Consider the following 144,179-nt stretch of genomic DNA (forward strand, 5'->3'; position numbering starts at 1 on the left):
ATGATTAATAGAGTTTACCTATGAGTTATCTGCTTCTAAGATAAATACCTAAAAATAATATTGGAATTAAATGTTCCTTTCAAGATCTACCCTCCCTGCTCCCTGAGAGTGCAGTTAATTTTTCAAGACCAACTGGGGACATGTATTTTCAATGTTTATGGTTAAAAGATATATACATGCACAAAAATATACATGCACAGAAATGAGAATCACTTCAGAATTGGTGTTAACTTTAGGGGAAAAAAGGCCAAGAACTTACTCTTTGTAACTACAAATTTATTTCTAAAATAGAAGCACTCGTGGATTTAGAAGTAAGGTATAAAATTCAAAAACGTATCCATGTTTCTCAAGGACCTTGTTGTAGGCCACTCTAATTCCATACGTTATGTGACTTTTCCTAGAATTTTTACACTAGAAAACAGGCAATCAAATTTTGTTTGGTTTTAATAACCTTCTTCTCAGAAGCATATGTCTATCGAGGAAGTCTTCAGATAACAAGGACAAATCATTCCTAATAGGTCTATGAGATTTAAGATGTGAAAGATCAACATTATCTTTAGTTGACTTTACTGGATGCCACAACCTTCTGATTTCTGTAACCACTTCTTATGCCTCTTCCTCACTGAGACAAAATCAGAGGTAAACAGAGATTCACCCTAAGAGAAATTGGGGAAAATGAGGAACAGGTTTTCTACACAAAAGTTTATTTCTTTCTTATTTCTTTTTCAGAAAATAGAGGATCGCTGTTGTTCCCAACAGGTTTGTAGGGAAGAAAATTGGAGAAACATTATTACATTTTCTTAGATGTTGGCAACTGAGGCAACAAGGACTGCAAAACAAGATTGTGTGTCCCCTATTCCCAAATGATCAAAATTGGCAATAGGGATGGAGGAGCATTGGGGTTTTAGGGTTGTTAGGGTTTCGTCAAGCCAGTGTATTCCCTGCCAGATTTTAAGGAGAAAAAGGCGCTGGAAAATGGAGTGATGTTAGCCCCCTTTCTTATTTTTCACTGCAGCCAAAAACTAACTCTATCTCTCTCCCCAACCCCTCTCTCCATCTCCCTCCCTTAGATGTGTTTGCACAGAAGAGTGCCCAGTGAAGAGACCGACTCCTTGGATCGCTTTGCGCAAAATCCACCCCTTTTCTCTCCTCCCTCCCTTCCAGCCTCCGAATCCCGCATGGCCCTCCCTCCCCTCCCGCAGCGGTGCGTGGCTGGGGATGAGCCGCTGTGAACTACTAAGGTGGGAGGGGGCTACAGGCAGAGGAGAATGTCAGATGCTCAGCTCGGTCCCCTCCGCCTGACGCTCCTCTCTGTGTCAGCCAGAACTGGTTTCTGTAAGAAATAGCAGGAGCTGTGGCAGCGGCGAAAGGAAGCCACTGAGGCGCTTGGAACCGAAAAGTCCCGGTGCTCCTGGCTACCTCGCACCGCGGTGCCCGGCCGGCCGTCAATACCATGGACAGCAGCGCTGTCCCCACGAACGCCAGCAATTGCACTGATGCCTTGGCGCACTCAAGTTGCTCGCCAGCACCCAGCCCCGGTTCCTGGGTCAACTTGTCCCACTTAGATGGCAACCTGTCCGACCCATGCGGTCCGAACCGCACCGACCTGGGCGGGAGAGACAGCCTGTGCCCTCCGACCGGCAGTCCCTCCATGATCACGGCCATCACCATCATGGCCCTCTACTCCATCGTGTGCGTGGTGGGGCTCTTCGGAAACTTCCTGGTCATGTATGTGATTGTCAGGTAAGGAAAGCACCAGGGCTCCGAGCGGAGGGTTCAGCGGCTCAAGGGAGTCCAAAGAGACACCTAACTCCCAAGGCTCACTGTTGGGCGGGAGGATGAAAGAGGGGAGGTAAACTGGGGGAACTCTGGAGGCTACCACGGACAGTGATTGCTATTTCTGTGAGAAAATCTACTTTTCTAATTTTTCAATTGATAAAGAAGTAATCCAAAATTTCAGGAGCAGAGAAGTTGCTTTGGTTAAAGCTACAAAGGTCTAGGGGTGGAGGGGGAAGTTATAGGGTAGACTTAGAGCTCTTCCTTATACTGAGCAGAGGGCTCTTGGCAGAGTCCTACACTCAGTCCCTCTGCAGGAGCTATGGAAAGAGTAAGTTGTGAATAATGGGTGAGAAATTCTAGTTAGCTTTCCCAAATTTGGTTGGGGCTGTGGTGTGTGGGGGGGGGAGGGGGGAGAAGTCTTCTCAGTTGTTTTGAGATGGACCTTGGCAACTTTCCTACTCCTACTGGTTTAGTACTTCCCTGTACTATAACCCCACCCTTTCTTCTCCCCTACCATAGCAGCCCTTACCCATATCTTCCTTTCATCCTGAGGCAACACTAGGTAGAGGAAGTTTCCCTAGCGTCTCTCCATGGTAGTTTTCCTCCTGTTATAACAAACATGACAGCTGTGTTGCCTAGACCAGTTTGCCATTGGTAGCTTCAGATCGCCTAAGTCACAAACTGCATCTGGAATGAGTAGGTTGGTTCAGGAAAACTGCAGGACATGGCTGTATTTCAATGCCTCCACAAGTTGGAGCTAATTAGGAGTGACCAAAAGCATCATAATTCCACAGTAGAGACTGCAGAAATGCTTACACAGGAAGTTTTGATGGGTGCTCTAAACAAAGTGTTCTTATCAAGTAAAATTAATTCAAAAGAGTTGTGGTCCACTTTCTGTTTACCCAGATGTTCCAGGTATATTTGGCAGAGTGTGGAAGCTCTCAATATTGATTGAGATTGGTATTGATTGTGTTGCTGTTGATGTGTATATTCAAATATATATTCAAATACTATATGTGAATGTGAAATGCCATATATCTGTTTTTGTTAAATAATATAAATAAATATTTTAAGACTTTAAAATAGCTCCTAAATCGAGGGTTTTTTCTTTTTTAACCAGGGGTATGTGTATGTAGGTAACAAGGCATTTTCATATTTAGTTATAATATTTGTTTCACCTATTCAGCAAGTATTGCAGGTTTCAGTGGAGCTCTTAAATCATTTAACAATTGCTCTCTCCAGTATCGTTTCATTACCAAGGTGCTGCAAATTGCTTATAAGCAATTCTTTCTACTCATCTGTCTGATTTCTTTAATTAATGATTTTCAAAGAGTAAAGCTAATTTCCCTGATCTTTTGATGAGGAATAAGATAAGTATCGTCTGTAAGAAAAGAGCACCATCTACTGAGAGGAAGGCTAACAACAGAAGGAAAAATGTAAGAAGATCAATGGAATAATTTATTTTTAAAAACATTTACTTTAAGTAATTCAATACAATGATTCACATTAAAGATTAAAAGCCAAGTTTCATTCTGCAGTTATGACAATAAAAGTTATAATTAAAGGCCTACTTTGTGAAGAGAAAATATGTTTCTCATTTTTTCTAAAAGAAATTCATAAAATCATACACTAATCAAGCTAGAAGGGACTCTAGAGATTATCTATGCTAAGTAAATAAACTGAGGCACAGAAAATGTAAATGATTTTCTCCAAAAACAGATATTTCATTAATTCAGTGCCACTGAATCTCTCCTAGCTAACATAATTTTATGTTTATTGTGCTGGCAAATCATGATTTGAGTTAATTTGACTATTAGGTTGACAGAGTGGGTTGATACAGCAATAATAACTTGGGAATAACAAATTATCCCCAAATTCTGTATGAAATCCTGAAGGAAAAAAAGCATGAAACAAAAATTACCAAAGCATCTAGGAATCCTGCCATCTGAAACATAATATTTTATTCCTTTTTATTGCTTCTTGGTATTTTCCTTCCTCATTTTTCTACACTTCAGTTTATGCTTTGCAATACAGAGAGGGCCAATAGAGTGGCAACTGGCTGTGAAATAAGCAGATTGGTCTTATTATTCCAGTGTAGATGTTGTTGGTTGGGTGAGTTGGTTTTAAAGGCATTACCTCTGGCCTCTTGTTGACTTGGAGAAACATGGTGACAGTGCATCTTACTGAGAACATGATATTATGCTTTATCCTTGGTACTGAAAGTTCTTACAAAATGCAGTACTATTTGAAAGGTCATCCCAAACACCCACCTGTGGCAGGGTGGGTTTTAATTGCAGGGTTAGGTAACCCTCTTGGAATGTGACTGTGAAACAGAAAAATGGGCAAGTTAGTGACAGATGAAGTGACAGGGAAGGCATCTGGGGATTGAACCAAGTATATCTATTTAGCCGAGAATATTTAATTGACTGTCTCCAGGCTGCAGTGTTTAAACTACAAAATGATCAGTTCAGGGATGTATTGTCCTTGCTAATAGGCTGGATATAATGTTGCATCTATTAAGCATTGAGGAGAAGTGCTCACTTCCTTCTCTATTTCAAATTCAACAAATACTATTGAATGATCAAGTAGCTGCAGTTTTCTGATTATATTAAGGTAATATTTATTAAGATGTTTTAGTCCATTGAGTGAATCATGAGGCTCAGATGACTATGGCAACAACAACAACAAAAATAACTGCTAACGCAGATGCTGTGATTAACTCTTTGGCTCTGTTTGTACCACCATCATCATCATCCCTTCATCAACAACATTATTAAGTAGTATAACTTAAATGAGATTCTTAAATAGGGCTGCTCTAAGGAATACAAGGGAGGAAAGAAGAAACTGTAATATGTTCTAAAGGTTTTACATCCAAATGTTAAGTCATAAAAATGTTATCAGTAACCATCACCTGAAAGCTTTTTTTGGTTTTAAAGAAAACTAATGCTTGCAGAATAACTTTATGAAAATTACCACAAAGATTTTAGAAAATATGATGAAAATATTACAAAAAGTAGCAACCACTTAAAATGGGATGATAGTGTTTCATTGTCAAGAACTGTAAAGAAAAAAAATCAAAACGAAGAGTAACAGCAACCAGAGATGTTTCACTTTTTAAAAATATTTAATAACTGAACCAAACTATAGGATTACCCGTAACTGCAAAAACTAATATAATCCCAGATGTGTTTATGTTGGCAGATTCTTTTTCCAAGGTTTGTTCATATAGCTATGAACGTAGTATGTACAGACACTGTTGAAAAGTGGAGGGCTAGAAACTTTGAGATCTCTGTGGGCTGTGTAAACCATCCTTACAGTAAATTTCCAATGAAGAGTGCCAAGTAATAGTACCCTCATTTGTAAGACTATTTCTTAATGTGGTTAGATAAATTCCCAATATAACTAATTATCAGAGAAGAGCATTTAAATACGTGCAAGATGTTATTGTCATTTCTCCTTCCTAAGTATTTCTGATTTTAGAAAAGTCCTGTGAGCTTATACTTGTTCTATATACCAAATATTTGATTCAGGTTTAAATTTAAAGATGATCAGTTATACTTGATTGGAACAGAAGTATAAACTTTTAAACTTAATCCAGATTTAGGTAGGTAGAAATTAGTGAACAATAATGTTTTATCTAATATAAGGATATATATATATATGTGTATATATATAAATTCACACACACACACATATATATTTGAATCAATTTGAAAGCATATGTCACTAAATATGATCATTAGTAATTTTCATAAAATAAAAAGATAATAGTTTATTTAGAAAGCTCAAATACTAATAAAACTCCCTTTTTTAAAACCCATAAAATATCCTAATTAGAGGATAGATTTTAAGTGGAAAACACTAAGTAAAATTCAGTTCTCAATTTAATGGCTTACATTAAAAAATACTAACTTAATTGCATGCCTTTCACTTAGTAAGGGGGAGCTCCTGGTACCTATTACAATTTGAATTTTAAGTGCTATTTTCCCTATAGATACTAATTCCGAGGAGAACAGCTCTTCTTCTGTGTCTCCTAAACACACTAAATTGCTTTTACTTTCCTTGGTTGTAAGCTGTGTCTTTTGTCATTTGCATGGCATTACCAATCAATGAGTTTCCTACATTCTTCTCTTTCTGTTTTCTTTCTTGAAAGGATGACCTATCTGATATTTCTTGAAACATCTCCAAAGATAAAAAAGATATAGAATTACAGAACAATTCTTCTGTTAAAGGATGGATGGATGGATAGATAGATAGATAGATAGATAGATAGACAGACAGACAGAGAGACAGATAGACTGAAACAGTTGAAGTCTCCTCTGTGCTCGCATTACCCTCCTTTCACTGAGACTACCACTACCATAAATTTAGTGGTGAGTATTCACATGCATGTTTTTAAACATTTACTACATATGGAAACACATATATATAGTAAATATATGGAAACACAAATACATAGTAAATGTTTTTGTATGTTTTTGTAACTTTTTATAATTGGTATCATATCATATGTTTAAGCTTAAATACATAATTTCCCAGTTACCCCAAGTTGTTATAGTTCCAGTAGGCCAGTGCTAGAAAATAGATGTCAAACAAAACCAACAAACATAAAAGAAAACAAACAAACATTGGGGCCATTAACTCTTCTGAGTACTTTTAACTGATCTTATTTTTAAAACATGTGTTAAAAATTATTCATAAAAATTTATTTGCAAGCATTTTTCTAATCTAATTGTTTTAATTAATATTTAGGTATAAAAAACTCAGCTACTGCTGCAAAAAAAAATACTGGTTAATAAATTTAAATAGAGCACAATTTCTCTACTGCTAAGAAGAAAATAAAAGTAATTAATTGGTGTCTGTATGCATTTGAATAATAAATGCTGGCAATATTTATTTTGAGATTTTGAACATCTAATAGGATCCCTTACATATAAAAGTTGAAATATTATTTCTCCTAGGATTCTGTTTAAAGCAGTAGTTGAAACAGATATTTTAAGCTCAGCAGCAAGAAAAAATAAGCTCATTTTGATAAATAACATACAACCATATGAGATTTTAAAATGTACTCGTGGTGGTCAGGCACTGTGGCTCTTATAAATGCCAGTACTTTAAGAGGTGGAGGCAGGTGGATCACCTGAGGTCAGGAGTTTGAGACCAGCCTGGGCAACATGGTGAAATGCTGTGTCTACTAAAAACACAAAAATTAGTTGGACCTGATGGCACATGCCTGTAATCCCAACTACTCTGGAGGCTGAGGCACAAGAATTGCTTGTACCCGGAGGCAGAGGCTGCAGTGAGCCGAGATCGCACCACTGCACTCCAGCCTGGGCGACACAGTGGGACTCTGACTCAAACAAAAAAATTAAAATAAAAAAAAAAGTACTGGGGTAAGTACCAAGACTAAATGGTGCATGTCATTTTAAAATACAAGAATTTCATGTCTTTAATCCTCACTAAGTTTAATGTTTATCTAACTGAAATAATTGTCTGTGACAGCAGTCTCCAAACTTGTTTTTAGACATAGACACTCATTTCAAGAACTTGGGACCCAATATATAAAACAGATCACAGAACAACTGTCCAGATGTAACCACATGTTGGGGCCAAGAGCGCTGCTCACCTTGCATCCCCATACCACCCACCAGTGCTGTCCCCAAGGGACCACCACAGAATTTCTAGCGCTCCACCAGGCAAAATTTGAAAGCAATGGCCTTCGCGTTGTTTCATAGCCTTCTCGTGGCCATGTCATGTCCTTCACCTTGCCTTCCACCTCAGCCGCTGATATGACAGTCAGTTTTGCCCAAACATAACTGAGTAACACTTCATCTTGGCTGCATCAAAATCCCTTACTTTCCGCCCTAGGGCTTTTCTATTGGAGTAATTGGCCTCCGTAGGAATCAGCCTGGCACTCACAAATGCACTATTTGGAAGTTCAGGGAAGTTCTCTTGACCAGGAAATGGAAGCCTGTGGACAAATACTGCCCTTGCTCCCCTCTCTCCTCAGTTGTACAATTCTGAGGTGCCAACTACAAGGCATGTCAGAAGGCCCTGCCCACGTTGTGACCGTCTCAAGCACATGCCTTGTTTTCCTCTTCCCTGGTTTAATCTTCAGGTTTCCCACTCCTTGCCAAGCAACCACTTTTCAAAATGGTTCACCTTCACACAAGGTCATATCTCACACTCTGCTGAATATCCTTCCTGTTCTTTTATAATTGGTGACTATATGTTAGCACAGTAAAATGTGGTTAATCAATAGAGCCCTTAGAGACCTATCAATAAAGGTTTTTTCTTAACTATCAAAAACTCATAAGAAAAATTCTAATAGGCAGCCCCAGTCAGAACTACCAAGAGAGTTCAGAAGCTAAGCTTTTCCTTCCATTTGTGTTCCTGCCTTGGGATTTAGGAAAGGCTTTTTTGGGTAAGTTTGGCTGAATGGAGAGAGAGGGGGCACCAGTCATGTCCAGTGCTCCGTTTACTTTTTCTTGAGCTCAGGGTGATAGGAGCAGAATTGTCTGCGCCATGTAAAGGAAATAAAGCTTCCTGTGCCTTCTGGCGAACTATCTGAGGGTTTAAAGAAACAAACAAACAAAAAAACCTACCACTCCCTTTTCCATTAATTTTATGTTATATAGTAACATTAAGAGTATCTTGTGATTAATTAAGCTCAAGAAAATTTCAGTCTTCAAAAGTGAGCTGAAGCATCAAATGCAAGAAATGTCATATACAAGAAGCATCATATACTGAGCTTGCCAAGCAACTCCTTTCTTTATCCATCCTTTCTTGTCTCAGGTAACTTTTTTTCTTTCCCATCCACTTCTCAGATATAAATTTAGAAAGGAAGAACAGCAAGGAAGAAACCTTGCTCTGGCTCAGGACCCCACGTGTCAGTTGTGGCTTGACTTCAAAGCACTGTGTGCCCCACTCTCCGTATCTGTAAAAATGTGCGAATCGGACTAAAAAAATCTTAAACCCTTTCTGGTACTAAAATGTCCTATGGCAACTTCAGTCACTATTAAGCGCATGTTTTTCCCAGCGATACAGTCTCGAGGAAAAGAGTAATCATACACAAAACTGAACAATCATGGTCGCCATTCCGAATACCACAGCCCTTTGGATTCTATATATGCTCAAATAGGTTCTGTCAAAGGGAGAAAGAGCGAGTGCGCACTGAACTGCCAGGTGTGGTGTTTATGATTAGGACAATAAGCGAAACAGAAAGTTACAGTCAAGCCTTTATTCACATGCTTCGAGAGTACAGGCAAGTGGTTAAATGGGAAAAGGTGCAACCCCACAATGTTTCATTCCTCCCACTCCCACCCCACAGAAGCCACGAGGTGAGCATAACATGTTTGAGCAGAAATGCAGGAAGGAGAGGGGAAAGTCATCTTCTCACTGCACAGGGAGCCCCAAGCAAAAGGTCCTGCTGTTTTGTGCACCCAAAGTACTTGTGTTAGAGAAGCTTTGTTCAGGCATGATTTATAGTGCTGCTGACCATGAGTTCAACGTTAGTGAATCAGCTATGTATCATATAAAGCGTCTTTAGACAGAAACACACATAAAAAAGGTTATATATGCATTAGCTGATGAAAGGGTATAAAGAAACAAACAAAAAACCTACCACTCCCTTTTCCATTAATTGTATGTTATATAGTAACATTAAGAGTATCTTGTGATTAATTGAGCTCAAGAAAATTTCAATCTTCAAAAGTGAGCTGAAGCACACCAGGCACCCAAGGGCCTGGGTGAGAGATGGGGAAAGACAAGGAATGAAAAACAGTGAGTCAGAGTATGTGCTGCCTCCTTAAGGGTTAGGAATGCGTAACGCCTAAGAGCGTGATTGGCAAAGGTGGGGCGTGGGCAAAATTCTTTCTCACACTCTCTCTCTCTCTCATTCTCTATATAGGAGATTGTTTTAATATCTGCCTTCAGATATTAGTCATATCCTGGATGTTGTATTCCAAGTCTCATGCAGAGGTTCCACCAAATCTAATCAAGTGAACCTTCGTAAATCAATGGATAAGGCTTTCCCATAAGATGAACTGTGTGATGGGTTTAAAGGAGAGAGAGATCATTCTGTTCTGGATATAAGTTTCTGTCCAACCAAAATGTTGTTAAGTACAATTTTTGTTTGTTTGGTTTTTGCTTGTTTTAAATAATATGTTAGCTTATGCACTGTATATAAGTAGGTGTCTTTGTGTATTCAGGCTGCTATAACAAAGTACCATAGCCTGGGTGGCTTACAAACTACAGAAATTTACTCTTACAGTGCTGGAGGCTTGAGAAGTTCATGTTGAAAGCACAAGCAGATTCTGCATTTGCTGAGGGCCCTCTTGCATAGACAGCTATCTTCTCCCCATGTCTTCACAAGGCAAAGAGGCAACGGAGCTCTCCAGGACCTCTTTCATAAGGGCATTAATTGCATTCATAATGGCTTTGCTCTCATGACTTAATCACCTCCCAAAGGCCCCACCTCCAAATACTATCACACTGGGGAATAGTTTTCAACATATGAATTTGAGGGGAACACATTCAGTTTCAGTAGGTGTCCTAAGTGATTCAAATATTAACCGCTCATATTCACTAAAAACCATTAGTGTGATTTAAATTAATGTTTAAGTAAATTAGGCCAACCTGATCCCTTCACTATCTTCCAATATGCTTCATATTTATCTCTTTTATACTGTTTTCTTTATTTTTCTTTCTCTCTGTTTACCCATAACATATCTCTCATTCTTTTCCTATCAAAATGTTTCTTGTTCTTCAAGTATCAGCTTAAATCTATCCTTTCTTAGAGCCTCTCCAAAGTACTCCTACAACAAATTTCCCTGCAATATAACCCAAAATACATGCAACCATTGTTTAAAAAAATTATGCATTTTCTCATGGCCTTATAAAATGTCACTTGATAAAATTTAAAGACTTGAACTACATCTATCTCTCTATATTTAGGTAAGAAATCCAACATTCAAAGTTGACCAACACAACTGTATATCTTCAAAATACTGTACAATTCTAAGCATTTAGCAATTCAGATGTACCTCAAATTAAGTATAAAATCTAATTTAAATAATTTTCTCAATTCATTTTGTTCATGCATATTTAGCTTTTATCACTTGAGTCATGAAAAGTGATCTGTACCATAGATACATATTAGCAAATCATAAATTCATATACAAACACATGCATGTCTATATATGCTTATTCCTGAGTTTGCAAACTTTAAAAAGGGAATATATGGTTACTCTTATAATAAAAATGCAGAAAGTAAAATTTGAAGAAGTAAAAAAATAAAAAGTTAATATAGTCAATCCTCATTGTTCATGATAGTTATGTTCCATAAAGTCATTATGACTACAGAATTTGTGAATACTGAAGCTTTGCTTCTAGGGGATATATAGAGCTAGGTTCCTGTGAGCCTCTGATTACAAAATTTTCATCAGCTAATGCATACATAACCTTGTTTTATGTGTGTTTCTGTCTAAAGACGCTTTATATGATACATAGCTGATTCACTAACGTTGAACTCATGGTCAGCAGCACTATAAATCATGCCTGAACAAAGCTTCTTTAACACAAGTACTTTCCTCATAAGCTACACCACAGTCTTCTTGGCTTAGGGACACTAAGTAGAACTTCCACACTATGTTTGAGACCATTTTAAACAGTGAAGCTGCCACCATCACCAACAACAAAAAAACACAGAAATGTGAAAAATGTGGCATTAAATAGATTGTGAAAAGGACACTTGTTTGTAATACAAGCTGAAATAAGACAGCAGAGCATTGCCTTGTTTGGCCTTACCTGGAAACTTGCACAGAGAGCAACTCAAATTTTTTGCTGCTCTACACATGTCCACCTAGGTCCTCAAATGACTGCAAAAGTCAAGTATTATTTTGAGGGTAAATATTAATAGATTTTAGTGAACAGACCAATTTTCAAATACAGAATCCTCAAATAATGAGAATCAAATGTATATAAATTGTTCCTCAAGGAGATATTTTTAAAACATTAGTAAAGAAGAAAATCAGGAAGCTATGTTCCATATTAAATATGGTAACAAATTCATGACATGATGACAAGTTGTATGTTTTGTTATAATCAGGTAAAATCATTTGAAAACAAAATGGATTCCCGTATAACTCACTCATCAGTCACCAGATACCTAACCACATCACACGAATTAAAAATATACATAGCACATTGATTGATTTGCATATTTTGAACCATCCTTGCATCCCAGGAATAAATCCCACTTGGCTACGAGGAGTGATTTTTCTAATGTATTATTGAATTCTGTTTGCTAGTATTATGTTGAAGATTTTTGCATTACTATTCATCAGAGATATTAGCCTGTATTTTTCTTTCTTTGATATGTCTTTGGTTTTGGCATCAGGGTAATATTGACCTCACAGAATGAGTTTGGAAGTAATCCTTCCTCCTCTATTCCTTAGAATAGTTTGAATAAGAATGGTATTAGTTCTTCTCCAAATGTTTGGTAGAATTCAGCAGTGTAGCCATCATGTCCTGGGCTTTTCTTTACTGGAAGACTTTTTATTATGGCTTAGATCTCAGTACTTATTATTGATCTGTTCAGCTTTTGGTTTTCTTCCTGGTTCAATTTTGGTAGGTTGTATGTATATACTCAAAACAAAGGAAATTAGTGTATCAAAGAGATATCTGCACTTCTATGTTTGTTGCAGCAGCATTGTTTACAATAGCTAAGATTTGGAAGCAACCTAAGTGTCCATCAATAGATTAATGCATAAAGAAAATGTGCTACATAAACACAATGGTATACTATTCAGCCATTAAAAAGAATGAGATCCACTCATTTGCAACAACATGATGAAACTGGAGATTATGCTGTTAAGTGAAATACGCCAGGCACAGAAAGACAAACTTTGCGTGTTCTTACTTATTTGTGTTATCTAAAAATCAAATCAATTGAATTCATAAACTTAGAGAGTAGAAGGATGGTGACCAGAGGCTGGAAAGGGTAGTGGGGACTGATAGGGGGTGGGAGGAGGTGAGGATGGCTAATGGGTACAAAAATATTAGAAAGAATAAATAAGACCTACTATCTGAAAGCACAAAAGAGTAACTATAATCAATAATAAGCCAATTGCACATTGTAAAATAACATAAAGAATGTAATTGGATTGTTTGTCACTCAAAGGATAACTGCTTGAGGGGGTGGATACCTCTTTCCTCATGAATGTTTATTTCACATTGTCTGCATGTATCAAAACATTCCATGTACCCCGTAAATATATACACCTACTACATAGCCACAAAAAATACAAATAATTTAAAAATTAAAATATATATTAGCATGTTTTTTGCATATTGAAATAACATTTTCAAAACTAAATTGATTTCTGTATATTTCTAAAATAGAAATTTAAGTAAAATTATGATTATGTAATATAAGTATGTGAATGTCAAAATTATCCTTACAATGTAGGATTTCATCTGTCTGAAGTCTTAGGCTTTTATTTTCAGTAAAGCTCTAAAACATGGAAAGGAAACTTTTACTTAATAAGTAATAACCACGCTATAGCTATAAGATCACAACAATTACTTGAGATTTACAATTAGCAAATTTTGGAAAAAAATTTTAAGCCACAAAATCCTTACTCTAATTTTTGATAAACAACTAAAAAGGGCTCTGCCTACAACTGAATGACTCTAGGACTGTGAATTAGCCTGCTCCCTCCAAACCGAGAATGGTGAAAACGCACAAGTAAACTAGACATTCCATCTGGAAAATAAAATCCTATTTTACACCAAAGTAGTTTTATTAGCCAAAGTGAAATTTGGGTCTAAATGATTCTGAGGTGAGACTGTCATCTCATTTTACTAAGATGCACATAAGATCCATTCATTGCATGAAGAGTGATGACTTTGCTCAGTCTTTCCTATAAGAGTTACAAAGCATTTATGCAGCCAACAAACATATGAGAAAAAGCTCAACATCACTGATCATTAGAGAAATACAAATCAAAACTACAATGAGAGACCATCTCACGCCAGTCAGAATGGCGATTATTAAAACGTCAAGAAACAATAGATGCTGATGAAGCTGTGGAGAAAGAGGAGTGCTTTTACACTGTTGGTGGGAATGCAAATTAGTTCAACCATTGTGGAAGACAATGTGGCAATTCCTCAAGGATATAGAACCAGAAATATCATTTGACCCAGCAATTCATTACTGGGTATATACCCGAAGGAATATAAATCATTCTACTATAAAGACTCATGCACACGTATGTTTATTGTAGCACTATTTACAACATCTAAGACATGGAACCAACTCAAATGCCCATCAATGATAGATTGGATAAAGAAAATGTGTTACATATATACCATGGAATACTATACAGTCATAAAAAAGAATAAGATCATGTCTTTTGCAGGGACATGGATGAAACTGGAAGCCATCATCCTCAGCAAGCTAACGCAGGAACAAACAACCAAACACTGCCTGTTGTCACTCATAAGTGGGAGCTGAACAATGAGAACACATGGACACAGGGAGAAGAATAACACACACTGGGGTCTGTCGGGGGTTGGGGGGCAAGGGAACAAGGAGCATTAGGACAAATAGCTAATGCATGAGGGCCTTAAAACCTAGATGACGGATTGATAGGTGAAGCAAACCACCATGGCACACGTATACCTGTGTAAGAAACCTGCACGTTCTGCACATGTATCTTGGAACTTGAAGTAAAATAAAATAAAATAAAATAAAATAAAATAAAATAAAATAGAAAGTAAATATTTCAGGTTTTTACAATCAGATAATCTCTATCATAACTATTTAGTTCTGCTATTGCAGCCTAGAGGAAGCCATAGACAACACATAGACAAATGGATATGACTGCATTTCAATAAAACTTGATATGGACACTGACATTTGAATTTCCATATAATTTTCACACGCCTCAAAACATTATTTTTCTTTTGATTTCTTTCAACCATTTAAAAATGTAAAATTGTTCTCAGCTGGAAGACCACAGAAAGAAGTCGTACGCTGGGTTTTGCCCACAAGCTGTCATTTGCCAAACTCTGATACAGAACATCTTAAATAAAATTTTATTCTTGCAGTGGTCATGAAATAGGAACATATCATCTTCTTTAGAAAATTTGATTACATATTGTTTACTACATGAAGGCAAAACATTTTGTTAAAATAACCTAGTACTTTGTAGGTGTATGTATTTATGGGGTATGTATAAACCCACAAAAATTAAAAATTAACAAAAACCCTAGGCCAACTCACAGTATTTCTCAACATCAGAAAATAGCAACACAAATATGAAGTTAGCACAAACCACAACAGTTGCCATAGATTGCTATGACAGAGCACATTGCTCTTCCAGAACTGAGGTTGAAGTTGTGCTATAATAATCATCACACAAAATTATCTCTCTTTCACCCCAGGCCCCCATCTCTAACCCTCAACTATTTATTTTGCTCAGACAATCAGCAAGGTTCATTACCACCCTTAGCCAGTGATTAAGGAGTAAGTGCTTAGAAAATAACATTTCTGAAGAATTTCTCTCTATTGGATATGCTTTGTGGTTATCTTAAATAAGTGCAATTTGCTAGACTCATCACAGTATTTTCGTCTTCAATCTTTTGGAAGTTTTCAGGAAAAATGGAAACTGTCATCTGCAAATTCATATCAACTTCTTGGCAAATATAAAATCTGCCCTCCAAGACACCTATGCCTGCACACCTGCCGCCCTGTACCCACTGCATGTGACCAGATAGTGAGTGGCAGCTTCAAACTCTCTTTATGCCATTTCAAACGTAAAAGCTCATTGCTTGGATCTTTTTTCTTTTCTGTCTGACTTATATGTTGCTGATTTTAAAAATGTTTTCTACAGCTCTCAAAAGTTGCTTTGGAAAATGCTATTACTTATTCTTTGGAACTCAGACTGTCTAGCTGGGTAAAAAGGAGTACTAGGGTAGGCCAAGGTATTCTAAGGATGTTTGTAATCTCTTTGCTTCTTGTCTACAGTTTTGTTCAATGATTTCCTTAAGACTCAATTGAAATCTCCTCCCTGCCTGACTCTACGTCTTTAACTTTGTCCCCATATCTAAGTGACTGCTCCTTTGATCTGCCATGCTCAGAGGAAACCTTCTCACATGTACAGGAATTCTTTAGATTAGCCAGATGACCATCAGGAAAAAGTTTGCAAGAAGAGTTAAGTTAAAGGAGAGTTTAAACTGGGTAAGTTAAAGGAGAGTTTAAACTGGGTGACATAGAGTCCCCTGCAAAATTTTATAATTCTCAGACTCTCATAAGTGAGAATTGGATCTAAATTCTAGCAAGGAACCCAGACAGGATAAAATGAATAATAACTGAGTCTCCTTCCAATTAATTTATGGAACATCAGAGCCATTATATAAATCCCTACAATATGCTGAGACATGTAGAAGAAGAGTACTTTCAGATCATCTAGTCCAGTGACTCTGAATCCTGGTGGTACCTTAGAATTACCTGGAAAGCTTAAAAAAAAGAAAAAGGAAACCCACCTAAGGTTAATTGAATCAGAATCTCCAGGGGCAGCTCCTGGGCATAAGTAAGTATAAAAGTTCCCCTGGTGACTCTATCATGCAGCCAAGATCAAGAAGGACAGGTCTGGTTCAACCTATCCATTTTATGGATGAGAAAACTGAGTCCTGTTTGTGAAAAATATTTAACTAATCTGTCTATATATTTTACTTCTCTGAACTTTAAGGGGTTATTTATAGAACAAGTAGTAAATTAAATTACCTTCCAGAAAAGTGAAAGCTCAGGATTTTTTGAAAATTTATCTAAATTTGACCAATCACCTCTCTTCAGAGTAGGCATAGTGGAGTAGACAGAGTAGTAAACATGTAATGGAAGACATGTTTAGATAAATGCTTGAGGGGATGCATACCCCATTCTCTGCGATGCGATTACTATGCATTGCATGCCTGTAGCAAAACATCTCATATACTTGATAAATCACACAACTAACACCTGCTAGGTACCCACAAAAATCTAAATAAAAAAAAAACTTGAAAAGCAGACATGTTTAGATTTCTGCCCCTTACTAGTGACTACACTAGACACCTAACCTATTTCAATCTCATTAGTTAACGCTTAATAAAGGAAAAATAGCCATATTCAACCTCACATGGGTTTTAGGTCCAAATAGATAAGCTTTTGATAATAAAAATATGGGAAAATATGTGGTAAACTCCAAAGTGTTCTGTAAAGCTTGGCTGGGCGCGGTGGCTCATGCCTGTAATCCCAGCACTTTGGGAGGCTGCGGTGGGCAGATCACTTGAGGTCAGGAGTTCGAGACCCACCTAGCCAACATGGTGAAACCTCGTCTCTACTAAAAATACAAAAATGAGCCGGGTGACATGGCTTGTGCCTGTAATCCCAGCTACTCGGGAGGCTGAGCTAGGAGAATAGCTTGAATATGAGAGGTGAAGGTTGCAGTAAGCCAAGATGGTGCCACTGCACTCCAATCTGGGTGACAGAGTGAGACGTCGTCTCAAAAATAAATGAATAAATAAATAAATACTAAAGAGTTTTATTTGCTCCTAATTATCTTCCCTCATACTGGATTCACACCATCAGTTTGCAAGCTATCAACACTCACCCAGGGCTTTTGCCTTTTGCCTTTACCTAGGTCAGATATATTATCCATTATAATATTTCTGATTACAGTTTATCTTTCTAGACTCCTAAGTTCTGCAGAGGAGAAGCTAGGCTTTGCATGAGTATCACTGTTTCTTGCCACTCTTCTCTTCATTCCCATCAACTCCTTCTACATGCACTGGGTCATTTCAAAACCATCTTGTCAGGGACATGATGATGTGAAGAGAATTCTAAGACAGGTAATGGCAACTCATTTGGTTCCCTATTGATAAGTCTTTTTGTATTGTCTAATAAAGTCAGTGGGGGGAAAATATACGAACCGGTGATTTTTCGAACAAAATAGCATTTTGTTACTTAAATCTTGGTGTGAAAGAATCTCAAGCAGGATCTAAGTCTAAATGCTAATTGCATGTGACAAAACTCCTTTGTCTCCAGCAGCACTGTTCATTTGAATAAGAAGAAATAACTCACAACAATGACTTTCTCTGAACACTAGCTTTGAGAATTTAGGCATTTCTAATTTCATCCCTGTGAAGAGTCATCCTGACCCCTGTTGTGTCTGATTCTCTAATCACACAGTAAAGCTGGACAAATGATGGAGCTCTTTTCCTTTTTTTTTTTGGACGGAGTCTCACTCTGTCGCCAGGCTGGAGTACAGTGGTGTGATCTCAGCTCACTGCAACCTCCATCTCCTGGGTTCAAGTGATTCTTCTGCCTCAACCTCCCGAGTAGCTGGGACTACAGGTCCTTGCCACCACACCCAGCTAATTTTTGTATTTTTAGTAGAGATGGGGTTTCACCATGTTGACCAGGATAGTCTTGATCTCTTGACCTCATGATCCACTGGCCTCAGCCTCCCAAAGTGCTGAAATTACAGGCGTGACCCACCACGCCCAGCATGATGGAGTTCTTTTCTGCATGAAGGATGCCTTAATGACAGTTCCTTGGGCCTACGTGTCAATTTCTAATGCCTTCATGATGGATTTTTCCAAGACTTGCAATGCAATGTCTGTCAACTTCCTAACCCAGGAAAGTAAACTCTATAAATAAAGCAAGCACAGGATGCAGCAGAGAATAATAACCTTGAATCTCATGGTGCCCTTGAGAACTAAGACTCTTCCAAGTACAGAAGCTTTGGGAACAAGGAGATCCTAATGGAAGGGAAGGCCTCTTTGTTTCCAAGCATTTTTTCACTGAAATGCTGGGTTCGGTGCCAGTGAGAGGTTGAGCTTTTTGTGGGGGAGTATAAAATGTTAATTGAAAAATATTGCCAGCAGGATAACCTGAACATCAGAGCCTCATTGTGCCTGCCAAGAAGAACAAGGGAAATTATTATCAACATTATAATTTCATTCTTACTCAGCCTCCATCAGCTCTGGAAAGAAAACCACGCAGGCTGAATAAAATTAAATATGAACATGTTCAAGATCCAAGGCCACTGAAATTGGTAGTCCTATTAAAGCAGATAGCATTAATTGAAATCCTTCAAATAGTCTTTCCTTCTGATGACAAAACGAAGCTTTTTCAAGTTCCTTATAAGATATATAAAACACATATCTAAGGACTAAAGATATTCCTTAAAATTGTATAGAACTTTACATTTTTCCCTATATTGAACAGTTTGAGTCTCATAAAATTTTTGTGAGTCTAAACAGAGAAGAAATTGAACAGATTCATTTTAAAGAAATAAGCAGACTAATTTTAAAGAAGAAACATGAACTACATTTGTTGAACACTATGTACAAAGCACTCTCTTAGAAGTTTCAGATATCAGTGAGCAAAATAGACACAGTCCGACTTTTTTCCAAAGCCCAAAGGTACAGTCTAGTGGATAAGAAAATTAAACAATTTTACCAGTTAATAAATGCCAAGAATAAGACTATAAAAACTCACCTTATGTTCTTTCCATCACACTATCAGAAAAACACTCTTCTCAAGGTTTATTACAATCAATTACTGTAGCTCATCTTATTCCATCACCAAACCCATCAATGTGATATCTTCTTAATTTAAGTCTTTATTCCATTCCTCAAATTTTGTTAAAAGTATTATTTATGTCTCAGAGGCAAGATAGTAGTGAGTGGAAAAGGCCTTGGTTCATTTTCATAAAAGAATGAAAGAAAGTGCTATTGACCATAATTTTATAAGTATTCTTCTCAAAGTAGATATTGCAAAAATTTTACAAATAGTAAGGATATCGGCTCAGAAGAGCAGAGTCCTGTATGAGTGGAATTCGTAGGAAGAAAATCTCAGGAATCATTCCTTTCAGACATTTGTTACTCTGTCATTGTATTGGAACGATGACCAGTCTACTTATGAATACCCTATCAAGCGAAGACAGGCAGCAGAAGAGTCAAGCTGGAAGTCAAACCTGAAACTTTCACATTTTACAAAGTTTTGTATCAGTTTTGTGGAATTTAAGATGTGACTATCAAAAGAGAAATTGACACTATCTTTTAGAAAAGGGCCACTATTCTGAACAAAGAAGAAATTGTCTGCATATAAACAAATACATCACATTTCCACAAAAGACTTTGGTACATTAGTCAATGCCACAAAGCATAACTTAAAACACATAAACTACACCAGTGATCATGTCCACAGGAGTATTATTTTCTCAGCAATTTCGAAACTCAAAATAACAGCATATGAATGAAGGAATTAACATGCTTTCTACACACCCTTGCTTTTATACATCTTTTAAAAAATACTTTATATAAAGATATATGTCTTCTACTATATCAAAAAAATTCTAACAGTAGTAAAAAGATGAAAAATGATGTTTGGTATAGCTGTCATGTTTTTATTCACACAGTTGTTTGAAGTTAAGTTGATATTAAAGCAGAATATATTGGGTCAACATTCTAGTTGAAATAGATAAAGTTATAAAATTTAGCAGACCAAAACATTTTTGGAACGATAATTGATCAAAGAAGCCCTTTGAAAACAGTTGTGTTTTCAGAACAATCATAGGTCAGAATGCATCAATTATCTTTAGCACACATGAGAAACATCTAGAAGCAATGTTAGTACAATCAAAACAAAAAGTAACACTTCAGTAAATATGAATGCTTAACCTGGGCCCATATTTTAAGGACAAATAAATATGAACATAGAAGAATATTGGTCCCTAGCAATGTGCCTTGGAGAATAAATTAGCACCCATTAAATGTGAAACTCACAGAAAGCATTATCATCATCACCATCTTCATTGTCATCATCACCATCTTCATTATCATCATCATCACTGACTTTTACTGAAAGTAACTACAGTTCAGATTCCATACTAACAATCCTTCAATACACTACATTAAAAAAAAAATTTCATCTGTACACCAACCATTAAGGAAGGTATTAATATTTTCCAACTATTACAGATGGGAAAAATAGAATTTAGGCAATTCGTATAGTAAGCCCAAATTTGTCCAACTAGTAAATAATGGAAGTAAGATTTGAACTGAGAGCTACATTACCCTGAAACTTAAGTGTTTAAAAATTGTTTTATTCAATTGCATCAAGGAGAGATTCTCAAACCAGTTATCAAGGGTCCATTTGGATGGCTGACAGGTATATTAAGGTAGCTTTTACATCTTACTTTCCAGAATGTTCCCTAATTGGCAACCTATTTTCCTTATTGATAGGCTCTTCCTCATGGAAATCAGAATGAAGGAAATGAGATGCCTGTCTCCTTGCAAGTCAAACCCTGGAACTTTTCCTTCATATTAGGCTGTGACATTTTGAATTGACCTTTTGTCTCTATTAGAGACCTTTTGTCTCAATAGAGACCTATATAATAATAGACCTTTTGTCTCAATTAGAGACCTAGATCCAGTCTAGGTCTCTAATTGAATAACTAGATCTAGGTCTCTAATTGAGACAGCCTTTTAGCCTGGAAAAATAGGACCCATCAATTATTAGTGGAACTTCTATTTTACAAAACCTCGATTGTGATCTAAAGGTGCTGTCTTAATCTACCCTCGACAGCATCATTACTCAATGTGTGACTAGGGAGTGCTAATAATTCCTATCGGCAAACTGGTCAAGAGACAGCCACTCTGCCAGGCTCAGTGCTGAAAGTTGGAGATCTAGTCAGGCTTCCTGGCTGTATTATTCAGTCAAGCACTGGGACATTTGCATATTTCCATTTACATTCATGATCCTTTTGTACACTTTTTTTTAAAAAATGAAATTTCCGTTGGCTGTATGAATGTCTTCTTTTGAGAAATGTCTGTTCATATCCTTTGCCCACTTTTTGATGGGGTTGTTTGTTTTTTTCTTGTAAATTTGTTTGAGTTCTTTGTAGGTTCTGGATATTAGCCCTTTGTCAGATGAGTAGATTGCAAAAATTTTCTCCCATTCTGTAGGTTGCCTGTTCACTCTGATGGTAGTTTCTTTTGCTGTGCAGATTCATACAGCCAACAGACACATGAAAAAATGCTCATCATCACTGGCCATCAGAGAAATGCAAATCAAAACCACAATGAGATACCATCTCACACCAGTTAGAATGGCGATCATTAAAAAGTCAGGAAACAACAGGTGCTGGAGAGGATGTGGAGAAATAGGAACACTTTTACACTGTTGGTGGGATTGTAAACTAGTTCAACCATTATGGAAAACAGTATGGCGATTCCTCAAGGATCTAGAACTAGATGTACCATATGACCCAGCCATCCCATTACTGGGTATATACCCAAAGGATTATAAATTATGCTGCTATAAAGACACATGCACTCATATGTTTATTGCAGCACTATTCACAATAGTAAAGACTTGGAATCAACCCAAATGTCCATCAGTGACAGATTGGATTAAGAAAATGTGGCACATATACACCATGGAATACTATGCAGCCATCAAAAAGGATGAGTTTGTGTCCTTTGTAGGGACATGGATGCAGCTGGAAACCATCATTCTTAGCAATCTATCACAAGAACAGAAAACCAAACACCGCATGTTCTCACTCATAGGTGGGAACTGAACAATGAGATCACTTGGACTCAGGAAGGGGAACATCACACACAGGGGCCTGTCATGGGGAGGGGGGAGGGGGGAGGGATTGCATTGGGAGTTATACCTGATGTAAATGACAAGTTGATGGGTGCAGCACAGCAACATGGCACAAGTATACATATGTAACAAACCTGCACGTTATGCACATGTACCCTACAACTTAAAGTATAATAATAATAAATAAATTTTAAAAAAATGAAATTTCCAGTTTTGGGAATGCAAGCTTCTTGAGGACAGACTTTGTCTGGTATTTTTGTTGTTGTTTGTTTGCCTATTTTAATTCTTGTATCTCAGAACCCAACAAAGTAACAAATACTCATGTAACATACAGTAGCTGAAATGTTCCACTACACTGAATTGATTATAATGTTATGTTAATGCTACATTTATTTCAGCCCTTTGTGTCTCAGTGATCCATTCCTACATTTTTAAAGTAACTTTTAGATCATTGTTCCACTGAGAGCTAATGTTTGAAAGAAACTTGAAATTCCCAAAATTAAAATTATTGTAAAAGAGCTATTTTTTTATTTTGATGCAAAGATATTTTCCAAGGTTATTTTCTACATTCGAGTTGAGAAGAGAACCTAAGCCCATGAAGTGTTTGCCTTTTCCTTTTCCCAATTTGTTGTCATAAGGAATCCAAATGGGAGAGGGGTTATAACAAGATAATAGTAACGGAGAAAAATTGAATCTAGAAGAGGAATTAAATCTGAAAGAATCTAAGAAGAATCAATCTGGAATAAAAGGTTCAACTTTACTCAAGGATTTTTTTTGAAGCAGCACTAATTAAATTCAAGAAAAGCATCCTGCTCCATATCCTTGTATCCCTACCCTAGCGAGCAAAACACCAGATGGACAGGCTGAAGGCAGATTAGCTGGAATTACTGCCAAATGCAAGTAACCAGGCATGTCGGTGGTACTCCAGCGAGCCTGAATAAATAGACCAAAAGGACCAAAAGGACCCAGAAAAGTAATGGAAACTCCCCCTTTTTACTCATGACTCTTATCCGTAACTCTTTCTTTGCTTCTCAAATGGTTAATGGGGTCACTTACAAAAAGTATGGAAACCTAGTCCATTCAACTCCCATGCCAAATTCTTCCCATAGACTATTCCAGTCCATTCCATATTCTTTGTCTTAGACACAGATTGGAAAAGAATAAGGTATCTGGGGAGACTTCCAGTAAATGAGATTTTACTTATTGTATCAATATGATGGTCTGAAAACTGACAAATACTGAGAGAAGAATTCTTAGTTGTATGAATTTTTCCCCCAAAAAAATCAGTGGATTTCTGACTCCCTGAGAAAAGAAGATGAGGTGGCAATAGCCATAGTAACAGGAGAACAATAGGAGTAGAATGCTTCCCTAGAAAATGGAAAGAAAGAAGTCACAAGACAATGTGTGTTTAAGAAATCCAGATTCATCTTAGAGATGTATCACACAAGGAGGTTATACTAGGTGACACAAGAAAATTTCTAGCCTCTACTCTGCACCAATTATTTCACAAATATTTAAAAGTACAAAGTTTATGTCAAGAAAAGAAATTCTTACTTCACAGAGCAGAAAATACACTGGTAATAAAATATTGACAAATATCTCACTCTCAGTAAAATGGGTAGTAAAATTGGTGAATTTAAACATATTTATCAGTGGTGTATATTTACTTCTAGAAAGTAGATACATGGCAGGCTAATTGGAGAATACTAGATTTATATTTGTTTCTGGAAAACTTTGGGGCCCACCCTAAATTAATGGCTTTCTGCCACCATCAGGGACAAAATCCTTGGCAAAATGGGCCAGGAACATGACCCCAGTAAGTGAATTTAATATTCTCATTGACACTCTCCATCTAGTAAAACAAATTTTGAAAAATTGCAACGTTCCTGTCACCTACATGAGGATTAGGTACGCTTCTCAACACTGCCATGTTACCCGCACTGTGCTATAACATCTAACATACCATTTAGAAATCACTTCGTTCTGGTTTGTCACCAGACTTAGGAGAGATATGTCTCACTGTAGAACCAGTGCCTATCATGTGCTTGGCAAAAATAAAAATAAGAAAGGTGTTATATGGAATACTATGCAGCCACAAAAAAGAATGAAATCATGTCCTTTGCAGCAACATGGATGCAGCTGGAGGCTGTTCTCCAGAGGCAATGCATGCAGGCACAGAAAACCAAATACCACATGTTCTCACTTATAAGTGAGAGCTAAACATTGAGTACACATGGACAAAGAGGGGAACAAAAGACACTGGGGCTTACTTGAAGGTGGGAGGTGGGAGGAAGGTAAGGATCAAAAAACTTTTATCAGGCACAATGCTCACTACCTGAGTAACAAAATCATTTGAACACCAAACCTCAGTGACATGCAATTCACCTATGTAACAAACCTGCACAAGTACTCCCTAAAACAAAAATAATAGTTGGAAAAAAAAAAGGTGTTAAAGAAATGTATGTTGGCTCAGTGTTGACACTAAGAAGATTTTATGGTGAACAAAAGTAATTATGAAAATATAATGCATTCTATGAAAATTAAAAACATGCCCACAATTCTTAAGATGCTTTAATACATAAAGCTCAATAACATTTTTGTCTTTAGCTAGGAGAAGTGTGAAATTTGTAACTTTGATCACAAAGTTAGAGTATTAAATATAACAAAATGTTCCCAGAGTTTGGCTGTACTTGTTAAATTTAGAGTGATTTGTATTTTAGTTTCTATATAGTTCAATGTTCTTCAGATTTTTAAATATGAATGTCCAATAGTATAATAAGGAAAAATATAATCAATCATATGAAAACAAGTGAAAAGGGAGATAATTTCAGAAGTAGTAGATGATCCTGAAAAGTAATAAAGTATTGCATTAGAGAGCTTTTATACTAAAATATAAATCAATGTTTGGAGTTTTCCTATTAAAAAAAACAGTTACATAATTTGTGGCTGAAAATGTTGTTAGTGCCAAATGAGTCTATTCCAAGTCGGAAGACAACTCTATATTGATTTAATAACCCTTATTGCACTGTAAGACTAAATATAAGACTAAAATTTCAGGCTTTAAAAACTAATGGGACTTATTTGCTTTGCCAAATTACTGGTTTATTCATGAATCATATTTTCTCCTCACAAATGCTATTGAGTTCTCCACAGGGAAAGGAAAATACCTTCCAAAAAAACTATGTGACTGAAAAAAAAATCTCAGTAAGCTTCTTTCTGTTTCCTAGAAAAATGTCAATCAGCATGATTGTTAAATTATAAATAATTGTGTAATTCTTGGATGGAAAACAGTCATCATAAATACATAATTTTATATAAATCAAGATCTACAGGAACTAATTGCATTACCTTTATTTTTCCATCGATTGGTCCTAAAATATTTTGGAAGCCTCCTGTTGCAGGAATTCATTAAATGCCAAAATATTCAGACATCAGCAGGTACTACGACACACTAAAATGGATAAACAGGAATGCTCATCAACAGTTTGGACAAATAGAATTTGAAATTAAGTCTTTATAGACCTTAATTAAATCTCCCTTTTGTAAAACTTAGGAGCATTGAGAACATCCTTATTTCAATTTCAGCTTCCTAAGCAGTATCCTGACATATAATTCTTTCTAATCTGTTGTACTATTATTAAACATTCCAAGTGGTTAAATCTCCAGAAAACACACACACAAAACTACAACTAAAACAAATCTTAACTACCCAGATTTTTTGTTTGCATAGCAACAAATATCCAGTTATTTCAAATGCATAATGCTAACAATGTTAAGCATTTTTGTCTTTGACAATTGTTCTAAACTTTAGTACTCTTCTCTTTAAAAATAGGTACAATAATCATAGTTGTCTTCGTTACTACTAGAATTTTTGTGAACATCAGTTTGCACAAAGCCCTGTAAAGAGTTAGTAAACCTTACTGTACTTTATAATTATTTATTATACAGATGGTTTATATTTCATGGTGCAGATATGGTAGCAGTGCAATGTAGTAGTAAAGAGTGTTGACTTTATTTTAAAAACAGGTATGAATTTAAATTCTGCCTCTGCCTTTGATATTCTTTTGTAACCCTAATTCATATTTTTATTGATTCATGCAACATAAAATTTCCATTTTAATCACTTGTAAGTATAAAATTCAGTGGTCTGAAGCATATCCATATCATTGTGCAATCATTAGTATCAGCTATCTCTAGAACTCAATTCATCTTGCAAAACTGAAACTCTATACTCATTAAACAATAATACCCATTCATTCCTTCCTCCTCCCAAACCCTGGTAATCACCATCCTACTTTCTGTCTCTATGATTTTGACTAATCTAGTTAACTAATATAAGTAGAATCATATAATATTTATCTTATATAAATACTTTATTTCATTTAGCATAATGTCCTCAAAGTTGATCCATGTTGTAGTATATGTTAACATTTTCTTCCTTTTGAAGGATGAATAACATTTCATTGTAAGTATAAACCACATTTGGTTTATTTATTCATCTGTTGAGTGGTTGCATCTATCCTTTAGTAATTCTGAATAATTCTGATGTGAAGATGGGTAAATAAATATCTCGTGGAGACCATGTTTTCAATTTCTTTGGGTATTTGGATCATATGGTAATTCTGTTTTTAATTTTTTGAAAAACTGTCATACTGTTTCCCACATTGATATGTCATTTTACATTCCCACCAACAGTCCACAAGGGTCCTGTACTTTTTTCATATCCCCACCAACACTTGTTATTTTCTGCTTTATTTGATAGTGATATTCCAAATGAGTGTGAGGTGATATCTCATTGTGGTTTAATTTGCATTTTTCTAATGAATAGTGATATTTTGATCTTTTCATATGCTTATTACTCATCCAAAAATCTTTTTTGGAGAAAAGTCTGAATAGACTCTTGAATAAGTCCTTTGTCTATTTTTTAAATTGGGTTGTTTGTTTTCTGTTGTTGAGTTTTGGGAGTTATATGTTTTGGATATTAATCCCTTCTCAGATATATGTTTTCCAAATATATTTCCCATTCTGTAGGTTGCCTTTTTACTACATGGAAAGTGTCCTTTGATTGACAAAAGTTTTCAATGTTTATGATATCCAGTGTGTCCATGTTTGCTTTTGTTGCCTGTGCCTTTAGTATCATATCCAAGAAATCTTTGTCAAATCTAATGTTGTGAAGATTTTGCCCTATTTTTTCTCTTAAGGGTTGTATAATTTTAGCTTTTATATTTAGCTCTTTAGTCCATCTTGAGCTAACTTCTATACGTCAGGTTAGGTAAGGTTCCAACGTTATTCTTTTGCATGTGAATGTCTAATTTTCCCAACACCATTTGTTGAAAGGACTGTTCTTTCTCCCTTGAAAGGTCTTGGAACTCTTGTTGAAAATCATTTGGGCATGTAGGCAAGGGTTTATTTCTGGGATCTCTACTCTATTCCATTTGTCAATATGTCTGGCTTTAAACGAGTACCATGCCATTTTGATTACTATTACTTTAAAGTAAGTTTTGAATTCAGGAAGTGTGAGTTCTCTGTCTTTGTCCTTCTTTTTCAAGATTATTTTGGCTATACTGTTTAACATAAGATTCCATATGAATTTCAGGATGAATTTGTCTACTTCTGCAAAAACTTCATTGAGATTTTGATAAAGATTGCACTTAATCTGAAGATCACATTGTATTAGATATGTTAGCAGTATTACCTTTCCAATCCATGAACATGGGATGCCTTTCCATTTATTTATGTATTCTTTAATTTTCTTCTTCTTCTTTTTTTTTTTTTTTTTTTTTTTTTTTTTTTTTTTTTTTTGACAGAGTCTCTCTTTGTCACCATACTGGAGTGCAGTGGCATGATCTCCGCTCACTGCAACCTCCACCTCCCTTGTTTAAGTGAGTCTCCTGCCTCAGCCTCTGGAGTAGCTGGAACTACAGGTGCATACCACCACATCCAGCTAATTTTTGTACTTTTGGTAAAGTCGGGGTTTCACCATGTTGGCCAGGATGGTCTCCATCTCTTGACCTTGTGACCCACCCACCTCGGCCTCCCAAAGTGCTGGGATTACAGGCATGAGCCACAATTTTCTTTAGCAATGTTTTGTAGATTTTATACAAGTCTTTCACCTCCCTGGTTAATTCCAAAGTGTTTTATTACATTTGATGCTATCATAAATAAAACTATTTTTCTAACTTTCTTTTCAGATTGTTCATTGAGAAAGTATAGAAATGCAACTGATTTCTATATGTTGACTTTGTATTCTACTACTTCACTGAATTCATTTTTAGTTCTAACAGGTTTTTCTGTGTGTGGAATCTTTAGTATTTTCTACTTGTAAGATTATGTCATCTGCAAACATATATCATTTTACTTCTTTTTTAATTTAGGTGCATTTTTTTCAAATTTATTTCTCTTACCTATTTTCTCTGGCTAGAATTATCATGCTGCATAGAACAGAAGTGGGGAAAGCAGCCATCATTGTCTTGTTCCTGATATTAGAGAAAAAGCTTTCAGCCTTTCAACATTGAGTATGATCTTTACTGTGGAAGTTTTGTATACAGCTTTTAATATGATACAGTTGATTCTTTCTATTTCTATTGGGTATTTTATCATGAAAGGGTGTTGAGTTTTAACAAATACTTTTTCTGAATTAAATGAGATTACCATGTGGGTTTTTTTCTTCATTCTGTTAATCTGGGATGTTACATTGATTGATATTCATATGTTGAACCATCTTTTCATTCTAGAAATAAATCCCAGTTGATTATAATATATAATCCTCTCAATATGCTGCAGAGTTTAGTTTGACAATATTTTGCTGAGGATTTTTGCCTTGATTTTTATAAGGGACATTGGTTTGCTGTTTTCTTTTCTTGTGGTGTTGTTGTCTGTCTTTGATGTTAGGGTAATGCTGGCCTTATAGATTTAATTAGGAAGTGCTCTCTCCTCTTCGTGATATGGAAAATTTTTGAGAAGGATTGGTATTTGATCTTTTTTAAGTGTTTCGTACAATTCACGAATGAAGCCATCAGGACCAGGGCTTTCGTTTATTGGGAGATGTTTTTATTACTGGGTCAATCTCCTATTATTGATAGCTTCTGTTACTTTGTACTTTAGTCTTGAAAGGTGTTATGAATTGAATTATACACTCTCCCACTCCCCCCAAAAAAATCATACGTTGAAACGCTAACTCTGATGTGACTGTAATTGGAGGTAAGGCCTTTAGAAGATGATTAAAGTTAAATGAGATCACAATGATGGGCTACTAATGAGGTTAGTGGATTAGTGGAATTAGTAGCCTTATAAGAATTCGAGAGAGAGAGAGAGAGAGAGAGAGAGAGAGAGATCTCCTTTGAGCAAAGAGGAAAGATCACAGGAGGACACAATGAGAAGGCTGCACCTGCAAGCCAGGAAAAAACTCCCTCACCAGGAATTAAATCAGTTTGCACCTTGATTTTCAATTGACCAGCCTTCAGAACTATGAGAAACATTTTTGTTGTTAAAACCACTCAATGTATGGTATTTTTTATAGTAGCTCAAGTAGACTATTACAGTAGTTTTTATGTTTTTAGGAACTCAGTCATTTCATCCAGATTATCCAATTTGTTGGCATATAATTTGTTCATAGAACTCTCTTGTAATCACTTTATTTATGTATAAAGAGTAGTAATATGCCTACTTCAATATTGTAGTGATCTGATTATTCTCTATTTTGTTCTTAGCCAATCTAGTTAAAGATTTGCCAATTTTGCTAATATTTTTGGAAAACCAGTTTTTTGTCTTTGTTCATTTTCTCTATTGTTTTTCTAGTTTCTATGTCATTTATCTCTACTCCAATTTTTCCTTCCCTCTGCTAGCTTTGTGCTTATGTTGTTCTTTCTCTAGTTCCTTAAGTTTTTAAGCTGTTAATTTAAGATTTTTAAATTTAAGTATTTATACATACAAATTTTCCCTTAGCGCTGTGTTTGCTGCGTCACAAAAATTTTGCTGTGTTGTGTATTAATTTTCATTTATCTCTAAGTATTTTCTAATTTCTCTTGTGATTTTTCTCTTTGAACTATTGGTTATTTAAGAGTGTTCTTAATTTTCACAAACCTGTGAATTTTCCAGTTTTTGTTATGTAATTATGTTATTGATTGTTTAAATTTTATCCAATTTTGGTCAGAGAAGATACTGTATATAATATTTATTTTAAAATTTTTATTAAGATTTAATTTGTGGTCTAACATATAGTCTATCTTGAAAATGTTCAATGTGCACTTAAGAGGAACGTTGTTGTTGAGTGGTCTGTACATATCTGTTAAGCCTAGTTGGTTTATTGTGTTTTATAAGTCCTCTATTTCCTTACTTATCTCATCTGATTATTCTGTCTTTTGTTCAGAGTAAGATATTGGCACCATCTCTTTCCCTCTTCAATTCTGTCCACTTTTGCTTTATATCTTTTTTAATGGTCTGTTGTTGAGTCGTGTTTGTAATTGTTATATCTTCTTGCTGTGAAACATTTATTGACATACAATGCCTTTCTTTGTCACTTGTAAACTTTATTTACAAAAAGTTAAATTACAAATTATTGTTGCAATAATACTAGCTTTTATAATTGTCAATGTATTTACCTTTACTGAGACCTTTATTTCTCTGCATGGCTTTGAAGTATTGTCTACTATACTTCCCTTTCAACCTGCAAGATTCCCTTTAGTATTTTCTTAAATGTTAATAGTATATTTTACTTAATCTCATATATCTATATTATCATTTCAACAAGTAATCGATGTAAATTTCTTAAATCATGTACAACTTGATATTTTGAAGTATATGTACATTCTGGGATGGTTAAATCTAGCTAGCTATCACTTTTGTAATGAAAACACAACATCCACTCTGCACATTTTTCAATAGTACCATATGTCAATATTAACTAGAGTCACCATGTTGTACAATAGATCTCTTGAATTTATTCCTCTTAACTGTAAATATGTTTTCTTTGATCCACATCACCTCAACCCCAATTCACCCTAACCACCCGAGCCTCCATTCTATTCTCTACTTGTATGAGATCAATTTTGTAGATTTTTCACGAGTGAAATAATGTGGTATTTGTCTTTCTGTGCCTGCCTTATTGCACTCAACATATGTCCTCCAGGTTCACCCACTGTTGCAAATGACAGGACTTACTTTTTTTATGGCTAAGTCATATACCATTGTGTATATATACCACATTTTCTTTATCCATTCATATATTAATGGACGCTGAGATTCATTCCATATCTTGGTAATTGTGAATAGTGCTGCAATAAACATTGGAATGTAGCTATCTCTTTGACATATTTATTTTGTTCCCTTTGGATATATATACTTAGTAGTGAGATTGCTAGATCATATGTTAGTTCTATATTTAGCTTTTTGAGGCACCTCCACAGTGTTTTCCATAACGGCTTTACCAATTTGCATTCCCACCAACATTGTGTGAGGATTTCCATTTCTCTCCATCCTTGCCACCACTTACCTTTTGTATTTTTTGTATCATCATTCTAATAGGTACAAGTTGATATCTCATTGTAGTTCTGACTTGTATTTCCCTGATGATTACTGATGTTAAACATTTTTTTCATATACCTGCTGACCTTGTGTATGTCTTTTAAGACATGTCAATGAAGGTCTTTTGCCCATTTGTTAATTAGGTTATTTGCTTTCTTGCCGTTGACTTGTAAGAGATTCTTATGTATTTTGGATATCAATCCCTTTTCAGCTGTATAATTTGCAAATATTTTCTCCCATTTTGAATGTTGTCTTTTCATTCTGGTAATTTGTCTCCTGCATTGTGCAGAAGCTTTTTAGTTTGATGTAATCTTATTTGTCTAATTTTGCTTTTGTGGCCTGTGCTTTTTTTCTTTCTTTTTTTTTTTTTTTAGACGGAGTCTCACTCTGTCACCAGGCTGGAGTGCAATGGCCCAATCTCGGCTCACTGCAACCTCCACCTCCCAGGTTCAAGTGATTCTCCTGCCTCAGCCTCCCCAGTAGCTGGGATTACAGGTGCATGCCACCACACTCAGCTAAATTTTGTATTTTTAGTAGAGACAGGGTTTCACTATGTTGGCCAGGATGGTCTCTATCTCCTGACCTCGTGATCCACCCACCTCAGCCTCCCAAAGTGCTGGGATTACAGGCGTGAGCTACCACGCCCAGCCCTGGCCTGTGCTTTTAAGGTGATAGCCAGAAAATCATTGCAGAAACCAATGTCATGAAGCTTTTTCCTATGTTTTCTTTTAGCATTTTCATAGTTTGGGGGTCTTCCATTTAAGTTGCTAACTTACTTTGAATGTCTACTTTATCGGGTGAAAGATAAGGGTCTAATTTTATTCTTCTGCATGTGGATATCCAGTTTTCCCAACATTATTTATTGAAAAGACTTTCCTTTCCCCATTGTGTTTACTTGGCACCTTTGTTGAAAGTCACTTGATTGTAAATGCATGGACTTATTTCTGGACTCTTTATTCTTTTCCATTGGCCTATGTTTCGGTTTTTATGCAGATACCTTTTTTATTATTATTATAGCTCTGTAGTATACTTTAAAGTCAAGTACTGTGCTGCCTCCTGCTTTTTTTTTTTTTTTTTTTTTAATCAAGATTACTTTGGCTATTTGGGATCTTTATAATACCGTTTGAATTTTAGGGGTTTTTTTCTGTGAAGAATGTCATTGTATTGCAGATGTCATAATTCTATATCTAGAAAACTCCATCATCTCAGCCCAAAAGCTTCTTAAGCTGCTAAGCAACTTCAACAAAGTCTCAGGATACAAAATCAATGTGCAAAAATCACAAGCATTCCCACACACCAACAACAGATAGGCAGAGAGCCAAATCATGAATGAACTCCCATTCACAATTGCTACAAAGATAACAAAATACCTAGGAGTACAGCTATCAAGGGAAGTAAAGGACCTCTTCAAGGAAAACTACAATCCACTCCTCAAGCAAATCACAGAGGAAACAAACAAATGAGAAAACATTCCATGCTCATGGATAGGAAGAATCAATTTGGTGAAAATGGCCATAATACCCAAAGTAATTTATAGATTCAATGCTATTCCCATTAAACTGTCATTGGCATTCCTCGCAGAATTAGAAAGAACTATTTTAAAATTCATGTGGAACCAAAAAAGAGCCCATATAGCCAAGAAAATCCTAAGCAAAAGGAGCAAAGCTGGAGGCATCATGCTACCCAACTTCAAACTATACTACAGGACTGTAGTAACCAAGATCGCATGGTGTTGGTACAGAAACAGACACATAGACCAATGGAACAGAATAGAGATCTCAGAAATAAGACCACACATCTACAACCATCTGATCTTTGACAAACCTGACAAAAACAAGCAATAGGGAAAAGATTCTCTGTTTAATAAATGGTGCTGGGAAAACTGACTAGCCATATGCAGAAAATTGAAACTGGGCCCCTTCTTCATGCCTTGTATGAAAGTTAACTGTTGTATAAAAGTTAACTTGTATTAAAGATTTAAATGTACAACCCAAAACCATAAAGGCCCTAGAAGAAAATCTAGGCAATACCATCCAAGACATAGCACAGGCAAAGTTTTCATGACGAAAACATCAAAAGAAACTTCAACAACAGCAAAAATTGACAAATGGGATCTAACTAAAGAGCTTCTGCACAGCAAAAGAAACTATCATCAGAGTGAACAGACAACCGACAGAATGGGAAAAAATTTTTGCAATCTATTCATCTGGCAAAGGTCTAATATCCAGAATCTACAAAGAATTTAAACAAATTTACAAGATAAAAACAAACAACCCCATTAAAAAATGGGCAAAGAACATGAACAGACATGTCTCAAAAGAAGACATTTATGCAGCCAACATACATATGAAAAAAAGTTCAACATCACTGATCATTAGAGAAATGCAAATCAAAACCACAATGAGATACCATCTCATACCAGTGAGATTATTAAAAAGTCAAGAAACCACAGATGCTGGTGAGGCTGTGAAGAAATTGAAAAGCTTTTACACTGTTGGTGGGAATGTAAATAGTTCAACCACTGTGGAAGACAGTGTGGCAATTCCTCAATGACCTAGAGCAAGAAATAATATTTGACCCAGCAATTCCATTACTGAGTATATACCCAAAGAAATATAAATCATTCTATTATAAAGACACATGCATACTTTGTTCATTTCAGCACTATTCACAATAGCAAACACATAGAATTTACCCAAACACCCATCAATGATAGACTGGATAAAGAAAACGTGATACATATATATCATGGAATAACATGAAGCCATAAAAAGGAACTAGATCATTTCCTTTGCAGAAACATGGATGGAACTGGAAGCCATTAACCTCAAACTAACACAGGAACAGAAAACCAAGACTGCATGTTCTCACTTATAAGTGGGAGTTGAACCATGAGAACACATGGACACAGGGGGAGGAACAACACACACTGGGGCCTGTCGGGGAGTGCAGGGGGAGGGAGAGCATCAGGATAAATAGCTAATGCATGCAGGGCTGACGTAGGTGATGGGTTGATAGGTACAGCAAACCACCATTGCACACGTTTACCTATGTAACAAACCTACATGTCCTGCACATGTATTCTGGAATTTAAAATAAAATTAAATTGAATTTAAAACATAAAATAAAATTAAAAATCTAGCTGTCTTCTATTAATTCAGAACATTAAAGAGATTTGTAAACATAAAAAAAGTCATTATAGTTTTAACACGGATTTTATTGACTCTATAGATTGGATTCAGCAGTATGAACAGTCTAACAATATTAATTCTTCTAACCTATGAACATGAGATGTATTTCCATTTGTTTCTGTCTTCTTCAATATTTTCATCAATGTTTTATAGTTTTTTCAGTGTAGATGTATTTTACCTCCTTGGTAACATTCATTTGTAAGGTTTTTTGGTTTTTTTTTTTTGAGCTATTGTAAATGAGATTTTTCAAATTTTCTTTATCAGATGGTTCATTGTTAGTGTGTAAAAATGCTACTTTTTTAATGTTGATTGTGACCTACAGCTTTACTGAAGTTTGTTATCAAAAACCATTTTTTTGGTAGAGTCTTTAGGATTCTCTATATATAAGCTTATGTCATCTGTAAACAGGAAAAATTTAACTTCTTCCCTTCTAAGATGAATACCTTTTCTTTCTCTTGCCTAATTGCTCAGATTAAGACTTTCAGAACTATGTTGAATAGAAGTGGCAAGAGTGGGCATGCTTGTCTTGTTCCAGACTTTAAAAGAAAAGCTTTCAACTTTCCCCCATTCAGTGTAATGTTACTTGTGGGTTTTTCATAGATGGCCTTTCCTGTGTTGAGATACATTTCTTCTATACCTGATTTGTTGAGAGTTTTAATCACAAAAGACCATAAATTTTATCAAATTCATTTTCTGTATCTATTGAAATGATCCTATGGTTTTTGTTCTGCATTCTATTAATGTGATGCATTCATTTGCATATGTTGAACCATCATTGCATCACTGGGCTGAATCACACTTGATCACAGTGAATGATCTCTTTAATAAGATGTTAAATTACGTTTGCTAGTTTTTTACTGAGGATTTTAGCATATATGTTCATCAGGAATATATGCCTGTATTTTTCTCTTGTATGTGTGTTTGTCCTTGTCTGGTTTGGTATCAAGGTAATGCTGGCCTCACAGAATGAATTTAAACAATTTTTTCTCCTTCAATTTTTTTGAAATAATTTGAGAAGAATAAGTATTAGTTCTTCTTTAAATATTTGATAGAATTCAGCAGTGAAGTCTTCAGGTCCTAGACTTGTCTTTGATGGAAGACTTTTTATAAATGATTTCATCTCCTTATTCATTATTGGTCTTCTCAGTTTTCTATTTCTTCATAATTCAATCTTGGTAGGTTGTACGTGCCCATGAAATTGTACGTTTCTTCTAGGTTATCCAATTTGTTGGCATATAATTGCACATGATAGTCTATTATAATATTTTTTCTGTGATATCAGTTGTAATGTCTCCTTTTTCATCACTGGTGTTCTTCATTTGAGTCTTCTCTCTTTTTCTGAGTCTAGCTAAAGATTTGACAATTTTGTTTATCTTTTCAAAAAATAAACTCTTTATTTTATTGATCCTTGGTAATTTTTTACAGTCTTTCATTTATTTCTGCTCTGATCTTTATTATTTTCTTTCTTATACTAATTATTTATTTATTTTATTCTTATTTTTCTGGTTCTTTGAGGTGCAACATTGGGTTTTTTTATTTGAGATCTTTCTTCTTTTCTGATGTAGGTATTTACTGCTCCAAATTTCCTGCTAAGTACTGCTTTTGGTGTATTCCACAGGTTTTGGTATGTTGTGTTTCTATTTTCATTTGTCTCAAGTAATTTTTTAATTTCTCTTTCAGTTTCTTCATTGACTCATTGGTTTTTCAAAAGCATATTGCTGAATTTCCATATGTTTGTGAAGTTTTCAAAGTTCCTGCTTTTATTGATTTCTACCTTTATACCATTATGTTCAGAAAAGTTACCTGATATGATTTCAACCTTCTCAAATTTTTTTCAAACTTGTTTTGGGCCTTACATATGATCTATCTTGGAAAATGTTTTATGTGCAGTTGAGATATTCTGCAGTTGTTGGATAGAATGTCCTGTAAATGTCTGTAAGTTTCATTTGGTCTAGAGCACAAATTAAGTCCAATGTTTCTTTATTGATTTTCTGTGTGCATGACGTGTCTGTTGCTGAAAATGGGGTGTTGAAGTCCCCCACTACTATTGTATTGCCATCCATCTATTCCTTTAGATCTATTAATATTCACTTTATGTATTTAGGTGTTCTGATGTTAAGTGTGTTTGCATTTACAATTGTTACATTTTCTTGTCGAATGAAACCCTTTTTCATTATGTAATGTCCTCCTCTCTTTCTTTTCATAGTTTTTGACTTAAAACTTATTTTATCTGATATAAGTATAGCTACTCCTGCTCTCTCATGGTTTTCATTTGCATGGAAAATCTTTTTCTATACCTTCACTTGCTATCTATGAATGTTCTTACAGGTGAGATGAGTCCTTTGCAGGCAACATAGAGTCGGCTCTTGTTTTTTTCATTCATTTAGGCATTATATGTCTTTTAATTGAATAATTTAATCCATTTACATTCAAGGTAATTGTTGATAGGTAAGAACTTGCTACTGCCATTTTTTAATTGTTTTCTGTTTTCTACCTGTTTTGCATATCCATTGTTCCTTTCTTTCTCTCTTACTGTCTTCCTTTGTGGTTGAGTGATTTTATCATGTTTGATTCATTGCCTTTTTTTTGAGAGAAAGAAGGTGTATTAGTTCATTCTCACACTGCTATGAAGAAATATCCGAAACTGGGTAATTTACAAAAGAAAGAGGTTTTGTTGACTCACAGTTCCACATTGCTGGGGAGGCCTCAGGAAACTTACAATCATGGTGGAAGGCAAAGGAGAAGCAGTCACTTTCTTCACAGGGTACAGGACAAAGCAAGTGCAAGCAGGAGAAATGCCAGATGCTTATAAAACCATCAGATCTCCTGAGAATTCACTCACTATCACGAGAACAGCATGAGGGAAACTGCCCCCATGAGCCAATTACCTCCACCTGGTCCCACCCTTGGCATGCGGGGATTATAAGGATTACAATTGGAGGTGAGATTTGGGTGGGGACAGAGAGTCAAACCATCTCACAAGGTCTGATTCTGTCACCCAGGCTGGAGTGCAGTGGCACAATCTTGGCTCACTGCAACCTCTGCCTCCTGGGTTCAAGCAATCCTCCCACCTCAGCCTTCCGAGTAACTGGGACTACAGGCATGCACCACCATGCCAGCTAATTTTAGTAGTGTTTGTTTGTTTGTTTGTTTGTTTTTAGTAGAGATGGGTTTTCACCATGTTGGCCAGGCTGGTTTTGAACTCCTGGCCTCAAGAGATCCACCTGTCTCAGCCTCCCAAAATGCCATACCCAGCCATTACTTCTTTTATTAAACATATCTATTGTAGGTTTTTGTTTTGTGGTTACCATGAGGCTTACAAAAAAATCTTGTAGGTAACAATTTAACTTCATAAAACTCTATATTTTTACTCCACTCCTCACCATATTTTGAATTTTTTAGTGTCACAATTTACATCTTCTTATATTGCATATCCCTCAAAGAAGTTTTTGTATTCTATGATTTTGTCTTTTAACCTTCACACTAAAGATATACACAAGATATACATGATTTACACACCCCATTACAGTACAGTCATGTATCACTTAATAACAGGTATATGTGCTGAGAAATGCATCATTAGGTGATTTTGCCATTGTGTGAACATCATAGATTGTATTTACACAAACCTAGATGATATTGACTACTCCACACCTAGGCTATATGGTATAACCTATTGCTACTAGACTACAAACCTGTACAAAATTTTACTATATTAAACACTGAATCTTATGGGACCATCATCATATATGCCACTTGTTGTTGATTGAAGTGTCATTATGCAGCTCATGACTGCACTCCCTTTCACTAGTGAGTCTTATACTTTTAGATGTTTTCATGTTACTCATTAGCGTCCTTTACTTTTGGCCTTAGCATTTCTTGTCCGGTGATAAACTTCCTCAGCTTTTGATTGTTTGGGGAAGTTTTTAATCTATCGTTCACTTATGAAGGACAACTTTGCTGGGTACAATATTTGTGAATGGCAGGGGTTTTTTTTTATTTTTCCTTCAGTGTTTTGAATATGTCTTCTCACTCACTCACTCAAGCTTGGATTGTAAGGTTTCCGTTGAGAAGTTTGCTGTTAAATGTATTGAAACTCCTTTTGTGTCACTTCTTTCCTCTTGCTGCTTTCAGGATCCTCTCTTTGTCTTTAATCTTTGAAAGTGTGCTTATATTGTGTCTTGGTTTAGTCTTATTTGGATTAAGCCTGATTGGAGACTTTTGGCCTTCCTTTACCTTGACATCTATATTTTTCTCCCGGTTTGGAAATTTTTCTGCTATCATGTATTAAATAAGCTTTCTACCCCTTTATCTATCTCTAATCCCTCTTGAATGCCAAAAACTGCTAATTTGCTCTTCCAATGTTGCCCCATAAATTCCATAAGCTTTCTTCAATCTTTTTCATTCTTTTTTTCTCCTCTGACTGTAAATTTTTAAATAACATGTCTGAGTTTACAGGTGTGTTTGTTGTGTTTGTTTTGCTTGATAAATTTGCTTGATGCTCTTTATTACATTTTTCACTTCATTCTGTACTTTTCAGCTCCAAGATTTTTATTTGATGTTTTGTTCCTTTAATCTCTCTGTTAAATTTCTCAGATAAATTTCTGAATTGTTTTGCTATATTTTCTTTAAGTTTACCAAGTTTATTTATTTATTTATTTATTTATTTATTTATTTATTTGAGATAGAGTCTTGCCATGTCACCCAGGTTGGAGTGCAGTGGTGCAATCTCAGCTCACTGCAACCTCCACCCGCTGGGTTCAAGTGATTCTCCTGCCCTCGCCTCCTGAGTAGCTGGACCTGCAAGCACATACCACCACACCCAGCTAATTTTTGTATTTGTAGTCGAGATGGAGTTGAAGCACATTGGCCAGACTGATCTCAAACTCCTGACCTCAAGTGATCTGCCCACCTTTGCCTCCCAAAGTGCTGGGATTACAGGGGTTAGCCACTGTGCCTGGCCTTACTAAGCTTTTTTAAAACAGTATTTTGATTTCTTTTCTGATAGTTCATTTATCTCCATCTCTTTAGAGTTAGACCTTAGCACCCTATTTTGCCATTTGATTATGTCATGTTTCCTTAATTGTCCTTGATATTCATGGTCATGCATTGATGTCTGTGCATTGAAAAATGGGTACTTATTCTAATCTTTGCAGTCTGACTTGGTCTGGAAATGTCCTTCAATAGTCCAGATATTCTGGGTAGATTGTCTGATGTGGTATCTAAGACTCTGACTGCTGCACCTGTTTCAGCACTAGGGGGTGCCTATGCCTAGGACTGCCATGCCAGCACAGTCTGGGCTGAAATTGCTGTTAGCTAGTTTCTGTGGTTCCCAAGTTTTCAGATGTTTGGGATGGGATTTTTGTCTGTGTTTAGTGGCTAGCTGGATTTCTGTCAAGAGGAAATGAAGCAAGAGAACTCCTATTTTGCAATCTTGTTCATATTACTCCCCTTTGGCATTTCTTGCAGGATAGGCCTAGTGGTAACAAACTCCTTCAGCTTTTATTTTTCTGGGAACAACTTCTCCCTCACTTTTGAAAGACAGATATAGAATCATTAGGTGACAGGTTTTTTTTTTTTCTTTTAGCACTTTGAAATTACCAACCCACTGCCTCTGGCTTCCAAAGTTTCTGATAAGAAATATGCTGATAATCTGATTGAGAATCTCTAAGATGAGACAAGTTTCTTCTGTCTTGCTGCTTTATCTCTCTTTATTTTTGTCTTTCAACATTTTGATTATGTGTCCTGAGCATCTTTTATACATGACAAGTTTCTTCTTTCTTTCTGTTTTTAAGATTCTCTCTTTATCTTTGTCTTTCAACAGTTTGATTATGTGGGTCTCTTTTAGTTCACCTTACTTAGGGATCATTAACTTTTTGGATGTTTATATTCTTGTCTTTCACAAAACTTGGGAAGTTTTCAACTATTATTTCTTCATGTAATCACTCAACCACCCCCACTTTCTTTTTCCTTTTGGATTGCCACAATATGTGTGTTAGTCCATTTCATGGTGTCTCATGGGTCCCTTACACTGTGTTTTTTCTTCACCTTTTTTCTTTCTCTTCTTCAGACTTGATAGTTTCAATTGTCCTATTTTCAATTCACTAATTCTTCTTCCTACTCAACCCTGCTTTTGAATCCTTTTGGTCACTTTTTAAAATTTCAGTTATTATTATATTCAGCTCTAGAACTTCTTTTTTGTTTCTCTTTAGATTTTCTATTTCCTTATTGATATTTTCATTTTGTTCATACATTGTTTTCTTGACCTTCTCCATATCCTCCTTTTGTTATTTGAGTAGCTTTCAAATGGTGTTTTAAAGACTTCCTTAGTAGGTTTGTCTTCTGATCTCTGTCAGTAACAGTTTCTGTTGTTGTTCATACTTTTTTCTTTCTTTGTATGCCTACTAATTTTTTTTTTCAAAAATAGACATTTAAATCTGATAATCTGGTAACTCTAGATTGTTCCCTTTCCCCAGAGTTTGCTGCTATTTTGTTTCATTTTGATTTGATTTTGATTCTTGTAAGTTATCTCTGTGCCAATGATTAGCCTATGATATAAACTTAACATCTTCTCAGGCGTTTTTTCTGAGCCTGTGCCTCTCCCTTGGCTTGTTAGTGACTTTCTGATTTTCCTGGTATATGCAGTTGCTTTGGAATATCCTAGTCTTTAATGTCTGATCATCAAAAAAGGAAAAATAAATGAAGTAGGGGGAATATGGTCCTGGTAATTTAAATTCCCTGGAAGTTGCTTCAGTTACAGGAAAAGAAATTTGTAATATTTGAAGGTGAGGAGATACAACAATGACTATCTGTCTTTGTGTCTGCACCTCCATGATCAGAAGCAGCAGTCAGCACTCAGAACATAGATTCTGATATTTGGAGGACAGAGTTCTTCTTGCCTACCTTGGCTCCTGCAAGCTACATGCAAGCTGCATGCAAGCTTCCTGAAGCTCATGCACTGCCTCCAACCAGGCTCAGGGTAAGAGAGAGAAAGCTGCTAGCCAGATAAGAGCAGAAATTGACCAAAATTAACCACAGTTTGCTGTCAAGCATTCCCCTGGAAGTTGCAAGCCTTCAATAACACTCCAAAGTTCAAAAATATTTACAACACACAGAATAAGCTAATGCAGTTGTTATCTAGATGGGGAAACAGATTCTTGAAGCTTCTACTCATCCATCTGCCCAGAATCTTTGCCACTGTTATTTAAGAGGTGGTAGCATGCATCTTGAAAGGCTGTGATGAAGACCAAGTAAGAAAAATCCAAGTAAACTCTTTAGAGCAATGCCTAGCATTCAACAAATGTTAGCTATAATTATAATGCTCAAAAACAGTATCTATCTCCATTATTATTTAATTTGTTTTAATGATAATTTTTGTGGTAATATCGTCAACACTTCACATTTATGGAAATTGAGACTCAGCAACTTGACTAACATCACAGACAGTGTTCAGATTTTTATATCCTAATTCCAAACCCAATATTCTTACTACTAGAATATGCTGCACCGTTTTACTCCTAAATTGGTTAAGAAGCCAAATATAGGAGGAGATTAACAAATCAAGGTAGCTGTAGTTACTCATTGGTCTGTGGGTTCACAGCATTTTAATAGAGCCGACTTTGCTCTTAAGATAGAGTAAGCAGTTGGTATGACTCAGGAATCTCTATGAATGTTTCTTCCTTAAAAGGCAAGTTTTTGCTTCTAAATCCTGTAACAATTAAGATTCTAATTAAGGGAACATTGGATAGACATATTAAGGAGCAAAATACCTCTAGAAGGTATTGAAAATACTCACTGTAAGTATAAGCCAGTTGATTACAACTGAGCAAGCAGGTCTTCACTTTGATAACTTCTAGACCTAAAGACCATGTTTAACTGATATTTGAAGGTATGAAATGCATAATATGGAAAGAGATTTAACCTAGAGCATGGTGAAGATCTAGCTAAAGGCACAGTGTGTAGTCATAGATGCTGAAGGAAGGAAGCAACTCTAAAAAAAGGTGAATGGTATCCAATACTAGCTTTCATACTCCCAGGTCCACCTGAGATGGGTTTTTGCCTGCCACAGATAGACACTGGATAAATATGTATGCCGAGATTTCAGTGGTGCAGCAGCTGATGTAGCTACTATGCCCCTTAAGTGGCCTGTACCCATCTGTCAACATCATTGGAAAATGTCTATTGTTTCCCTCTAATTGCTGATTTTTGTTGGCCTGCTCATCATGAAGCCTGATCCTCATTGTTATCTTCAAGTACACTGTATTATCCATGCTCACCAGACAAAAGCACCAAGAATATCTCTGTAGTTTAAAAAAAAATAGGTTTATTGATCTTGCTGCAGCAAGGGACACAGAAAATCCAGGGATTTCAGTTTATATTTGGTGATTTGGGAAAGGATTCAAAGAAACGAAGGTCTATCCAGACAGGGTGCTGTCTTAAAGCAAGAGAAATTTGATGAATGAGCATCAGCAATTTTTTATCTAGGAGGCAGAATTAAGCACATAAGGCTAGAGTTGTCACTGAGCAGTGGTCAATGACAATAAGAAGCAGTGTTTACTTAATGTTAACCGGAAAAGGGAGATGCTTGCCATTTTTATGGTTGTGGGTGATTTTGGTTTTCTCTCTTGTCCAGGCACGGTTACAAAGTTAACTTATTTTTGTCTTGTTGCATCACACCATGGAGAGACCTCATCTGAGGTTTATATTCTATGGAATTTTGTTCCACAGAGGAATACCACAGACTGATGGTTAGCAACTAGGCTGCTCCCCAAAAGTTCTCAGGGACTTTTTTTGGTCTTTCTCAAAATTACTCAACTGACTATTATATACTGTCCATTCTCCTTCTTTGGCAATAGGAGAGGGATAAAAATGAGAATCAATGTGGGAGTGGTAAAATAACAAGCGCTGGGAAGGTATGGTTTATTCTTATTGGAGGGAAATCTCCTACGAGTGTGAGATGATTAGGAATGTCATAATTAAACAAATATATAAATGTGGCCATTAGGATCAAGAGAATGCATCATGTTACTCAGGCATAGCAAGGCAGGCAATTGAGTGCAGATTGAAGGTGGTCTCTGTACTTATAAACCAATAGATAAAACAAATACTACTACTATAATCATCACATATGTTACATAACCTAAGATTTCATGTGCAAGCATGCAAAAGGTTGAAATGTATTTTCAAATTCGTTGATAGCACAAGATTTGCCTTTATTCAATACTAAAACTGAGTACTTGTTTAAAGTGAATTTCAATCTTTCATTTTCAAGATAGCTAACTGAAAACAAGCACAAGACTCCACTCCTGGTGTCCAAACTCCAAAACATGATAGAGACTATTTTTTAGATAATATAAAGCAATAAATCAATGGACAGTCATACATTAGTTTATGAAAATGGCAGAGAAATTCTTACTAAACAATGTGATCTTTTAAAGGGCCCTATTAAAGGTTATTCCTGTTTTCTCTGCCATTTTTGAACCGAGAGATAAGACAAAATGAATTAACAACTTCACTACTGATAAATATCTTTATAATGAAAAGTTGTGCAGTAACAATGGCTTCCCAATTCTTATCCCAGAATGCAGCATATTAAACCACCTGATTGCCTGCTTGGACCACTGGTGACCTCCGCACATGGATACCCGCCCCTTTAAAATTTAGAAAATAGAGTAGCTTTGTGTTTTCCTTGAGAAGCTGAATCTCAAAGAAAGAGAGAAAAGGAGAAAGCTATACATATCCTATTCTTTAAACATATAAACTAGCTAAGTCACTCCTCCTTTTGAAAGGAGTGAATAATGGAACTGAGAGAAATCAAAGCAGAGAAATGGTGGATGACTTCACTCATGAAACATGAAGTCAGAAGAAAGGAGTTTCTCCCATTGCAGATAAACTAAAATGCTAAAAGAATACCTGAAACTAAGAACAGCCAATATAAGCTGCAGATAGTGGAGGCAACCCCACTGATATTCCATAATGAGGCAGATTTCCACAGTGGTAGCAGGCATGTTAGTTTACTCTTTTATATCTTCCGGGCTAGACATAAGCAACGGTGTCCTTTATAAAATTCATGCATACTTACGGAAGAGATACTAGGCTATACGTGGGAGACTAGCACTTCTCTGCAGGATTAGAAGGAAAGATAAGTAATCGAAATCAGATGACCAGCCACTAATGTATTACATCTACTACAAGCCGTCTCATCCTCTGTTTTTATTGAAAACTGCATGGTGTGTAAACTCAGGAGCTAATTCTAACCTTTATCTCCAGCCAGGCTGCACAAGCAGAAGCAGTGAACAGTCTACCAGGGAATATTATCTTCAAGGATCAGCTCAAAGCCAATAATCATCACACTGTTGAAGAGTGACCACCCCAGGAAAGAGACAGGGCAGCAGTGGGAACACAACAAACAGAAGAATTTACACTTGAGGAAACAGAATAAAAAAGCAATCACACAAGGACTTTAAAATAAATCATATCAGGCATGGTGGCTCACACCTGTAATCCCAGCACTTTGGGAGGTGAAGTCATGTGGGTCACTTAAGTCCAGGAGTTGAGACCAGCCTGGCCAACATGGCAAAACCCATCTCTACTAAAAATACAAAAATTAGCCAGTGTGGTGGCCCACGCTTGTGATCCCAGCTGCTTAGGATGGTGAGGCAGCAGAATCATTTGAACCTGGGAGGTGGAGGTTGCAATAAGCCAAGCTTATTCCACTGCACTCCAGCCTGGGTGACAGAGCAAGACACTGTCTCAGAAAAATGAATGATAATAAGTCATATTTCACATCTTCAGAGAGATAAAGGAGAGAATTTGTTTATGAAATAGGAGGAAGCAATTCAAAAATAGTAAGAGGTGGTTATTAACAAGCAAAGCATAGCACCTAAATTCCCAGACAACCTAGGTTTCAATTCTGGCTCTGACGACAATCAATAGTTGGATGTCTCCAGGGCAAATTACTTAACCAATCTGTGTCTTCATTTTCCATCTGTAAAATGAAGATAGTCATGGTATATACCTTATATGTGTGGTATGAGGATTAAATAATTTAGCATTAATAAAGCACTCTGAACAGTATCTGACATATAAATGTTTGTTAAATAAACAAACAAATTGGAAATTCTAAAAATAACAACCATAATTTTTGGCATTCAGGATTTTATGGGTGAGCTGAAAACCAGGAGAGAAGGCAAAGAGCATGTTAATGAGCTGGAAGAACACAGAAAATGGGATGGAGGCTGGGCGCGGTGGCTCACACCTCTAATCCCAGCACTTTGGGAGGCCGAGGTGGGCAAATCACCTGAGGTCAGAAGTTCAAGGCCAGCCTTGCCAACATGGTGCAACGCAGCCTTTACTAAAAATACAAAAATTAGCCAGGCATGGTGGTACACGCCTGTAGTCCCAGCTACTCAGGTGGTTGAGGCAGGAGAATCGCTTGAACCTGGGAGGTGGGAGGTTGCAGTGAGCCGAGATCAGAGCGGGGGGACAGAGCAAGATTCCTTCAAACCAACCCAACCAACCAACAAACAAAAAAAGACAAGAAAAGAAAAGAAAATGGGACAGAAATGGAGAGTATGAAGAAACACATAAGATACTAAAAGGATAGACACGGAAAAGCTAAAATTTATCTATTAAAGGTAGAGAACAAAGGAAATGGAAGAGAGGCAATATTGGAAGAAATAACAGCCCAAACATCCTATAACTAAAGAAAGGAATGAGATTAAACTGATGTCTCTGTGTTCCAAGCACAATAAATATTTTTTAAAATTCTTGCCACATTTTAGTAAAATTCAAGAACATACAAAAGAGATAAGATTGCAAGTACTACAAGAGAAAATTATATTTTTAAAGGGAATAGAATGAGAGTTTTCAACAACACAATCGGCACCAAGAAGACAATGACTAGAGCAACATTTTCAAAGTGAACAAAAACTACTTTGAACCTTAAGCCAAACCAGCTCTCTTAGAGGTTATATCCTCAACGTACACTAGAAACATGCTTTTTAGAGATATTGAAGTAAATAGCAACATAATCAGTTACAAATATTGAAAATGATACAGTGAACAATAGGAATGAGACAAAGCAAAAAGAACTGGCATTTTTCATTACAGGGATGAAATTATGTATTTGTACCTTTTTCATAGAGATTAAATCTGTTTTTTATATAACCAACTAAAATAAGCACTTTTTTTTTTCCCAGACAGAGTTTCACTCTGCTCCCAGGTTGGAGTGCAGTGGCGCAATCTCGGCTCACTGCAACCTCCACCTCCCAGGTTCAAGCACTTCTCCTGCCTCAGCCTCTCGAAGAGCTAGGATTATGAGTGCAGGCCAGCATGCATAGCCGATTTTTCTAATTTTAGTAGAAATGGAGTTTCACCATTTAGGCCAGGCTGGTCTCAAACTCCTGACCTCAAGTGATCCACCCACCTCAGCCTAAAACAAGCATTTCAAGTGCTCCTGTACAGGGGGCTTGAAAGACTTACAAGACTCAACCCCACCTCTGAGATACGCACCATGTGTTAGAGGGAGGAAGGGTAGAACAGTGAACAGACCCAGGGAATCCCAGTCTGTCATTTACTGGCTTTACAGATTGGGGAAAAGGAGCTGATGTCTCTGAGCCTTAGTTTTCTTGCCTGTAAAATGGGGATGATGAAGTGCCCACCGCATCAACTTTATGAATTACTTAGTGCAATACCGGGCATGCAGACAATATTCATTTTCATTACTCCTCTTCTCGTGTATAAGGAGATACTCGAAAAGGCAATCACCATGTAGTAGGATTTTACTTTACTTTTATGTTATTCTTTGTATTTTCCTGTATTGTGTATTTGTACAGTAAGCATGTGTTATTTTTACAAAGTTTAAATAATGCACCCTGTAAAGGAATCAATATTTTTAAATTATCAGAAGAAGATTTCAGAGATCATTTTTAATAATCTCAGAATAAGTAAGACCTTTATGAAAAACATGTACAGGCACATACACCACAGGTAGTCAAAATGTAATACTTCTAAGGGACAAAAACACTATGAATAAAGTTAAACAATAGCAATCTTTGAGGAAATATTTGCAGCATGTATCTTAAATTTTTATAAATCAATAGGAAAAAGACAACCCAATAAAAATGGTCAGAAAAAGAAAATAAATTCATAGAAGAGGCAGTACAATTAACCCAGAAATAGATGAAATTATTTTCAACCTCTAAATAGTATACTGTTAATTGAAACAATAATGGCATATTACATATCATTCATAATATTGGTAGATATGGCTGGATATGGTGGCTCATGCCTATAATCCCAGCACTTTTGGAGGCTGAGGCAGGCAGATCGTTTGAGTTCAGGAGTTCAAGGCCAATTTAGGCAATCGAGGGAGATCCCATCTCTACAAAAAATAAACAAAAATTTAGCCAGGTGCAGTGGTGTGTGCCTGCAGTCGCAGCTACTTGGGAGTTTGAGATGGGAGGATCATTTAAGCCAGTGAGGTCAAGGCTACAGTGTGCAGTGAGCTGTGATCACCCCACTGCACTCCAGTCTGAGTGACAGAGCAACACTCTGTCTGGAAACAAACAAAAGAAAAGATTGGTAGATGTTTTAAAGTATTTTGACATCAAATATTGGGAGGATGTAGGAACAAACGATCATGTGCCTCAGATCAGAGGACAACTGCTTTTCCAGGTAATTTGGGTGACCTTCTCTAAACAGAAATGTGGATCCTCTGGAAACTGCTAACACCAGCCCAGAGAAAGATTTGCACAAAGAGACAGTTACAGCAACACCCATTGCAGCGTTGCTAATAATATTGAAAAATGAACAACGTAAATGCCAAGTGGCAAAAAGCATACATAAAATGAGGCGTATTCATATAAAATACTACTATACAGCTATTTTTTTAAAAATGAACTAAACCAGGCATGATGGCTCACACCTGTAATCCCAGCACTTTGGGAGGCTGAGGCAGATGGATCACCTGAGGTCAGGAGGTTGAGACCAGCCTGGCCAACATGGCGAAACCCTGTCTCTACTAAAACTACAAAAATTAGCTGGATGTAGTGACAAGCACCTGTAATCCCAGCTACTCGAGAGGCTGAGGCAGGAAAATCTCTCGAACCCGGGAGGTGGAGGTTGCAGTGAGTCGAGATCATGTCATTGGACTCCAGCCTGGACAACAAGAGCGAAACGCCATCTCAAAAAAAAATGAACTAAGTCTACAGGTATTAAAATGAAGAACCCACAAAATTATATTGCTGACTAAAAAGTTGAAGGAACTCACAAAATATATACAAAGTAGATAGAGTATGTTACTATTTGAGTTAAGAAAATAAATAATGTAGTCCGGGCACCATGACTCACACCTATAATCCCAGCACTTTGTGAGGCTGAGGTGGGCGGATTACCTGAGGTCAGGAGTTCAAGACCAGCCTGGCCAACATGGTGAAACCCTGTCTCGACTAAAATATATAAAACAAAAAATAGCTGGCCATAGTGGCGTGCACGTGTAATCCCAGCTACTTGGGAGGTTGAGGCATGAGAATCGTTTGAGTCCCAGAGGCAGAAGTTGCAGTGAGCCAAGATCATGCCACTGCACTCCAGCTTGAGCTGCAGAGTGAGACTCTGTCTCAAAAAAATAAAAAATAAAAATAAATAATGCGGCGTTGCATATTTTCTAAGGGTACATATTTATGCACAAAATTATTGTCAAGGCAATGTAACAGTCCAAACTCATGAGGCAGAGAGAGTGTGTGGTATGTATGTGTTTGAGGAAAAGAGGCATATGATACTGGAATGGGCTTAAAGGGGTCTTTAGTATTATTGGAAACTTGTGTACAAGTGTTTTATACACAAAAATTTGTATTTTCATAAACTGATTAAAATTAATTTTAACATTGAATGAAAAAAGAAAGTTTGACTCAATACTTGTTTAAAGACTACATGTGCTAAAGGAGATATAATCAAGTCATTACTGTAATATAAAACAGACTAACCTGAAGAGAATTGGGAGAAAGAAGAAGAAAGGAGGAAGAAGAAGAGGAATAGGAGAAGGAAGAAGAAAAATAACAAGAATAAGAAGAAACGGAATACCTAGTAGAAGTAGCAGTAACCGCAGTAATAGTAACAATAGTCATTAGCAGAACTCAACCTAGAGAGATCACACCCGTGGAAAGGATCAAAAGACATCATGAAGGAGATAGTATTTGAATCGGGCTCATTATCAATATTTCACTCTAGGTATATTTTGGCCCAATCTTCCATAGTCATATCCTAGAACTGGACATCAAGAACTCCAAAATCTCCCCTGTAAGAATCATCACCTTTCAGACAAACACCTCTTCCTTTCCAGACCCTGAATCTGATACCTCCCCCAAAACTGAGCTCTTCAATCCATCATCCTCATTCCTTTTTTATAAACTACAAATCTCAAATGAGCACCTAATATTGCCAAGCAAATGTTTCTCTGCTAAATTTACTTTCCTGTTCTCTTCTCTTCTAGACCTCCGACCTTTTCTTCTCTATCATTTCCTTTCATGGATACTTCTGGGTTTTATTTTATTTATTCATCCAACAAATACTCATTTTGTTCCTTTCCAATTGAATTCAGGACAGTGAATATGGATTCTTTCTTGAAGTTTTGCTGACAAGTAAAACAAATGAAAATTATAAAACAGAAAAAAATGAGGTTAATAGAGGGCTTTCAATTAAAAAAATAAAAGCAGGCAAAAAAAGTTCTCAACAGATCTACAAGCCTCTTCTGTATCTGTACCCATATTTTTAGTCTTGTTGCTCGTCATAATCAAGAAGAAATCAACCAATCCGCATGTGCTCCAAACCCCACCCCCTTTCAGTTTCTCAAGGACATTGTTCATACTCTATTTTCCCTGCTTCTTCAAGTTTTCATTGCTACAACATGATTTAGTAGCACACATACATTCTCTAGTATATCAAATCATAAGGAGGTTGTTTCTAGGATTTTTGTTTTGTTTTGTTTTTAGAGACGGAGTTTCACCACGCTGGCCAGGCTGGTCTTGAACTCCTGGCCTCAAGTGATCCTCCCACCTCGGCCTCCTAAAGTGCTGGGATTACAGGCATGAGCCGCTTCGCCCAACATTCAAATCACGTTTTTTAAAAAACGAAATAAGGCCAGGCATGGTGGCTCATGCCTGTAATCCCAGCACTTTGTAAAGCTGAGGTGGGTGAATAACTTGAGGTCAGGAGTTCAAGACCAGCCTGGCTAACATGGTGAAACCCTGTCTTTACTAAAAATACAAAAATTAGCTGGGCATGGTGGCACACGTCTGTAATTCCAACTACTCAGGAAGCTGAGGAAGAAGAATCGCTTGAACTTGGGAGGTGGAGATTGCAGTGAGTTGAGATGGCGCCACCACACTCCAGCGTGGGCAACAGAGTGAGACTCCATCTCAGAAAATAAAAATAAAAATAAAAACTAATTAATTAATTAAAACAAAAACAAAAATCTTTCTTGAACTCACAGTTCTCTTTCCCTCTTGGTACCAAAATATCTCTAAAGACGTTTCTAAATCATTGACTTCCAGATCCTCACTCCCCATTTACTTTTTTTTTTTTTTAAACTCATATCTGTTTATCATCCAACCCTACTACTCCATGGAATTTGCCAAGGTTCTTAACAGGTATTTTGTCAAAGGCAGTGAACATATTTCTGTTACTCAATCTCCTTGCATTCAGCAAATTTGACCACTATAGACTTCATGGTAATCTTTCTTCTTTTGACTTCCTTAACCCCAGCTCTGGGTTTCTTGCTTAAATTCTCTGGCCATTTCTAAGTTCCTCTACTTTCTCAGAGCTTTAACCTAGGCCCTCTTCTCTTCTGTGCATATACTTTCTCCTTAAGTTTTCTTCCTCAGTTCCATGCTTTATAAACTACCCATATGTCTACTACTCCCAAAGTCACATCACTAGCCCTGTCCTCTCTTCTAAACTCCACATTCCAACTGCCTATTTAATTTCCTTACCAGTGACCTAATAGGCACTTAGCAAAAATAAGAAACAAAAATAATATCCATTGCGTATATCCCCTTTCAGTAATTCCTTTTTATGCTGCAGGTCTGTTATCCTTAAAACCAGACTATGAGAGTAAGCCTGTATTTCCAAGAAAGGGAAAAAGAACCCACAGGGAGAGCCATTGACTATCAATTCCATTACAGAATTTTGAAAGCTTTAGCTTTAAGATGCAAAACTAGATGGATGAGAAAGGAAAATGTTTTTCATGAATTCTGAAAGCTTGCACTTAATTATGAAAAACATATCCTAGGCTGCATGTGGCGGCTCACACCTGTAATCCCAGCACTTTGGGAGGCCAAGGAGGGAGGATCTCTTGAGCCTAGGAATTTGAGACCAGCCTGGGCAACATGGTGAAGCCCCATCTCTCATCTCTACAAAAAGTACCAAAGATTAGCCAGGCATGGTGATGCATGCCTGTGGTCCCACCTACTTGGGAGGCTAAGGTAGGAGGATCGCTTGAACAGAGGAGGTCAAAGTTGCAGTGAGTCATGATTGTGCCACTGCACTCCAGCCTGGGCGACAGAGCCAGACCTTATCTCAGGAAGGGGGCGGAGGGGAAGAAAGGTCATCCTAAAAACTGAAAGAATACAGCTTATGCAATAGGTCATACATTAGAAAATAAAAGCTGTTGAAAATGTTGATGATCCTGCCACACAGAGAGGAAGACAGGAGAGAGGAAAACATTCTGGGTTGGGGAAAGACATTTGAGAGGATAGGAGAAAGAGAGCAGGAGAAATTAACTCAGTGTGAGCCCTGCCTTTACCAACTGATCATCTCATTCCCTCACTCCAGGAAAAACTCTTTATGGGGAAATAAACAAAAGGAATCCAAAACAATAAAAGATGTGACCTCTCACCTGACTGGAATTCTGGAGAGAGACACTTCACAGAGTGTCCCAGGGTCCCCTGGAGTAGCTAGAGGGGAGTAGAAATCTGGCCAGATGACGCTTGGCAAAGAGAAACTGAAATGGTCTTTTAATATGAGGAGGAGACCCAAAATGGGATAGAGGAGGTTCATGGAGTTGGGAACTTTTGTGCCAGCCAGAGGCACCTGCGCTGCATGTGGGAAGTGAGCCCTCTAGAGTCTTGTGGCAGAAATCCAGGGGAGACACCAGAGAGATCATCAGGCTCCCTCCAGGAACAGCTCTGAGTGCCAGAGTTGAGAGGTGAGCAGGGAGGGGCTGGAAATATGTAGGGTGGGGCTCAAAACTCATACACACTGGAGTGCTCTGTAAGAAAACGATAAAAAATCACAAGTAAAAATAAGAAACTAAAGCAGATAATTCAATGGAAAAATGATTTACAAATATAAAGTTTTCAAATTTGACAAATAGCACAGATATCACAAAATTCAGAAAAGATACTTTTTTTATCTTTTTAATTTGTTTTCATTTTTTAGAGATGAGATCTTGCTCTATTGCCCAGACTGGAGTGCAGTAGCATGATCGTAGATCACTGCAGCCTTGAACTCCTAGGCTCAGTGGATCCTCCCACCTTGGCCTCCCAAAGAGCTTAGGATTAAAGACGTGGGCAACTGCACCTGGTCAGAAAAATAAATATTTTTGCTAGTTAACTCCCTGCCATACCTCTGTAATGCTTTCTCAAATGGTAGGCTGCATACTTTAGGAATGCCTGATTATTTGATTAAAATTTCAGATGATCATTTTCTATATGGAAAAAGGGAATAATAATTAGTTTCTCTAGCATGATTAATGAAAAATTTATTTATTTTTATTGATATTTTACATAATTTTTTAGTTTGCAAATTGATCCTGGAATTGTCATTTAAATTTGTAAGATTGTCAGATTTGGGCACATTTCTATCAAGATCATTTCTTATATGAGCTATAAGATTTATCAGGAAAGTTTTTATCACATAAGTGAAATGTAATCCAATATGTTAAAACGCATGAAATATGTGATTTCACATACAGACATACTCATGGCTTTAGTAGTGCAGCAAACTTAACACCTTCAAATGCAAGAATCCTGACAAATTGTATTTCAAAACAATTGCCATCAAAAGTTATAGTCCATAAATAATTGCATTTTACATGTATAATCAGCTATAGTCATGATAGATGAGAATTGCTTTGATTAGATATGATAAAAATCAAATCCTCTACTTACAAAAACGTGTGTAAGATGATTTAAAAAATTTCCCACAGATTGGCTTCTGCCTGACATTTCAAACCTCATTTCTCTCACACTCACGTATTTCTGACATAGTCTGCAAAGTGCATTCCTATCTTTCCTCCCCGTCTCACTCCCTCTTTTCCTCTCTGTTTTTTTCTGGAACTTGATCCTTCTCTGCCTTCAGCATTCTTTCCATTCTGCATCACAGTACAGAGCCATCCCATCTGCTCGCATTAGAGAATCATTATCTAGAGTCTGGTGACCCGTACGTGAGTGGCTCCGGCTAAACTGTAGACATTTCCAATGGCTTAATGAACAGTCTCCTTTGTCCTACAACAGCATACATCCAAAGTGTCAACACCAAATCTGCTTTTCCTCTCTGCCTTCTCTGTTAGACAACGCTATTGTCATCTATTCATTCTCCCATGCTAGAAATGCGGAAGTCACATTACACCCTTCTTTCATTCCCTCCTTCTAAAAAATAATTAAGTCTTGTTGATCCTTCTTTCTAATAATCTCAATTCTCCATTTGTTGTATCTTCCTAAGTGATTTTACTGATTATTGTGTTGTTCTCATTGTGGTGGTGGTGGGATGAAGAGGTGAGAAAGAGTAAGTGCCTTTTGAGAAGTATTGTCTTTGAGAAACCAATACGACAAGCAGGCACAGATGTCCAAACAAAAGGAGAAAACGTAGTCACAAATCTGGGAACAGAGAGGTTGGGAGTCAGTTTACATAGAACTGATAGGTTCAAACCACGGATTGTAAGAAAATAAAGCAGAGCCGGGCGCGGTGGCTCACGCCTGTAATCCCAGCACTCTGAGAGGCCGAGGCGGGTGGATAACGAGGTCAGGAGATTGAGACCATCCTGACTAACACGGTGAAACCCCGTCTCTACTAAAAACACAGAAAAAAGTAGCCGGGCGTGGTGGTGGGCGCCTGTGGTCCCAGCTACTCAGGAAGCTGAGGCAGGAGAATGGCGTGAACCCGGGAGGCGGAGCTTGCGGTGAGCTGAGATAGCGCCACTGCACTCCAGCCTGGCAACAGAGCCAGACTCCTTCTCATAAATAAATAAATAAGTAAATAAATGGAAAAAAAGAAAAGAGAAAAGAATGCAAAGGATATGGAAAAAATAAACAACTATGACTGTTACAGCATTCACTATAATGAGAAAATGTCTCAAGATTTCCAAGATACTCTCAGCACAGTCATCTTTGAAAAGAAGATAAGAAAGCTTTACATGCCTACCTCAGTGTGGCCAGAGAGGCGGAAGAGTATTTCTGGGACACACTGCTTATAACATGCTCAGCAATGCACTCCTAGAAATACACGTGGCCCGCAATGCAAGCTAGACTCCACTTTAGTTTTAGATGGAGTCTAGAGAAATGGCAGAAAAGCCTCAAATACTTGTACCTCTCTGTGCCTCGGGTCCTTCACTATCAAGCAAAGGTGCCTCTTTGCTTAGTTTCATAGAGGCCTCTTCCGGTCTTCTCTTTTTGAGGCAAATTAGCAAGCAATAGTTCCTTTCCTGTAGCAGGATTCAGAGGCTTGATATCACCCCTTTTACTCTTAGACAATGTGATCTTCAAAGTCTCATTGGGATCCTCTCATTATTCCATGACTTTCTATGATTGAAGTTTTTTTTTAATTTGACAGTGAATTGGCATATCAAAAACAAATATTCCCTCTTCATTCTTACTTCAAAAATTGCTGGTCTCCCAAGAAAAAAATGTTCTATCCTACACACAAAAGATAAAATAACCCAAGCCCTTATTTCTTTATTTAAATTCCATTCAACGAGTATTTGCTGGTGCCCATCTTGTGCTGGGTTCTATGCTGAATGGATTATTTTTTTCTATTTTATTTTGTTAAATTATTCTATCCATGTTACTTTTCACATTTTACTTCTATTGAGTGATTATACGTACAATGTCATTACCAAAAGTATATATTAAGCCTTATATTTGTTGTACTAAGTGCAGTAAAAAATAATTTTACTAGTAGTCTAAGCTCTCTAGAAATTTAAAATCTACAGCATATGCTTGCACTTCTACAAAAAGTAATTTTCTAATATTAATAATGATGAAATTGTTTTATTATATTTTGAAGTTGTTTTCTTTGTCTCTTCTACATTACAGAAATACTTAGGGCTATATACCATGATTTGAAGTTGCTAGTAATGCATACTTGATTTTTCATTTATAAAATTCCCAGATCCTAAAATATAAGAAATGACCTTTCTCCTTAGAAGTTATGAGTTTGGGCCGGGCGCGGTGGCTCAAGCCTGTAATCCCAGCACTTTGGGAGGCCGAGACGGGCAGATCACAAGGTCAGGAGATCGAGACCATCCTGGCTAACATGGTGAAATCCTGTCTCTACTAAAAATACAAAAAAAAAAAAAAAACAAACTAGCCGGGCGAGGTGGCGGGCGCCTGTAGTCCCAGCTACTCGGGAGGCTGAGGCAGGAGAATGGCATAAACCCGGGAGGCGGAGCTTGCAGTGAGCTGAGATCCGGCCACTGCACTCCAGCCTGGGCGACAGAGCGAGACTCCGTCTCAAAAAAAAAAAAAAAAAAAAAAAGAAGTTATGAGTTTGAAATGTAAGCTATTTCTAAGCTCTAAATATCAGGTTCTTAGAATAAAAGCAAAGCAGTGTTCTCTGTAAATCGAAAAGCTCTAGCTCCTGAGATGGATGCTTCAATGCTGTTTTCAAAGTCTTTGGTCCAAAAACATAAATCTTCTATATATTTGCAAACAAAAACCAAAGCCACAAATAGGAATATTTCATCTAGTTATAACTGCATATATATGTAATCTGATATATATATATATCAGCAAATATAGCATAGTAACATTTTTCTATAATACATAAATACTATTTATCACAGAATACAGAAATCAGAGAAGCAAAACATGTCATTTTTTAGAAACTTCTGATAAGTGCTATTCATGTCCTGAAGTAAAGTTTTCAGAAATCGAATAATGCAGGAAATGGGCACTTCCAGAAAGCATAATACAAAAATGGGAAAGTAAGGTCTCTTGGCTGTAATGGAAGCATCTCTCTTTCCATTTCCTTTCCCACACCCAGAGGGGTAGTGCAGTGACATGCGACCATGTTCTCTCCACACCCTCCACTCCAGTTTCCAATTCCAAAACAAGAATTTGAAGAGCCTTACAAAAATGCATACCAAAAAATAAGAGAAATAAAGGAGAAGGCAGGCCAATAGAAACCAAGAGAGAATGAAACAATGAGATTAGCAGGAGAGGTGACACAATAGAAATGTGTGCCATGAGCTTCTACACAATTATTATGAGGATACATAGATTTTCCTCTGATATTTTCAAGCACCAAATGCAAAAAGAAAAATATCATTAGTTATTCATTTTACGTTTTCTATATACAAAGTTCATCATGGTTCTGAGAAAGCAACTTCCCCTTGCTCTGTCTGACAGATAGTTTACTCAAGGTTTGTCATTAGGGGACCTGGAGGAGGAAGAAAGCAGAGAAGACTGGGGGAGGACAACGCAGTGAAGACAATGTGGAGAGAAAGAGTGACATGCTACCAAGAAGACGGATAGTCATCCTACTCTGGTGACACACAGAGATGGAAACAGCCACTTGTCCTCTGGATGGAGATGCCTCTTTGCTTAATTTCATACTGGCCTCTCCCCATCTTCTCTTTTTGCGGCAAACTAGCAAGCAATAGTTCCTTGTCTGATATCACCACTCTTTCCCTTTGCTGATAGTAGCTCATTGGAAATGTCATTAACCACATAACATTGCTTTGAAATAAATGTAAATTAAATGTTTCACAACATTTTATAGCAAAGTGAGAAGTCCTCCATTCTCCTCTTCATTAAGATGGTGGAGAATATAATACAATAAAAGGACCTAATATGTAGTCTTTCTCCATGTTAATACCAATGAAAGGATAATCACTAGTTTTGATTATGTTTTTTCTTATTTTAGAACTCCCCCACAGACACACACACACACACACACACACACACACACACACACACAAGTAAAAACGCACCTGGGATATCAGAATGGAATAGATAGATAATAATGGATAAAATTAATTCAGGTAGATACTCATTTGACCACAGTCTTTGTCTAAATAATTACTTGAAGTGTAGGAAAGTATCTTTATTTCATTGGATTGATCCAACTAATTATGAATATTAAAGGATAACACTCTAGGGAGGTTTTTTTTCCTCAACTAAAAAAGTTAATTTCTATGTGAGGGTAAGTGGACATAAAAGTCATGGCAATTGCAAGAAATATATCTTTCCAAGCATCATTTCAATGATGGACATATAAGAGGGGCTCCTTGAATTCTTACTGAATTAGGTATCTTTCTTCACACCACTTGGTAAAAAAAAATGAAAAGTCAGAAAAATCAGCCCCAAAAGAGGTGAAACTCTTCTGTCTGTCACCACTGACTCTATTGTGAACGTATGAAAAAGGTAGTTGAGCAATATGAAGGCCATGATGTGGAATTAAAATAAAAAACACACACAAGTTGGATTCTAAAATGTGTCCTTCCTCCTCTCACTCTCTTGATCAGTTTTATTTCTGTACTGAGACATGATCATCACAATTCAAAGAATTAACTCAGGCCAGGTGCGGTGGCTCACGCTTGTAATCCCAGCACTTTGGGAGCCCGAGGCGAGTGGATCACGAGGTCAAGGAATCAAGACCATTCTGGCCAACATGGTGAAACCCCATCTCTACTAAAAGTACAAAAAATAATTAGCTAGGTGTGGTGGCGCTCGCCTGTAGTCCTAGCTACTCCAGAGGCTGAGTCAGGAGAATTGCTGGAACCCGGGAGGCGAAGGTTACAGTAAACCAAGATCGCCCCACTGCGCTCCAGTCTGATGACAGAGCGAGAAAAAAAAAAAAAAGAGAGAATTAACCACAAAACTAAACAGAAGTTTACAAAGCCCATCAGGTGTACAGAGGTAATTTATTCAATCTGGCTTCACTTAGCACAAATGGGTCAAAATCAATCACATTTTCGTAAGTAGAAATAGTTGGAGAAACGTGTGAAGAATAGGTCAAAAGATAAATAGGAATTATTTTATAACCATAAGAAAGGAAGAACATTTATAAACAAAAGTCATATATACAACATAAAAGAACAGGTGAGCTGCCAACAAATGGGTCTCACAATGCCTTTTCCCCAACGCTTCTGGAAGCTCCATAAAAATCACTCTAATAGGTCAAACACTGACGGTTCTCAGAAGAACACAATATTTTTCAAAAATGAATAGTGTGGTAAATTTGTTTGAATTCATAAAACAGCTATTTAATCATCTAGACCAAAGTTAAAGAAATAACCTACTACAAAAATTTTAATGGGATAATGAGAAAGAAACAGCGTGGGCCACTGCTTAGAGCAGAAGACGGAGTTCAGTGGCTACCATAGGAAGGGTCAATGTCAGGACTGCCTGTGAGTCCAGATGAGTCTCTCTTTGCCCATTTTGACACAGAACACATTCACAGCACAGTACAAAGCAGTAGGCACGGAGGAAGGAAAAAGCCCTGTGATTTAATAGCCAGGAGTTCTACTCAGACCACTCAGGTAAACTGAATGGCAAAGATAATTCTTCCTGCAGGTCACTTCTTTTGCTAGTTTGCTAACTCTGAGTCCTATGCTCCTGTGCGAGGCCCATGGTGCGACTCTGACCATCCATTGAACTTTGCTGGGACAACATTCATGCCACCACATCAGAACAGAACAGAATGAAAAGCTTGCCCATTTTTTTTTCTCTTGAGACAGAATCTCTCTCTGTTGCTCAGGCTGGAATGCAGTGGTACGATTCTCCTGCCTCAGCCTCCCGAGTAGCTGGGATTGCAGGTGCCTGCCACCACCCCCAGCTAATTTTTCTGATTTTAGTAGAGATAGGGTTGACCAGGCTGGTCTCCATCTCCTGACCTCGAGTGATCCATTCACCTTAGCCTCCCAAAGTGCTGTGATTACAGGCATGAGTCACCATGCCCAGCCCACATTGCTCCTTTTCTGATTAGACCATCTCTTCAGATTAAAGCCTTTGGGTATATGCTGGAGGCAATTGGAATTCTTAATCCTTTAGCTTTGTATGATTTTCTTTCACATATTTAGAAGATCGCTGAGCCCCCTTTTACATGTTGCTGTGATCCACAGCACGAGTAACTGGGGTAAGAATGCTGGCTATCTTTAGAGGAAGGCTTTTTAAATAAATTGAGAAAAATTAAACGGCATCATTCCTATAAAATGTCCATTGAAAGAATTTTTTTAGATAAATATTCACTTTTCTTTTTTATTATTTTTATTGTGTAAATTGACAGATAAAATTATATATATTTACCATGTACAACATGATGTTTTGAAATGTATACACATTGTGGAATGGCTAGCATGCCAATTAACATGTGTATAACCATGTTTCCTTTCACCATGTTGAACCCTGACATAAGTTTTTTTTTTGTCAAACACCTCATTCTGGAGAAGGAAATGATTTTTTTAAATTAAAATAAACATACATTGGAAATAGTGCTAAAATAAGCCTGAAGGAAAGGTTAGAAGTATGATGAGTCAGAAAACTGTAAAGAACCAGTTACTTAACATAAAACACTATTAAAGATAAGCCGCACAAAGTAAGGTCTGCTGGGTAGGAAAGTGGCGAACGCAATGAAGCATGTCTTTAGATCACGCAGGTCTGTAACCAACGGTGAGTCTAGCAAAACTTATTTTCTGCTTTTGGGGAGAAACTTCTGCTTATTAAAGAAATCAAAAATATTTAAACTTCTTGAGCACCAAGTTCAATTATTCTAAATCTTAAAACCATAGTTTTCATTTTGCTTTTTTGTTAGTTTTTGTACTTTGGAGTATTTGTCTACATTATCTTTTTATATTTGCCATATTTAGAGTCCAAACTAAAATCACATTATTTTCTCTCCTCAAGTTAAATGGCTCTACCTTTTTCTTTAAAATCCGTTCAGAGAGTGAAACTTCTAAAGCAAGTCAAGAAAAAAAAAAAAAAAAAAAGCCCTGAAAATGTGGAGCTTTTCTGGCAGTAATGCAACTTCTGCAAGTATTGCAGACCGGATCAGGTATCAGAATTTTAAAGCTTCAGTAACAAAGCCACCCTATTGACCCTGAGGAGATTTATGAAATCACTTTCCTGATGTTATTGAAACCAGAACACTTTCCTGTACACAGAATTCAGTCCGAAAGAAAGGGCCTCCAACCAACAGCCGTCTTGGACTGAATGAGTTAGACTCAACCTCGTGTGATGGAAAAATAGTAAACAAAGCTAACATTTAAAAGGAATTGATGGCACCATGTAAATCAGAAGCCCAAGAAGGGCCTGGCTTGAGGTATGGGGTTCTCTCTCATTCTCTCAAATCCACATCCTCTGGATTAGGTCCATTTTCAGACAAGCTCCTCCAGCAACTACATACCATACATCTTCTCAGGTGTGGGTCCTGCAGGAAAACTACTACACTCTTTCTCTGTAAGTCTCAAAATAAACTCTCACTGGCTCTGGTTGGAACATGAGACCATCCTTGCCATTCACCATAGCCCCAGTCACTGAACATCTTCACGCCCTGGACTAATAATAGAGCCCATCACAAAGCACCTGGACAGAGAATGGGAAATGAGTGGTTCCCAGAGTGAAACTGAGGTACTATTACTAAATGAAGGTAAATATATGTGGAATCTTAAAAAAAAAATTGATGTCCAATATTTGCAAGGTATACTTCTGCCATCAGATATAATATATTATTGCAAGTGTACCTGCTTATCCATTCTACTATCATATTTCTAATTTCTGCAGGCCTTGAAAGCATATGACACTTCTAGATACTTACCCAGGAGAAAGAAAAGCATATAAAGACTTGCACAAGAATGATTATAAACAGTTTATTTGTAACATCCAAAAGTTATATGCAACTCAGTTCCCATTGATAGGTGAATGGATTAAAAAACAGAAGAATGGATAAGTAATACTACTTGCCAATAAAAAGGAATTATTTCTTGTTATATGCAACAACATGGATGAATCTCAAAATAATTACACTGAGTGAAAGAAGCAGCACAAAAAAAGAGTACATACTGAATGATTCTGTTTGCATCTTCTAGGAAATGCAAACTAATCTACAAGAACAGAAAGAAAACCAAGATTGGCAATTGCCTAAGGAACAGTGAGGGTGGGATATGAGGACAGGGAGGGGCAAAAAGGAAAGATTAAAGAGCTACACAAAGACACTTTTGGGGGCAATTGATGTCATTGTCTTGATCAGGAGTTGACTTTTTTTCTGTAAAGTGCAAGATAGTAAGTAACTTAGGCTTTGCATGTGATCTGATCTCTGTTGCAATTATTGAACTCTGCCATTGTAGCATCAAAACTCTCATGGGTTTTTAAATGGGTGTATCCGTGTTCCAATAAAACTATTTATAAAAACAGTCAGTGGCCCAGTTGGATCTACACACCATAGTTTGCCAATCTCTGATCTTAATTATGGTGGTGGTTTCACAGGTGTACACATGTATCAAAGCTTATCAAGTTGTACACTTTAATTATGTGTTATTTAATGTAGGTCAGTTCTACCTCAATAAAGCATTAAAAAATAAAAACAAAGCAAACACACTTGGGTTCCTCATCATGGATTGGATACAGTCTAATTTTCTTACCATGGCATACAAGTTCTTCAGGTACTGGCCTCTCTTTTTCCCCAGTCAGATCCGTTGCTATTCCCTGGTAGAATGTGCTTGACACACACCTCAGGTCACTCCAACTCTACACCTTTGTTGGGGTTCTCTCTGTTACCTCTCTGTCTAGAATGACCTGCTCCTACCAAGTGTCTAACTCAATCATCCTACTTGTACTTCGAGATTAAACTTGCACTTCCAGGATGCCTTCCACATCTTACTCCTGCTATTCCCTTTGCCTTATACTCTGTGAGTTGCCTCATCTCTGTGCTTCATAATATCCTGTGTGTTTGTATGTGCATGTGTTCGTGTACATACTATCTACAGACGTGCACAATTATAATTCTTGATAATTTTAACTATATTTATATAGCTAAAATTTTCTCTTTTATATTTACAATTACTATCCAGTCACTGCCTTTACTACTTGACTGGAATCTCCCTCTTTCTATTGGACCTATCACAATGACTGACACAATACCAAAAAACAAAAAACCTCACTGTGTGCTCGTGCCTGTAATCCCAACATTTTGGGAGGCTGAGGAGAGAGGATTGATTGAGCCCAGGAGTTCAAGACCAGCCTGAGCAACATGTTAAGACCCTATCCCTACAACAGTTTTTTTAAATTAACAGGGTATGGTAGCATGCACCTCCCAGCTACTCAGGAGGCTGAGGCAAGAGGATCTCTTGAGCCCAGGAGGTTGAAGCTGTAGTGAGCCCTGTTCATACCTTTATATTCCAGCCTGGAATATAAAGGGCAAGATCATATCTATAAAAAATAAAAAATAAATAAAAAAAAATAAACCTCAACAAAGCAGCATCATTGCTATTATTACAGCTATTCAGCCCATAGGCACATCATTGACATCATTGTAAATAGCCAAGCTAATACTGGAAAATAATTCTATATCGAATCTCAAAAAAGCTTTCTATTAATTCATGCAAATTTATTATTGGAAGCTTACCTGTATTTTACATGAGTGTCTTTTACTGACTCGGACACTCTTCTTCCTTTATCTCCTAGATACACCAAAATGAAGACTGCCACCAACATCTACATTTTCAACCTTGCTCTGGCAGATGCCTTAGTCACCAGTACCCTCCCCTTCCAGAGTGTGAATTACCTAATGGGAACATGGCCATTTGGAACCATCCTTTGCAAGATCGTGATCTCCATAGATTACTATAATATGTTCACCAGCATATTCACCCTCTGCACCATGAGTGTTGATCGATACATTGCAGTCTGCCACCCTGTCAAGGCCTTAGATTTCCGTACTCCCCGAAATGCCAAAATTATCAATGTCTGCAACTGGATCCTCTCTTCAGCCATTGGTCTTCCTGTAATGTTCATGGCTACAACAAAATACAGGCAAGGTGAGTGATGTTACCAGCCTGAGGGATGGAGGGTTCACAGCCTGATACGGTGATGTCATAAGCAAAGTAGTATTTATAGAGAGGTCCATCATCTTAGTCAAATTGTAATTTTAATTATTCTTTCTAGTAAAAAAAAATGCCTTTGAATACTTTAAAATTGGAATTTTCCTCATAATTTTAGGCCTATGAAACCCTTTAAAGAGAATGTAATCTATTTATTTCTGATTTCTCTGTATTTACTTCATAAAAATGGTGTGTAAATTAGAACATAGCTCTCCCAAGAGTAATGGGAGCTTAAACCCAAAGAGTATTACACTGAGGCTTGTTGAAAATTTTCAAGTGGCTGATTACATGGCAAATTTGTCTTTCTACACCTAATATCAGAATATTGAACAATCTATCAAAAAACGAAGTGAAAACATCCATTACGTGGAGTCTCCTAGAGACTTTGGACAATTATTACATTTTTTATATCAATGTAGACCTCATGGAGGATCTAGCTCATGTTGAGACGTTCATTTTAGTTCCCTTAATGAAACCTTAATGTGATCAAAGTGGACTGCAAATGAGAAATTTAGGGAAAAAAACAAAAAACATTAGAAGTAAAACTTTCTTTGAAAAGTAACAAACAACTGAGTTTCTTCCACAATTTCTTTACAGCCTTAAGTTAGCTCTGGTCAAGGCTAAAAATGAATGAGCAAAATGGCAGTGTTAACACCTTATGACATAATTAAATGTTGCTACTAATTTTTCCTTTAAATTCCTTTCTTCTAGGTTCCATCGATTGTACACTAACATTCTCTCATCCAAGCTGGTACTGGGAAAACCTGCTGAAGATCTGTGTTTTCATCTTTGCCTTCATCATGCCTGTGCTCATCATTACCGTGTGCTATGGACTGATGATCTTGCGCCTCAAGAGCGTCCGCATGCTCTCTGGCTCCAAAGAGAAGGACAGGAATCTTCGAAGGATCACCAGGATGGTGCTGGTGGTGGTGGCTGTGTTCATCATCTGCTGGACTCCCATTCACATTTACGTCATCATTAAAGCCTTAGTTACAATCCCGGAAACTACATTCCAGACTGTTTCTTGGCACTTCTGCATTGCTCTAGGTTACACAAACAGCTGCCTCAACCCAGTCCTTTATGCATTTCTGGATGAAAACTTCAAACGATGCTTCAGAGAGTTCTGTATCCCAACCTCTTCCAACATCGAGCAACAAAACTCCACTCGAATTCGTCAGAACACTAGAGACCACCCCTCCACGGCCAATACAGTGGATAGAACTAATCATCAGGTACGTAGCCTCTAGAATTAGGTGCATCCACTGGGGATGATGTAAAAAATTATAAATCTTTGTGCCAAACTAGGAGTTTAATCCATTATAGAGGATGAGAATGGAGGGAAGAGGGGAGCAGATTGTGGTTCTAGTGTTAGAGAAGAGGTTTGTTATATAAACTGTGTTCTTTATATTTGACTGTACATATTCATTTAGGTATAAAGATACACCAATGAGAAATCCATGAAACTATTCGAAATAACTATTTTTATGACTTTTACTTCTGTGCAAAATTTATGACTTTAGCACATTGTAGAAGTAATTCTGATCTAGAATCCTTTTCCTTTTCCCCAGAATTATTTATATAATTCATAGATGTCACTCCAAAATCCCTCTTATTTCTCAAAAGCCAGTCTTGCTCTGGCTCTGTGATTAAAGAGAGAGGGTCAGTGCCTTGCCCGCTGTGGTCATGGATGCAAGATATTCACAGAAAATTCGCATCATGGAAAAGGAGAAAAGATTAAAAGATGACCATTCCTAACTTCTCTTTAGCTATTGGTTTGCTACCTGAACTCTAGCACAAATATCAAACATATTAGACTGAATCATATATTTAACATATGAATCATATTTAACATACAAATATTAATCTAAGAAATATTATTAGATTAAACAATTTTTAACAGACCTCATGCTTGTTGGAGATAATAGGGTGAATAGTGACTAGCTTTTGGAAGGTGTATTTCTGCACCCAGAAGAGTACAAATGGGGACCTACACAAAATATTCAACACTTACACACAATGTCATAATCATATGGGAAATCAACGAGGAGGAAAGAGAAAAGGCTGTCTCCAAGTTAATACTACATGGTTAAGTCACTGGTTGGCTAACTTTGACCTCTGATCTATAAAATCAATCAAATACATGGCTTAATTTTTAATATTAATCTAAGTAAGTAAATTTTAAATAATGATGCCAGTATCCAAAAATCACAGCCTGTATAATTTTTTTAACAGTGAATTCAAATTCAAACTTCCTAGGAAGTAAAGGCTGGAGTCAGAATCTTGGCTAAAGTTCCTAGAGTCAGGGGTCAGGACTGTGAGGACGGATGGCTCCAGAGAAATGAATAGCAAGTCAAATTGTTGAAGAGCTAGGGGAGGCCTTTGACACCACAGGGTGCAGCAGCTTCTTCCTGCTGTCTCTTGACCACACCCTGTCTCTCACTGTCCCCTCTATACCCCACTCTGCCGTCCAGCCAAGCCCAGGCTCAACCTTTCTAATTGACCAGAGGACTAATGTAATATGGCCCAGATGCATCTGTCATGGGCGACATTAATCTTCATACCCCTGGTATTCAGTGATGCTCAGAGGAACACATGAACTCGCACCCCCTAGAGAACATGAGGTAATGATGGCAGACCCACTTCCAGCCAAAGGGAAATTATTAACCTATTATGTCTCACTTCTAATTCCATTTCAGAAATGAATGCCAGAAAGAAATGGTTTTGACTCTGCTTCTTTTCTCTATGTTTTTTTCCACATCAAGACCGCTAAACCTACTCATTTTACTAGGAGCTACCTTTTAAAAGTAGTTGCAAAAACAGCCATTACTTTTGCACCAACCTAATGCTAAGCAGCTCTCTTATTCAGTGGCTGCTAGAATCTTGTAAGGAACTTTAAAAGGGCAGGGATTTAAATAGATTTTCACCAACCTGGGGATAACATGTTAAAGACTGCAACTTAAAATGCCTAGTCCTCAGCTAAGGGTAAAATATTTTGCTTTGAAGTAAAATATTTCTATTGGAGCAAAATCATGGCCATTATGAAGTATTGACTCTCCTTCAGTCCCTACCTGTACCTTCCCTGTCTTGCTGGGCTCTAGAGCATGGCTGCTTAGTAGTGTACCCTGGACCACTGCAAGGACCTCTTGCCACATATGACCTCCCAGCTGTCCTTCACTCAACCTGCCTTCGTGGAAATACAGCTCCGAGCCCGTCTGGTGGAGCATTTCTCCTGAGTTAAGCATGATTATTCTTCAGTTGCCCGACACTGCCCTTGATTCCCTTCCAAATTCAGCATTTTCACATCAGTATGGCTATTGTACAGCCAGATAGAAAAGAAGCTAATTGGAGGAGTTCTGTTCCAAGTAACTAAAAGGTTTGCTTTAAAAATACATCCAATTAGGCCTTATCTTCATCGCTGCCTCTATGAAGCAGCATTAGTGTAAGATAACAGCAGAAACACATTAGCCCTGGAATTGGCTGCTGTCCCAAAATGCCCAACTGAGACAGCCGGACACAGAAGAGAGGCTACCAGGAAAAGAGGGAAAGATGCTCTGACATATTTAAAAATTAAGACAAATCAAAGCTCCCTTTAGCTAATCTCCACTGATGTGTCATCATTAGAATTAAAGCAGTTACAACCAGACAACTGGAACAATACATAAGCTGCTAGTGATAGTTGCAATAATATATCAACATAATCAAATGACTTGAAGGAGAAATTGGAGACTTGATGGCTGTGTCTATAGGATATGTTGAATTAGTTGAACAAACCCAGACTGTGATAAACAAGTGTTTAGTCATTGTTTCACATCATGATCCATCATGTTGGAAAACAAAACTAACAGGATTTGCATTTAACCTTTCAACTACTTGTTTGAAGTTTATGTTGGTTGTGGATGTTTATGTTCTGCCTTATGTATTTGTACTTTCTTTGAGGAATATATTATACTCTATATGTCACATTTCAAGCACATTAGTCAACTTCATATTCTGCAGATCAGAGATCCAATATCAAATCTTCCCAGGGTGTCTATATTCTGACAACTATCCAGTGAGGCAATGTCCATACAGCACAAAGTGGAGTGGCGATTTGGCAGTTATCAAGGTAATTTGATAAGCCAATGAAAAAATTCTGTGCCCAAAATAAGCTTGGAGTCATACTTACACAGTTGAGAGCTGCTCAGTCAGCTTTTGCTACGCAACAAATCATTCCAAAATTTAGTGGCTAGAAGCAACCATTTACTTAGTTTACAATTCTGTAGAGCAGCCATTGGAACGGGGCTTGGCTAGACCATTCTTCTAGTATTGGCTGGGCTGGCTGAGGGCAGCTGCCCGATGGGCGGGTGCTCAGCCAGCTGATCTACGTGGCCTCAGCAAGAATGACTAGCTCCACGTGGACTCTTACCCTCTAGCACGTTACCCCAGCCTTGTTCTCACGGTGATCACAGATTCCAAGAGAGAGAAAAGAGAGGAAAGCTTCTTTTGGCATGGAGTAGGAACTGGCATACAGTCAACTCCTTGCTTGTTATAGGTCAAATAAAGTCATCCTGCCAACCTAGATTCAAAAGGTGGGAAATTAGACTCCATCTCTTGCTGATAGGATCTGCAGTCACATTGCAAAAGGATAGGGATATGGGGGGGGGGAATAATTATGACCACTTTCACTAACAATCTGTAGTAAGGACATGCTGCATGAGACAGGGAAGCCATTACCTCCTGAGGACAGGAGCCATGTCTGTCTTGCTCTCCCAGGCCATAGTCTAGCACATTAAAAAGAAAGTACTTCTGGCGGGGCACAGTAGCTCATGCCTGCAATCCCAGAACTTTGGGAGGCCAAGGCTGGTGGATCACCTGGGGTCAGGAGTTTGAGACCAGCCTGGCCAACATGGTGAAACCCCGACTATACTAAAAATATGAAATTAGCCAGGTGTGATAGCACATACCTGTAATCCCAGTTACTTGGGAGGCTGAGACAGGAGAGTCGCTTGAACCCAAGAGGCAGAGGTTGTAGTGAACCCAGATCGTGCCATTGCACTCCAGCCTGGGCAACAAGAGCAAAACTCCATCTCAAAAAAAAAAAAGAAAGAAAAGGAAAGGAAAGAAAGAAAGAAAGAAAGTAATTCCAAAATATCCAAAGCACTGGACAGATTCATGTCTGTTGAATGGATAATGAGAGGGCTGAGGATATTTCAGGAGATGTGGCAGGCATGACCCCTTTCTCATGCAACCGACGAACAACCTAAATGACTGTGTAACCCTCTGACATCATTTCCGGCTTACTGTCAGTAATGGGAAAATATTCAAAATAGGCCTTCTTCCTTTTCTCCTCCTCAGCCTTTATTACTCTGATCCAATGCTATTTATACTTTTCAGAAAATCACATTCATGGTTGTTTTCTAATTTTATTTCTAACGAGTGCTTTCGATGAGGAGACCAAGAGATTGATTCAGTGCCCTAAAGAGGTCTTTCCCTAGCTGAATATGAAAAAACAAAAAAGATGATCTCATGTTTTTTTGTGCATGCCTGGACTCCACCTACTGCTCCAGCTGTAGCCTTTGTGCCTGATTTATGTTCAGCTTGCTGTCTTTATGACTTTTAGATCTTTATTAGGTAGACTCTGCCATAGGCATTCATTTTCCATCTGCTCTCAGTGCAATTTAATTTCTCCATACATGCCCTACACTGCTGTTACCCCGTTGAACTCCACTTTGCCTTCAAACACTTCCCCCGTTTATTTCGATCACTTCGGGTTCAACTCAAACCTGAACTGCCAGCCACTGCTAACCTGCCTTGCCTACTTGGTTCCCACCTGAATCATATTATCTAATGCATTTTCTTTCTGTTGTTGTTTTTTTTTTTTATTTTGAGATGGAGTTACTCTGTCGCCCAGGCTGGAGTGCAGTGGTGCAATCTTGGCTCACTGCAACCTCTTCCTCCTGGTTCAAATGCTTCTCCTGCCTTAGCCTCCTCAGTAGCTGGGATTACAGGCACGCGCCACCATAATCGGCTAATTTTTATATTTTTTTTAGTGGAGATGGGGTTTCACCTTGTTGGTCAGGCTGGTCTCAAACTCTTGACGCCAAGTGATCAGCCCACCTCAGCCTCCCAAAGTGCTGAGATTCCAGACGTGAGCCCCCCGTGGCTGGCCTCTAATGCATTTTATGTCTTGACACATAGGTGATTATTGAAAACGTTTAGCATTATATGGGGAAAAAAGCAACACTGTTAGATCAGTTGAATGGTCACTAAAACGGTGTAGTTTGGTGCAAAAGTAATTGTGATTTTTGTCATTACTTTCAATGGCAAAAGCAGCAATTACTTTTGCACCAAGCTAGTACTAACAACAACCATGATAATAATGCTGCCTTGCATTTATATGGCAATGTACAGATTCAAAAGTGCTTTTATGGGCATTATCACATCTGCTTCCTGTAACAACTCTGATGGGTAAATGTGAGAAAATAAATGCTCAGGGAAGTTAAATCACTATATCAGATCAAACAGCCAGGAAGAGGTAGAATCCAGACACGCACCCAGGGCTTCGAATATTACTCCACAGCTTTTCTCTGCTTCCCCACGCAATGCCACTTTGAACTCAATTATTATCACATGGTCTCAGCCAGATTCTCAAAATTTACTATGAGCTCCAGAAAATGTAAGTTCTTAAGAACTGCTCTGATAAATTACGATTTGTTATGTGAGGGTCCAAGAATCTACCTTTCAAATAAAACAATAAACTGAAATCTCTTATTTAAACTGTACTTTCATCTCCAAAGTAGCAAATTTACTGTTTTGTCTAACTTGCCTAACCATTTCAGTTAAGCTGATTGACATGAACGTTTTCACCAAATGAGTTACATGTTTTGTGAAATAATGTAATTATCCTTGGAAAAAGGCTTAATATTCTGACATATCTACCTATGGGTCTTATAGGAAAAAGTAACATAATAGTAATAAAGTGAACATCATGGCATGTCCTGCTAATTCCTTTCCATTAATATGACAAGTCCAGTCCTAAACTCTCTAATTACTGTTATTAAAGCACTTTCTTGACGTTTTAATCAAAATAGCAGGTCAAGAAGTTAGGAGATGCTCTGTATTTGGTTTAACTGTGAACTGTATTATCTCCAGCTAAACTAAAAGCAGAAGCCTAATTTTAAAATAAACTATATCACTCTCAAATGTTGATCTCAGTTTTTGTTTTTTTTTAAACAAGAAATCTGTGGAGAGTTCATTTGGGAAAGAAATGATTTCAATTGGGAAAAAACCTCAAATGAGAAGAGCTCACAATATTACAGCAGTGGACAACATTAATGCATATTTTGGGAATGAAATCAAAATGATTATTCTTTTAATTCTATGGTCTGAAAAGAAAATGGTTCCAGGTGTGTGTGGGTGTGTGTGTGTGTGCATGATATAGGTGTGTCTCTTTTTGCATGTATGGGATTAGAGTAAATGTAGGTTTAAAATTAATATTTCATACATAGCAGAAGTAATTAGTATGTGTTTCTATAAATTATTGTGATATGTGAGAGAAATGTTGTTTAGTTAAAAATGTATTTATCCCTAGAAAAATTTGGCTTTTAGACTATTCATAATAACATATATTGATCATTTTGCGTCTGGGATGGGATATCTTATTTAATCATATTAGATATGGATTGTAACCTCTACTCTATAGTTGAAGAAACTAATGTTTAAGGAAGTAACTTGCCCGAGGTCATAATTAAAAAGTAGTGGCTAGGGGTCGGGTGCAGTGGCTCATGCCTGTTATCCTAGCACTTTGGGAGGCCAAGGCAGGAGGACTGCTTGAGGCCAGAAGTTCAAGACCAACCTGGCCAACATAGTGAGACCTTATCTCTACTAAATTTATAAACATTTTTTTAATTAAAAAAAAAATTTAAAAGTTAGTGGCTAAGTGTTGACTCCAGTTAAATTCCATCTTATAACCCAGGCTTTTAATCAATGTGCCCTGATATATTCCAGTCTATTTTTCACTCTTTTCAGCATGGTCTCAGACCTCTGAGAAATTTAGGGAAATTTAGTTTTAAAGATTGGATTAATTAAAATGGTGCAGTATCTTCTTGTGTTCACTGTTCCAACTAATGCAACTAACTGAAAAACAGAGCAATATATTTTTCCTTTAAAACCTAACAAAACGAGATGTCATCTTATTTGGTTAAACTTAAGTGGTGAATTGCTATTTTATAGCCCTTTTTTGTAAAAATATTCTCACTGAGATTAAATGTTTTGGAACATGTCAATCTTTATTTTCTACCTCATGTAGTTTGGGATGCCAGATATGAAAGGTGCATATTTTTCTCTTTTAACTTTCAACGACACCACATTTATTTTTCCTTCTCCCTCTATGATTTTGAAATGCAGTTTCACAGTATTTATTTTTGCTTTTGCATTTTTCTCCTTCACACTAAAGAAAAAGATGTTTGAATGTATATGACCTATCACAAACCAGCTGTTAATTTTTGGATGTCATTCTGATCACTATATCTTTTGGCAGGTTGCAAATAAATATTTGTAAATTGCTAAAATTTGACAAAAATGGCAAAATTAATTTGGAGAGGACATTATGAGAAATAGAAATTTCTGTGGGGTGTAGAATAAAATTTGTTTTTTGATAATTTTCCTTTTCTAATTATTATTTCCCTGGAAATCAAGAATCTAGAGCCACAATGTCATCAGTCTTCTCCCTTCACACTCAGAATTTGTTTCCTTCTAGAGTAGAGTTTCTGAGTTTGACAAGAATAGGAACTTTTTATGATTAAAAAAAAAATTAGAGCCAGGCCAGGCTTGGTGGCTCTCGTCTGTAATCTCAGCATTTTGGGAGGCCAAGGCCGGTGAATTGCTTGAGCCCAGGAGTTCAAGACCAGTCTGGGCAACCTGATGAAAGTCGATCTCTGCAAAAAATTTTTTAAATAATAGCCAGGTGTAGTGGCATGCACCTGTAGTTCTAGCGCACCTGTAGTTCTAGCTACTCAGGAGGCTGCGGCTCCCTGCAGCCTCTACTTCCTGGGCTCCAGCGATCCTCCCGCCTCAGCCTCCTGAGTAGCTATGACTATGGGCACACGCCACCACACCAGGCTAGTTTTTGTACTTTTTGTAGAGACAGGGTTTTGCTGTGTTGCCAGCCTGGTCTTAAACTCCTGGGCTGAAGTGATCCACCTGCCTCAGCCTCCGAAAGCCCTAGGATAGCCAAAATCCTAAAAATTTAAATGGCTCCAGTATTTACCCAGATCATACTACCGATCAGCTGAATGTTCTTGGGCAAGTTTCTAACACTCTCTGCTTGCATTTCCTCATCAATAAGAAAGGCAATCACTGTAGTAACTACCACTTAGCTTTGATGTAAGCATGATGTATGATTATCCATCCAAAGTGTCAGGCAAGTGGCTAATATTATTACTCTAAGCCATCCAATGAGACTTTACTATTTTCATCTTCTTCCTTTCCTTTTCCCCCAAAACTGAATTTCATCTCCTGTAAATAACATTTAAAAGGAATGAAATAATGTGCCAAAAGAGTTCATAAAGTGGACTAACCCAAGCCTTCTCAACCTTGGCACTAGTGACATTGTAGGTGCTGTAAGATGTTCAGCAGCACCCCTTGTCTCAACACACTAAATGCCAGTAGCACCCACCCATCTCCCATTGTGATGCCAAATGCCTCCAGTTACTGCCAAATGTCTCCTGGAGCGGAGGCAGGCAGCAGAAATCAGTCAAGAACCACTGATCTAACCTGTTTAATTTTTTTCAATAGCTGGAGAAACATTAAGGTCCAGATTAGTTGTGATGTTTTTAAAGCAATGCTTGAGAAAAATTGGAACCAAACCCCAGGTGTCCTGACTTTAGTCTGATCCTCCTCTGAAACATCACACTGATTTATCTAAGGAAAGCTTTCTTCTACACCACTAACCAGTTGAAAAAAAAAAAAAAAAACGACTCCATATTCATGGAAGACAAGGCAAAGGCACAATTCTTCAACCCTTGTATTACTTCAAGCTTCTTTTAGAAAATAAAATGACCTTCAGCTTGAGACATTATTAAGAAAAAAATTAAAGGCTAATAAAGATGAAGATAAGGCTCCGAATGAGGTCAAATCTCATGGCGGTATTAAAACATTAAGAGGAGTTGTAGACAAACTACAATGAAACACAAATCATAATCTCCAAAGCAAACAAGAATATAAGGACTCCTGGAAAACGAGGGTAAAGAAATAGTCTTAAGTTTAATGGGAATATTGTAGCAACTGAAAACCACAGAATATTTAGCTTTGTACAAATTGTTTTTAGAACCTGGATTAAACCATTAAAATGTATTTTGAAAGTACTTAGAAAGAAAGCAAGTAACCTCTAAATGGCAAATTATTATTAGTTATGGCAAAATAAATTTTATTTTCTTAGAAAATTACTGGACCAGGAAATTAGGCAAACCCTATACCAATTGTGTTTCTAACAATAGATTTGACAAGCTCTTACTAATTTCTGTAATACTATCCTATGTTTAATTATGATTTAGATAATGGTACAATGAGGTAGGTTTATAAACTTTTTTTTTTCAAAGTGAAAGCAAGTTTATTAAGAAAGTAAAAAAATAAAAGAATACCTACTCCATAGACAGAGCAGCCCTGAGGACTGCTGGTGGCCCATTTTTATGGTTATTTCTTGATGATATGCTCAACAAGGGATGGATTATTCATGCCTCCCCTTTTTAGACCATATAGAGTACCTTCCTGATGTTTCCACGGCGTTTGTAAATTGTCATGATGCTGGTGGGAGTGTAGCAGTGAGGACGACCAGAGGTCACTCTTGTTGCCATTTTGGTTTTGATGGGTTTTAGCCAGCTCCTTTACTGCAACCTGTTTTATCAGCAAGGTCTTTATGACCTGTATTTTGTGCTGAACTCTTATCTCAGCCTGTGACTTAGAATGCCTTCACTGTCTGGGAATGCAGCCCAGTAGGTTTCAGCCTCATTTTATTCAGCTCCTATTCTAGATGGAGTTGTTCTGGTTCATATGCCTCTGACACTTCCCCCCTCCCATTTATAAGAGAATCCTTAATCCTAAGAGTTGCAGAGAGATGAAAATCCATCTTCTGTAACTTCTTCAGGCTGAATAGGGGCAATAATATTCCTGCCTAGCTATTAAGGGCTCTTGTGTTCAGGATAGAGAAAAGTTCAGTCAGAAAGCATCAGTATGGCGAGGGCCATTCATGAATCTTGAGTTTCAACAAGAGATGGTATCTGGAAGATTAATAAGTGTTTAAGAAAACATTCAGTCAGCTTGTCCTGTATTCCTACACAAAAAGTATAACAGGAATATATTCCACAAGAATAAAGCAAAATATGTAAAGTTATTCCAAGTAAAATAAATTAGAAGGCTTTTCATGAATTGGACAACTGTTGGAACTAAGCTGATACAGGATTGTTAGCTGTTTGTAATGTGCCCAGAATTAGAATACTGATTTAGATTTTTACATTACCCATCCCTCTTGTTTCTTCTAAGCAGCAGTCAGATGTTACTGGTTGGTTTACAGGAATAAGCAGAATTAGCCTAAATTGTGGAAACAAACTTAAAAACAACTAATGAGAATTTAATAACAAGTGTACAATAGTTTTTGAAACATAATATTTCTCTCTCTAGTTTCCCATTTTTACTAAAGACAAATCATGGTAAGACTGATTTGCTTTATTATACATGGCCTGATTATTTGTATAAAGGGCAGCAAGAATAATTATTTTTCACATAAGCTCTTTTTAAATTGGCTTTGATGGAACTCTATTCCATAGAAGGAATTTCAGATAAGACTTTTTTTAGCTGAGCTGAGCCACGGGTTTGTACCCTCAAATACCTATGAGTTGGGTCAGTTTCCTTCCTCTTGAAGTCCCAAGATAACTTCAGGCTTCTGGACCTGACAGAAAGTGATGTTCTTTACTTAACATAGGTCAGAAACCCTGAACAGGGACTGTGTAGGCAAAATATGAGGCCAGTTCCCCAAGGGGCTTTTATTGGCTTTATAAGTCAAGTTTAATTCCTTAAAAGAAAACACACCATTCCAGTCAAAGCCTTGGCAAGATAACCAATTTCTCCAATTGTGTCCTGTTACAAAAGACAACAGATTTTTATTGCACCTGTGCAAATAACTATACTGTCATGCATTAAGAATACTCACAACTAGTTTCCAAATTCTGTAGAAATCAGGTAGAGAGAAATAAATATGCTCCAAATTTTGTTCATAGGAGTACAGTCAACTGTTAAAAGCTGTAAATAGCTTAAAAGAAAAGTTTTATTGACTCTGAAAAACAAAACAAAGAATCACCAATGTTCTAAGCAAAGTTTAAAAGATTACTTTAGTTTTATTGGTTTACTGAATTTAGTTGACTCCTGTTTTGCTTGATATTCATGAACATTCCAGCTCTTCATTAAAGTTCTGAAAGTTGTTTCCTCTATTCTAATGTTACAATTTCCAAAGTTATCAGAAACCTGCATTTAAGAACACCTGTTAGAGTTTTATAGCTGATTATAAATCACCTTCTAAAGAGGATTAAAACAAGACAACAATTTTCTGTGGGTGATAAAAAGTTTTAGGACAGCCACTATTAAAGCCACAATTGATAAGGAAATTTGCTTACTTCTGTGGCACACAAAATTTTACACAACAGTTATAATTATTAATAACATACACTAAGTCATATTAGAATTATAGGAGTTTCCCATAACTTTGGAACATATACCAGTAACACATTTATGCAAATATAGTCTAAAGCAAGCAAAACACCATTTCACATTTGATAATGCTTCCTCTATGATTTTTATGCCAAATAAGCCAAATTTCACCTTTACATTAATGTACGATTAATGCTAAACCTAATTTTTAATACAATCTTATAGACATATTTACGCAATTTTAATGTTTAACCATAAGGTAAGATCCTTATAAACCTTTTGTAACCCTTTACATTTTTTTAATGTAAGAGCAGATCAGTGCTCTAAGAAAAACCTATTGTGCTTTTATTCCAATGTTGAATTTATGGAAAAACTAAATAATGCTCCTTTTTAGGCAATATGTTCACATACAGAATCTCTTACAATTAATCCTTATAAACCTTCCACAACTTGCTTAAATCTTTAGTTGTTTTCTTACTTAAAATAATTCTTTAACACTTTAAGCAGAAAATATTCACATTCTTATGACTTCTTATAATTTTTCAGCAAAAACACATTTTACTTTCTTTACACACCTTGCATGTAAAATTGTTTCTTTAGTAGTTTTAATTACATGTTATAAAGTTAACTCTTAGCAACTTCTATTCTGATGAAAACCCTGGTAAATTTGAGATTTTAATTGTGTATAGGTGTGAAGCCTACCCCAGAACACACCAGGCAGAAGTGCAGAAAAGAGCTGGCTCTCCAGCATAGTTAAGGGCATAACTAACTCCACATGTCCCAAGACCTTACCTAGCAGTAAAGCAGGCAAGTTGTACAGTAAGAGTCATAGTGGCATTTTATGAAGCATTTAGGAGACCTAACAACCTTTGAATTGTACAACATTTCTTGCATAAATTCCTTTTCACAAATCCTTTCACAACTTACACAGAACATCTGAGACATTTGTGGACTTTCTGACTTGCCCTTAACATCCCTTCTTTTAAACAACCAGTTATTTTACTTTAAGACAAGAATTTATCATACAGGATCCTTTTTTATATAAAATCTTTCTTTATAATCTTCTTTGTATAGCTAGTGGGTATGGCAAATTCCACATGTCCCCAGGTCTTATCTAGAATTTAATGCCTTTAAAGTAGGTAAATTGAATAATTTTCAAAAGTCAAAGAAACAGTTTGACCTTAAAGCATTTAGCAAGTCTAAAATCTGACCTTAATTTAGACCAAATGTCTACATTTTTAAGACATTTTATTTTACCAATCATCTTTAAAACTGTCTTTATTTCCAAAATATTGGTAAAGTCATGTGAACAAAAAAGCATTAAAGTTTCTATTTTTCTGCTGAAATATTTTATTTAAATGCTTATTTTTCTAAGCCAATTAATTAGAGCCCTTTTATATATAAACATACAACACATATAAATATACAGACAGAAGATTCAGCACTTGTAATATTTTCATTTGCCAGTTTCTTAATTGGATGACTGGCTTCAGGGTGGAGCCCTTGGAAGAACAGGTCCAGGAGAGGGATCTCTGGTGCCTCCTGTTTTTTCCAAGGAGTCCAGACAGAGTTTGAATGTCCACTTTTAATTAAACTGATATTAACCATAGCACTCTTTAATAAAGTTCTTTTAGAATTTCTTATGCCAAATGGCCAGTATTTCTGGCTTTTGACCTTCACCAATGGTAACAGCACTGGTGCTTAGAGAAAGGAAAATTTCAGACGATTCATGGAGGAGAAAAAAATAGACATGTTCACGCAAATATTAAACGTGAAATGACTCACTTTCTAGGTGGAATTGAACCTGGACTACCACTGTGAAAATGCAAAGCCTTGGCTACTGAGCTACAATGCGGGGCAGTCTCCATTTCCCTTCCCAGGAAGAGTCTAGAGTAGTTAATTTTGAGCTTGCAAAGGCTCGTAACTATTTAATATGATTTTTACAGCTGACTATGACATGAACCCTAAAATTCTTATTGCCTTGAAGGTGGAGACCAAGAGACGGTACTGCCACATGGTTAAAAGGTCAAGCTCCCAAGGTGGAAACTTCATCCAGTTTTTTTTTGGTTGGTTTCAAGGACGTCCAGCCAACTTTCTTACTGACCAGCTTGCTGGGGCTTACAGGTATTCTAAGCCCGTGTTCTATCCTAAAGCATCCCTCAACAAAGAAAAACGACCTCATAACACAAAATGCACCAGCTTAAGAATAGCCTTAGAATTCTTTTTTGCATTAATCAAAACTCTACAGAGGAGATAAACACTGATTATTTTATTTTATTGCCATTCATTCAACCATTTGCACAGAGAGGGAGAAGACAGAAATCTGACTGGTAAGAAATTCTTACTTTTTTGCCAGCATGCCTGGCTTCTGGGTTCCCTTTCCCTGAGCAGCCCTAGTGATCTGGCTTGTGGCACCATTGCCCTAGAAGCCAAGTCACATTATAAAGGAAAATTTTTTTTTCATTCTGGCCAGAGCAAAATACATGTGATAAAGCATAGACATTAGCCACTCCGCTTAGCACCCATATCAAACTAGCAAGCCTTAAATTTACCCCCAGATGGGCCCCGTCATCTTTAATCCAACCTCTGACTTGGAGTTTCAACACGTGGTCTCTGGGCAAGACAGTTGTCTTGAGTAACAGAAAAGATAGGAAAGGAAAGGGAGAGAGAGAAAAGCGTTGCCCGTGGTAGGGTGGGGAAGGTGAAAGGATCAGGAAGGCCAGAGAAAGACCCACCTGTTGCAGTGACACTGTAAAAGTTCAGGCAGCTGCTTCTCCGTAGCAAAAGGATCTTTACCAGCATTCCTATTAGTTCTCAAGTTTCCCCTTTTAGGGAAGAAAAAGCTCCCCATGTCCCACGGTCCTGTACATGTCCAACCCTGTCATCCACAGCCATCAGTGAAGAGTGCAAGACAGATTATTCCCAAGAGAATAGCAGTTAATATCCCATAGCATCAAAGCTGTTCTTAGCCGAGAGGGACTTTACTGAGAGGGGTCTCTAATGCCCTAAATCTTAGAAGGGACTCTGACCGTCCTAAGTAGGGCCTCTAGCCCTGGTTTATAAACTTTCAATTGACTCCCCTCTTAACAGTTGCAATCAACGGAAGAATGCTTGATAACCTCGGTGATAAGATGAAAACCCAAGCATACTAGAAGTGTTCGCTAAAATTAAAAATACAGTAATTACTACAGAAAGATTTTAGTCCAAAAATCCAACTATAGAAACATAGAATGTGAGTGGTAGCACATAAGAAATAAGTCATGGGGATTTTATTTCATGGAACAACAATATGATGATATAAGCCATCTAACCCATTGAAATTATAGGTCTCATCAACAGAATTTTAGTGTCTAGAACCAAAGAAATGTTCGCCTCACTCTAATAGACAATACACTTCAGGAATGAAATAAGCAAATTAGATTGTGTTCAGAGATGAATAACCAAGATGGCAGAGGGAATTAAAATAATTGCTCATGATTACCCTGGGAAATAGAAGGATCAGAAAGGACAACATAGCTGTCTTCATATACTTAAAGCAATGTGAATTGGGAATTGGACTTATCCAACATAACCCCACTTATTAAAGCCAATGGGTAGAGGTTACAGAGAAAGCTATTCCAGTACAACCAAATGCAAAAAAGTTTTTAAGCCACTTTCTTGAGACATGATTGACTTACAAAAAGATATACCTATTTAATGTATACAACTTGATGAGTTTAGAATTTTCTAAGCTTTGAGTTACAGAGATTTTCTTGTTACTGGAAGTCTAATATTCAAACATCAGCATTTTGCCTACATGAAAAGGACATTGAGGGAATTCAGATGTAAGATTTGATGATTAGAGAATCAGAGGGAATGACCCTTTGAATAAGGCTTTTGATTTTCTTTTCTTTTTTTTTTTTTTTTTTTTTTTTGAGACAGAGTCTTGGTCTGTCGCCAAGGCTGGAGTGCAGTGGCGTGATCTCGGCTCACTGCAAGCTCCGCCTCCTGGGTTCACATCATTCTGCTGCTTCAACCTCCCGAGTAGCTGGGACTGCAGGCGCCCGCCACTATGCCTGGCTAATTTTTTGTATTTTTAGTAGAGACAGGGTTTCCCCATGTAAGCCAGGATAGTCTCGATCTCCTGACCTTGTGATCCGCCTGCCTTGGCCTCCCAAAGTGCTGGGATTATGGGTGTGAGCCACCGCGCCCAGCCAGGTTTTCAGTTTTCACATGTTCTACCAACTTCTTGTAGAACACTGCTACAGTGAAATGCTAATGGTGGTCCATGAATGAGAAGCTCTATAGACAAATGTTAGGAAATGTGGCCTATCTTATTTTGGTCATGGGGACTGATAATACGTATAAGCATTTAAAGGGCTTTGAAAAGCCTTTCTCTCTCTCTCTCTCTCTCTCTTTCTCTGTGTGTGTGTGTGTGTGTGTGTGTGTGTGTGTGTGTATGTGTGTGTGTGTGTGCGTGTGTGTGTGTTACATACATACACATTTTATTTTCTAAGCCAAAAATCTACAGTTCTCCAATTTATCTGAGCACAGGCCCAGTTTTTCAAGGGACACCTTATAACATCTCACAGAATAAAGGTTTCACTAAGCAATATTTAAAAGCCACTGCAGATAATCAGTCCCAGTTAGGCATGAAAATATTCAAAATTCAATGTTTCACTGAATAATTGGCAAAATCTCATAATTCTAGGCATTAATCAGAATCCTAAAATTGATTGTTAAACTCTTATTCTTACTCATTTAAAATATATGCTCTAAATACTTTGGTATACAAAAAGACATTAAAATTTCCTATCTCTGAAAATAGAGCAGGGTTTTTTTCCCTTTTGTTTTACTTGGGTTTTCACTTTTGTTTTGCTTTGTTTTCCAGTGATAGTATAAGAAAAAAATGTATGTAGCTTTGGAGTATAAATCACTGAATTAAACTATACATGGCTAAGAATAAGCATTATAATTGGCACATTGTTCTGTTTTTGAATGAAATATCTTTCCAGAAAATAGATTTATTTTAAAAGTCATCTAAACTCAACTGTGAGAATACCAAGGGCTAACAATTACAATATCTGCCTGTGAAAGAATGTAAGATTGGAAGCCAGAGAGCCTGGGTTCTGGTGCTAGCCCTAATGGAGACCATTTGTGTGAGTTTTTCATCCCCTGGCTTAAGGGTTGCTTATGGTTGCTTAAGGGATCCCTTCACAAGCAGGAGTTTCTGAGCTCTTTTGACTACTCAAGAATTAGGACTCATTGGCCGGGCACAGTGGCTCAAGCCTGTAATCCCAGCACTTTGGGTGGCCAAGGCAGGTGGATCACGAGGTCAGGAGATCGAGACCATCCTGGCCAACACGGTGAAATCCTGTCTCTACTAAAAATTCAAAAAACTAGCCCGGTGTGGTGGCGGGCACCTGTAGTCCCAGCTACTCAGGAGGCTGAGGCAGGAGAATGGCGTGAACCCAGGCAGCGCTTGCAGTGAACAGAGAACGCACTGCTGCACTCCAGCCTGGACGACAGAGCGAGACTCTGTCTCAAAAAAAAAGAATTAGGACTCATTTCTGGGTTTGACTGATTACGCCATTCAGACTCCAGGGCCAGCTTCTGTTGGTGAACAATAAATGTAATGACCAAAGCTTTCTCTTGTGAAAGAGAGATGTATTATATTGAACAAAATAAGTCCATATTCACAGCATTGGCAGATCAAGAAAGCATTGGCAGATCGGGTCTGGATCTTTTGGACTACCAGATTATTCCACCTCTCCGTGAATTCTTCTTTGCTGAAGTTGGAGCCTTTGTACTATAAATTCCATATGTCTGATTCAGGCAATGGAGCTTGGAAGAGGGGATGCGTTTCCTATTATTATTATTTAGGTACATGGAGATCTTTGCCTATGAGTCATCAGCTCCCAAGCTTTTCTGTATGGTTCTGTTTTTATGGTTTCTGTAATAAATGAGATTTTGAAGCCTGTTACTGGCTTAAACTCTGATCGGCTTCAAAAGTACCCAAGCCTGTTATTGCCTACAATTGTAACTTTGAATAGCATCACAAAGAGGAAAGAAGAAATGGAGGTGGAAGAGAGTGGCCGCAAAATAAAAATATTAAACGAGCTTTCCTCCTGCGATGCACCTGGGCACACCACTTCACCTCTCAAGGTTATGTTTGCTTCCATAGATTGACAAAGTGGAAAAGATAATCTCTTCAATTTTCTTTAGTTCCAAAAGTGCAGGAAATACACACCAATCTTTGTGTGGATAAAGATTAAAAGTTCAACTTCAGTTTGAACTTTAAAAGCTTTTCAAACATTTAATTTTTTAAAATATGACCAAAAATAGCCCAAGGAAATTTGCTAATTTACTTCCTGAAAAAACTATAGTTTAAAAAAATTGTTGACAAAAATAGGAAACCGATAGCAGAAAATTGTGTATCCAACATATGTGTTGGATATCTATGTATCTAACATATGTGTCTAAGCATCGTATCTAATGTCAAATGTCAAATCTACTGACTGTACTGTGGTTACCATCAGAAAAGAAACCCAGCTTTAGAAAATGGTAGAGAGTTCCATAACTGCAAAGGAGATATCTTAGCAAGCAAGCAGGTTGGTTTGTCACAATTCTGTGGGTGCTAGAAATAGACAGTGTGACTCAGTAGACCAGAGAAAACCACTTATTACTCACAGCACAGTAAACAGCACAAGTATCAGCATGCTAATGCCAGTTCCTTTGCCTTTGTGTCTTGTGATGTGACACAATGAACACAAATTGCTGCTACACATACGATGAGTTGCACAGCAGCTGAGGAGCTCAGAGATACGGGTTCAGTGTCTTTTGTAGCAAGCAGTGAACAAATTAATCCTCCTTCCCCAGGAGGCAGAGTCTCAAAATGCTGTGGTCCTCATGTGGTCAGGCAGTGAAGGTTGTTAATTGACTATATGACTAGCTGTAGAAACAACTCAGGGTGAGAAGATAATTAGATCTTGCAGTTCAGCTCAGTCAGTAAGAATGGGCAGGGTTGTTCAGTGGACGCCCTCTCCCAATAATTGACATTCAGCCTAGCACATTCTTGGCTGAACTTAAATTTTTATATGATTATGGCACCCCATCAGCAACTTGAATTAGATATATTGACAAGGACTAGGACCAAATCTGTTTCCACTTATTTCAGTCAATACTGGATTACGGCTATTGTCAACAGAATCCCATCCACGGGATGAGGTCAGTCTGTAGTATTGACCTCAACCATGCACTCCAGGATCCCAGACTCAACTAAACAAGTCACAGAGAAGAAATAGGTCAAATTTCAGAAAAGCACCTAGCTTCCTTTCTTACAGTATGCATGGATTGCTCCACCATACCGTGGATATTAATCCAAACACAACAGGAACAGTTGGCAACCATACAGATTCTCCCCCATGCAGCCAGCCTGTAGTCTAAGGTCAATCGATGACCCATTTACAATCAGGGAGCGAAGACCGACCTGTTGATGTTCTATGGTTTGTTCCATCTCGTTGGCTATGGTAGCTAAACTTAAGAATAGGGTCCTGACCTGTCTCTAAAATGTGGATGCTCTTGCTGGGTAACAGTACTCACACTTCTGTATGGGAATAGAAAACCACATATCCCTCAGGCAGGCTAGCCTTCTTTACCTAGGGAACTAACAAAGGGAATGAAATCCAAAGAGTGGTGCCATTGCCAATCATTGCAAGAACTCAAAGATGAACCAAATAGCAACTCCCACATGCGACAGTGGATGGATATCCTCTGGGCCACTCTCTCCCACATATGAACATATAACTTGATTTGGATCACCATGACCTTGGTTTGGTTAAGCTCTATGGGCAGGGTCACCAAGTAGTTGTCACCTGGACAGCCCTACATAGCATGACTCAAGGGCACTCGGTGTCAGGAGAAGCACATGAATCAGTATGAGCTGTCTGAGTGGTTGCGCGGGTAAAAGGGTGATTCATCTGGGGGAGCTGTCTTTGATACACCAGGCACGGTAGAATAATTCTGGACCAAGCAGGCCAACAGGAGATTTTCTGATCCCACAGCACATGGATGAGGATGATAAATTCATCTGATAAATCCAGCAGTGGTACAGGTTGGCAGTCAGAGCTGCTGCTTGTCTCTGATGGACCAGCCTCTCATTTTGCCAAGTGAGAGATTGAGATTCAGAGACAAAAAGAGCATTCATTTTTCCCTCCTCTGAGCACCTCCAGGGTCTAAGGTGTCCTTTCCCCAATGAAGTGGGGAGTGGTGCCAGGGAAGCAGTGAGTCCAGAATGCTAAGGGGTACCTCCAGGTGGAGATTGTTTCCCTTTCCAGAAGCCTGGAGTTGAAAAGGGCCCCCTGGGTGGTCTGCTGCAACAACCTGCTACACTGACCCAAGTGTCACCTGCAGCTTAGGTCCCCAGACATATATGGCAGACTTTCTAATCAACTTGTACATAGGACTCAACAGGAGGCATGCATAGGTAAGGCATGTATTATCCCTAAGATCTAAATAGTCCAATTAAGTGCCAGGCTTCCTTTCTCTTAGGAGAGCCATAGAGCAAAGAATATTTTATTTATAGTCTAGGATCAACTTTTGAGTCTTAGTCCACATTGTTTTGGAGATTTTGACTTGGGTAGCTGGTCCTGTATCTTATCAGAATTGAGAGACTTTCTGGGCCTTCATGTGATTTAGCATTGGCTAATTTTATTGAGACCTTTCAATAGAATATCATCAACATAGTAAGCCCAATTTCTCTGCAAAAAAAAAAAAAAGAGAGAGAGAGAGAAAGAGAGAGAGGCTTGTCCCATGTTTTGACTCACCTACTGGCGATAAACAACAGGGAAATTCAAGTAGTACTGCAACAGCCCAGTGAACATGTTTTGGAGGGTCAGCCAGGGAAGGGGTCTTAATCTTTGGGTGCAAAAGGGATTGAGAAAAATACATGGCCAAAGTCCAAAATGGCACACCAGGTGCAATCACAGAGAATTGATTCATTTACAGTCACAATGTTTGTAACAGCCAGGACTATAATACCAACAAAATTCAGTTGGCAATGATCTACCACAAGCCGCCAGATTCCCATTAGCTTTTTTTCACTGGCCATACAAAGCTGTTACATTGGGATACTACATTTTTCATTAGTCACATTGTATTTAAGCCTTTGATCAAGGCTATGGTTTCCTTTTCTCCTTCTGGAATTCTGAATTTTTTTTTTTTAAACTTAGAAGAGAACCAAAGCCAAGTTGTGTCCAGTTGTGCATGCATCCTTCTCTCCCTCTCTACAAAGGGCTCTTCCAAACAAAACAATCTCCCCTGGACATCATGAATATTTACAGAACAAGGATGTAAATTATCAATAGCAATTACACATTCAGCCCTGGGAGCCACAAAAGTAGTAGATAACAGGGCTCTAAACAGCCCTGCCCAGTGGATAGAGTTACTTCCTTTCCAATTTTTTTTTTTTTTTGTATCAAATCTGGGTAGTTAAATGTGTGGTCCTTACAAGAGAATGACCTCAAGAGAACTTAGTGCAATCCCTCAGGAGGACCTAGTACTTAGTCATTTGAGCATGGATATCAAAAAGCAACATAAGGCAGCACAGTGGCTCATGCTTGTAATCCCAGCCCTTTGGGAGGCTGAGATGGGTAGACCGCTTGAGCTCAGGAGTTCGAGACCAGCCTGGGCAACATGGTGAAACCCCGTCTCTACCAAAAATACAAAAATTAGCCTGGTGTGGTGTTGCATGTCTGTGGTCCCAGCTATGTGGGAGACTGAGGTGGGAAATTGCTTGAGCCTGGGAGTGGAGGTTGAGGTGAGCTGAGATTGTACCACTGCACTCCAGCCTGGGTGACAGAGTGAGGCAAGAAAAGTAGTGGAGTCCTCTACCATGGAGGAAGAAACGCCATCTTAAAAATGCATTGGTCATGCTCTGGGTGAGGGTTTGTTGTCAAAGCTGTCATTCTGTCCAGGACAGAACAAGTCTAGGGCAGCTTCAGCCCTCAGGCCTTAAATAGATTCCTCTGTGGGATTTCATGAGATTTTATTCACTTAAGAAAACCTTCTTCACTTGGGCATGGTGCCTCATGCCTGTAATCCCACCACTTTTGGAGGCCAAGGCGTGTGGATCACTTGAGGTCAAGTGCTCAAGACCAGCCTGGTCAACATGGGAAACCCCGTCTCTACTAAAAATACAAAAATTAGCTGGGCATGGTGGCACATGCTTATAATTCCAGCTACTTGAGAGGCTGAAGCATAAGAATTGCTTGAATCTGGGAGGTGGAGGTTGCAATCAGGCAAGATCGTGCCACTGCACTCTAGCCTGGGTGACAGAATGAGACTCTGCCTCAAAAAAAGGAAAAAAAAGGAAAGGAAGGGAAGAGAAGGGAAGGGAAGGGAAGGGAAGGGAAGGGAAGGGAAGGGAAGGGAAGGGAAGGGAAGGGAAGGGAGGGGGAGGGGAGGGGAGGAAATGAAAGGAAAATCTTCTGGGATTGGCCATAATGTAGTCACTAAAACAGAAATCCAGGGTAGCAAACCTTATTGTGGGACATGATTCTGTCTAAATGACGTAATTTGCACAGTGTTTTAAAGTACAGGGTCCCACATGAGACAGCCTCAGTTCTGCATGCTCTAAGACATAACTTTCTTACTCCTTAATTACACCAGTGCAGCAGCCAAGTGTCGAACAGCCCCTCTGTCTGCTGATCAAAGCACCCCTGGACTTCTTTCCTTTCTCTCTCCCCATGGATCTGCATCTTGGTACTCTCTGTGGGAATACATTGCCCTTCAGGTGTATACAATTGTAACTTTCAACTTGACACAGTTGTGCTTTCCTCCCTAATGGGGCCCGGAATGTTCTCTCGGTCCTTTACCCTATAGGAGAGCAAACAGAAACCAGGGCAGCTTGTTGGATTTTATCCCTCACTTTTCAGCCTCCATCTATTGGCTCAACTCTTGTTCATCAACAGATAGGACAGAGGTGGACCACTCGCTGCCCACCTTCTGCACCATTTGGACCAGAATATTTGCTACCAGACCCAGGGAGTTCACGAATGTCCCTGAACCCAGCTTATGAGTTCTTGCCTTTTTATTCTTCCAAAAAGTTGTTGTCTGTCTTGGCACCCTGCACTTTGTGCCACTTTGGGAAGAATCTCAACCCCTTAGAAGATGGCAAGAAGTAACAGGATTCCAAAGGAGATGACTAAGCAAGCAAGTAGGTTGCTTTGCCACTCTATAGGTGCCAAAATTAGACAAAAGACTCAGACAATTGACTACTCACAGCACAGCAAACAGCAGAAGCTTTAGCGTAATAGTGCCAGTTTCCCTACTTCCAAATCCCACAAGGCAATACGATGGGACCAGATGGCAGTACACACATAGTGGGTCATATCACAGTTGAGGAACCCAGAGCTTAAGTCTCAGCACGTGGGGGAGCAATAAACCAACCTCCCCTAGGAGCAAGCAGCCACATTGTGGTCAGTGCTGTGGTCACCTGTGCCTACTTAATTGCCTGTGTGACCAGCTACAGAAACGATCAGAGTCAAAGGACAGTTAGACCTTACAATTTCTCAGGGTCAGCCAGGGTGTGCAGGGACACTTCTGGCCATGATGGACTGCCTCTCCCTAAAATGAGAATGGCCTGACCTATTCTTTATTATTAGAAAACATGTACTGAAATATTTAAGGGTGAAGCAACAAATGGTTTAAAAAGATGGGGTGTGTGTGTGTGAGAGAGAGAGAAACAGAGAGAGAGAGAAAGAGAAAGAGAGAGAGAGAGAGAGATAGAAAGAGAGATAAAGCAGATGGTAAAGCACATGGATAAAGCAAATTTACCAAAATAAAATTTTTTAAAAATGATCTTTTACCCTTTTACACTTATTATACAAACATCTGCTTTTCTCCTCAGCAATATTATAATGAATGATAGCAAAAATTATTTGTTAATTACAAAACTTGTTATATTTCCACAGTCCTCTTTCCTTACCTGAAAATACCAGGTCACATTTCCATGTGTCTGAGCAAATTTTGTTACTGTTCAACACATATGCCAGCTTTACAGTGGCGATCAGGTGGGGTGTAATTCAAATCAGTTACAGGAAAAAATATCATTAATTTTGAGAATTGGGTAAAAATAAAAATATCTTTATCTGGAAATAAAGAAGATCAGAAGTACTGAAAAAAGCATTGCTTTTCTTTCAAAATGTTGATCAAGTCATAAATGATTTGAGGCTAAAGAGGGAGGAAGAGGGTAACAAAGAGGGAGAAAGAGTTTCGATTAGAAGGTATTTTTTCAAGGAAGGTATCAATAATATCTCTACAATGACTATACAGTTGTTTTCAGTAGTATACACAAATGAAGAGCATATTCATAATGAGCCAGAAGATTATTCAAAATGTCTGAAGAGATTGATTAATGTCTTGACATTTAAGAGAAACTGAAACTTGCAGGTGAAAGTATACGAGAAGGTCTTCAGTATAGTTCCTATGGGCAGAAGATGCTCAATAAATGTGTGCTGCAACCACATCTGAAATGTTCACTGTCTTTGCTCTTTCTCTTCTTTCAGCTAGAAAATCTGGAAGCAGAAACTTCTCCATTGCCCTAACAGGATCTCATGCCATTCCGACCTTCACCAAGCTTAGAAGCCACCATGTATGTGGAAGCAGGTTGCTTCAAGAAAGTGTAGGAGGCTCTAATTCTCTAAGAAAGTGCCTGCTTTTAGGTCGTCCAACCTCTTTCCTCTCTGGCCACTCTGCTCTGCACATTAGAGGGACAGCCAAAGTAAGTGGAGCATTTGGAAGGAAAGGAGTATACCACACTGAGGAGTCCGGTTTGTGCAAGACAGCCAATGGAACCAAAACCCACTGTGGTATGTGAATTAAAGTCATCATAAAAGGTGACCCTTCTGTCTGTAATATTTTGTGCTCAAGCAAATATTTACGACCTCATCAAAGAAAAACCATCTTTTGTTAAGTTCACCATAGAAGCACATAAAGTAAATGCTACCTCTGATCAAAGCACCTTGAACGGAAGGTCCGAGTCTTTCTAGTGCTTTGCAAGGCAATGGATCCATTATTCTATTTTAGATCTTTAACGTTTACCTTAAAATTAGCATCTGGCTAAGGCATCATTTTCACCTCCATTTCTTGGTTTTGTATTGTTTGAAAAAATAACATCTCTTTCATCTAGCTCCATAACTGCAAGGGAAGAGATCAGCATGAAAGGTAATCTAAACCACAGTCATGTGTCAGCTGTAGAAAGGTTGATTCTCATGCACTGCAAATACTTCCAAAGAGTCATCATAGGGGATTTTTCATTCTTAGGCTTTCAGTGGTTTGTTCCCCAGTTTTAAATGTGCAATTTTCTTGCTCCTATTTAAGTGTTCACAAAAGGTAATAGTCAATGAGCTCATCACTTCATCCATGCAGGAAGTCAAGCATTAAAATGTACTCTTTATTTCTCACTGATTTCTCCATACCGCATGCTCCCCACATATTATTTTCTTTTTTTAACTCAGCTCAGAATCCTTATGCCTTTTGAATCAGTGTAATAAAATGGCAGATGTTTTTGTTGATTGCCAGAACAGTTTAAACTTTTTTAAAATAATAGATCCAATAAACATAATCTCAAGACAGACTCAAATGACCATATAAGGAAGTGTGTCATCTATTTTTCAATCCTGTGTAGCTACTTGGATGTGAAATATTAACAATGGCCCAAAAATATTTTCCTGAAGATTGTGTTTATATAATGTTACCACCAATATTTTGGTCTTTTTGATCTCTGCTAAATGTCAAGATTTCCTTTGTAAAGTGTCAATCTTCTAAATAGTTTCTCTAAGACAATTCTCCTCTTTGACTGATTTTCTTTGTTGTGAAACACAGTAGAGATTTGGCAATCACCCATTTTACTTGATCTAGGTAGACAGCCAAGTCAGATGGCCCATGCCGAGAAGCTCTCCATTTTGAACTTTTGTCAGCATTGATTAAACTAGTCAAATAACCCTTGTAGTTATCTATGAAGATACAAGTGAAAAACTAGGCTGCTGACTTCTGAGTATTCCTGAGTCTACAATCTGCCAGAAGACTCCATTGTAAAATTTGTATTTCTTCATCGATCTGACAAGGCACAAATATGTGCCAGATATCCAAAAGCGATGCTTCTAGAAAACAGCTGTCGGGATCAGAATAACTGAATTTACTCTCAGATCTATTGGCTATAGTTATGTGGACTCAACCCATCTCTCCAGTAGATGGGAAAAAACAAAAGCCAAAATAAGTGTTCTAATATTTCCTTCTGATGAAGTTTCATGTTTGCTTATAATAATCTCTATTTCTCAAATATTATGTTCCATAATAGATATTATGTTTAATTTTTTGTTTTCTGACAAAAGTAGCTAAAACTAGGACCTTAAAAAGATTTAGAATGTTAAAAAAGTGTACTAGTTTGTATATATTTACATATATACACTACTAGAGCTTCCATAAGTAAAATGGATAATTCAAACAGAGTACAACGTAATATTTGTATGTAAATAACAGAGGAGGAAAATTCATGCTTTTCATGGGCTATGATGGTTTCTCTCAAGGGATGACATAGTATTGCTTTTGCTCATCAGGCTGTTTTTCGACAAACATTGTTTCTGCTTAATACCAGCTCCTAGTACGAATTATCTGGCAAGTTGTTGAGAGCAACTTTGCCTTCAAGTAGGACCTGATCTATCTTTTTCCACAAATGTCATGCGTGTGAACAAGTTTCTTCCATGTCATCTTTGAGACTCTATGCAGAATACACAATAAAGGCGGTTATTTTTAAAATAAGACATTCTAAAGTAAATAATAAATAAGTGCATTGTCAACATTTTTCATTCAAAACCATTTTTTAATGTAAATTTGCTAGAACCACCTTGCAATTCCAAGGCAAGTAGAGACATAACAACCCCAACTCAACTAGATGGGCTAAGGTTTCTGATAAAATCTGAAGATAAAGAAAGTGGAATATTCTGCTTTTTTCTTCCTTCTAATTTTACCCTTACCTAAGGATGTGATTTCTTTCTGGGTTGGTATCCCAGAAATGCAGACTATAGATATGGGGCGGAAGCTTTGCTTCTTCACCTGATCACTTGCTGTGGAATTTCTAGCTTATTCTGTCCCAAGCAGTTAGTGGTATTTTCTCTTTCAGTCTCCACTGTTATTTTGCTCCTTCATCCGTCTTTCCTTGCCAATCATTAGAAAGGGAAGAAGAGGAAAGAGACTTGGCTGGGGCAATTGTGAATCCCTAGGACCCTGCTATTAATGTCCCCATAGGAAGGCACTATCTGTCCTCAGAAGGGGATTTGATCATACTTCTGTTTTAAGCCTCTAGCTGTAACATTGTAGACCCACCTTAACAGCTTGATGATGTTGAATAAAAGAGTATAGCGAAGAAGCTAAAATTTGAGCTTCAAGGTCATGCAAACCAACGTCTGAATACAGTTTGAAATTTTTCGACTTTATGGTTTTGAGCAACATATTTAAGCTCTCCTAGCTTCAGTCTTCTCTTAAAACCGTGGATGATAATAGCAACCTTACTGAATTGCGGTTAAGATTAAGTGACATAATACATACAAAAAGTTTGGCCTACCAGGCAGCCAATGCTTCCTATGTGCAGTGAAAATTATAAATGAAAACTATCAGCACCAAAACAACAACAAGGGAAACTTGGGGAATTCACTGGGAACAATCTCTGCTCCTCTTTGGCGCTAAACCCTGAGAGAAATCTCCTTGAGAAGGCAGGAAGTCCCTTAAGGGGAGCCTTCTGTGATAGAATGGCATCCCAATGGGGCTGTCAGAAGGAGAACTCCTAATCTGGCCATTTGAGACACTTCTCAACATTGAAATAGACAGTTGCAGTTTTAAAATAAACTCTTCTAAGACACAGCTATGAGTAGGTAAGAGAGCATTCATTTCCTTCAATAATATGACTATGTTGATAAAACTGATATCCATTCACTTGCAAATTTTATTACTGAAAAAGTCTCACTTAGCTCATTTAATATTACCCAAAAGATGCTAGCAAATTCTGTTTCCCACATTATCACAGCATGCCCTTTACATCTCAGGATCCAGGCAAAAGTTGAAATTCAGAAACATAGATATGAAATGTAGCTAAGATACAAAGAAAATACCTCTGCAAAGATTCTGACCACATTTAACAGAAAGTCCCCAAACCATTCAAAGTCTTTACTTAAGTCTATTTATATGTTTAAAAGCTAAAAACAAGATATTTTTGATAATGCTTCAATTAAATGTTTTATCTAAATATGTGGAAATGATAAGATGCATACTGCATCTCTCATATAATAAAGATAATCAGTTTTATATGGACATATTCTCCATCTACTGGCAATTACCAAGATAAGATGGCACTAGAAATTTTTCTCCAGCTTATGCCATGAATACTGCAGAAGCTGATACTATCCGTTGTGTTTTTACAAATTCTAGAGGGTTCTAGCCAAAGCAACCTAAGAATAGGACATGGTAGCTTAAGTTTCTCAGCTCCTCAACTGGCCACACACACCTAAGTTGTGGTTGTACAATTCTTGAGGTCAATCAGAACCAAAAAAAAACTGCTGCTGGAAGAAATATTATCCTCTTCATAGAAATATCCACCAACAGAAAACTGGTTTCTCAAGGAATCCCTACTGTCATTGTAGAAATATCAAGATTCTTGCCTGGATTCTCAACATAATTCTTTACTCCCTGGCCTATTGCTTGGGCTCAGGAGAAGAGTAAGAACATAAAAGTTCATAAATGCCTGGGCCACTACAACTCTAACCACTGTGTTTCCCCCAGTTTGGTATGGTTCAGGATCCACAGTCATAGAACAGGGCATGCAGACTGCATTTAAGACCACTGCAAGTAGAGTCTAAGGCAAAAGTCAATTAAAGAGTCCAACTCTTGGACATCCATTTAAGAGCCATTTAATCCATTTAATTACAAATAATTTCAACTCATAGTCAATGTTCTTCACTATCATCAAAATATAAAAAGTACAAGGAATTGTGTACATTACAAACTGCTCCAGAAGCAAAACCAAATGTAGATAGCTTTGTGAGCTGCATTGTGTGGCAAATGTTCAACCTTTTGTTATGCAATACCACCCATATTGAGTACCATTCTTAAAACAGTAGACAGATGAGTCAAGTTCAATTTAATGCAAACAATATTATTGTGTCCTAAGCACTTCTGTTACTGGAAAGGGATCTGATAGAAACCCCAAAAGAAGATTCTTGGACCTCATGCAAGAAAGAATTCAGGGGAGTCCATAGAGTAAAGTGAAAGTGAAACAGGTCAGGATCAATGGTCTTGTTGTCAAAGGTGTTATCTGAGCTCACTGTCTCAAAACCAAGAAAATTAAGGAGCATGGACACAAAGGGTGAGGTTGGAGCAAAAGTTTAATAAGCAGAAGAGAAAAGCTCTCTCTAGCAGAGATGGGAGCCCAAGTGGGTTGCTGTTTTTACAGCTGAATCCAAAAGCTTTCGTAAGAAACTCCTCTCATCTCTGTAGCTATTTGAGTAACTTCTCTTATCCGAAAAGCTGTCTGTATAACTGCCTCTATCTGTGCAGCTACGGGATGTCTCTAGGCAAGCACAAAGCATAGCTTCTCTTGTTGTATAACTGTGGGTTTGTTTTAAGTAAGCCCCTTTTCCTCCCTGTGGAAGTTCCCACAGAGCAGAAAAAAGCAGGAAACTTTTTCCTGGGAGCCCACTAATCACACAGTGAACAAAAGGCTTCTGTGCTGGGCCTTACTTTCTAAGAGTGCAGCAGTTACAGTCTGAGTTTTCCCCAGGCTGCTCCATTTTTGCCTGTAGCTATGATTTTTCAGGCAGGCTGCTTCTCCAAGGACTAGTCTTAGCTGTCTACCTAACTGATTTGTCCTTTTTTCTCCCTCAAAAGCAAGTTTATTAGGAAAGTAAAGGAATAAAGAATGGCTACTCTGTAGGCAGTGTAGTGCCAAGGGCTACTGGTTGGCTATTTTTGCGGTTATTTCTTGATTATACGCTAAACAAGGGGTGGATTGTTCATGAGTTTTCTGGGAAAGGAGTGGGCAATTCCCAGAACTGAAGATTCTTCCTCTTTTAAGACCATATAGGGCAACTTCCTGACATTGCCATGGCATTTGTAAACTGTCATGGTACTGGTGGGAATGTTTCTTTAGCATGCTAATGCAATATAATTAGCGTATAATGAGCAGTGAGGACAATCAGAGGCAACTTTCATTGCCATCTTGGTTTTGGTGGGGTTTGGCCGGCTTCTTTACCACATCCTTTTATCAGTAAGGTCTTTGTGACCTGTACCTTGTGCCAACCTCCTATGTCTTCCTGTGACTTAGGATGCCTAACCTCCTGTGAATGCAGCCCAGTAGGTCTCAGCCTTATTTTACCCAGCCCCTATTCAAGATGGAGTCGCTCTGGTTCAAACACCTCTGACACTTGAATTACAAATATAAGGACCGTTGACACTGAGATTTTAAGGGACGAAAAGTAGATTGACAGTGGACTAAAGGTACTTTTGTAACAGGGTACTTTCCACACAATATTGAATAAATGCAGTGTATACATTTGTAAAGGAATTTTAAGAGCTCAGAAATCATTAAAATTAAATTTATCAATTTTTGAAAGCATCTTCTGACTCAAATATATGAAAAGATTATTCTAGATCCTAGGCAGATATTCAGAGAAAGATCAATTTTCTATGAGTTTTTCCCATCATGCATTTTATGCAAATATAATAATATACTTTTTCAACTCACTTTGCATTTCCTGTTACCTTGTACTGAGAACTTCATTGAAACCTGCACTTGAAATCACACCTAAACTTTAAAAAATTACAAAAGAAGTGGTTTTCCACAGGTATGGAGTGGGATGTTAGAGCTCTAGACATTAATTCCTAGGAATCGCATACCTATGGAAAACAATCCTCTGATCTCCTGTGACACAAGGGATGAGACCTTCCTTTTTGTCTCAGACTCAAAAAACAGTAAGTATTTAATCCATTTGCATCCAAAAGTACTTTATATGCTTGAAACTAAAGTAAAACTTTATTGCAATACATTAATATGCTCCTAGAACATACTACTGGGTCTCAGACAACACAGAAAGTTTATTGTTTATTTGGGAAGAGCAAGGTAAGAATCAAGTTGAAATAATAGAGGGCAAGGAAAAAAGATGAAAGCTTACTCCTGTTAACCATTCTACCATTGGAATGATTTGCCAACACACCTTGCTGCTACTTAGAGAAAGTAGTTCACCTCACTACCTTTTATCCAAAGAAATTATCTCTAAAAACACTCAGACGTTTTGTAGAGCAAGTAGCAGTCTATTCAAAGTTGCAATTTCTGTAGAATCTCTCAGACCAGGTACAGGACCGACCAAAGGCCACAGCCAAGCACAAGCAGCTACACTAGACAGTCTTACAGCTCCGTGTTTCAGGAAAACTTCTGTCCTGTGGGAGCAACACAAAACTATACCAGTTTTTTGTTAGTGTAAAAATTGCCCAATATTAACCAGAGCAGCCCAAAATGTTTCAGGGTAAGAGTGGATATATTCATATTTTTCAGATGATGTATCTTCATTTTTGATTTTGAAAGAACAGTAATATTAATTATATCCCATGTAGGGGGCTACTGACAATTTCAATGGCACCTGAATTTGCCTCTATCATACATCTCAATGATTTATTGTCATCCAAAGCTATTTCATGAATCAAATATAGTTTTCTACCTGCCCCACAATTGTGTACATAAAACCTAAACCTCTTAAGCAATAAACCTCTTTCATTACACAGGTTTAGATTCGGAGTTTTGTTGCTTAAGTTCCAACTAAAAGTATTACATTCTTAGCATAAGCATACTCATAAGAAAAAATAAGCATTTGTTTTAGGTTATAAAGAGAGAGCACAGAGGCCCTTTGAGACAGTGGGGAAAATTCATCTTCCTATTGTCACAAACACCGTAATAGGAAAGTTTAGCAACAAAAACTTTCCAGAGAAAGGTGGTTTCCAATATTACCTACAACTTCCTTTGCAATCTGATTTTTGAAAGGACCTAAAAGTTGAAAGCAGGCTATCACATCCCACTTGCTTTCAAGTCTCTTAAACTTACGCTCTTTTGCTTCAAATGCATAAATATTTTATTTAAGTTTGCATTGTCCAATGAGGCTAGAACTGTTTCAATAAATACACAAGGTTACAAAATACCAAATGGAAATGAGAGAAGTGATATAAACCACAGAAGATGTAGGAGAAGAGAAAAAAGAGGAAATAAAGGAGACAACTGATTTCCTAAGAGTCTGGGTAAAACTGAACATAGCCATATTCATTGAACAACATGAGTGAGTTTCATTAATGTAAGCACAGCAAAACTGCTTTAATTAACAAGACCAGAGAGAAGGGAGAGGAGATTACATTTGCGTGACATAATGGTTGTGATTTCACTGTCCAAGAGGACAAAGACAAAGAAGTTCTGGGAAGGAGAATAACTCTTATTTTCCCCTATTTCAAGAAGGGCAGAAGTGTCCCAACACTACCCAATATTTGCAAAATTCAAATGGCTTATAGGCTCTCCTTCCCTGGTTCCCTTAGGAGCTGGGTTTCTGGGTTGCAGAAGTGCTTTTCATAGTCTGTATCTGGTTGTGGTGGCAATGTCACCACCCTACACTGCTGTAACACCGAAACAACCAAGCCTAGAATCAGCTGGTGACTCTTTTCATCTTCAGGGTAGATTTGGCTACCAAGGTTGTTCACTGCTCTGTGATAGGAAGGCTCAATGACAGGTGTACAGCCTTCAGTAAAGTCTCAAAGGTTCTCCCAGCAGAGGTAAACATGTGGGTCCTGCTGGTGACATATTAGACTTCTTACTTTCCCCAAATAAAAAAGTGCCGACTGGGTGTGGTGGATCACGCCTGTAATTCCAGCACTTCTGGAAGGCTGAGGAGGGCAGAACTTGTGTTACAAAGGTCAGGAGATCAAGACCATCCTGGCCAATATGGTAAAACCCCATCTCTACTAAAAATACAGAATTAGCCAAGCGTGGTGGTGCACGCCTGTAATCCCAGCTAGTCAGGAGGCTGAGGCAGGAGAATTGCTTGAACTGGGGAGGAGGAAGTTGCAGTGAGCCGAGATTGCGGCATTGCACTCCAGGCTGGCCAACAGAACGACGCTGTCTCAAAAAAAAAAAAAAAAAAAAGAGTGCCACATGCCATGCTATGTGCCCAAAGTTTCCATCGCACAATGCAACCTTGAGATGCAGTATTAAATTCTACACTTTTCCTACCATAGTGATACATGTGGCTTCTCTTTGCTGTGTTCTGAGATGTCATGCTTTGAAATCAGTGGCCATGATCATCTAAGGATTCCGCCAGAGACGTCCAAAAGAAGAGGTTTCATTTATAAAGTGAATTTGAATAAAATGGCCAGTTAGGTGTTTTCAGAAGCACCTATCCACTACTTGCCTACCCTGTAAGGGTTTAGGGGTTTGGGGGGAGGTTTTGTTTGTTTTTTTTTGTTTGCGTTTTTTGTTGCCATTGCTTATTTGTTTGTTGTTGTGTTTAAAACTTTTTACTTGTCCCTGAAATGTTTGTCATCACACAGATATGCACTCAGGATGAGAACTACCAGACTAGATTAGGAGGTCCACACCACCAGTTAACATGTATCTGTGCTCATGTTTTGACATTGCGGTGGGCCAGCTACAAACCTCCCCACCCCTCGCTTTCACTAAATAACAACTCTCTTCTCTCCATCATTTTGACTTAGAACCAGTCAGAATTCAATCTCCAATATCCTGACTAGCACAAGAAATCCATGGGTTGATTCTTGTTCTCCTGCATCTCTGCAGGTGGCAAACCTGATTCCTAATGCCTGTTCCTGCCTCTGCAGGGGTCCATTCAGAAAACAGGAAAATAACAAGGGCTTCCTATAATTCTCTTTGGCTGTAATACAATTTGTTCCTGTCTGCCCCCAGGCTCACCCAGTGCTCTGTCTCAGTGGGGAGCTGTAACTGATCACTGCTGTATTAACTCAAAACTCATTTGCTTTATGGAAATTCATGGCCCTTATTTCTCAAGGGACCAGAGAAAACCAATAGGCCTACTTCCCAGCAGAGTATTTTCCATGCAAGCTACTGCAGCTGTATAAATTAGGTTCAAATAACAGAGCATTTCCAGGATTTATAAATTCAGTATTACAAATAGTCATCTGGCAAGTGTTCTCAGGATCCCCTTGCTACCTGTAAATCAATCATTTAACTTCCGCATGGACTGGGGGAAAATAATAATAAGAAAAACTGGTGTTTACCTGAAGAGCTGCCCAGCGATTTGTGTGTTTTCTTAATAAACTTTACCCATGTATTAGAAGAATAAAATGAGGATGGAGTTAATTCTGACTACGGGATTCCTTTTTCACTTTTATAATGAACTCCTTCTTTCTAACTAAATCTTATCATAACCAAATCTATACACCAAATTATTTAATACAATTCCTAATAATGGCTGAAGGACCATTTATTTGAAGCAATGTTCACCACAGCAAAATTCCAGTGAAGGCTAAGAACTGGGACAGTCCATTGAGGCTCCTTGTGCCAGGATGTAGGTTGTCCCATGAATGTGCACATGCATATTAAAATACGCGCACCTCTTTTAAGTCTTGTTTTTCTCATAGTAAGGTTGAAACTCACAGTAGGAAATTGAGAGATCAGTTTGGTGACTGTTTTCGTATTGATCCTGAAGACAGTTGAAGCAATCATGCAGGTTGTTCTCGAACTAGCTGGTTTACCACAGAGACAGCTGGAGACTGAGCAAACAAAGACATCATTGAGGAAAAAGGCTACCTTATACCTCATGCAGAGCTGAGGCTCTGATAAATGGGAACTGCCAGATAATAGCTATGCTGTTTCTGACATAAATTTAAAAACTAGAATTGTTCCTTCTAGCTCTGTTTTTGCATAGTGGACAGAGATCTTTGTAAAAAAATAGGAAATTAATGTTAAATCGGATCTGTAAACATAAGTCAGTTTGGCTCTATTGTGTCAAAAGAGAATAGGAGTTTTAACTTATATCTGTGTTTTGTTAATATTTTGAAGTATAGGAACCTCATGTCAGCCTCATATATGATTGGAGACTTCCACATAATTGAGTTTTAGTGAGCACTGTTACAAAAAATCATAATGGAAAAACTAAAATGTCAATAATAATTTCAGATGTGTATTTTAGTTCTCATAAGAACGTCTACATTCATTTGAAAAATAGTTCTATATCTATTCTTGAAACATATTTCTTTAGTTCAAGGTCTGATGAGCTCCCAGACTGCTGGGGATTGCTCTGCAGCCTCTCAAGCTTTTGAAGACACCTGTGATTTTTTTAAATGGCTGGTTTGGTTGAAGTTTCTCTTATCAGTCAGGCACTTTGCATTTTAAGTGTACTTTGCCACCAACACCCCCCCAGCACACACACACATGCACACACACATACACACACGCATGCGCTCGCACACACACACAACACAGTGAAATGGACCCGTGGGAATTATATGATAGCTGTAATCAAAATAAAATGCAATCAATACTAAAATACAATTTACCAAAAGCTTACCTTCTTATTTGAAAGTCCAACATCAATAATTCACTTGCACTCTTGTTATTTACATTTGTACTCTGGAAGTAAACTTGAAAATTACAATTTGTTTTCAATTATACTTACTCTGTCTAAATCTTAATTTGAAATTTAAATTATTTTATCTCTACCCAACCATCGGTTTCATGGAAATGTTTAAATTTTCTTTTCTTTTTTTTTTTTTTTTTTTTTTGAGACGGAGTCTCGCTCTGTCGCCCAGGCTGGAGTGCAGTGCTCAATCACTGCTCCCTGCAATCTCAGCCTCCCAGGTTCATGCCATTCTCCTGCCTCAGCCTCCCGAGTGGCTGGGACTACAGGCACTTGCCACCACACCCAGCTAATTTTTTGTATTTTTGTAGAAACGGGGTTTCACCATGTTAGCCAGGATGGTCTCGATCGCCTGACCTCGTGATCCGCCTGCCTCTGCCTCCCAAAGTGTTGGGATTACAGGCATGAGCCATTGCGCCCGGCCGGAAATGTTTAAATTTTCATAAATCTTGAATCCATAAAATTCAATGCTACCATTTATAATTCAATACTCCTACCATAACAATTTCAGTGTTAGACATACCTATATGAATATTGGCCTATAAATCCCCATTAATTTAATAGGAATTAAGTTAGAAATACTAATATATATATTCCCTTTATATACTAATTGTATATCCATATAATGGCATTTTAGTACCATTATATGAAAGTATATTTGCCATTCCACGAAAATATATCTACCAATATAAATAGAATATATAAAGGGAATATATATACCAATATAAATAGGAATTTATATTGGCATATACATTTCCATTACTTTAAATGGGAATTAAAGAAAAAATGCCAGTTTTCACTGTCATCCTTCCCCTGGCAACACATTTCCTGAACTTTTACATACTTAAATAACCAATTCTGAAAATGTAAAACAATGAGTGATCTTATTGTTTTCATTTTATTATGTTATATGAAAAAAAGAAACCCTGCAAGGGCAGATTTATTTTTAAAAAATTGAAAAACTACTCTGTCAAACATAACACATAGAAAAGTTAAAAAATAAAAAAAAGTAAGTCTAAACATTAGGTGCTCTGTCATTTGTCATTTTTTTTATAACATTAATGACACATTTTTTGCTACCCAAATATAATTTCCACTATAAAATAAAATATGTCCTCCATGTTTTAAATTGCATTTGAAATTCAGGTAACTAATAACCGTTGGTTTTAAAAGATACCTATAATGTTTCCGTGGGGAAAAAAATCAAAATATTGTAAAGAATCTGAGTAAATGAGATCCTCTTATGGTTGATTCAATTCAGACATTTTAAACAGACTCCTGCCCACAAATTATTTTTTCTCTCCAGGAATAGGAATGGCAACTGAATTGTTCCTTCTTTATTCTATAGCTTTAAGTCAAACCTAACATAAGCAATCAACTCTTCCACCCATTGTCCTCTTTCTAGCTGCTTGTATTCCTGAGTCTGAAAGAGGGCAGAATTAATTCGTTTCCTTGACAGTGTTGGGGGTGAAATAAAAGCTAGACCCCTGCTGCTCTGCACATGGATTCAGCTTCTTTGCCAGGGTGACATTTTAATTTACAGTAGTCCAGATACCTAAACAGGACATAGAAATGTCAACTGGTCGTATTAAAATAAAAAAGTCTAGAATAGTCTCTGTTTGACGGATTGTGTATCCAAGTAAATAAAAACACAATCACCTTTCAAAACATGGTATGAAATCCACAGTTGTGACAGTGAGCACGACGTGTTTTCTGTGTGTGTTTTGAAGCTCTTTCCCCACATCTGCTTTTCAAAAATATTTGCCTGGGAACCTGTATTTCACCTATATGACCCTGCCAGGAAAAGAGAGACAAATACATATATTGTTTGTTGTGATAATGCACAAAAAGGAATGTTTTTTAAAAAAAAACACAACATTGTTTTCCTTTTGAAGGTCTGGGAGTTTTTCTTTTAAGTTTTTGGTTTTTTTTTTTTCTTTTCCTCTTCATTAGTGTGTTAGTTCCATCATCATGTCTGTTTACTATTGAAAAATAAAAATTTTAATTTACAGTAGAGACAAAGCTATTATTTCACATTTTATGCACATTTCCAGGTAGGACAGGATGATCAGATGTAGCTTTCAAAAGAACTACCTGCTAAATCATAACAGTCTCATGTGCAGATCAAAATGTCAACTAGTATATCAAAGAGTGAACAATTCACTAAATTATTTTTACATTACTCCTATTTGACTGTTTAAGATAGTTGTATGTAAAATATATAAATGTTTGCATTGTATTATTCTTGATGTACCAGCATACATAAACATATTAGGCTGTATTGTGAGTTTCCTGCATGTAATATGTAACGTGTAATTATATGTGATAAATAAAACCCAAAAATGATACAAATCTAGATTTTCTCTTGTCTTTCTCATTCTCACATAACTGACCCGTTTTAAAAGAATATTCCCCAAGTAAATGTTGCAATGTAGGTAAATAGCCTAAGAATCAGAGACAACTTTGATACTAAATAAATACTTCAAAATAAAGAAGTGAGCTTTCTCTCTTCATGAATTATTTCTTTTTTTTTTTTTTTTTTTTTTTTTTTTGACAGAGTTTTGCTCTTGTTGCCCAGGCTGGAGTGCAATGGCACGATCTTGGCTCACCACAACCTCAGCCTCCCAGGTTCAAGCGATTCTCATGCCTCAGCCTCCCGAGTAGCTGGAATTACAGGCATGCGCCACCATGCCTGGCTAATTTTTTTGCATTTTTAGTAGAGACAGGGTTTCTCCATGTTGGTCAGGCTGATCTCGAACTCCCGACCTCAGGTGATCTGCCTGCCTCAGCCTCCCAAAGTGCTGGTATTACAGGCATGAGCCACCGTGCCCAGCCAAATTATTTCTATTTTTGTAACCAAAATGTCTCTAAACCTTGACAACTGTGACTTCTTAGGCTAGAATTCTAATCAAACCATACAGAGAAGAAAAATACCCACCATAAAGTCTATAGTTGAAAGTATAGGTAGCTAAATCCACTGATAGTCTACTTTTTATGGTAATTTGCTCTTGATGTTTGAGCAGGAAAATTCTTTGCAAGAAACAAGAGTTTGATAAGGTGAAATTCAGAGCATACTCTGCGTTGTTAGGTACAATTTTCTGAAGTGGAAACGTCTCAACATGAAAACACTTTATGCTAAGAAAAAAAAAAAAAACACTGCATAACTTTAGATTGCCCATTGAAAAAAGTTATTTACGAGGGCTTTTTGAAAAGAAAAATCTACGTCCCAATATGTAAAAATTTCCTCTCTACATAGCATTACCAGATGTAAATTCCTGACACACAGTTTTTATCTTGTCCTTCTGCTCAAAAGCTTTGAATGGCGTCCTACTATCTAACGATTAAAGTCCTGTCCCTTCCCATGGCATTCAAGGGCCTTCATATTTTGTGTGAACATGTCACAATTTATTCACGCATTTTGCTATCAATAGATAGACATTTGGGTCACCTCCAGTCTTAGGCGATCATAATGCTAGTGTGTAACATCTTCTGGTACACATATGCATGCATTTGTCTTAAGTATTTATCTAGAAATTGAATTGTTTGGCAAATAATACCAAATGGTTTTCTGAAGTGACTTTACCAGTTTACCCTCCTTCCAATAGTGTGTGAGAAAGTTCCGGTGCTACTCTTCCTGATCAATATATGATATTAGGCTGGGCACGATGGCTCATGCCTGTAATCCCAAAACTTTGCGGGGGACTGAGGTGGGATAGTCGCTGGAGGCCAGGAGTTTGAGACCAGGCTAGGAAATATTGTAAGACTCTGATCCCCACTGTCACCTCTACAGATAAAAAACAAAAAATTAGCCTGGCATGGTGGTGCACACCTATAGTCCCAGTTACTCAGGAGACTGAGGCAAAAGAATCACTTGAGCCCAGGAGTTTGAGTCTGCCGTGAGGTATGATCGATGCCACCGTACTCCAACCTGGGCAACAGAGTGAAACCCTGTCTCAAAAAATATATATATGTATATATTTTATATTTTCAGTTTATAACAATTTTAGCTATCTTAATGGTATGTAGTGACATCTTACTATGAGTATAACTTGCATTTTCTGATAGTAATCGTGCTGAACACCTTATCATATACTTAATAGCATTCGAGTTTTCTCTTTTATAAAGTGTTTATATAAACTTTTTACTTGCTTTTTATTGAGTTGTACATTATGTTCTATTGACTTGTAGTTCTTTCTATTTTCTGGATATAAATCTTTCATTGGATACACAGTCATGCATCACGTAACAAGGGGCATGTTCTGAGAAATATGTTAAGTGATTTCATTATTGTGTGAACATCACAGACTGTACTTATACAAACCTAGATAGTATAGCCCACTTCATACCTGGGCTATATGGTACAGCCTATTACTCCCAGGCTACAAAACTGTAAGGCATATTTCCATATTGAATACTGTAGGCAGCTGCAACACAATGGTATTTATATATCTAAACAGAGAAAATGTACAGCAAAAATGTGGTACTAGAATTGTCTATTCATGTCCTTTGCCCACTTTTTGATGAGATGATTTGTTTTTTCTTGCTGATTTGTTTGAGTTCTTTGTAGATTCTGGATATTAATCCTTTGTCAGATGCATGGTTTGCAAATATTTTCTCCCATTCTGTGGGTTGTCTGTTTACTTAAAAGATGCTATACAAACAGTCAACAAACATGAAAAAATGCTCAACATCACTAATTGTCAGGGAAATGCAAATTAAACCACAATGAGATACCACCTTACTCCTACAAGAATGGCGATAATTTAAAAATCAAAGAATAATAGATGTTGGTGTGAATGTGATGAAAAGGGAAGTCTTTTACACGCTGGTGGGAATGTAAACTAGTACCACCACTTTCAAAAACAGTATGGAGATTCCTTAAAGAATTAAAAGTGGAAATAGCATTCAATCCAGCAATCCCACCACTGGGTATCTACCCAAAGGAAAAGAAGTCATTATATGAAAAAGACACCTGCATGCATATGTTTATAGCAGCACAATTCACAATTGCAAAAATATGGAACCAACCTAAATGCTCATCAACCAACAAGTGGATAAAGAAAATGTAGCATATATATACCATGGAATACTACTCAGCCATAAAATGGAATGAAATAATGGCATTTGCAGCAACCTGAGTGGATCTGGAGGCCATTATTCTAAGTGAATTAACTCAGGAATGGAAAACAAAACATCCTATGTTCTCACTTATAAGTGGGAGCTAAGCTATGAGCATGCAAAGGCATGAGAATGACATAATGGACTTTGGGGACTCGGGGAAAACTTGGAAGGAGTGAGGATAAAGGGCTATATTGGGTACAGTGACACTGCTCCGGTGACAAGTGCATCAAAAATCTCAGAAATCACCACTAAATAACTTATTCACGTAACCAAAAAGCACCTGTTCCCCAAAAACTATTGAAATAAAATAAAATAAAATTTTAAAAGTAACGATAAAACTAATGATAGAATAATTATAATACTTTTCCAAAAGTAAAATTTAATACTTGCAGAATAATTCTCACTTATTAAGGAAATAATTTTCTTGCTTGTATTCAATAAATTAAAGACAATAATAAAATGTGGATTGGAAACGAAAAAAAATAGTGCTAGAATCTTATGGCACCACCGTTATAAGTGGTCTATCATTCGTTGAAACTTTGTTATGTAGTACATGACTGCATATATTGCAGTCTTTCACACTCCATGGCTTCAATTTTTACTCTTTTGAAGTTGGATTTGGATGAATGAAAGTTCTGGATTTTAATATAGTCTAATTTTCAATGATAGTGGTTTTTATGCCCTATTTAAGGACATTTTCACCTACTACAAAGTAAAGAAGATATTCTCCTATGTTTGCTTCTAGAAGCTGTTACCTTTCACAATCTACAATCCATATGAAAATTGTTGCTAAATTAGGCACAATGTCCTCTGTAGTTTCCATATGGACATTCAATTGACCCAATACCTTTTCTTGAAAAGACTACTTTTCTCAAGTTCATTGTCATGTACCTATGCCAGAATTCAGGCACCCCTATGTGTGTTGGTCTGTTTCTAACTGTTGAATTTATTCCATTGATCTGTCCACTCTGTTTTAGATACTGTGCATTTACAATGAGTCTTGATTATCTAGCGGCGTAAGTCCTCCAAGAGCTTCATTCTCAAGACTGACTGCTATTCTTGACCCTTTACATTTCTATATAAATTTTAGAACTAGCTTGTTCATTTCCACAGAAGAGGACAAAGGGATTTTGATAAAAATAAACTGTTGTCTGCTGGAAATGGCCTATGGTTTGGTTGACTGGGACATAGGGTTTGAAAACTGACCAATGGAAGAAGCTTTAAGTTTGGCTGAAAGCTTATTTTTAAAAAACTTTGGCTGTCATTTAAGGAGTATGCATTTTATTCACTGTACAGTGGGGAACCATCAGTGATCTTTAAGCACAGAAGTCAGATGATTAGATTTGTCTTTCTGAAAGATCACTAGGAGGTAATATCCATGCCTAATTCCTGTCACCTAAATTCCCAGATATCTACTCTAAATATAGACTTATATTCATACCCAGGCGCTGGGAGATGAGTGATTCCTTCTGAAACCCCAAAGCAGAGAAGTTGTTTCGTGCCTAGCTTTGCGGGAGAGAGACCTCACCATGGGATAGAGTAAACACAGCCAACCAGATACTTCTTTCTGATGCATCAATATTCAATCCAAGCTTCGGTTTGAGAGGCAGGAGAGTGCCCTCTCTGAAGTGGTTTATGTCTGCAAAGAAGACTTGTGATGTGCAAGAAGAGACCAGCAGATACAATGGCCCTGGTTCTTAAGCTGTGCCTGAATCACCCACTCTACACCTCACATCACCCCTTGCCCCCACTCTGATCCCCAGGCTGAAGCAGGGAACCCACTTAGCACTGACAGTGCTAGAAATATAATATATCCAGAAGTCATACTGAGGACCGTAAAACACAACAAAACAGCAACTTGTTAAAAGATATTCCACCAGGACTCAGACTCCTCACCCTCAAACTTCTGACCCAGATAGAAGGAGGGATCAGGCCAACGTGCAAATTGCAGATAGTTCTCTTCCAGAAACTGGCTAGCTGAGCAGCTAATTTAAAATTTCATATGCATTTTTTTTTTAGAACAAGAGTCAAAGAAAACTACTATTTGAGAAGGGAAAATGAGAATAGTAGTTAACCCAGTTGTCAAAAATAGCTGACAGAAACTATCTATTTAAATTAGATTTCATTTTGGGAGAAGAAGATCTCAGAGCCCTTCTTTCATTCCCACCCATCACCTATGGGTTTCCCAGAGCCGGTCTGGTGGCCAAGCAAGACTTGGACCATTTCACTAAGTCAAATCTATAGCCCACATTCTAACAATGCTTTTTTTATTTCTTTTTTGCTGTATGTACTATGGAATTCATTAGAGGTGTCAGAATATGAGAACACATATCTTCCCTTATTAAGTCTATACACCCATACTAAAGAATATTGATATTTGACCAGGTGTGGTGGCTCACGCCTATAATCCCAGCACTTTGGGAGGCCGAGGCAGGTGAATCACCTGAGGTCAGGAGTTCAAGATCATCCTGGCCAACATGGCAACACCCCGTCTCTACTAAAAATATAAAAATTAGCCGGGCATGGTGGCAGGTGCCTGTAATCCCAGCTACTCAGGAGACTGAGGCAGGGAGAATCGCTTGAAACTGAGAGGTGGAGGTTGCAGTGAGCCAAGTTCATGCCTCTGCACTCCAGCCTGGATGACAGAGTAAGACTCCATCTCAAAAAAAAAAAAAAAAAAAAAAGATTGATATTCTGTCAACCATACCATAGCTTAATGTTGGTCCAGATCTAGGGGGAAACTTAGTTTTTTAACTCAATCTTCTTCCAGTGGCAGGCTCCCTGGCCAACTTGAAAAGGCCATGGTCAAGCCATGGTGTCCAACTTCTCAGAGGTACCTAGGCCTCATATCCAGGCATATAGAACCTCTTGGCCTTGGCCAAGTCTCCCGAGGAATGAAGGCAGTAACTATGGGCACCATTCGACATTTTCCTAGTACAACCTGGTACTCCCAGCAGTGCTGAAGCTGCTAGCTTCCCGTTGAAACAAGACACGTGTTCTCTGAAAGGAAAGTATACTGAAAACATCAAGACAGAGAGAAAAAAAAATGAAAGCATTTCATATTTTATAGTCCCTAAAGAAGCATCGTAGGGAATATTAAACTCAAAACCTTGCTGGACTTTACCTGTGTTGAGTATTTTTACCATTTTGACTTACACACAGAGAGAGAATCATTCTCTTGAGTGTGTAGCACCTATAAAGGCACGATTCAGCTCTGCCTCTAGGAAGGCTGAGACATCATATCCCAGAGAGACCTGGGTGATCACATGGAAATGGCTGAATACGAATTTGTTGGGTCCTGGCCATCATAAAGGCAAGAGAAGCTATAGCCAAGGGATCCCAGGCAAACCCCTACCTGTGTCACAGCCTGTCACTCATTCTGTTTTCCAGGGCTTCCATTTCTCCATCTCCCCATCACCACTCTCCTCCCCTCCCTGACTGCACCATGGTTTCATTCCAAGGCTAAATATTTAATACGAAGAATACTCTGCCCAAGGCAGAAGGAAAGAAGAAATAAGAGAAACTCCTATGAGAATGTGTGTATGATATTAGGCTATCCCTGACTCTTCTTGTAAAACAATGGTGCCCATTTCAACTGAATCATCTAGAAAGAGATGTCAGATATATCTAAGTGATTCTGTAGACTGAATCTCTCATACCCACCTGAGGGTCCCTCTCTAGAATGGCCAGGGGGATCTCATGTTCCACCTCATCCCTCAGCCCCTCAGTTTGGTTCCTGGGCCCTCTGCCTGCACTGGCCCAGCACCCCACAGACGGTGCCCAAGACACTGTCTGAAATTCAGGTACAACAAAAATATACATCTCCTTACGGTGCCCAAGACACTGTCTAAAATTCGGGTACAACAAAAATATACATTTCCTTTACTTCAAATACATGTGGAGAGTGGTGAAAACTGGCAGCTGCTTGCTATGACCTACCCATATGATGTGGATAGAGCTGGGATTTGAAGGGAGGCCAACATGTGACTGGCAAAGGATGGGTGAAAAGGGAGGCAAGAAGAGTGATAGGTAGCTGCCCACATCTACTTGTCAAAAAAACATTCCTGCTGCTATTTAGGGAAATAAAGTGCCTTTGAATGCAGCTCACATTTTAAACCTTTTAATGATAATAAAAATTTTAATACTGATATTGTGAACATTCATCAAGTACAGACTATTTATGGTCATTCTAGTAAGATCTTTATTATCTCATTTAATCTTCACAACAACCTTAGACAGTAATACTAGTATCTCATTTCACAGATTAGGAATTACCCATAGTAATTTTATGAGATTACATTACCCATAGTAGCCCAGCTAATATATTATGTCAAAACTATACTTTTAACCTCCACATTACGCTACCTCCTTCAAAAATTATTCTCCAAGAATATAGGTGAAATGCCTATGAAATACAAGTCCATAATTGGAAAAGTGGGCTTATGGTAAAGGGAATATTACATCTATGTACAGTGATAAAGAGAAAGGAAAAGATGGGAGTATATTTATTATTTTAAAATGTATCTGTCACTTCTGAATATACTTGCTTTCTGTGGCATGCTTGTGCAAAACTAACAAATTACTTTATATTAATAAAGAAATAAACCTTTATGTACTCAGTTATTGATGCTAATAATTTTATTTCCAAAGTTAGAAATATTTTTCTATAATTTAATAAATTAATTTTTTTTCTGCATGATGTCATTTATTTGTGGGATCTAAAAATGTTAAACTCATAGAAGCATAGTGTGGTTGCCAGGAGCCAAGGTGGGGGTGGGGCAATGAGGAGATGTTGGTGAAAGGGTACAAAGTTTCAATTAGACATGGAAAATAAGAGTGATCTCTTATACAGCATGGTGACTATATTTAATAACAATATATTGTATACTTTTCTTTTTTGGTAGGCACTTAGTACAGCTGGATTTGACTTTCTTTTTTTTAAATTTTTTTTTATTATTATACTTTAAGTTCTAGGATACATGTGCACAATGTGCAGGTTTGTTACATATGTATGCATGTGCCATGTTGGTGTGCTGCACCCATTAACTCGTCATTTACATTAGGTATATCTCCTAATGCTATCCCTCCCCCCTGTCCCCTCCCCACAATAGGCCCCAGTGTGTGATGTTCCCCTTCCGGTGTCCAAGTGATCTCATTGTTCAATTCCCACCTATGAGTGAGAACATGCGGTGTTTGGTTTTCTGTTCTTGAGATAGTTTGCTGAGAATGATGGTTTCCAGCTGCATCCATGTCCCTACAAAGGACACAAACTCATCCTTTTTTTATGACTGCATAGTATTCCATGGTGTATACGTGCCACATTTTCTTAATCCAGTCTGTCACTGATGGACATTTGGGTTGATTCCAAGTCTTTACTATTGTGAATAGTGCCACAATAAACATACGTGTGCATGTGTCTTTATAGCAGCATGATTTATAATCCTTTGGGTATATACCCAGTAATGGGATGGCTGGGTCAAATGGTATGTCTGGTTCTAGATCCTTGAGGAATCGTCACACTGTCTTCCACAATGGTTGAACTAATTTACACTCCCACCAACAGTGTAAAAGCGTTCCTATATCTCCACATCCTATTCATTTGTTTCCAACTAACATGGGGCATAATGCTGAGCATTGGAAATAGAGATATAAAAAGACGTAGTCTTCCCCTTCAAGGAGTTCTGAGCCCAGTAAAAAGCTAAGAAAATCAAGCTAACATCTACAATAGTAATTAAAATTCTGAGCTTTCAAGTCACACTGATTAGGTGTAACCCCCCACCCCTTCTACTTACTAGCATATTCTTAACCTCTCCGAGCCTGTTTCTGCCACTGCAAAATCTCTGATAATTAATGTGAGAATTAAATTAGACAGTATGCAGAAATCTTTCAGAAAAAAAAAAAGTCATGCAGTTTTTTAACAGTTAAATATTTTAATGCCAATATTTTAGAATGCCTTCATACCGAGGTTATTCTCACTCCAGCTATTCAATTGAATCACCTGATTGCTTTAAAATTTAAAAACAATACCAATGTCTGGAACCTTCTGCACATGAATTATATCAGGTAAGTGTCTGGACTTTGCTCCAAGTCCAGCCGGTGAGGCTCATGTGCCTGCTTTCTGGGTTGAGCATATAAAAGGAATAAGCAGCTCTGCCCGTTTGTTTGCCAGGAGGGAGCATGTCAAGGTGAAACCGCCTTTGCAAGATTATGACAGAGACAGAGAAAGAAGTCCAACTTAAATGATTCCATCTTGCCTCTAATCTCCAAGCTGTCCTGTTCATTCCTGGGTGTAGGCTGAACCAACTTTGGTTCAGAGTTTAGAGTTTAAAACAAAGATGATAACAGACCTTTCCCAAAACAAACCTCCTTCTTGCCTGGGGACTAGACTACTAACATTAGCCACAAGATTAGAAATTATAGCTTTGGAGTCACGTAACTGGTGGCTAAAAGATTCTGACCCTCCCTAAACTGCTCCTAAGATCAATGCTTAAGATGTTTTGCAGACTCTACACTTGATGGATCAACCGGCACTACCCAGATGGAGAAACCAGCCCATCTGATCTTGTACCCCACCCAGGAACTGACTCTGCGCAGGAAGACTGGGAGAGCCCAGGATTTCACCTCCAACCCAACCAATCAGCACTCCTTGACTCACTGTCCCTCCACTCCCACCAAATTTTCTTTAAAAACTTTGATCCCCAAATGTTCCGGGAGACCGATTTGTGTCATAATAAAACTCTGATCTCCGACTTGGCCGACTCTGCTTAAATGACTCTTTCCCTATTGCGATTCCCCAGTCTTGAGAAATCAGCTCTGTCTGGGCAGCAGGTAAGGTGAACCCATTGATAGGTTACAAAGGGAGGCCTCCTGGAATGGATGATTCCTGTCTTGTGTCACTGGTATCAGAGTCTGACAGACAAGAAAGGAAGAGGATAAGATGTGTACCAAACATTGGAGAGGTCAAGACGAGGGTTATAGTCAAATATAACTTTTATATATAGTCAAATACAGTCAAACAAATATATAGTCAAAATATAGTCTTTCGAAGGTCTTAAAAACGGTTTCCCTTTTGAAAACTCTTAGAGTTCTCACCTTAAAATCTGTTGTCTTTAAAATTTCTTTCAACCTGGAGCACATTATAAACCAGAAAATAGGAAAACCAGAATAAGCTGAAGAGAAACAGCTACCATGCTGTTTCAACAAAATTTCAACATGCTGTTTCAATTTTGTTGATTCAGCGATCAACAAAAATAGTGCTTTGAGGATCTCATGTCTCTAGCGTCTCAGAAAAAGCCTCCCAACCTGTGGGGCCTGGGGACACCTTCTTACTTTGTAGCTATCCTTAAAACGAGAAAGGGCATCCCTACGGCTGGAGCTGGGCCTAACACACAACCATCAATCAATGGTCGGCTAATATATTTTCACAGGAGCAATCAGAGTGAAAGACACTTAAGTGTGAGCAGCCACTTAAATCAGCCTCTAACATCTAGCTTGCTAGAAATTCAATCCAATGCTTTTTATCTTCTTCACTGTGTATGAAATGGAAGACATGATCCGCAGACCAAGATGACCAGAAAAAAGAAGCATTCATTCCCCTGGCCCACAGTTTAAATTCCCAGGTGATGTTCTCTCTTGGAGGAAAAAAAAAAAAAAAAATCACCCTTGAATCAGTCTAGGCCAAATGTCGTTGAGGAAGCAATCATGCCATCTCCAGTTCCCCGCCCTCTTGAGAAAACCAGCACAGAGGGCCTGAAACATTGATATGCAAGTCGCTCTCAAGCTTTTCTTCTCAAAGCAATTAGCAATTACCAGCATTTACTCAGCGAATGGGAGTCAGGCAAATAGACAGACACTGACAGTCTGTCATTATCGCAACAAAAGAACCACAGCTTTTATCCTCCGCAGAGGAAGTAAGACTTTAGAACTCTTCAACTTTCAAGCTTACACACTTCCCAGACCTATGATTTATTTCATGAACCTTAAAAATAATAGAAAGTTTAGCCATTTATGTTATTTTATTTTATTTTTTTGAGACAGAGTCCCACTCTGTCACCCAGGCCGGAGTGCAGTGGTGCGATCTCAGCTGACTGCAACCTCCATCTCCCAGGTTCAAGCGATTCGCCTGCCTCAGCCTCCTGAGTCGGTGGGATTACAGGCATGTGCCACCACACCAGCTAATGTTTGTATTTTTAGTAGAGACAGGGTTTCGTCATGTTGGCCAGGCTGGTGTCGAATCCCTGACTTCAGGTGATCCGCCCACTGCAGCCTCCCAAAGTGCTGGGATTACAGGTGTGAGGAGCCCCACCCAGCCGTATTTTTGAGGCACTACTTGGAGATGGACTTCCCAAGAATCATATGCGAAAGGAGGCCATTATTAATCATAGATGTACAGGTCAACCTACAGAGGGCACCCTGCCTACACTCCCTACCCTACTGATGGCCTGGAGGGAGAAAACACCCTTTCTGCAAACTTCGGGCAGACTGCATCCTATTGGCCACTTCCTAACTACTCAGATGCTGTTTTTAATGTGGCCAAGTCCATTCAAGAGTTGCTTGTCACATGTCCATTTGAGGCCAGTACTAGATGCTGTAGAAGCCAGACTGAACAAATGACTCATGTTTGGCCCCAGCTCTTCGGTACTAGACTTACAGTTTGATCAGAGCCTCAGTCATGGAGCCAAGGCAAAACCGGAATTTTCACTCCCTGGTGGTTTCATGGTTAAGATTTGTCACTCTCAAAATGAATCAGATCCACCCCTAACTGTTATTGGATGCAATGCATTTAACTACCCTGAGCCTAGGTTTCATTTTCTCATTCATCAGAAAGATAAAACCTACCTCACATAAAATAAATAATGGGCACAGAGCACCTGAACATCAGGCAGCGTGTGTTAATGTTATAAATCACCCGCTTACCCCAGGCTTTACTGGCTGATGAATGTAAATATTCTAACGGTTAGCTTACCCCGAAGTCTCAGTGCTCTATCCCCTAGATCCGTTGTGTCCAAACTCCAATCCTTTGCATTAATTTCCTCCCAAATTATTTCCTCTTGGAAGCCTTGATGGGCGTAGGGCTGGTGGTATTCACAGCAGCCCTGTGGTCTGAAGCTGGTCTGAAGTCGGCAGAGCTCTGTGTGAAGCCCGTAAATTTGAGACAGGTCTCAGTTAATGTATCAAGTTTATTTTGCAGAGGCTGAGGATGTGCACCCATAACACAGCCACAGGAGGTGCTGACGACGTGTGCCCAAGGTGGTCAGAGCACAGCTTGGTTTTATACATATTAGGGAGACATGAGACATGAGACATCAATCAACATATGTAAAATGAACATTGGTTCAGCCCAGAAAGGCAGGACGGCTGTAAGTGGGGAAAGGGCTTCCAGGCCACAGCTAGGTGAGAGACAAGCTGTCGCATTCTTTTGAGCTTCCAATTGGTCTTAGCAAAGGAGGCCATCAGATGTGCATTTATCTCAGTGAGTAAGAGGATGACTGAGTACACTGGGAGGCGGGTTTGCCCTAAGCAGTTCCCAGCTTGAATTTTCCATTTAGCTTAGTGATTTCAGGGCCCAATATATTTTCCTTTCACATCTTCCAATCCACAAGCCTCAGTTTCCGCCTCGCCTTGTGCCTCTCATGACCAAGTTTTACACCAGCGGTTGCTAGTACACCTGTAGTACTGGTATCATCATTGATTTCTCCTCTCCAGAGTGCTGAAGCATTTGAAAGTTGGAAAAGATACAAATAGCTCAACTCTCATCTCTGGACCTGTAATCTGTCCCCTCCAACCTCTGGCCGTCTGTCTCTGCCAAGCTTGTGTTACAGTAGGTAGCTCATCAGGCATGAGTGGGGCAGGAGAGGGCTCCCCCACACCCCATCAGGAAAGTCAGGTGATGGTCAAGCAGTTGTCACACTGTCCCTCTAAAATAACAATAGGTTCACAGCCAGTGCCAGGGAGAGGCAGTTTCCCCATAGATAACAATACATGAAGTTGGTCATCAGCAGCTTCCAATATGATCTCAGGAATTGGGTGAGTGGGCTCGAGTATGCACATTAAGAGGCAAAATAGGCAGTATGACCTTCCCGGGACATTCCACCAGAAAAGGGGAGAACACCTCAGGCAAGCATTCATACAACTCCAGTAAACACACTGTGTACGCTTGTCGCCCTGGGACTAGTGGGCCACTGCGCATGCAGGTGGCTCTCCCTGAAGGAAGAATCCAAGGGAAGGGGCGCTAGACTCCAGTAGGCAACCAGCATATAAAATCCTACATCCAAGTTCAAACGGGGGCACTCGTCCTTCAAGTCTCCCACCTGGGCTTCTTCCAAGTGTACTTTCCTTTCTTTCATTTCTGCTCTAAAGCTTTTTAAGAAACCCTACTCCTACTCTGAAACTTGCCTCGGTCTCTTTTTCTGACTCCTCTGCCTCAGTTGAATTCTTTCTACTGAGAAGGCAAGAATGGAGGTAGATTTGCACGGATTCCCTTCCAGTAGCTTGGATACCTTCCACTGCTCACACTTGGCCTTCTAGCCTTGCAGTCCATGGTCTCTGCCACTCCTCTCATTCTGTAATGCAGCCTCGTCCAAGGTTCCCACAATTCCATCAAATAGCTGAGATCTATCTGAACCCCAAGGGAGGACCAGTTCTTTCTTACAATGCTTCCAGGTTCCGTACCAATCAGAGAGTATTTTGAACTCCCTGAACATTCTCTGCCTGGAGTAGAGGAACTCCAGTCAGACTAATAGAGTCTCATTTCTTACATATATATATGTGTGTATATATATAGAGAGTCACTAATATAGACGTACATATATGCACATAAATGCACAGATATAATATGTGTTTAATACAAGGTAGTTTAATATTATTTTGATTGCCTTTCTACAGTAAGCCAAATTGCTTATGTGTCTATTAATACACCTGGTATTTTTCTGAGTTCACTCCTCTGTCCCACTGGATCTAAGACTGGCATACCTAGTCCTTCTCTCATCACTCTTGCTCCACCTATACTAATACCTCAAAATGCAGCTCAAACTTCACCTCCTCCATGAAGCCCTCCTTGACCACCACAGCACACAGTCCTCTCTTCTTCATTTACATTCATTAAAATTATTGTTCATGATGTAATTTGACAATGAATTTATTCTTCAGGACAAGAAAGATAGACAGGAAGCAAAGAGTAGCAAGACCACAGAGTGAAGTGTAAGAATATAAATTGCCTTCTCTTACATAAACTACTGGGAAAGGAGTTTGGAGATAGATAGATGCTATGGTTTGAATGTTTGTCCCCTCCAAAAGTCCCCACGTTAAAAATGTAGTTGCCTTTGTTACAGTGTTGAGAGGTAGGACCTTTAAGAGGTGATTGGGCTATGAGGGCTTCACCCTAATGAGTGGGATTAATCTCACTTTAAAAGGGCAAGTTTGGTCCTAAAACAAGACTCAGGAATTTTCACTTCTGGAAAAATGGAGTAGATATATTTTTCCTTACTTCTACTACAAAATACCACACACACACACACACACATGCACACACACACACACAAATTGAAAACAGAAAAACAATAGAGAAAATCACTAAACTAAAAAGGCAGTTCTCTGACAAAAGCAATATAATCAACAACCCTCTAGTAAGACTGACCAAAAGAGAGAAAGAGACAGAGAAAGGACACAAATTACCAATATCATAAATGAAACAGGGTTTTCAGTACAGACCTACAGATAGCAAAAGGATAATAAAGAAATACTATAGATAATTTAACAAAAATAAATTTGACAGCTTACATAAAATGAGCCAGTTCCTCAAAAATCATAAACTACCACAAGACACTCAATATGAAATAGATAATTTGAATACCCTATAAGTATTAATGAAATAGAATTTGTGATTTTAAAATTCTCAAAAAAGATGTCTCCAAGCCCAGATGATTTCACTGAAGGCTTCTACCAAACATTTAAAGAGTTTACATCAATTCTACACAACTTCTTTGAGAAAATAGAAGAGAACACTTCCCAATTTACTTTCAAAGCTACTGTTATACTGATACCAAACCAGATAAAGATAGCACCAAAAAAATTTACAGACCAATATTCATCCTGAATAAAGAAGTGAAACTTTTTAACAAAGTATTAGCAAATAAAGTTCGACAACATTTAATAAGAATTATACAACAGGAGCCAGGCACGGTGGCTCACGCCTGTAATCCCAGCACTTTGGGAGACCGAGGCAGGTGGATCACCTGAGGTCAGGAGTTCGAGACCAGCCTGGCCAACATTGTGAAACCCCATCTCTACTAAAAGTACAAAATATTAGTTGGGTGTGGTGGTGGGCACCTGTAATCCCAGCTACTGGGGAGGCTATAGCAGGAGAATCACTTGAACTCAGACGGCAGAGGTTTCAGTGAGCCAAGGTCACAGCATTGCACTTCAGCCTGAGCAGCAAGAGTGAGACTCTGTCTTAAAAAAATAAATAAAAATAAAAATAAAAGAATTATACACCGTGACCAAGTGGAATTTATTCCAAGGAAGCAAAGCTGGTTTGATATTCAAAACAAATCAAGAAACTCACCGTATCAATAGTAAAAGAAGAAAACTCATGATTATAGCAATTGATACATAAAATTCATTTGACAAACTTTAACATCTATTCATGATGAAAACTCTCAGAAAAATAAGAACAGGTGGCAAAAGGTACTCCATCAACTAGATTTTAAAAAAATCTACCGAAGAACTACAGCTACAATTATATTTAATGGTGAAAGACTGGATGTTTTCTCCCTAAACACTGGAAACAAAGCAAGGATTCTACTCTCACTACTCTTACTCAACAAAATGCCAAAAGTTCTAGCCAGTGCAATAAGACAAGAGAAGGAAATAAAAGTCATACAGTTCAGAAGGAAACCAACAAACAAACTTCTGTTGGCAGATGACATGACTGTGATTGCCTGTGTAGAAAATCCTCAGAAATCTTAAAAGAGAAAACCAAAAAACCCTCCTAGAACTAATAAGGGAATTCATCAAAATCACAGAATTCAAGATGAACAGACACAAAAATCAATTGCATTTCTATAGACTTTCAACGGACACATGGGCAGCCAAATTAAAAATACAATACCACTTACAATCACTCAAAAAATGAAATAGGTGTTAATCTAATACAAACATACAGGACTCACATGCTAAAAACTATAAAACACTGATGACAGAAATCAAAGACATTTATATAAATGGAGAGACATACATTGTTCACAGGTTGAAAGACTCAACGTAATAAAGATGTCAGTTCTTCCCAAATTGATATACAGGTTTTTCCCAGCAATGGGTTTTGTAGATGCAGACAAGATTATTCTAAAATTTACATGAAAGGGTAAGGAACTAAAATAGCTAAAACATTTTGAAAAAGAAGAATAAATTGGGAGGAAGCAGCAGTCTGCCCTATTTCGATACTTATGTAGCTACAGGAATCAAAGATGTGCAGTATCGACAGAGGGATAGAGACGTGGATCAAATGAACAGAGATAGAAAACCCAGAAATAGGCCCACATAAATACACCAAACTTATTTTTGACAAAGGTGTGAAAGCAATTCAATGAAGAAAAAAGTGTTTTCAACAAATGGTGCTGGAGCAATTGGACATCCATAGGCAAAAAAAGAAAAATAAACCTTGATTCATAAGGTTTATAACCCTCACACTGTATCTAAAAAGTATCACACTGTCCTGGATGAAATAGCCCAACAAGAAGGCAATATTTGCACAGGGCATCTCAGCAAGTCAGTGGCTTTACAAAGGGACTTTTGGTTAACTTAGATATTTAAGTAAAGAAAGTGGGTCAGGTGCGGTGGCTCACACCTGTAATCCCAACACTTTGGGAGGCCGAGACAGGCAGGTCTCTTGAGGTCAGGAGTTCAAGACCAGCCTGGCCAACATGATGAAACCCCATCTCTACTAAATATACAAAAATTAACTGAGCGTGGTGGCAGGTGCCTGTAATCTCAGCTACTCGGGAGGCTGAGGCACAAGAATCACTTGAACCCGGGAGGCAGAAGTTGCATGAGCTGAGATCACGCCACGGCACTCTAGCCTGAGCAACAGAACGAGACTCTCTCTCAAAAAAAGAAAAGAAAGAAAGGGGAAGAGGAAATCTACAACCTACTCTGATCAATAATTTCTAATGGTGGGTAACACTTAAATTTCAGTCGAAATTTTTAAGGTATGTAACGGAGTACTTTGTGCATAACATATAAAATCGGTATTTAGAATATGTTGTGTGATTGCTGGTGAATGATTCTGATATTCACTCATATTGGATGATACATTAAGGTGACAGGTTAAGGAAAAGAGCATTTGCATTCTAGTTTCATTCTCAGGGCTGACAAACTATGGTGCAAGGAGAAATACAATATCATCCTTAATATGCTGTGCTTCCCCCTGGGTACCCTTATGAGCATGGAACTGAAAGGGCTTTCCACATGGAAGAGCCATGCTGAGGGGTGGGTAACTGTCCTAGGTCAGGTTCCAGAGAAGAGATGGGGCCAGATATGGGGATTTTTGTTAAAGTGATGCATTGAGGAGGGATCTCAGAAGAAGGGGCATTGGGGAAGGAGGGTGGGGCATGGGAAGTAAGTTAATTAACAAAAGAGTCTGGATAGAAACTAGCTTCCATCTAGTCTTGAGGGCAGCTCTGGAGTCCACTTTGCACCGCGGAGCTGGTTCTATGTTAAGATAAGGGAAATGGACTTTTGTACTCTGCATAAATCAGTTATTGGTTACTGGCTGCTGAGGGAGAGGTGGGGAAGGGGAGCAGAAGAACAATCGCTCCAGGGAGGCAGCTGCTATTCAACTAGAGGCAAAGTTCTGGAGGAGGAAGCAATGGGGAGTGGTTAGCAGCCACCATTCGCTGTAATTTGGGTCCCTCTGCCTGGATAAGGGGATCTAAACAGACTGCTGTCAACACCCAGTGGAGTCCATCTCTTGTCTTGCTCATGTTCTCTTGCTTTTCACATTGTTTGCTACATAGGAACTATCATGATTTCTGGGGAAAATTCCAAAAGGCAAGTTAGGGTGATGAACAACAGCTGTGTGGGACAATTGGTCCTAAAGCCTTCAGTGATACATTATCTCCCTCCTACACAACACGTTCTAGATTTCCCTTCACTTGCATTTCTGCTGTTTGGTGTCCCAGGCCCTCTTCCCTGAGCTGTTTGAGCCCCTGCTCACCATATACTTATCAGGCCAGTTGCTTCACTGGGCAAGTTATAACTGAGTGTGGGCATAGGCATACCAAGAGATACCCTAATAGATCGTGTGAGTGCCAACCATACTCTTCCCTCTTCTATTAAGAAACAGCAAATCCTACCTGCTCATGATTATCAATAATCCCTGCCAGGTGGTAAATCCTTTTAGTGCCACCGATCTCCTAGCATCAGGAACCCAAAGGAACTAAGTGGCAGGCATAGGTTTACTGGAATTCTTACAGCATCCTCTAGTGGGAGCAGGACCTCTGTATCCAGAGAGCCTAAAGTTGTAGGGATGGGAAACACAAATCCCAGGTTGATCACTTGTAGTGATGAAGAGATAGTCCAGTCCTATTTTCACCCCTCGGTTCCTTGACCTATATAATTCAGCCAATTGGGGTCAGAGTACCATATAATGGCCAGTTTTTGTAAAGTATACTATATTCTGAAGGCTGATGCTCCATTCTCACAAGGTGTCTTCCACCGGCAGGTGCCTCACCTGCACCTTCAAGAGACTTTTTCAAGGCTCTTTCAGGCCAGCGGCTTCTGAATGGAACAGCATGTGATAGAACCACATGATCCCATGATTATGTGCCCACTGCCTCACTTCCTTGGCCATACAGTGGGATCCCATGCATAGATCAAACATTCTGTGAGCCCTGGAATATTAGTGTTGACTGAGGCACTGTATCAAGGAAAGGCCAATCCGGGTGAAATCCTTGTCTTTTGTAGTCAGATTGAAACACTGCCTTTTCCCAGATTGAAGGGGTCCAAGCTAATCAACTTGCCAACAAGTGTCTGGTTGATGTCCCCAAAACATGATACCATATTGGGGCTCTGCATTGACTTTTATTAATAGCAGGCAAGTCATCCAGCAGCAGCAGTAGCTTGCAGCCTTGGTGAGTGTGTGCACGTCTGGGGGCCATGGTGCCCCTCCATCTCTGCCACCATGTCTTCTCTGTTCATGAGCTCATGCACATGTCAACAGAGAAACTAGCACACATCGCTGACTGACTCATCCTGCCTGCGTACTTCTTCTGAAAGGGATGCTCTCTGGTAGGTATTTTCATTCAACATAAGGATCAGATCATCAACATTATGCCCACTCCCACAGGTACCTCCACAAGCCTCTCCCCAAGACCTCCTTGTCCACTATGTTCCTTGGGCCACTTCTCTCTCCACACAACATGGATGGCAAGATGTGTTACATGAAGCTCTGCCCCATGAAACACTTTCCATTCACCACCGGCTTTCAGAGTCACCCGTAAGAGAGGCTGTAGGGCAGTCGTAGCCCATTTTTGGCTTGAACTCACCTATCAAGCTGACCCATTAGTGAACTAAGTTCAGGCATTTTTTCCTCCGTTTGATGATGAGAACTTTCCCACAAGGTCAAATGTGTTGCAAGATGAGAGGTGACTATGTAATAGTGGCAACTAATATAGGTGTCTGGGTCACCAGTTTATGTGAATTTCTTGTGCCCTCTGCAGCTGCTTGAGCCCAATCCTGGATGTACCACTTCCATTTTATAATGAAGTGCTTCCAGGCTAACCTAGACTAACAGTACCCAGCTCTTGACGGTTAGTCCTAGCTGCAATGTTAGCTGATAGCCCCTGGTTAGACACTCTATCATGGTTAGTGCCTACCAGGGCTACATAGCATATCAGGATATGTTTTCTAGTGGTGGCCCTTTCTCTGTTGCAGATGGCATGGACTTGCTCCAGAACCCTAGGGATCTGTCCTATGACTCCCTATTGGAGATTGCCAGGGACTCCACGTTTCTTCTGTACTGTATCTACCTCTACTACCATGGGATCTGCTAAGCCATATGGCCCTCAAAATAGGACTACTTATACCACAACCTGTTCCCACTGTACAGCCCATTCTTGTTCCACCCAAAACAAGAAGCTTCCCATATCACCCAATGAATGAAGTCAGAACAATCTTCCTAAGTATAGACTATGTTGCCTAGAAAACTTGAACAGCCCCACCAAGTATGGTGCTTCTTTCTTACTGGTAGAAGTGCAAGGTGCAATAAATTGTTCTTTACTTTGGATGAGATGCCCCGGCTTGCCTTAGCCCATTGGACCTCTAACTACTTCACGTATCTGGCAGGCCCCTGAATCTTTATAGAGTTTCTCTCTCACTCTGGAGTTATTGTGTCTAACCATCGTCTTCAGAGTACATGCCACTTCTTACTCATCAAACTCTTAGTGTTTATTACATGATAACATCAATAGAGTGAACCAATGTAATGGTCTGTGGAATGTCCAAATGGTTTAGGTACCTTTTGACTATATTGTGACACATAGCAGGAGAATTAATATAGCCCTGAGGTAAGACCATAAATGCATATTGTCACCCCTTCCATATAAATGTGAAATGTCTCTGATCCTCCTTCATGATGGTTATTTAAAAGAATGCACTCACCTAGCCAAAGTCTGTCCACTTGAGTCTGTAATCTGCTCTAGGAAAATCCCACATCTAGCACAGTAACTACAAGTGGAGCTATAACTTGGTTGAGTTTGCAGGAACCTACTGTAATTTGCCACATCCATCTGGGTTTTTCAGAGACCAAAGTGGTGAATTGAATAGGTGTAAGTGGGGACCATTACGCTTGTATTCTTAAAGTCATTAAGAGTGGCATTAATCTCTGCCAATTCCCTTAGATGTAATACGGATTATTATTTACTATCTTCCCTGAGAGAGGTAGATTCAAAAACTTCTATTTGGCCTGTGACTGCTATTATTGGTCAAAGAACCAACACAAGAATTCTTCCAACTGCTAGGTCTGGCTATTCCAATTATACATTTAGAAACCATTGAGAACAAAGGTCATTTATTACTTGACCTCTGTATACCCCTACCTTAACACAGAGGCCATGTTATTTTTTTTAGTGGTTCCTGGGAATTAGAAACAATGTGGGCCCTGTATACAACTTCTCTTGAAAGATTTACGTATTCCCCTTCCCCACTGTACAGTTGCCCAAGTAAATGGTTATAGGTTCCTTTGGGAAGGACTAGGGGAATTACCTGTATCTTATCTCAGGGTGTATTAGTTCATTTCCACACTGCTGTGAAGACATACCCGAGACTGGGTAATTTATAAAGAAAAGAGATTGATTGACTCACAGTTCCACATGGCTGGGGAGGCCTCAGGAAACTTACAATCATGGCAGAAGGGGAAGCAAACACATCTTTCTTCATGGCAGCAGAAGAGAGAAGTGCAGTGCAAAGGAGAGCGGGAAAGTCTCTTATAAAACCATCAGATCTTATGAGAACTCACTCACTATCACAAGAACAGCATGGGGGTAACTGTCCCCATGATTCAATTACCTTCCCCCATCCCTCCCATGACATGTGGGATTATGGGAACTACAATTCAAGATGAGATCTGGGTGGGGGCTTAAAGCCTACCCATATCACGTGGTGTTGTTAAAATCATCTTCCTCATGAGAAACAGCCTCCTCTTGAGGGTTAGGTCTCAAAACTGAACAAGGGATTGTGACTTTCTTTTGAGGCAGCTGGCTTCAACCTTCTGCGTATCCACTCTGGATTGTGTGTGTATGTGTGTGTGTGTGTGTGTGTGTGTGTGTGTGTTGGGGGGAGGGAGAGAGAGAGAGAGAGAGAGAGAGAGAGAGAGAGAGAGAGAGAGAGAAACTTCCCATATATCTTGTCTTTAGAAATGCCACAATCTATTGTTCTATTAGCAATCTCCCAAGATCTTCCAAGATCCATATGGTTGGTCCCATATGGTCAAGGCCCCAGGTTGCCATTCCAGCCTTGTGCCTGCTACAGTAGTTCTCAATACCTTGCTTATGACTATAAAGTGCTACCATCTGGCCTCTACTATTCCAGAATTCTGTCATCCCCATTGCTTCTAGATAGTTATTTTCCCGCACAGCATCTCCTGACAGCTCCCACCTCCACAGGACAGCCACCATACGCTTTTTAATGATGCTAATAGCCCCCTCACCAGCGCATCCCAATTGCTTTGGCAAATAATGTCCCACCAAGGCACATTATCTGCTAGTGGGTTTCCTGGTTTAATAATTCAATTTTTTTTTTTTTAGTTTTTCCCCTACTTCTCTGGGCATTTGCATCCCTTCCTCCACAATCTGCCTGGCAGTTCTGGCATCTCATCTTCATTAAATTTGGGACACCATTTTCCAGGCTTTCAAGGAGAGTCATTTCAGCAGCATATTAGTCTCCCAGGACTTTTGCCCAGCATGAATTCTTGTGGCAGACAACACTGATGGTATATTAAGCCTATATTAATAACCTCTCCCTTGTCTTACTTGATATTTTGTTCTTGCTTCCCTTGATCCAACCTTCAGGATCTACTCCCAGGCGTTGTGTCCTGGTTCCTGCCAGTGAGTCAGAAGGTTCTGCAGTTACTTGATGTATAAGTGCCTTCCTTCTTTAGTCGGACTAGCCCTTCCCCCATTGGCTAATGCTGTTTGGTCCTACTGACAAATAGGCAGCCAAGATGGGGAAATTGGGAGACAGCCTAGCAAGGCCAGGCATTGTCTTATAAGGTCCCTGCCTCACGGGAACCCTCTGGGTAGTTTTCAAGCCTGGGGGCTTGGAGCCCTATGTCCCAATAAGGAGGAGTCCACTTCTGTTGCAGGCTCAGACATTTCAGGTGAACCTGGGGATTCACATTTCTCAAGCTTCTTTACCTGTGCATCCCCATTCCAAGTCTCAGGGCCTTGTTCCTTCTCCGTCAAGATCCTGACTTTGACATTGAAGACTGGCCAAGGCCAAGGGTTTAATCTTCTTTGAAATTCTGTCACTCTTGTACCTGATTTCCAACTCTTTCTGCCTTCGGACTACAGAAGATTAGTATTAATCATTAGTATCTCTCTGAATGTTGCCCAAAGAGCCACTCTCCATCGCTTTGCTTCAAATTGTGAATAGACCTGAGCCTGTTATTCGAGCCTGTTCCTCTTGTCGATGCACCAGTGGCACTCAGCAACTGTTTTCCCCCATACCTGTCAAACACCAGAGACATGGCCCCGGCTTGTCCACCCTCTTCCTCCCGTGTCTTGTCTCTGGTCACCACAGGTAAAAGTCTCAGCAACCACAGACCACAGGAGGTGTTGTCCCAATTGGCATGCAGCTGGCTTTGCAACCAAGTAGCACCCACCTCTCTTATTCCATCCTTACAGTCTGTATCCTGGGTCCTTTCCAGTACTAACCGCCTTAGGCTGGAAGCAAAGCCTGAGAAATGGAGTCTTAGGACTGTGATTTATTGAAAGAATGCTTTCAGAAGGGAGTGAAGGAAGTAAGATAGGACAAAGGGGTGGGAGAAGCTAAGCAAGGCTGTGACCTCAGTTGTGGACCAGATTCAGCCTGGTCCCTGGGGGAAGCCCTGGAGCATGCATCCTACCGCAGAATTGCTTCCATTATGAGACAAGGGCAAGAGAGGGGCAGGGCCTTTTACACCACATCTGTCAGTCATTGGTTGTGGCCGCCATGGTTGGGGATGGGGAGCATAACCTCCTAACCTGAGTGGTTTCCATGTAGCTGAGGGAAATTTTCTGAAGAAGGAACATGCTATAAGATGCAAAAACTCACAGCCACTGGGGAATGAAAGCTCTGGCCAGGTAAAGGGATCTGGGCAGGGCATCAACAGCAACCACAGCAAGAACCTTTGGCATGGGGACAATAACGTGCTAAATCTCCAGGCACCCTGTTTGCCTGGGAATTTTTTTCCTTCCCCACACCTCCTACCTCCTAGAAATGCCAAGATATGCTCAGAAGAGACTCCAGGGTTGATGTTGTGTTTATGCCTTCCTAGAATACGTGGCTGGAAAAACCAGCAGACTGGCATCAAGGAATTAAGTATAAATCCAGGTTGGTTCATTTGTTTGAAGAGAAACAACAGAGGGCCGGGCGCGGTGGCTCACGCCTGTAAGTCTCAGCACTTTGGGAGGCTGAGGTGGGTGGATCGCTTGAGGCCAGAAGTTTAAGACCAGCCTGGGCAACATGCTGAAACCCTGTCTCTACTAAAAATACAGAAAAGTTAGCCAGGTATGGTGGTGCAGGCCTGTAATCCCAGCTACTCACGAAGCTGAAGCACAAGAATTGCTTGACCCTGGGAGACAGAGGTGGCAGTGAGCCAAGATCACGCCACTGCACTCCAGCCGACAGAGTGAGACTGTGGGAAAAAAAAAAAGAAAAGAAAAGAAAAGAAAGAGAGAGAGAAACAAAGGAGAAATAAAGAAGAAAAAGAAAGACAGAAAGAGGGAGGAAGGAAGGAAGGAAGGAAGGAAGGAAGGAAGGAAGGAAGGAAGGAAGGAAGGAAGGAAGGAAGGAAGGAAGGAAGGAAGGAAGGAAGGGAGAGAGAAAGAAAGAAGAAAGAAAGAAAGGAAAGAAAGAAAGAAAGAAAGAAAGAAAGAAAGAAAGAAAGAAAGAAAGAAAGAAAGAAAGAAAGAAAGAGAAAGAAAAGAAAGAGAGGAAAGGAAGAAAGAAAGAAAAAAGAAAGAGAAAGAAAGAAGGAAGGAAGGAAGGAAAGAGAAAGAAAAAAGAAGAAAGAAAAAAGAAAGAAAGAAAGAAGAAAGGAAAGAAGGAAGGGAAGGGAAGAAGGAGGGAAGGAAGGAAGGAAGGAAGGGAGGGAGGGAGGGAGGGAGGGAGGGAGGGAGGGAGGGAGGAAGGGAGGAAGGAAGGAAGGAAGGGTATAATGTTCAGGTTGTGGTTACACAGGTCAGGACCAGTGAAATTCTGTATTATCCATGCCTTTCAACATCAACATCCACTCAGAAAAGCCCCCTCACACTGTCGTGGGGGAAGAGCTACAGATTAGGTTGAATCCATCAGTCTGACATGGCACCAAGCAGATCATAAACCTGAGATATTAAGGCCTAAATTATCCTTTGCTTGGTGATACTTGATTCTCAAAAGTGATTTTGTAATGCTTTGTCTTTAAATGCAGGTATTGTAAAAATCTGATTTGCTAATTAAAATACTGTCCCCATTGCACCTGTGCACACATAATTTTTATTTTTGTTTTTATTTATTTTATTTTATTTTTTGAGACCAGGTCTTGCTCTGTCACCCAGGCTGCAGTGCAGTAGCATGATTATAGCTCACTGTAGCCCTGAAATCCTGGGCTCAAGGGATACTCCTGCCTTAGCCTCTCAAGCAGCTGGGACCTAGGACTACAGGCAAGTTCCACCACACCCAGCTTTTTTTTTTTTTACTTTTTTCTTTTCTTTTTTTTTTTTTTAAGAGACAGAGTCTCATTATGTCGACCAGTCTGGTCTCAAACTCTTGGCTTCAAGCAATCCTCCCTCCTCAGCCTCCCAAAGTGCTGGGATTGCAAACATGAGCCACGGCTCGCAGCACTTGATTTCTTAAAAGCCAGAAATTTCTTGCTTTTCCCCTCATAAAGATGAATTATCTTTCCTATGGTGAACATATCTTGAAGTCAAATTCAAGTTACATGGTGTGAAAAACGACTTTCACGCTTGTAGCTAAAACGTGGAATTCCTGGGATTTCTGGGAGGTGTTGCTGGTCCACCAGGACTCAACAGGATATCTGAAATGGAGATTTGAGGTAAGCAGGACAGCGTCCAGGCCAGTGTCACTGGAACTTGTGTAGACATAACAAAGGGGAATTTAGGCTGCAAATTGACCGAGCTTAAAATAGATTCACCTGGATTATCCAGGCGAGCCCGCTGTAATCACAAGGGTCCTTAAAAGAGTCAGCCCCAGCCAGGACCAGAGGCTCATGCCTGTAATCCCAGCACTTTGGGAGGTCGAAGCAGGCAGATCCCCTGAGGTCAGGAGTTCAAGACCAGCCTGCCCAACATGACGAAGTCCCATCTCCACTAAAAACACAAAAAATTAGCCAGGCGTGGTGGCAGGTCCCTGTAATCCCAGTTACTACTCAGGAGGCTGAGGCAGGACAATCACCTGAACCTGGGAGGCCGAGGTTGCAGTGAGCCAAGATCACGCCACTGCACTCCAGCCTGGGTGACAGAGTGAAATTCTGTCAAAAAAAAAAAAAAAAAGAAAGAAAGAAAGAAAAAGGAAAAAAAAGCCCCAGGAGGAGGCAAGGAGAGAAGGAAGGCACGAGGTGCAAGTTGCTGACACTGAAGCTGGAGGAAGAAGCTCAGAGACAAGCAAAGTGGGGCACCTGTAGCCCAGGGAGTGGGCAAAGAAATGGATTCTCCCCCAGAGCCTCCACCAGGAGTGCAACCTTCCTCAAACTGTGAGGTCACAGATTTGTTGAAGCTGCTCTATTTGTGGTAATTTATTATAGCAGCAATAGGAAATAATATAAGATTGTTCCAGAAATCAGGAAACACATGGTACCTATGCCTTTTACTAATCACTTTGGTCTAAAATAATTTTTTTTTTTTTTTTTTTTTTTTTTTTTTTTTTGAGACGGAGTCTCGCTCTGCCGCCCAGGGTGGAGTGCAGTGGCCGGATCTCAGCTCACTGCAAGCTCCGCCTCCTGAGTTCACGCCATTCTCCTGCCTCAGCCTCCCAAGGAGCTGGGACTACAGGCGCCCGCCACCTCGCCCGGCTAATTTTTTGTATTTTTTTAGGAGAGACGGGGTTTCACCGTGTTAGCCAGCACGGTCTCGATCTCCTGACCTCGTGATCCTCCCGTCTCGGCCTCCCAAAGTGCTGGGATTACAGGCTTGCACCACCGCGCCCAGCCGGTCTAAAATAATTTTTACTGCTTCCATGTAGGAGCCAAGAAATATTTGGTGGTGGCAGGACAAAGAAACAGAAGGTGAGCTTGGCTTGTGAGGTGAGAACTGGGAGAGAACGAGGAACAAAATGAAAACTGTGTGTGTGTAGACAGCAGTCAAGAAGCATGAATGAGTTCAAATGCAGCCTAATTCCCTCTAATCAGTGGATCCAAAAGAAAGGCAATATATTAGGCTATTTCATTATTTTCTTTGTTCATTTTCAAATAAATATCTCACATGTTTTAAGGAGCTTGTGCATCACAGTTTGTAACTTTTATAATATGCAAATTTTTTAAATTTTTTGAACAAAATGTGGGTGCCTAGAAATAATAATAAGCAATATAATATGCAAGTCAAATTTAGTGGTCCATAGGCAATTTTTGAAAAATCTAAATATCATTGTATTAATAAACCTGTAACTTGAGAACCACTGGAAAAGATCACATCGGTTATTGTTTAAATAGATTTCCAAAATAATTAGATCTGTTATTTAAAAATAAAAACAAATCTAGAGTCTAGAAGCGATTTTGATGACTGCCACCAGAGGGCACTGTAGCCTTTGTAGACGATCAAAACGCAGCCATTAAACACTTCCCAGCCATATGTTTATTTCTTTGAGAAGGCAACACTGCAGGACAGAAAATGAACACCAGTAGTATATTTCAACTTTTTTTTTCATGTCATTTTACTAGATATATATTGTTTTTCTTATTTTTGTTTTTATCTTACAAGTCAACCTCAAAAACATAAAGCAGGAGAGAAATGAGCCATGCCTCTTTTTTCAGTTTAGAGGGGTAGCTGACACAGGATGAGAGCACAGAAAAACTTAAGCTAAGATTTCCACATTAATATCTTGCCCCCAAACACCATGCAGTGCTAAACGTCACATTCCCATCATGCAAGCACATTAAAATATATGGCGATTAAAACTCCTGGTTTTTATTTTACGGCATTTGCTGTTTCCATGGGGCGCACTTCCTTTTTGGGCTAAAGGTAAAAAAAAAAAAAAGTCAAATACAGAGCAGTTAAGTATCCTTACAGCAAGAGAAATATAAAGCTTCTTTCAATGAAGAATCCATTTCGATGTTTTCCAAGTGGTTCTGGGGTCATGTGGGGAAGAACTGAGATGTGCTGAAGAGGCAAGGAAATGTTTCCCGGCTCCACGACACAGAGAAACGTTATGTCTGCTCAGTGTCTCATTCAAGGAGACGAGTGGCTTTCTGTGATGAGAGAAATTACCCGCCTTCCACAGTCCATTTCATACAGGCTGCAAACATTTAGTTTCAGGGGCTTTTGTTTTCAACTGTGTATTACAAAACCCTGGGCAAGGCAGTCATCTCCCAGTTCTAAGACTCGATTTCTCCTGTGAGGTATACAAAAAAAACTGGAAGAGAAATAAATTGGAAAACCACAATCGGATATCATATTCTTGTTAGACTAAAGAACAAATGCCCCCTAAAACTTTATGTGGATATGGCAGCTTTTCTGTACTTAACATTACTCATTAAATCATGTATGTGGCTCTATCAAAATACTGTCTTTCGGCCGAGGGTGGTGGCTCACGCCTGTAATCCTAGCACTTTGGGAGGCAGAGGCAGGCGGATCACCTGAAGTCAGGAGTTTGAAACCAGCCAGGGCAACATGGTAAACCCCGGTCTCTACTAAAAATATAAAAATTAGCTGGGCATAGTCCCAGCTACTCGGGAGGCTGAGGCAGGAGAATCACTTGAACCCAGGAGGCAGAGGTTGCAGTGAGCTGAGATTGCGCCACTGCACTCCAGCCTGGGCAATAGAGTGAGACTCCGTCTAAAAAAAAAAGTCTTTCTTACTAAGAGATAATGTACCTACGAATTTAAACATGGCTTAAATTTGAATAGCACTTCTTTTCAAGACTTAAAAACATTTTTTCTTTGAATCTGTTTCTGTGACATTGTTTGTGACTGCAGTGCTACCTGAGTAAATTATCATGATTACATGAAAAGCAATTTAAGAGAAGAAGGTCAAAGGACCAACCTCTAATCACTAACTTGGGTCTCTGACATCTGACAGCACATGCCTCAAAAAGCAAACAAAATAAACACTCTCCATTTCTTTAAATACATGTTTTTCATCCAAGGATCTCACAGCACTTCCCAAGTAGTCTAACGTACAGAAAGAAAGGAAAGGAAACACAGCATGATTAGGTGAAAACTCAATCCACAGACAGCCTGGCAGCAGGTTGAGGCAGGGCCATTAGGAGGAGACTGTGCTCAAGCACAGAGGGCCCCTTAGGTTTCAAACGGAGAATGTAGCCTAACAGCCACCAGGGCCGGCCCTATGCTGAACCCAGTGCAGTGAAACACACACTCCAAGTCAAACTCCTTGGTTTCCTAGTGGGTTGTGTGCCAACAGCAACTTAACAAGGTAACAGGTGAAGCAAGGTGGGGGGCGGAGAGAAGGGAAAGGGCAGAGAGCCACTGGGAGTCCTGAGACTCAAGTTCCCGCTTTACCACTTGGGGCTCTGGGCCAGGCACTTCACTGTAATAATCCACAATCATCTCACGTAGAGCGTGCGGCAGCGGGAGGGGGCTGAAAACACACCCATTTGCAAACTACAAAGTGCTGTGTAAATATAAGGCATGGGTTTCACATTGAAATCTGACTCCAGACACAATCTCTTTCTTACGCTTCCTGGAGTCTTTGTAATCCTATACTTTAGGAGTCTTCCTAGGCCTTTGATCCTACTCTGAGATTTCAGCTCTTGTGGCAAAGCTAAGAATTCTTTAAAGCAACAGAGGCCCTTCCAATGCAGGGCCTAGCATGTCTATTTGCAATATATTAACCAGTGAGGGCATCCCATCAGTCTCCGTTCTGGATCTACACGCTAACAATAGAGGGAAAAGGTCCTCTTCACAACCCCAAAGAGGAGTCCTCTCCAAATCCTAATCTTTAGCAGGTGCCACAGATTTGGATCTACGTGTGCTGAGAGGTTCTCCACTTCCTTCCTGAGCAGCCATGGTTTTCTCTCTCATTCCACAGTTCACAGACACTGGAGAACTGGGTATAGGAGTTGGCCCTTGGACTCCATGAAACTACGCCATGCATTTCAGAGATGACCTAGTCTCAAGAAATATGTTGAAAGTAATCCAGTTTTCCCAATATTCTTTGGACCAGAAAAGTGGCATGAGGCCAAGAGAGAAGCCCAAGCCTTCCTACATTGAGTGTCATGGCAAGTGTCATCCACTCTCCCTCTCACTCCTGTCTATCTCCCCACCCACGTCTTAGTGTCCACAGCCTAGGCTGAGAACTCACAGAAGCAGCCCTACTTTGTAGTACAACCTGGTCAAAAGCAAAATAATTTACAGGGGGAAAAACACGAATGAGCAGGCAATGGGGCTCCAGAAAGCCAGGTGCAAAATTGTGAAGTTCAGTTTTGCTTTCACTTTGGGAAGCTCTGCAGTCAGCTTTAACTATCAAAGCGAAAACTTCTAGGCTAACGTTCTTGACGTATCTTTGACAAATAACTTTAAGCCTTGGCTATGTAATCCCAGGGATCTTTTTTGCCTTTAAGTTTGAATGGTACTAAACGAGTTTACATTGAAAGGCTGGGGAAATATGTCTTCAAGAGAAGCCAAAGGAAAGCATTCGAAGGTATTCACAAACCCTGCTCAAAAGTGTCTGGAGCTCTTCAATTTAAGAAAAACTGGAAGTCTACAGGTTGGTGTTGCAAACCAAAGAAAAATAAATGGAAAGGTACTTTGTGTCACACTGTTATTTCTGCTATTGTTATTTGCCGTTCCTTCAATACTCTTTACATTGCCAATTCTAAATAATTTCCCTTCTAGTATCTGCTAATCACAGAAAGAATCAGTAGTTTCCAGGGCCAAAAGGTTAAAGCACTGCTCTCCCAGACCAGGGCATCAGGGTGCAATCTGAGGATCCGAATGTTCCCTCCGTCAGGTCACCACAGGTCAAACTCATCTTCACTAGCTTCCCTAGGTGAAGAAGTACCCACATGTTTGCTGGGCCAAACTGATTGGCCTGGCCTCTTATCTTAGAGAAGCTTCTAGTAGCTTCTTGTTTTTTATTTTTATTTCTTAATGCTAAGGTTGTTTTTTGTTTCTTTGTTTGTTTGTTTGTTTACAGAGTATTAAGGCTTCTTAGTAAAGCTTGGGGAAATAACTATTTCCATTTTGTTTGCAGATATAATTCGAGTGGTTTCTTCCGTTTGAATGTCAAGCCACACTTTGAAGCTATAAAACAAAATAGGTTATGTCAACAATTTGTTACGGGCAGGCAGGGCCAACATGGGTACTCGGTGGGTTGTGGTTATTCCTATGATGAGAAATATTCATGGTGATTAGTAAGGGAAGACTTTCATATTGTTTCTCTATGAGCTCTCTTTACCACAATGATTTCCAAATTTCTATTAGTCTTTAATGAAAAGATGACATTAGTTGTGTTGCCTTTGATCTCAGGTTTGCAGGCATAAATGGCGCAAAGCTTAAAGTTTATTTAATAGAAAGGATAATCTAAGATGAAAATCCTTTTCTGGTTAAAAGAGTGACTGACAAGAGATAGAAATCTAAATGTAAGAGCTCATGGGGTTTGGGGTGGGGAAGAAAAAGAAAAATTATGAATGCATGCCCCATTTTTTTCCCACAAGATTTCCTGAGCATTCCTCAGACATTATAGTGCAACATCGTAACACCAGTGAATCAACAGTAGTTCTATTTTTCTCAAGCAAAAAAGTCTAGACTCATCAAATATATACTAAGCACAATATATAATAGTATATCATCTTTTAAAACACTAGTAATTTGAACTTCTATAAATATATTTAAATAACAAACATAGATAGCTATTCACATAGCACACAAGGGACATATAAACATACAAAAATAAAACCATCATGTTTAACTCCTTTGTTGTTTCCGTGGGTTTTTGTTTTGTTTTTGTTTTTTGTTTTTTGTGGTTTTTTTTTTTTTTTTTTTGAGTAAAGATATTAAAACAATTCAGATGCCAAAGTCATCTTGTCAATATTGATCCTGGGAAATCTGGATATAAATTCACACTATGTATAGGGATCACAGCCAAGGACAAGAGCAGTAGACATTCTTTGCTGGACACATTACTATCTCCTACCGTTGAGTAGGAAAGTTCGAAGGGAGTAGAGGTCGCCAATTGTGATGAGATGTTTTCTCTAGCTGTTGTAAGGAAAGGAAACATTAATCAGATCCCCTAACCTGCACAAAGTGTGAAAACACTAAGCTGTCCTTTGAGTGAGTGGAATATGGAACACGCCTCCTCCTTCAGCTCTCCCACACACCACTGTCTATCAAGTATTTCCCAACATGTGGAAAAGGCACCACCATTCTATACCAAAGGCAAGGAATTTTTGCCCTGCAACACCACGTTTGTCCTTGCAGTCACTGCTATGGAAAACATTCCTCCACTCAAAAAGTGATTTGGGCCACACAGCTTCCCAGCCAAGTGGCATATGTACATTCTTCTTTTGAAAAACAGAATGTTTCCATGGACAATTATTCCTGGTAAAATTTGATTTTCGTCCATAGCATTCTCTGGAGAGCAAGGAACAGAACAGACATTTCTCACATCCCTCCTAGAGCCCTGCATCACCGTGAGCTCCCAGTAGGAACACAAAAAACGCCTTTCAACTGAACTCAATCATTCCAGTCTCAATGGATGCGTTACGACTGGAATGAGGAGCCCTGGTGTATTTGGTGATTATCTTCATGTAAGGTGCATCTTTAGATAGGAAGCTGATGCTTGAAGGACTGGGATTCAGTTTTCCTTTTAAGGAAAAATGTAAGCTTTTGCAATATCTTGAAGAGTTGCTCGTGATAAAATATAAGAGGATAAAACCCTGACTTTGTGTCTCAAATGGAATTTTCAACACAGGGAGAAGAAGGTGATTTCTTGAGTTCCTGGGGGGTGTCATCAGTGTCATCAGGGGAAGGCGAAGCCCGCTGCTGCTGATAGATGTCCTGGATCAGCAGGGTGTTCATGACTTTCCACTCTCTGTATTTCCTGGCTGTCAGCTTCGGGTCATCCAGCAACTGGTTAATCATGGCCAGATCATGTTCTTTACACTGTGCAAGTAGAAAAAAAGGGGAAGGGGGGATGTTGAGAGTGTCTTAATTTACATAAACCATCTTTACCAACTCTTTTACAAGTACACATATACATTCACATAAAATTACCAAAGCATTTTTGCACGTTCATATTCTAATTCCCCCATCAAGCCTAACAAATATGACATTTGTTTGCATATGCTAGCCGCAAAGAAGTGAAGTATCCCACCCAAGAGTTGGTGGAAGAGCTAGACATATAGCAAAGGTCTTCTATGGTGCCTTTCCCTGATCAATCCATTATTCCACACCGCAGTAACAATTCTACCTTGGTGTGGGACTCATGCCTCCTAAAACTTATCACTGAAGGTATTAGCATTTCATTGACTATTCAAACTTCGCTAAGTAAAATTGGAACGTAACACTTTACCTAGGACATAAGGCAACATAAAATATATCTTTTAAGATTTTATTAAATTATCTTTATTTTAATAAATCCCATTAATTTAATTAATATACACAGACTAAATACACAGGTTATCTTTCTAGTCAAAGAAGAGGCTACTAACCTTCCATCAAAACAGTATGTATTCCAATAATATTAATAAACAACCTATTGGTGCTATTCCACTCTGCCTCCTCTGTAACCAATGACACACATTTCTGAAATGTCTAGCTCAGCTTAGAGTTTTCTATAGACAAGGAATGGAGTAAAAATAAGATGTTCATCCTCCATATTAAAAACAAATATTCAGCCCTGACAATTGTATCTCAAATCTATGCCTGTTTTCTCTATCCCTGACCATAGTCCTAAGAGTGGATATCCAGTTCAGTGTATCACACCTGATCTGCTGACACAGCCTCCTGAGCAAGACCACTGCCTCCAGTGCCCACATCAACTCCACCTCCACTTAGCAGAGCAGGGAGGCATCGAGATGCCGAGTCCCCCTCATGGATCCCCTTACACCAAAGGCTCTTCACCTGCACTGGCACCATTTGTTGATACTCTACTTCCTTCTGACTTTCCAGTCTAATGTACTGGCGTGCATTTTCTCACCCACACACTAGCTCACACCTCCGTGTCGTTGTGCCACATGGAGACTCTTCCTTGCCTTTCTTTACCTGATAAACTCTAATTTCTAGAGTTTCTTTTACAGAGAACACTTTCCAATTTTTCTTTACCCAATTCTTTTCTTTTCTTTTTTCTTTTTTTTTTTTTTTTTTTTTTTTTTGAGACAGTCTCACTCTGTTGCCCAGGCTGGAGAGCAGTGGCCTGATCTCAGCTCACTGCAACCTCCGCCTCCCAGGTTCAAGTGATTCTCCTGCCTCAACCTCCTGAGTAGCTGGGATTACAGGCATGCGCCACCACACCCGGCTAATTTTTCTATTTTTAGTGGAGACAGGGTTTTGCCATGTTGGCCAGGCTGGTCTCAAAATCCTGACCTCAAGTGATACACCCGCCTCAACCTCCTAAAGTGCTGGGATTACAGGCGTAAGCCACTGCGCCCGGCCCACCCAATTTTTCATAACCCGTAAATCTTACTCACCTGAGGCATCACATTATAAAGGAAACCTCCCCCGCACCCCCAAAATTGGACTGATGAGCTTTTAAGTGTTTATGTTCTCGTGCCTTCCAGTGAAGCCCTCTGAGAACTTACCAATGTACATTTAGGTATTTACGGATAAGTCATGGCCCCTCTTCTAAAGCTTAAAGAAGATGACAAGAAACATTTCCTTCATCCCTGTATTCCCTGCACCTAACACAATGCCAAGTGCCATGTGGACATTCAACTAATGCATGTGATTGAACCACCCTTTTTGACTATACCCAGGAAAGCATGTGTGAAGCTAAAACTTCACAACCACTGCCAGCAAGTGGATTTTCAGTACTCTCCGGTCATCACACTTTCACATCCCTTTTCTGGCAGTCTCCCAAATAACTATTTCAAAACCTCTTCTCATCTCAAACCCCCTCTCATCCTCACTCACAGCTGATGGCCTTGCTGTCTCTTTTTTGAGGAAACGGAAGCCATCAGAAGAGCACTTCTCTCAAGTTCCTATTGCCCATGAACTACATGGATGCAAATATATGCTGCCTTCCGCCCTGTTCACAAAGACGGAGCATCTGTGCTCCTAGCAAAGCCCAGTCCCTCCACTTGGGTACAATGGCCCCAACTCTCCTACTCGAGAAATTCATCCCAGCAATTATCTTCTCTCCTGTGACTCACCAACTTCCCAGATCCCCTCCAGCAGTTTCACTGGTATACATGTTCACTGTTATTTCTTCCATCTTAAAATTCCTCTCTGCCCCCAAATCCCTGTCCAGCTAATGCTCCACTTTCTCCCTGTCTCCAATGGCCCATTCTTCATAGATTCAGTCCCACCAGGCTTTGGCCCCCACCGTTCACCAAAACTGCTCTTGTGAAGACCATCAGTGAACTCCATGTTGTTAAATCCATAATCCATTAAATCAATGTTAAACCAATGATCCATCTTCAACTTATTTATCAGCAGCACCTAAACCTATTGACTACTCCTCCTTCTTGAACACTTTCGTCATTGTGCTCCTGTGACACATTCTCCTGATTTTTCTTGTCCCACAATTGCTACTTACTCTCACCTTGGTTTTTGGTTCCTCCTCATCATGCCACCTCTTCTCACTGGAGTGTTCTAGAGCACCAGCTTGTATGCTCTTCTCTGCTCTATCTATGTTCATGCTCTTGGTAATCACATGTAATCTCTCCCACTCTCCTATGTGCTGAGGGTCCCAAATTTATATCTCTCCTTACTTCTCCCCTGGACTCCACCATCATTTGTCTAAACTTCCTCTTCAGCAGTTCCACATCAACCCCTAAAAGGCATCTCAAAAATAACATATCTAAAGCTAAGTTCCTCTTATTCTCTTCATCCCCAACCAACCCACTAACTTCCAATACACACCAAACCCTATTCCTAACGTAGTCTTCCACAAAGCACTTAATGGTAACTCCGTCTTTCCAGTTGCTCAGGGCAAACACTGGAGTCATTTTTGACTCCTTCTATCACACCCAATCCACCAGCAAAGCCTGATGATTCTATCTTCAAACATGACACAAAGCATGCCATCCCTCTGTTCAGAACCTTCCAGAGGGTCACTGTCTTACTCCAAGTAGAAGCTGGTGTTTGCAATGGCAATGAGGTCCTCAGCGGCTCGAATCCCCGTGTCCCTGGCACACTGCTACTCTCCCCATGCTCCATCCCCACTACATCACAGCTACCCTGACCTCCCTGCTCTTCCTTAAATGCCCTAGGCACACTCCTGCCCCAAGGTGTTTGCATTTTTGGCCTCAGAAAACCTCAAGCCTCATTCCCTTTCCTTTTTCAGATTTTATACCAATTATGTCTTTCAAGGAGGCCTTTCACGTCTTTCCTATTTAAATATCAATTCCTCAATATTTTATATCCCCTCTCTTTTCTATTCTTTATCAAATCTATCATCACTTATTATAAAACTTAATAGTCAATTATGCTTGTTTATTCTCCTACTAAAACATAAGCTTCCTGAAGGCAGGCCTTTTGTCTCATATGCCCACTGCTATATAGTGCCTGAAAGAATGACTGACACATGTAGACATCCGCTGAATACTTGTTGAAAAAATGAATATGTAAAATAAGAAATAAATGAATAAATGAATTACCCATTTGCTTTTTATTCTCTTTTGCATTCTGGACCCTATCTGGAGTCTGAGGAAATCCTTTCCATTAAACAAATAAAGTAGATATAGATAGATTCATAGATCAATAGCTGGATAGATTGATTGATAGATAGATAGGCCATTAGATAGATAGATAGATAGATAGATAGATAGATAGATAGATAGATAGATACAGACAGAAGATAGACATACAGATGGATAAAGATACGAAAACTTCCTTCCAAAATGGAGAAAAAATGGTGCAGTAGGAAAGCAGAGGGATTGTTTATAGAAAGTTAGACAGGGCCAAAAGAGCATATTTCTTCTCTCTGAGTTTTCAATATCTACGCTTCCAAAACAACTTTTCCAAAAAAAAAAAAAAGCTTTCTTCCTCTGCTATCACCATAGTGCTATTAATGTAAAGTTATTTAAAGAGTTTTATTTTGTTCTAAAGAAATTTAGACATCTGCTTCAGAGGAAGATCCTAATTTTTTATATTAAAAAACTAAATAAGATCTTTGAAGGTTAATAAAAATCAGGGAAATTGACTTTGAAAAAGCAAACATGAATTAACCTTTCTTTTATATCTAATAACATTTTTAGAAAAGGGTCTCTTCAATTTTGGGCATTAAGCTGACACTTCTCATGTGGCTTTTGGCTCTAAGCAGTTCAAATTTTTTACCATTTGGCTCAAATCTGTGTTAGTTCTTTCACGGATGAAAGAAAAAAAAAATGTAGACAATAATACAGAAGAAGGAAATTAATGACAAAACAGAACCTTCCAAGCTCCTTCCTACACCGGGCACCCTGGGGCTGGGCCTCGTCCAGCAGCCCAGCTTCTCCTGGATGGCGCAGGAGGCTTTGGGAGGGCTTTGAACTGCTTTCACAACATCCGCTCTGCTTTCTGGCAGGCAAGCAAGGTTTGGCAGGGACTCCAAAAATATCATGAAAGAGAGAATGCTGTACTTTCAGTTTTTACTCCAAATAGTCAGTGCATGGCTTGACTCAAGACCTAAGCTTTGGAAATGTGTTCTACCAGAGCAGCTATGGGAAGAGGAGGTTCACCGCTCTTGTGACATAGGTCAGAGTAACTCAGAGAGAGTTTCAGTTGGACCCATTAATCATTCCATTAATAATTTATTTTAAAATAAAAACAGGCTTAGCCAAAAGTCAGTGAACGGTGAGCTGTTAGAAATTCCTAAATATCTGTATTTCATGTACAACATAATACGATCAACTTTTGCTCAAGGTCAACTTGGAAGTTTGCTCAACTTCCTAGAAGAATTTCCCTGAAGTGCGTTCATTCCAGCACTATCCCAGTGCAGGGATTTTTCTTATTTACGGAATGCGCCTATGGCAAATATAAACATTATTGTTAAAACAGTTTCCTTGTTTCTGCATGAAATCTGTTGTCTTTGCTTGTCCACACTCCTACTTTGAAGCTTTTAAAAAATAAACATTTCCTCTGTGTGTGATATATTCTCTGTGCAATACATAATACTCAGAGAGAAGTGCACAAATAGAAAAAATGTGCTTAAAGAATTATCACAAAATAAACACTTCCAAACAACTACTATCGAGGTCACAGAAGGACCCGCAGCCAGCACTCAGAAGCTCCATTCACATCCCCTCTCAGTCCCATCCTCTCCTCTTCCTCAAAGGCAACCACTCTCTTGATTGCTTTGAATTTTAAAAACAATTAGAAATAATTATTATACCCTTCCAATATGAACATGCACACATGTACCAAGTTCTCTCTCCTTTGAATAGGTTGATGTGCTTTGCTTTTGTTTGGCTTCTTCAGCAAGACCAATTTCCACATCAGCATATCCTCTTACTTCCTGAGGTTAATAGGACTGCATGACATGGGTCGTGTTGTATTTCATCAGCCCCCAGCACTACACTTTGGGGAAGCCTAAGGGATCTATGGAAAGAGCTGCTTCCCACAAATGTCCAGAGAGAGCAGTTCCCCAGCTGGGTGGGGCAGGCAGCCCTGAGCGGGCCCCTAATCTTCTCTGCTTCCTGGTATTCAAGGCCTTGTGTAATCTCCTCCCTGGAGACGAGATGACCTAATGACTTGCTTCTACTGAATAGAATGCTGCAAAAGTAATGTGATGTCATTACTGCCACTAGGTTATAACCCATCTCACTCACTCTCACTGTGTTGCTTGCTCTGAAAGAAGCCAGTTTCCAAGTTGTGACCTGCCCTATGGAGAAGCCCACGTGGCAAGGAACTGAGGGTAGCCTCTGGCCAACAGCCAGAAAGCAACTGAGAGCCTCAGTCCAACAACCTGAAAGGAGCTGAATCCTGCCAATGACTACATGCAAGGGTTTAGAAACTGATCCCTCTCCATGGAGGAATGAATGCAGCCCCACCTGACACCCTGATCACAGCCTTGTGAGAGACCTGGGGGCAGAGGCATTTCACCAAGCCACACCCAGATTCCTGGCCACAGACACTTTGAAATAATAAATGCTGATTGTTGGAAGTTGCTAAGCTTTGGGCTAATTTGTTACCTAGCACTGGATAACTGATACACTGACAGAAAAGCAAAAGCTGCTGAATTCACCAGTGACATGGTCATACTGCATGGAGAGCACAAGGTCACAGAGACCCATAGTGAATGGTAACACTAACTCTTTTCACAAACTTGGCCCCACAGTGGCCAGGTGAGGGCATGGTGCCTGTAAAGATCTAAAATCCTGAGTCTGCTGCCCTGTGGAAGGCCTGAGGCCACAGCCTTTTTCCTTCTACTAATGACTCAAACTGCACATGCTCTCCTTGGCCTCTACTTCCTGCTTCTCCCAACATGGACGACAGCTTATTATCCGTTGACAGATGTTCCACTTCCTTGAATGTCCTTCTCTTGTTATTCATTTCTTCCTGACTCATGGACTTTGTGACAGTGTTTCTAATGCCCCCAGTAAGTCACTCTCCCCCTCAGGCCACCAAAGCACCCTGAGCACATCTCAATCGTAGTATTTTTGCACTTCATTTCAATCATGTATTTGTTTTCCTCTGTTTCTACACCCAGTAGAGTCCATTCAGTGGTCCCAGTCACCTAGAAGAGTGGCTGGTACATAGTAAGAGTCAGGAAACACTTGCTCAGTGAAAACTTTACTCACTCATATCAGCTATCACAGACAAAGAAGACAGTAAAATCTCAATACACGATGACATATTACATTGAATAATCAAACATATTCATCAGCTTTGTACATACTGCGAAATGGCGGCCAGTGATATCTTTTATTATCAATAAAAATGTTAATATTAAATAAGAGTGAATTTCTCTGCATTTGTATTCTCTTCGTATAATTAAAATTCATTTTTCTTTTTCCATTCCAGCCTCATTTTTGCAGCCTTTTAGGGTGTTCAGATGTTCTACTGACTAACTGGGACGCCTGACTAAGAGCCACTCAGCCTGCCTTTGTAGCCTTGTCCTTTCAATTGCTGACATTTCTTCCTGGAAAATGACTCAAGTTCTTAATGCCAAAGGCCACAGACAAAACAAAATTCACTTACAGATTTTATCAAAGCTTTTCAGATAAATTGTCTGCTAAATCAGGACTATTCGACAAAGTATCCTAGCCTCCACCTGTTCATGCTATAATCTAAATGTGAAAGCAGGACACTTTTGTTATGAAGAACCATTTCAGCTCAGGGAGGCCCTGAAAATAGCTTCAGTACTTCCTGTACACTGTCCCTTATTCCCATTGTGAAAACATCTGCTGGTCTATTACCACAGAGTGTGTACTTCCCACTGTCGGGCTCTCACGGTGCTCCTTGGCTGCAATGCCCACAGCTGACAATCACTACATCTTTGATGCAGCTGAAGTCGACATTTTCTTCCAGATGTAGTCCTGAAGAATGGCACCTTGCATGAATCAGATGAAAACTCGAGATCTTATTTATACGACTGTTTAGTCTCACCAGTTGATGGTCTCTGTCTCTCATCAACATTTATTGAACCAGGTACTGTGCTAGGTATAAGGGTTACCAAAAAAATTATGCATGGTCCTCGTTGTCTAGAAGCTTAAAATTTGAAATTTTATATCAGAGTGAATGCAAAAATCAAGGCCTATTGTGAAAAACTGCCTTGGGCGCTACCGTGTGAATGTCCTAGTGTTTTAAGAATGTCAAGGTCATCTTACCCTATAAAGATTATATTTACTTTTACAGCCCTTCCCTGCACCCACACAAACACGCTGTGATTAGCAAGAATCTCTTTGCAGAACCAGCCATTCCTTGCCCCATATCCATAGAGTTCATCCACAATTTGAAATTTTGTTACCTTTAATGTGCTATTCAATGTTCGGATTTTGTGGAGTTTCTCGTTTATAGATGGATTTTTACACCGCTTAACAAAGGATTTTCTCAACTCCTTTTTAGTCGAAGGCCGCCGGTCCCCAAGAGGAGATAGACTAGCTTGCTCTAACGATTTGTACAGCTTCTCCATTTCGTCATCTTCGGACACTTTTATCTCTTCTATTTGAAAAAAAGAAAGAAAGAAAGAAAGCAATAACAATTAACCCAGTAAAAAAAAATCAGAGAGAGAACATTC

At 38.7% G+C, this 144,179-nt stretch overlaps 2 protein-coding genes across 11 annotated transcripts in view; one reads left to right on the forward strand and one right to left on the reverse strand.

Annotated features, from left to right (window-relative positions):
- Nucleotides 1-1,149: 1,149 nt before the first annotated feature.
- Nucleotides 1,150-103,161, forward strand: LOC105478704 (opioid receptor mu 1). 4 transcript variants are annotated; one of them, XR_011623475.1, is made up of 5 exons: nucleotides 1,150-1,743; nucleotides 64,047-64,399; nucleotides 65,174-65,694; nucleotides 68,459-68,567; nucleotides 89,686-103,161. XR_011623475.1 is itself a non-coding variant. In XM_011736269.2 (4 exons), the coding sequence occupies exons 1-4, from the start codon at nucleotides 1,454-1,456 to the stop codon at nucleotides 79,472-79,474; spliced, it is 1,194 nt and encodes a 397-aa protein (XP_011734571.1). In that variant the 5' UTR covers nucleotides 1,150-1,453; the 3' UTR covers nucleotides 79,475-80,452. The 4 variants fall into 4 exon arrangements, 2 of the variants coding, with proteins under 2 accessions (XP_011734571.1, XP_011734569.2); XR_011623476.1 differs by lacking the exon at nucleotides 1,150-1,743 and adding an exon at nucleotides 53,073-53,353; XM_011736269.2 differs by lacking the exons at nucleotides 68,459-68,567; nucleotides 89,686-103,161 and adding an exon at nucleotides 79,445-80,452.
- A 27,299-nt stretch (nucleotides 103,162-130,460) lies between these two features.
- LOC105478709 (interaction protein for cytohesin exchange factors 1) overlaps nucleotides 130,461-144,179 on the reverse strand; it is a 207,337-nt gene continuing 193,618 nt past the window's right edge. For all 7 annotated transcript variants that reach the window (XM_011736283.3, XM_011736276.3, XM_011736282.3 and 4 more), the window contains 2 exons: nucleotides 143,910-144,103; nucleotides 130,461-135,961 (listed from right to left, as the gene is read on the reverse strand). In XM_011736283.3, the coding sequence (XP_011734585.1) occupies nucleotides 135,749-135,961; nucleotides 143,910-144,103 (407 nt within the window). In that variant the 3' untranslated portion in view covers nucleotides 130,461-135,748. The remainder of the gene's footprint in view (nucleotides 135,962-143,909; nucleotides 144,104-144,179) is intronic.

The sequence above is a fragment of the Macaca nemestrina genome, chromosome 5 (assembly GCF_043159975.1).
Source record: "Macaca nemestrina isolate mMacNem1 chromosome 5, mMacNem.hap1, whole genome shotgun sequence".
Classification (NCBI taxonomy): domain Eukaryota; kingdom Metazoa; phylum Chordata; class Mammalia; order Primates; family Cercopithecidae; genus Macaca; species Macaca nemestrina.

Bases quoted from the DNA above. Each gene is read 5' to 3' on its own strand.
- LOC105478704 (XM_011736267.2), top strand. From the start codon at position 1,454: ATGGACAGCAGCGCTGTCCCCACGAACGCCAGCAATTGCACTGATGCC. The intron at 64,400-65,173 runs GTGAGTGATGTT...CCTTTCTTCTAG, and splicing joins TACAACAAAATACAGGCAAG to GTTCCATCGATTGTACACTA. The intron at 65,695-89,685 runs GTACGTAGCCTC...CTCTTCTTTCAG, and splicing joins TGGATAGAACTAATCATCAG to CTAGAAAATCTGGAAGCAGA.